Source organism: Leucopleurus acutus (genome assembly GCF_964270905.1).
Source record: "Leucopleurus acutus genome assembly, chromosome: 14".
Classification (NCBI taxonomy): domain Eukaryota; kingdom Metazoa; phylum Chordata; class Mammalia; order Artiodactyla; family Delphinidae; genus Leucopleurus; species Leucopleurus acutus.
The window spans coordinates 79,016,869-79,161,047 of NC_139156.1; the positions used below are offsets into that span (position 1 = coordinate 79,016,869).

General features: G+C 45.4%; 1 protein-coding gene and 1 pseudogene across 3 annotated transcripts; one reads left to right on the forward strand and one right to left on the reverse strand.

Moving 5' to 3' along the window:
- Positions 1-16,182: 16,182 nt before the first annotated feature.
- On the forward strand, positions 16,183-113,763 carry NID1 (nidogen 1). Of its 2 annotated transcripts, none has more exons than XM_082854236.1 (20): positions 16,183-16,517; positions 37,999-38,298; positions 40,445-40,671; positions 43,821-44,194; positions 46,770-46,922; positions 50,669-50,920; positions 53,555-53,755; positions 55,857-56,102; positions 57,725-57,868; positions 64,366-64,491; positions 70,726-70,875; positions 72,278-72,400; positions 90,728-90,946; positions 93,499-93,671; positions 98,195-98,321; positions 101,919-102,090; positions 104,316-104,473; positions 106,949-107,072; positions 107,736-107,848; positions 108,833-113,763. In XM_082854236.1, exons 1-20 carry the CDS (start codon positions 16,293-16,295, stop codon positions 108,952-108,954), a joined length of 3,729 nt encoding a protein of 1,242 aa, XP_082710362.1. In that variant the 5' UTR covers positions 16,183-16,292; the 3' UTR covers positions 108,955-113,763. The 2 variants fall into 2 exon arrangements, with proteins under 2 accessions (XP_082710362.1, XP_082710363.1); XM_082854237.1 differs by having other exon boundaries at positions 16,268-16,517; positions 46,773-46,922.
- Positions 22,249-25,310, reverse strand: LOC309971091 (charged multivesicular body protein 1B2-like; annotated as a pseudogene). The gene has a single exon. The product of its transcript is annotated as a charged multivesicular body protein 1B2-like (transcript).
- Positions 113,764-144,179: the final 30,416 nt, after the last annotated feature.

The following is a 144,179-nucleotide window of genomic DNA, read 5'->3' on the forward strand; positions in this document are numbered from 1 at the left end:
AAGTCCGGATTCAACGTGCAAGCACTGGAAAAGTGGAGAATCAGAATGGACCCTGCAGGGGAAGCTTGCACCATCTGCTGTGAGAGGTTGGGGTTCTTCTACCCTGTAGACAGGGCCTCTCTTTCTGTGATTGGTCCCCTAACGGTGTTGCACTTGGCCCTTCCCTGTGATTCCTTTCTCACATGATAGAAGTCCAGAGGCCAGCAGTTCAGGCAGTGGGGCAGCTCCATGCATCCTCGGGGACCCTTGCAGCTCACTGCAGCCCCCTCCCTGGGTGGCCTCGTGATTCAAGTTGACTGCTGAGCTCCAGTCCACACATCTGCATCCCAGGCAGCAGATGAAGGAAGGAAGAACTCCCCAGAAGCCTCTCACAAGGTAAATATGGAAGATACTTTTAACAAAACCATTCATATCACAGAACCTGTTGGTTTTCAAGATCATTGGCATGCACAGTTTCTAGGCCAGGTCTTTTCCCACTTGGCCACTCAGCCATTAGTAGGACATGGGTCAAACTGCTGTATGTTTCTTCCTAGCATTAGAATGAAGAGAGGGTTAAACAACCAAGTCCTACTGTATAGCACAGGGAACTATATTCAGTATCCTGTGATAAACCATAATGGAAAAGAATATGAAAAAGAATGTGTATATATATATATATAGTAAATCAACTATATTTCAATAAAATAAATTTTAAAAAAAAGAAGGAAGAGAGGGTTGAAATGTCCCTTCTTGATCTGTTTCCATTGTCTGGGTTTAAATTTTCTTTTTTCTTATAACTTTGCGCATAAGGAGTGGATTGTTTGTAATGAGAATTAAATGGAGTGATGGGAATTTTCCCGAATGGAGCCTGGAGAGACGGCGCAATCGCGACAGTCAGCAGATCCTCAGCTTTGATCAATGATTCTCCATCTCTCCAGCCCCTTCCCCCCACACCTTGCTGTCCCACGGCAACCTGGCCACCTCTTCGGACAAAGACAAAAAGTTCACTATTGATCTGAGTTGTTCTTTTACAGCTCTGTAAAGGGAAGAGCCCTGCCTTTGAAAACCTAGCATTGCCTTTTGCTAATTGAGTGTCCTTGAGCAAGGTATTTACTCTGACTCTCAGTTTCCTCATCTGTAAAAGGAGAGTTAAAATACCCCTGCAGATTACATGAGATTGTAGATATACTTTGTAAATTAAAGAGTTCTCAGTCAAGAGGAGGTGTTGCTACAATCATTGATCTAATAGGGTGCAGGAAAGGGAGAGATGGATTCTCTTGGGGAGGGGTCTGGGAAGGATTTTTGCAGGAGGTAGATTTGAGCTGATTCTGTAGAAAAGTTAAAAGACACACGTCTTGTGTCTCCAGTGTTGGTGGTGATTTTGTCCACATTCTACCTCTCAACTCGCCTTACCCCTCACTCCCAACGGCGGCAATACATTATCAAGGGCCATAAAAATGTTCTCATCCTTTGACCCAGTAATCCTATTTGGGGTAGACGATTTGAAGAAATAATCCCCAGAGAGAAAGAGCAATAGTCACTGCAGATGTTTTTTAACAGCAGCCAAAAAAAAAAAAAAAAAAAAAAATGGAAACAGCCTAAATGCTAACAGATGGGAGATGGTCAGATGAATTAAGCTCAAATAAATTCAATGTTTGTAAAGTAATAATTATGAAAGCTACACATGGAAACATGGAAAATGGAAAGCTACACGTGGAAAATGGAAAGCTACACATGGAAACATGGAAAATCATGACATTACCATGTTAACTGGAAAAAAGTGAATCTAAGTGTATGGGACTTCCCTGGCAGTCCAGTGGTTAAGGCTCCATGCTTCCACTGCAGGGGGTGTGGCTTCATTTGTGGTCGGGGAACTAAGACCCCACATGCTGTGGGATAAAGTGATGTATGTATACTCTAGTGGCAGCCCTGTATAGAATACTGGCATATTTGAACAGATTCGAATCCAAAAAAAATACTTGTGTTTGAGTAAGTCTTATGTTGCCTTAAAAATGTTTACACAAACACTTGAATATCATTACATGGGTGGAAAGAGTATTGTGTTTGGAGTTAGAAGAAGGCACATTAGCCTCAGCTATAACATTTATTAGCCGTTGAGACCTTGGGAAACCATTTAAATACTCTGAGTCCCAGTTTCCTCACGAGTAAAGTGGAACAGACACAAGGCTGCTGTAATGATTAGATGACATCACATATATGATACATACTTTGTAAATGGCACAGATGTAACCATCCTTTTTGCCCACCTGGTGGTGAGTGAGCCAGTCCCCAAACCTCATCTATTTTCTTCGGCCTGGGGAACTACTGTAGACTCAGTGCAGGTCGCACACCTGTGAAAGGAGAGGGAGGAAACAGGAGGATGGGTGGGAAGACACTCAGGCTGCAATGTGACTCTTGGCCAAGTCACCTAAAGGAGGTGACTGCATCCCGCAGGAGTGGGGCTGCATAGTGCCCGGTCAGACTCAGTAAAGCGGGGCCACAGCGTGATGTGTCGGTGGGTGCGGAGGGCCAGCTCTACCTCCCTTTAGCCGCTCGCTATTCTTTGATGAGAGGGGGCCCATTCTTGCTGAGGAACTTTCAATTTGCGGTCCCCTGCACCGCAGCACAACCCTGTCCAGACATTCGCCTGGAATGCTCCTTCACCCTGCACACATGTGGCTCACTCCCTCACTTCCTCAGGCCTCGGCTTCAAAGGTATTTCCTTGAAGAGGACTTCCCTGATCATCCTAAATAAAACTACCTCTGACACCCACCCATGTAAATACTTACCCTAATTTTTTTCCTAATTTATTTTTATTCACAGCACTGTTACAACAGTGTCAGGTACATAGTAGGTGCTCAGTAAATATTAGTTGATGAATAAGTGATCAGTATAGTTTATTAAAGGTGTAACTATAAATGCTAGATAAAATTATTTGGCATCAATGAACCCATCAAAGAGTATGCCCTGGGCTTCCCTGGTGGCGCAGTGGTTGAGAGTCCGCCTGCCGATGCAGGGGACACGGGTTCGTGCCCCGGTCCGGGAGGACCCCACGTGCCGCGGAGCGGCTGGGCCCGTGAGCCACGGCTGCTGAGCCTGCGCGTCCGGAGCCTGTGCTCCGCAACGGGAGAGGCCACAATAGTGAGAGGCCCGCGTACCACAAAAAAAAAAAAAAAAGTATGCCTTGTCCTCAGTACTTGAATGGATACACCTGGCTGACCCCAGTGGACCTGTGAAACAGGCCAACTGTGCCTTAAGCACTCTGGTTCTTCCAGACTATTATTTTTCAGTCCTCAATGGTGCCCTCTCATACCTCTTTTAGCCCCTTGAAATTCTCTGTTATGTCAAAACATGCTTTTTAAAACTCACAAATGTAGGTGGCCTCTGATTTTTTTTAACGTTTTTATTGGAGTATAATTGCTTTACAATGGTGTGTTAGTTTCTGCTTTATAACAAAGTGAATCAGTTATACATATATCTCCATATCTCTTCCCTCTTGCGTCTCCCTCCCTCCCACACTCCCTATCCCACCCTTCTAGCTGGTCACAAAGCACTGAGCTGATCTCCCTGTGCTATGTGACTGCTTCCCACTAGCTATCAAATTTACATTTGGTAGTGTATATATGTCCATATACACACTACCACTCTCTCACTTTGTCCCAGCTTACCCTTCCCCCTCCCCGTGTCCTCAAGTCCATTCTCCAATAGGTCTGCGTCTTTATTCCCGTCTTGCCCCTAGGTTCTTCATGACCTTTTTTTTTTTTAGATTCCATATATATGTGTTAGCATACAGTATTTGTTTCTCTTTTCTGACATACTTCACTCTGTATGACAGACTCTAGGTCCATCCACCTCACTACAAATATCTCAATTTTGTTTCTTTTTATGGCTGAGTAATATTCCATTGTATATATGTGCCACATCTTCTTTATCCATTCATCTATTGATGGACACTTAGGTTGCTTCCATGTCCTGGCTATTGTAAATAGTGCTGCAATAAACACTGTGGTACATGAATCTTTTTGAATTATGGTTTTCTCAGGGTGTATGCCCAGTAGTGGGATTGCTGGACCATGTGGTAGTTCTATTTTTAGTTTTTTAAGGAACTTCCATACTGTTCTCCACAGTGGCTGTATCAATTTACATTCCCACCAACAGTGCAAGAGGGTTCCCTTTTCTGCACACCCTCTCCAGCATTTATTGTTTGTAGATTTGTTGATGATGGCCATTCTGACTGGTGTGAGATGATACCTCATTGTAGTTTTGATTTGCCTTTCTCTAATGATTCATGATGTTGAGCATTCTTTCATGTGTTTGTTGGCAATCTGTATATCTTCTTTGGAGATATGTCTGTTTAGGGCTTCTGCCCATTTTTGGATTGGGTTGTTTGTTTTTTTGTTATTGAGCTGCATGAGCTGCTTGTTTATTTTGGAGATTAGTTCTTTGTCAGTTGCTTCATTTGCAAATATTTTCTCCCATTCTGAGGGTTGTCTTTTGGTCTTGTTTATGGTTTCCTTTGCTGTGCAAAAGCTTTGAAGTTTCATTAGGTCCCATTTGTTTCTTTTTGTTTTTATTTCCATTCCTCTAGGAGGTGTCAGAAAGGATCAAAAAGGATCTTGCTGTGATTTATGTCATAGAGCGTTCTGCCTATGTTTTCCTCTAAGAGTTTTATAGTGTCTGGCCTTACATTTAGGTCTTTAATCCATTTTGGGTTTATTTTTGTGTATGGTTTTAGGGAGTGTTCTAATTTCATTCTTTTACATGTAGCTGTCCAGTTTTCCCAGCACCACTTGTTGAAGAGGCTGTCTTTTCTGCATTTGTATATTCTTACCTCCTTTATCAAAGATGAGGTGACCTTATGTGCGTGAGTTTATCTCTGGGCTTTCTATCCTGTTCCATTGGTCTATATTTCTGTTTTTGTGCCAGTACCATATTGTCTTAATGACTGTAGCTTTGTAGTATAGTCTGAAGTCCAGGAGTCTGATTCCTCCAGCTCCATTTTTCTTTCTCGAGATTGCTTTGGCTATTCGGGGTCTTTTGTGTTTCCATACAAATTGTGAAATTTTTTGTTCTAGTTCTGTGAAAAATGCCAGTGGTAGCTTGATAGGGATTGCATTGAATCTGTAGGTTGCTTTGGGCAGTATAGTCATTTTCACAGTGTTGATTCTTCCAATGCAAGAACATGGTATATCTCTCCATCTATTTGTATCATCTTTAATTTCTTTCATCAGTGTCTGATAATTTTCTGCATACAGGTCTTTTGTCTCCTGAGGTAGGTTTATTCCTAGATATTTTATTTTTTTGTTGCAATGGTAAATGGGAGTGTTTTCTTAATTTCACTTTCAGATTTTTCATCATTAGTGTATAGGAATGCAAGAGATTTCTGTGCATTAATTTTGTATCCTGCTACTTTACCAAATTCACTGACTAGCTCTAGGAGTTTTCTGGTAGCATCTGTGAGATTCTGTATGTATAGTATCATGTCACCTTCAAACAGTGACAGCTTTACTTCTTCTTTTCCGATTTGGATTCCTTTTATTTCTTTTTCTTCTCTGATTGCTGTGGCTAAAAATTCCAAAACTATGTTGAATAATAGTGGTGAGAGTGGACAACCATGTCTTGTTCCTGATCTTAGTGGAAATGATTTCAGTTTTTCACCATTGAGGACGATGTTGGCTGTGGGTTTGTCATATATGGCCTTTATTATGTTGAGGTAAGTTCCCTCTATGCCTACTTTCTGGAGGGTTTTATCATAAATGGGTGTTGAATTTTGTTGAAAGCTTTCTCTGCATCTATTGAGATGATCATATGGTTTTTCTCCTTCAATATGTTAATATGGTGTATCACATTGATTGATTTGCGTATATTGAAGAATCCTTGCATTCCTGGAATAAACCCCACTTGATCATGGTGTATGATCCTTTTAAAGTGCTGTTGGATTCTGTTTGCTAGTATCTTGTTGAGGATTTTTGCATCTATTTTCATCAGTGACATTGGTCTGTAGTTTTCTTTTTTTGTGACATCTTTGTCTGGTTTTGGTATCAGGGTGATGGTGGCCTTGTAGAATGAGTTTGGGAGTGTTCCTCCCTGTGCTATATTTTGGAGAGTTTGAGAAGGAAAAGTGTTAGCTCTTCTTTAAATGTTTGATAGAATTTGCCTGTGAAGCCATCTAGTCCTGGGTTTTTGTTTGTTGGAAGATTTTTAGTCACAGTTTCAATTTCAGTGCTTGTGATTGGTCTGTTCATATTTTCTATTTCTCCCTGGTTCAGTCTCAGAAGGTTGTGCATTTCTAAGAATTTGTCCATTTCTTCCAGGTTGTCCATTCTATTGGCATAGAGTTGCTTGTAGTAATCTCTCATGATCCTTTGTATTTCTGCAGTGTCAGTTGTTACTTCTCCTTTTTCATTTCTAATTCTATTGATTTGAGTCTTCTCCCTTTTTTTTCTTGATGAGTCTGGCTAATGGCTTATCAATTTTGTTTATCTTCTCAAAGAACCAGCTTTTAGTGTTATTGATCTTTGCTATCATTTCTTTCATTTCTTTTTCATTTATTTCTGATCTGATCTTTATGATTTCTATCCTTCTGCTAAATTTGGGTTTTTTTTTGTTCTTCCTTCTCTAATTGCTTTAGGTGTAAGGTTAGGTTTTTTATTTGAGATGTTTCTTGTTTCTTAAAGTAGGATTGTATTGCTATAAACTTCCCTCTTAGAACTGCTTTTGCTGCATCCCATAGGTTTTTGGTCATCCTGTTTTCATTGTCATTTATTTCTACATATTTTTTGATTTCCTCTTTGATTTCTTCAGTGATCTCTTGGTTATTAAGTATTGTATTGTTTAGCCTCCATGTGCTTGTATTTTTTACAGATTTTTTCCTGTAATTGATATCTAGTCTCATAGCACTGTGGTCAGAGAAGATACGTGATACAATTTCAATTTCTTAAATTTACCAAGGCTTGACTTGTGACCCAAGATATGATCTATCCTGGAGAGTGTTCCATGAGCACTGGAGAAGAAAGTGTATTTTGTTGTTTTTGGATGGAATGTCCTCTAAATATTAATTAAGTCCACCTTGTTTAATGTATCATTTAAAGCTTGTGTTTCCTTACTTATTTTCATTTTGGATGATCTGTCCATTGGTGAAAGTGAGGTGTTAAAGTCCCCCTACTATGATTGTGTTACTGTCGATTTCCCCTTTTATGGCTGTTAGCATTTGCCTTATGTATTGAGGTGCTCCTATGTTGGGTGCATAAATATTTACAATTGTTATATCTTCTTCTTGGATTGATCCCTTCATCATTATGTAGTGTCCTTTTTCGTCTCTTGTAATAGTCTTTGTTTTAAAGTCTATTTTGTCTGATATGAGAATTGCTACTCCAGCTTTCTTTTGATTTCCATTTGCATGGAATATCTTTTTCCATCCCCTCACTTTCAGTCTGTATGTGTCCCTAGGTCTGAAGCTCGTATCTTGTAGACAGCATATATACAGATCTTGTTTTTGTACCCATTCAGCCAGTCTATGTCTTTTGGTTGGAGCATTTAATCCATTTACATTTAGGGTAATTGTCGATATGTATGTTCCTATTACCATTTTCTTAATTGTTTTGGGTTTGTTATTGTAGGTCTTTTCCTTCTCTTGTGTTTCCTGCCTAGAGAAGTTCCTTTAGCATTTGTTGTAAAGCTGGCTTGGTGGTGCTGAGTTCTCTTAGCTTTTGCTTGTCTGTAGAAGTTTTAATTTCTCCATCAAATCTGAATGAGATCCTTGCTGGATAGAGTAATCTTGGTTGTAGCCTTTTCACTTTCATCACTTTAAATACGTCCTGCCGTTCTCTTCTGGCTTGCAGAGTTTCTGCTGAAAGATCAGCTGTTAACCTTATGGGAATTCCCTTGTGTGTTATTTGTTGTTTTTCCTTTGCTGCTTTTAATATGTTTTCTTTGTCTTTAATTTTTGATAGTTTGATTAATATGTGTCTTGGCATGTTTCTCCGATTAATTATTTCCTTACCCATATTAAGGAAGTTTTCAACTATAATCTCTTCAAATGTTCTCTCAGTCCCTTTCTTTTTCTTATTCTTCTGGGAATCCTATAATTCTAATGTTGGTGTGCTTAATATTGTCCCAGAGGTCTCTGAGACTGTCCTCAATTCTTTCCATTCTTTTTTCTTTATTCTGCTCTGCAGTAGTTATTTCCACTATTTTATCTCCCAGGTCACTTATCTGTTCTTCTGCCTCAGTTATTCTGCTATTGATCCCTTCTAGAGAATTTTTAATTTCATTTATTGTGTTGTTCATGATTGTTTGTTTGCTCTTTAGTTCTTCTAAGTCCTTGTTAAACATTTCTTGTATTTTCTCCATTCTATTTCCAAGATTTTGGATCATCTTTAGTATCATTATTCTGAATTCATTTTTAAGGTAGGCTGCCTATTTCCTCTTCATTTGTTAGGTCTGGTGGGTTTTTATCTTGGTCCTTCATCTGCTGTGTGTTTCTTTGTCTTCTCATTTCGCTTATCTTACTGTGTTTGGGGTCTCCTTTTCACAGGCTGCAGGTTTGTAGTTCCCGTTGTTTTTGGTGTCTGCGCCCAGTGGGTATGGTTGGTTCAGTGGGTTGTGTAGGCTTCCTGGTGGAGGGGACTAGTGCTTGTGTTCTGGTGGATGAGGCTGGATGTTGTCTTTCTGGTGGGCAGGTCCACGTCTGGTGGTGTGTTTTTGGGTGTCTCCAGCCTTATTATGATTTTAGGCAGCCTCTGTGCTAACGGGTGGGGTTGTGTTCATGTTTGCTAGTTGTTTGGCATAGGGTATCCAGCACTGTAGCTTGCTGGTCATTGAGTGGAGCTGGATCTTGGCGTTGAGATGGAGATCTCTGGGAGGTTTTTGCCATTTGATATTACGTGGAGCTGGGAGGTCTCTGGTGGACCAATGTCCTGAACTTGGCTCTCCCACCTCAGAGGCACAGCCCTGATGCCTGGCTGGAACACCAAGAGCCTGTCATCCACACAGCTCAGAATAAAAGGGAGAAAGAAAGAAAGAAAGAAAGAAAGAAAGAAAGAAAGAAAGAAAGAAAGAAAGAAAGAAAGAAAGAAAGAAAGAAAGAAAGAAAGGAAGGAAGGAAGGAAGGAAGGAAGGAAGGAAGGAAGGAAGAAGGAAGGAAGGAAGGAGGGAAGGAAGGAAGGAAAGAAGGAAGGAAAGAAAGAAAGGAAGGAAGGAAGGAAGGAAGGAAGGAGGAAAGAAGGAGGAAAGAAAGAAAGGAAAGAAGGAAGGAAGGAAGGAAGAAAGAAAAAGATAAAATAAAACAGTTATTAAAATAAAATACAAGAAATAATTACTAAAAATATTTTTTAAGTAATTTTAAAAAAAGAAAGAAAGAATAGAACCACCAAACCAAAAAACAAATCCACCAATGATAACAAGTGCTGAAAAGTATACTAAAACAAACAAACAAAAAAACGGACAGACAGAACCCTCGGACAAATGGTAAAAGCAAAGCTATACAGACAAAATCACACACAGAAGCATACACATACACACTCACAAAAAGAGAAAAGGGGAAAAAAAAAATATATATCGTTGCTCCCAAAGTCCACCTCCTCAGTTTGGGATGATTCGTTGTCTACTCAGGTGTTCCACAGATGCAGGTACATCAAGTTGACTGTGGAGATTTAATCCGCTGCTCCTGCGGCTGCTGGGAGAGATTTCCCTTTCTCTTCTTTGTTCGCACAGCTCCCGGGGTTCAGCTTTGGATTTGGCCCCGCCTCTGCATGTAGGTCGCCTGAGGGCATGTGTTCTTCGCTCAGACAGGAAGGGGTTAAAGGAGCAGCTGCTTCGGGGGCTCTGGCTCACTCAGGCCAGGGGAGGGAGGGGTACGGAGTGCCGGGTGAGCCTGCGGCGGCAGAGGCCGGCATGACGTTGCACCAGCCTGAGTGGCCTCTGATTTTAATTGGAAGGAAAACCTCAAGTTCAACAAACAAAATTAAACCAACAAAATTAAAACCAGTGGGTAAATGGGAATTGGAGGAGTTTTTTGTACCCTCTAAAATAATTCCATGAAGGCAGTTGTCCATTTTGTAGAAAGATAAATTATCCAGAGAAGAAATTACAATGCCCAGGAGGTACCGATTCTAAGCACAGCATCTAAGCACTAAGGAAATGACCTGTAGCCCATACCACAGAACTAGATTGTTCAAAGAACTTCTAGTTCAACGTATTGTTTTTACTTTATTTCCGTAAGCATACTTGATGTCATATGGAAACATGTTACAATTTTTTTTTTTTTTTTTAGAAAAATCTGTTCCCCACTCACTTTGTTCAGTGGTTAGCTTGTCTCAGCATCAAACGTAGAACCAGAGGCTGAATGGCAATGATTGCTTAATCCAATGCCAACAAGGACATTTTTCACAAACATACTTTTGTAATTATTTTTCATCTAATTAGCTAACACAAAGTAATGAGTCCTCGTGGTCTAACGACCTTCTTGCTGTGACTGAGTACAGTCAGCTACAGTGAACTACATTATAATCCATCAATCGTCACAATTTATGCTGAATTTAGTTCATTATGCAAATTTCATGTTTATTTTCGTTACAGTAAAGTTTACCACATGGAAATGGGACCTTATGAAGATTTATTAACAAAAGAAAATTAAGAAGAACTAATACCTTTACTTGCACTTGACTCAGATTGATATTTAACAATCTTAGGCCATGAGTGTCATCTATCACAAGTCACTACCGTTTTCAATGAAACATACAATATTAAAAATATTTGCTATTCTCTCATAGAAACAGAGAGTAGAATGGTGGTTGCCAGGGGCCGGAAAGTGGAGGAAATGGGGAGACGTTGGTCAAAGGGTACACATTTTCAGTTAAAAGATGAGTAAGTTCTGGGGATGTAACGTACAGCATGGTGACTATCTATAGTCAATACTGTGTTGTAGACCTGAAATTTGCTAAAATAGTTGATTTTAAGTGTTCTCACCACACACACACAAAATGCTAACTATGTGAAATGGCAGGTGTGTTAATTATGATAATTGTGATAGATGTGTTTATTACATGATTATGGTAATTATTTCACAATGTGTATGTATATCAAATCATCACATTGTACAGCTTAAATGTATACAGTTTTGTCAATTATATCTCAATAAAGCTAGAAAAAATCATAAAGGTGATTAACGTATGAAAATCCATTATTGGAATATGAAAATTGTGAACTGCAGCTGAGAAGCCATAAATATAAGCTTTTTGGATTAATCACCTAAGTTTTCTGTAGTACTATCTTGGCATGAACATTTTCTTGGAACATGACATAGTTATAAAAATACTCTCACAAATTATTTTGGAGAGAAAAAATATAGAAGAAAAATGGTATGAAGTGAAAAATTAGAAAAACAGTGATTGGAAATGGAATTAAATATATGCATATGCTTTACAAACACTGAAAATGGGAAAGATAATAAGTCTTTATTAATAAAAAGAGTAATAATTCTGGTGCTTAAGGAAACATTACTAATTAATTTTACTTTAGGAAAAAAACAAGTGGAGATATCTGGCAGATACCACTGTAATCAAGTGATCAAAGTTAACTCCAGTGTTAATGTCCTTATTTTGACAACTGTATTGTGGCTATGTAAGAGAATGTTCCAGTTTTTAGGAAATATACACTAAAGTATTCAGAGGTAAAGAGACATCATGTTTAAAACGTATCCTCAAATAGTCTAGATAAAAAATGTGTGTGTGTATATCTATCTATTTATCTATAGAGAGAGAGAGAGAGAGAAAGGAGACAGAATTAAAGCAATTACGGTAAAACTTTAAGAAGAAATCTGGGTGAAGGGTATATGAGAACTTTTTGTATTTCTCTTGCAACATTTATGTAAGTCTGCAAATTACAGAAATCAAAATAAAATATTAAAACAACAACAAAAGGCAGGTTATGCTGGAGGTCTGATGTTAATGAACCAGCAAACGATCCAGATGAAAACAGGATGTAGAAATAGGAGGATTAAACTTTATCCTGAAAACCGTGGTAGCTTCCAAACCAAACACATTGATGGACATAATGTGTTTCCCCCAAGTACTTTTTATCCAAATCTCCTTTGAGAATACGATAAATTGAGCACCAAATCCTGCTTGATTCTCATCCTTTGATAGGGATGGTCACTTAACTTAGGATATCCTTATAACAGTTGAGCTTAAGTTGTTTAAAATAGCAATCACCTTATTCATGAGTTAAGTGAATTCCCCTGGAATTGAAACACTGATACGCTGAACTCTGCATGACATCTGGTAAATAAAGGAATAATTATAGCCATATGTGGTCAGTGGCCAAACCTCACAGGAGAGTGAGGTTATAACAGACGTCTCCTTCAGTGAAATAGACAACTGAGCTATTTTTCCACTCAGTTGCCTGGACATTTGTCTGAAATAAGCCAAATAGAAAAGTTACCTTGGCTTCTTATAGGTATAGCCTGCTTCCTAAATTTTGTCTTCTTGCCTTATCCCATCACAGCAGTCAATGAAAGAGTACATGTCTCAAAAGTAGGGTTTAACTTAAAGAAAAAGAAACAACTGGCATAGTCATTTAATTGTGGGTGCATATTGCTACTGCAAATATCAAATGATTTTTTTTTTTTTTGCTGCGTCGGATCTTAGTTGTGGCACTTGGGATCTTCGTTGCTGTGTGCTGGCTTCTCTCTAGTTGTGGCGTGCGGGTTTTCTCTTTCCTGGTTGTGGCGCGTGGGCTCTGTAGTTTGCTGCACGCGGGCTCTCTAGTTGAGGCGCGCGGGCTCAGTAGTTGTAGCACGCAGCCTCAGTTGCCCTGTGGCATCTTAGTTTCCCAACCAGGGATCTAACCCGCACCCCCTGCATTGGAAGGTGAAGTCTTAACCACTGGACCTCCAGGGAAGTCCCTCAAATGATTCTTAAAAGTACTATTGAATTCTCAAACTGTTGACTTTTATTAACTTGCATGCAGCATCGTGCTAGGCTCTGTGAACTTTGGAAAAGAAAGAGAATAACTGATCCTCGCCCCAAAGAGCTTATATCTGGGGAAAAAAAACCCCGCATAAAACAACTAGAGAAAAACATCTAGGTATTAAATACACTTAGAAAATGACCAGAGCAAAATATGAAATTAAATATTCTATGATGAAGATTATGATTACACACTAAATGTTGAAACTATAAATTCTAAAGGAGTGGCTGGCACCTGGCCCACATTGTCCTAACGGGAGGCACAGCATAGATGTCATGTCCCCTGAGCACCAGGCAACGTGTGGTGAGTGCAGGGCTATAAATAGGAAATGACAGATAGTTTACAGTATATACAAACTAACTTAAGCAAGACTATACTAATGAAATTAGGGAACAGAAGCATACATAAACAGAGCATGAACATTGTGTATAAACAAGGGAGCAAATATGTTTTGTGGATGGAAATTGAGGGAGAAAGCTCTCCTTCTACAGAAAGGCAGGAGGGTGTGGTAGAAAGAGTATCAACTTTGGTTTCAGATACACTGGGGTTCAAATCCTGGCTCTTCCACTGTGCGAAACGGGGCGCATTAACTTTTGCAGATCTCATTTTCCCTACATCTACTATAAAGCTACTAGCTTGTGCAATTGTTATTAGTATTAAATTCGATGCTCCATAAAGCATCTAGCAGAAGCAGGCATTCAACAAGGAGCATCCGCTGTTGTTCTCTGTGTCTCTGTTAAACATCCCACTGTGTTAATGTTGTGTCTGTCTTTCCCAGTAGGCTATGAGCTGCTTACAAAAGGGATTATGAGTTAATGGTCTTCGTATTTCGAATTCCTACTACAGTATCTGACACAGAGCGGATTCTTATTAATTGTGGAAATAATAAGAGTCATGAAAAACATACATTTAGATAATAATGATGGCTTAATATTAACTGAGTACTTCCTTTATGCTCCGATTCTGTGCTAGGAGCATTTCAGGGATCATCTTATTTCATTCCCATAACGATTCTTTGTTTGTGGGAATGAACATCCCATGCAAATGAGGAGGATATAGAAACCTGCGCAAGTTCATAGGGCTAGTAAATGGCAGAGCCCAGGCCTCAGCCAGACTGGACTCCAAGCTACCCGCTGAGCGGAGAACAGCTCTTGCTCTGTATTAGCCGAGGAAAATTCCACCGACCAATAGGAGTTTCAGAAGCTGTCTGAGTACTAAAAAGGCAGAGAATTCGGGAGAGGGGGTGAGAGCATTCCAGGGACAGGCAGCGGCTTCAGAGCCAGCTCTGATGTGAGACAGAAGGTGGGGTGGGGGTTTGGAAGGGGGTGAGTCTGAGGGACGGGCCGGATGGGGCTGGCTGAGCACACACTGGGAAAACTGGGGCCTGTGCAGGTGAGCACAGAGGATGAAAGAAGAGCCTCTGTATGGAGTTCTCTCCGTTGGAAGGGGCAGAGCTGGGGCCCAGAAGCCCAGAGACGGGCGGTGCAGCAGCTGAGGCTACGGATGGCATGGGGTAGAGTAGGAAGTCCTTCTGGGGCAGGACGGAGGCTTCAGGCTCCGGGCACTGCAATTCTGGGAGGGAACTGAAAGAAAAGCCACTGGATCTGGCAGCAGATTGCAGGCAGGCAGCGTTAGTTGCTCTTTAACATCAAGAGAAACAAATGTAGCAATAATGACTCCACTTGGTGTAGTGGTGAAGGGGGAACCAGACCACCCTGGGTCCCGGGCAGGCTTGCAGCTGTGTGACCTTAGCAAAGTGAGTTAAACCTCTCTGGGTCCCTGTCTCTCTTCTGTAAAGTGGGGATGGTTTCTGTCTCCTAGGGGTATTGTGATTGCAAAATGATGGTGTATTTCGTTGGCTTTTTCTTCATATTTTCTACTGGACTCATGCTCCTTAAACATTATACAGAACTTGCTGTTTATTGGGAGAATTCTCCCAAACTGGGTCCCAGGTCCTTAATTTTAGTGGGCAACAGGCAATGGGGGATACCCTGCTGACCCCTCCAGGTTAACAGGTCTGACATCAAACACATACCCAACTCCCAACTTCCCAGCTCCCATTCCCTGATTTCAAAAGGCAACACATGTTTTGCAATCCTCCAGGCTCAAAACCTTCCACCCAATTTAAACTCTTCTCCTCTCACCCCATCCCCCATATCAAATTTATAATCAGGTCTTATTCCTTCTTTCACTGTAATGCCTTTTAGATTCATTTCTTCTCGGTTTCCACTTTTCTTTCCTCATCCCTATTTTTTTTTTCCTTTCAGCGATCCTCTGATGACCTCTGTGTCTCTTCTTTCAACCCAGTGCCAAATTAATGACCAACGGATTATTTCGGATACCACTTATGTCGCTTATCTCCCTTTGTCAAGAACTCTCAATAGTTCTCCTGTGAGGGTTAGAGCGAGTTCAAATTCCTAGGTTTAGTATTAAACTTACTTCGAACTGGAATTCGGGAATTCCTTTCCCGAATTCTCCACCGGGGAATGGCACCTTGAATCCACCCACAGCTCAGCCCTCCAGCTTCTAGAAAGTTCCTCCTGCAGCCCCCTGGTGAAATTCTATGCCTTCCGGAAGACCTGGTTTGATTTCCATATACCCAAAGATGCTATCCTTGACCAGCTATTCCATTCCCGATGTCCTTTATCACTTGGGGGCTCCACCCCGCCTAACACTGTTGTACACTCATGACTTTGGGGGTTGGACCCGACTTCTGGCCGAAGTTCCCATTACCAAGCATAGGCTCCCACACTCAATAAAGCTGAAAGAATGGAGGGATGAGTAAATGGCCATGCTCCTGGCCCGATCCCTTCTTGCTGATCCTCAGCACCTACTCCTCCCTCTTCCTACCAGCCTGACCATGTCCGACCTCCGGACGCCACCAAGCAGCGTTGGGGTGGACTGTGTCCCCGAATCCAGGGCATTTCCGCGTCGCCCGATCTCCACGACTTAGCCCTGGGCCGAGGATAATGGTGCAGAGCCCGGCCCTCTGCTCTTACTCCCGGAGGGGCCGTTCGGTGGGAACTGGGCTGGTTTCGGGAATAGCGGCCACCAGCGCCCATCACCCCGCGGGGAAGGAGGGCTACCCGGGCAGAACGGCTAGGGGATTAGGTGTCGCCCCTCGCCCTCCCCCTCGCGGCCATTGGGCAGCCTCCGCGGCGCGCCCTGTGGACGGGGCGGGGCCCTCCCCATCTTCCCTCGGTTCCCTCCCCTGTTTCCCGGGGTGGGAACCTCGGGAGGCGGGATACGCGGAGGGGCTGCCGAGGGGCGTCCGGTTACATCTCCGCCTTCCTCAGCCTCCGGCCGCAGAGCCCCTCGGTTTGCGGGACGGCAGTCCGGGAACATGTTGGCCGCGGTACGCCGGAGCGGAGCTGCGTGGACGCGGGCGCTGCTGCTGCAGCTGCTGCTGGCGGGGCCCGGGGGCTGCCTGAGCCTCCAGGAGCTCTTTCCCTTCGGCCCCGGGCAGGGGGACCTGGAGCTGGAGGCCGGGGACGACCGCGTCTCCCCAGCCCTGGAGCTGAGCACTGCGCTCCGCTTCTTCGACAAATCCGACCTCAACTCGGTCTACGTGAGTGCGACCCCGGGCGGGAGATGGGGGCAGTTGTCTGGGAGGGCGTGGGGGGCTGACGCGGCGTCGGAAGGAAGGCCCGGGCGGGCCGGGGGCGCCCGCGGAGCCGGACGGACGTGAGCGCCGTGGGCGGGGACCCAGACCCGCAGGCCGCCGGGGCGCGGGGTGCGGCGCTCGGTCTCCAAGCCCAAGGGGGCTCCCACCTCCGCCCGGCCCGCCGACACCTCCCCGCCACCTGGTCACTGTCGTCCGAGGTTCACTCGGGTCTGGGGAGCTCGTCCCGTCTGCGCCGCCCTGCGCGCGCCCTGCCCGACTCTGGGACACCGCGACCCCGCGACCCCGGACCCCGGGACCCGGGCGGCGTTTTCAGCCCGGCGGCTGTGGACCGCATCACCTCCGAGAAGTAGGTCCGCGTCTCGCCATTGTCCCCTGCCTTTTGGGGACAGGACCCGGTGCGGTTGGGACCAGGCGCGGGCGCGGGGCAAAGGCCAGAGCTGGGTTGCAGCCGGCGCGCGGGCCCTGCGACTGCCGTAGGTGCCGGGGCAGGAAAAGACCGCCAAACCGGGCTCTCCGCCCCGGGAATGTAGCCGACAGCCCCTGCATTTGTGTGTGTGGACTCCGGATATGCCTTGGCAATGATTCTGCTCTCAGTCCAGAGTTAAGGGCTGGGAAAGGGCGCCCCGGTGATCCAATTTCCTGTAGCTGAGCACTGTCACCATGGGGGGCGGGGGAAGGGCGGCCAGATGGGGAGCGGGACAGGGATCTTTCGCTCTCTGGATCCTTCTCTGAACTGGCCGGGCTCGGGGACGCTGTCAACTTGGTAAAGTCCTTTCGTGCCGCCGCCTGCCGCCGCCGCGCACCATGTGGATTTCATATAAAGCTGTGTGCATTCCAGAAGTGGAGGGAACAACGCCATCAGCGGCTGGAGCTTGTCATGCCGGTGAAATGGCTGTGCTCGTCTTCTGGCCGGGGCAGATCTCGCCCGGGACAGCACCCACGTGGAGCTTGTCGGCTTTGCCCAAAAAGAATGAGTCCTCGAAGTCTCCACCGACAGAGGGTGTCCCCTTGTTGGTTGACTGCCCTGACCTCCTTGCACAGTCTGCTGTAGCCTGTAAAACCCTGTCTTAGGTTTTTAAATGCATAAGATGAAATCCACAGGATTGCCAAGGAGATCAATTCTGTTGAAAAATGAGTTAAAATAGTTTTTAAAAATTGTATTAAGTAATATATGCGTTTTTTTTCTTAACCGTATTAAATAGCAAGGTGTAGCAGTGGATCCAGTGTACGATCAGCTAATGCCGGAACTTTCAAGGTCATGGGGACTGTAAACAATATTCAGAGACACCTACTGTGACTATAATAGGAGAATATCTGTGGCTTCTGTTAGTGGCAAGGTCATTAAGTGCTAATGCTACTGTGTTTTGTTGCCTACATTTATAATGGAAGGAAATGCTAAATACCAGTTACGGGTTACTGAAAATTAAAATGAAATTTCTTTTTCTCTCTCGGTTAACAGACCCACTGAATTCTATTCATGAACCCCTCTGTTAAATTAGGGCCCTCCGCCCTTCTTTACTTGTGGCATCAGACTAACCACATTACGTTCTAAAGACCTAGAAAATCGATTGCTAAAAAGTGATTCCTGTCAGTCCACACCTTCTGAGCCAATTTGGGTTTTTAATCTGCATTTCAGTGAAAAAGACTCCCAGAGCTCTCTTTGCATCTTATTTCTGTGCTTCAGGTTGGGTTCCCAGGAAGGACTCTGAGATGGAGATTAGCAGGTAGGTTATTTCATTAGGGTGAGCTTCGCAGATCCACAATTGTAGAAGGGAGGGCAGTGAAGAAAGATTGAGCGGAGTAGTGGAGCTGCAGTGCAAGCCAGCAAGGGCATCCAGCCATTCCCCCGGGAGCTCTGGGGGTGGGATGGCCTTTCAGAGCTCTCTCAAGTCTCCTGAGAGGGATGGACCTCCATGTCCTTACAGTGATCAGTGATTCCATAAGGGCTGCCCTGGACCCAGGCAGTTTTTTCCACGGAGGCAGTTATCGAAGAGGAGGGCTGAGGACTGCATTCCCAGGAGCTGAACGAGGATCTGGTGCCACATCACAGCACCCACCACTATTTGTAGTTTTGTAGATGCTGTTTTGAGCTGATGGAAACCCTCACATGGCCCTGAGTGAAAGGGTGAATTGACAGGAAGTGTGAGCATGAACTAGATGGTCTGTACTGTTCTGGGCATTAGATTAAGAAAATGAAAGGAAACCCACTGAGAAGGAAAGTGATTATTGGATGAGTATATCTACATGTGTCAGGAACTTGCTAGTTTTACATTATTTAATCCTCAAAACAGCGTGCCCCCTTTTTTTCAGATGAAGAAATAATAACAATAATTAGTAATTACCCAAGGCCATCGCATCAGTTAAAAATACCCAAACTAGGGCTTCCCTGGTGGCGCAGTGGTTGAGAGTCCTCCTGCCGATGCAGGGGACACGGGTTCGTGCCCCGGTACGGGAGGATCCCACATGCCACGGAGCGGCTGGGCCCGTGAGCCATGGCCGCTGAGCCTGCGCGTCCGGAGCCTGTGCTCCGCAAAGGGAGAGGCCACAACAGTGAGAGGCCCGCGTACCGCAAAAAAAAAAACCCCAAAAACCCAAAAAAACCCAAACTAGGATTTCAGCCCAAATCTGTGTCTGACTCATAATGCTTTCAAGCATCAGACCTAAAACATGTGATGGACCCAAGGGAGTGCTGTGAGTTAGAGTAGTGAGGAAAGATTTTACAGAGGAGGTTACATTTAAGACTTGAAAGACAGGTCCATTTTCAGTAGGCGGAGGGGGAAATGGAGAGGCCATTCATGGTGGGAGGTACTGCAGGGGTAAATGCATGAGGATGGGAACAAGCTTGGCATATGCTGGGAAAGTGAGGAATATGACCCCACTGGAGCAGAGTGTATTTGTGGGCATAGGAGGGTTCAGTCTGGGATAGGCAGTGGGGTCAGGGGATAAATGTATCAGTTAGCTCTTGCTGTGTAACAAACAGCCACAAAAACGTCAGCGGCATATAACTATAAGCACTTGTTGCTCATGTATCTGAAATCTGCAGGTGGTGGGCTGATTTAAGGTGGCTTCAGCAGGAGCAACTGGGATGATCTGGTTCTGCTCTGGGAGGTGGTGGGGGAGGGAGGTGTCTCAACCTCCACAGCTGTTTTGCCTAATATGGTCATTAGCCATGTATAGCTATTTTAAATTAATTAAAATGAAATAATATTAAAATTTCAGCTTTTGAGTCACACTAGCCACATTTCAAATGTTCAACACCCTCACTAGTGGCTAGTGGCCACTAGATCGGACAATGCTGCTGTTGAATGTATCCATCACCACTAAAAATTCTATTGGATGGTGCTGCTTCAGGGGGCCAGCTTAAGCATGTCCTCTTTCATGGAGATGTCAGAATCATAAAAGAGTAAGTGGAAATGCAAAGCCTTCCCTTGGATCATGCCTCCTAACATCTCAGGGACTAAAGCAAGTCTCATGGCTGAGCCCAGAGTCAATGGGTGAGGCAGGTCATCACCCTCCCCCCCCTCCCCCCGCCGTGGTGGTAACAGGCATGGATACAGGGAGAGCTGAAGATGTGGAGCCAAACGATGCAATACACTACATGGAGGGTCATGAAAGATGGCTCCTGGAAGGTTAGTGGTTGCTGGGTTATACTGTCTGTAGCTGGTCACAAGGCATGCCCGTCTTTAGTAAGATAAGTCTGGCAGTGGTTTGCAAGACAGCATGAACAAATGGACAAGAAGAGTTTGGGAGCAGGAAAACCAGTCCCATAAGTTACTGATTTATCAGATATGCAGGAATTAGAGCGTACAGGAATGGGGCAAGGAGAGGAGCCGGTGAACCTGAGTTGATCTAAGATGCATCGGCAAGATTTCTGACCAGTCACACATGGAACGCGGAGGAGAAAGCAGGGAGGGAGAGGTTCTTGGTCTTGAGGTGTGAGTGAATGATGAGATGGTTGGCAGAGCTGACTCGAGTGCAAAGGCATTAGTCCAGGTTTGACTTGGTGTTAGAGACCAAGAAGGGGACCAGAACATGGAGATGCCCTGGAGCTTGTAGACCTTCAAAAGAGCAGTTAGGTTGGAAGGTGAATGGAAGCCTTGACACTGGTTTACGAGGGGAAGTAGGAAAGCAGGGAACAAGCTGAGAGCTGGGTTTGGAGCCCTTGGAAAGGGTACGATTAGTGATGACCCAACTCATCAGTTCTAACAGTGCGGTCTGGGGACCCCTGGGCGTCCTGGAGACTTTTTCAAGAAATTCACAAGGTCAAAACTCTTTTCCTGGTAATAAGAAAACGTTGTTTGCTTTTTATACTCCCGTGCTCTCATGTGTATATAGTGGAGCTCACTAGAGGCTACAGGATGTGTGATATCTATATGTGTTGTGATATTTATCACAACAGATTGAATGTAGAAGGTAGGAGAATCCAGCCATCTTCCATTAAGCCAGACATCAAATTGATTTGCCCAAATGTACAACAACAACACTTCTCTCCCTAGGTACTTTTGGGTTTTATTTTCTTTAAAATTATGTTAACATGGAATGAGTTCATTATTATTTAAGTATTATAAATATTTAAATTTTTCTCAGTTTTAATTTCTGGTATGATAAGTATTGATCAATATAACCTATATAAACATGAGATTCCGGGAGTTCTTTAATAATTTTTAAGAATATAAAGGGGTCCTGAGACCAAAATGTTCAAGAGCTGCTGATTTGATGGTATCTAGACATCGTATGCCTCTGCCTTAATTTGAGAGCTGTTCCAAGGCAGAGGGTATTGCTGGGGAATATTCCATGGTGGAGCGAGGGGCCATCTTGGTTTCCTAACTTGATCCTGTGGGCCATTGCGTGACAAGATCTGATTCTCCACGTGGAGTAATCTCTTTATTTTTAAATCAGCACAGTCCCAGTGATGAAACCAGTCATTCTTTGGACCCCATCCTGAGTAACGAGAGGGGAGTGGGCCAGTGTTTAAATCTAGTACGTGATTTGATTACATATGATGTTATTCATGTCTTGATTCATACACATGGAGAAATGAATTAGTTATTGTTCAATAAGTTCAGTTTGGGAAATAAAATTTTTTATGGCTATGAAAAAGTAATAAAAGGATATCCTTGGAAGCAAAAAGATTGTATACTGCTCTCCTGATGCATCTCCTCATCTCCCTTCCTCATGACTGTCTGTCTGTCTGTCTCTCTGTCTCACACACACACACCCCACATACATCTTCCACAAACTGATTTTCATTATACCACTTACATATAGGAATCTTTCCTTAAGTAAGGTAAATTTAACTCTTAAGATCTTCTAACGTTCTTCCTATTTTTACCCTACCTTCTCTGCCAATACAGGCCACTGACTTTCTTCAAAACTTGCTTCAGGGACTTCCCTGGTGGTCCAGTGGTTAAGGCTCCACATTTCCATTGCAGGGGGTATGGGTTCAATCCCTGATGGGGAAGGCGCGGCAAAAAAAAAAAAAAAGAAAGAAAGAAAATTTTGCTTTATTCCACCAACCTTACCAAGGAATTCTTTTTTAAAAAATTATTTATTTATTAAGGCCGCACTGCGTGGCACGTGGGATCTTATTTCCCTGACCAGGGATCGAACCTGCACCCCCTGCATTGGAAGGCGAAGTCTTAACCACTAGACCGCCAGGGAAGTCCCTCGTGCTCGATTTTTTTTTTTTTTTTGCGGTACGCGGGCCTCTCACTGTTGTGGCCTCACCCGTTGCGGAGCACAGGCTCCGGATGCGCAGGCTCAGCGGCCATGGCTCACGGGCCCAGCCGCTCTGCCGCATGTGGGATCTTCCTGGACCGGGGCACGAACCCGTGTCCCCTGCATTGTCAGGCGGACTCTCAACCACTGCGCCACCAGGGAAGCCCTGTAACTTACTCTTGATCATGCAGACAAGCAAGTCTCTTAGAGTTCATCCTGTTCCATTGAAGCAACACTTGTGCCTATAGAACCTACTGACCCTGTGGTAGTTGCATTTGACATCAAGGCCAGTTTCATCTGCCATTTCTTGAAGCAACATATCCACTTGGTTTTGTGGTATATTGTTAGGGTTGTGGAGTGACTCATCGTGTCCTCCCTTTGTTGTGTTTGAACCTTCAGCATTTCCAGTTGGTGTTTACACGTGTCCATCGGGACAAACATCTTTTCATGGAGGTTCATACCCCTGCATGTAGCATCTGCAGGGCCAACCAACGGCTGTGAACTTTGTCACCTTGCCCGTAGTCTGAACTCCTGCTGCCACAGCAGGAGCCCCAGCGCTCACACTCCAGAAATTAATTGCTTGTTTCCTCTGGTGGATTGCATTTTCAGTGTGTATTCTTGCCACTTCTGGATTGCTCTTCTAAATGGCCTTTTTAATCTTGGCCTTTCCAGACTTTTCTTCTCTCTCATATTTCTTGGCATTGTTATTAAGTTCTCTGTCAGCAAACTACAAGTTAAATAGGTGTTTCTCCATATTCGACATGGTCCCGTGACTTTTTTGGGGAGGCGCAGGTTTGATGGGAGGGTACATGCAGCTCCGTCCTAGTCTTGAGCTGCAGGCCGGCCTGGCTCCCTGAGATTGTGTCGTATTCCTCTTGACATCACTCGTGGACCTGCCACACTTACTGGCACATAGGAAGTTTATCGTTAAGTCCGGGGCCACCACCCTTGGTTATGCAGGTGGTTTGCAGCACAAGGCTCTGACTGAGGGGCCAAACCGGCTAAAGTCCAGCCCTCAGGCCACTCACCAAGCCCTGAACCTCAGCATGGGCCTGGGGCCATTCAGAGGAAGGGGTACTTGCTTCTAATTTGCCCAAAGGCGCCCTGTGGTCTAACAGTGGCCCTGGCTGAGTCACAGAATACTTGATAGAGTATTAATTTCTAATGGGGGCTGAAGTGAAATTGATGAATCAGGTTGATTAACCAACTTATAATTGAGGTCCAGTCACTTCATATCTCACCCTCTTATTATTCCAGACCTCTCTTATTATAAAACAAAGAGGTTTGATAAGATTATCTCTAAGGTTCGTTTTATGGTGGATCTTTGGTATTCTCTGATCAAGTGACCAGGTGTTGAATATATACCTTTACTATGTACAGGACACTGGTTATTATTTCTCATATAATGCAGTGCAATGTTGAGGTACATCATCTAGTCATTCAACAAATATTTAATTTGTTGCCTAACATGCCAGGACCAGTGCTAGGCTTTGGAGATAGAGATTGAAACCAGAGCAGTGTTGTTTCTGCTCTTTACAGTCTAGTGAGGAAGACAGACATTAAACTAGTAACGATACTGTGATAAGTGCTATGAGGAAGAAGATCATACATTGTGGTGAAACTGAGCTAGACCTTCTCCACCTGGAACTAAAGCATGGGTAGGGGGTTAGCCATGTGAAAAGGGGAAGGGGCAGAATGGTGCCTCGTTACTGAGTGTGAGACCAGGAGCTTGTAGAGAGGAGGAGCTTGGCATGTCTTCAGGACAGAATGAAAGCCAGTGTGAGTGAGGGCGGTGGTGCAAGAACTGGGGGAGCTAAGTCAGACCCGGACACTGCAGCTCAGAGCCCCCCAGGTGTTTTCCTTTGCACTTAATGACATCCAGCTTCTCACCACGCGTGGTGATGGTACAGTCATGCTGGCTCTCCACCGCCATCCCTTATTACCCTGGCTGTCCTCACGTGCTGGGCTCCAGCCTCACTAGCCACTTTCTATTCCTCGGCCACAGCCAGCTCGTCCCACCCAGGTGTAGACACTCCTCTCCCGTCTGCACCGTCCCGTCACGCAGGTCTCTGCTCACATGCAGACGCCCGTGCGTGTTGTTTTGTTGCATTCTGTCTTGATTTCATCCCAGCGTGTATAGCCACCTAAAACTAGTTTATTTGTTTACTTGTGTGTTGCTCATCTTTCCCGTTAGAGTCTGAACCCTTTGAGGGCAGAGTCTGACCTGCCTTATTCACTGCTGTCTCCCAGGTACACACCAGGAGTAGGGTCCGGGGCACATAGTGGGTGCTCTGTTATGATCTGTTGAATGAATGAAGGTATGAATGAACGCTAGGTATTCCTTACTTCATTCTATGAAGCAGTGGGATGCCATTAGAGATTCAAGCTAGATGAGTGACATGATTTTTTTAAATTTTTATTTTATACTGTAGTATAGTTGATTTACAATGTTGCGTTAGTTTCAGGTGTACAGCAAAGTGATTCAGTTATATATATACATGTATCTATTCTTTTTCAAATTCTTTTCCCATTTTAGGTTATTACAGAATATTGAGTAGAGTTCCCTGAGCTATACAATAGGTCCTTGTCGGTTATCTGTTCTAAATACAGTAGTGTGTATATGTCAATCCCAAACTCCTGACTTATCCCCCCCACACATGATTTATTTGTAAAAGATTTCCATTTCCTCAACAAATAAATGGCATGGGAGAAAAAGGAGGGAGAACTGCATAGATTAAAAGAGGCTTAAGAGACAAGCTAACCAAATGTAAGGCAAGGACTTTGTTGGATCCTGATGGAAACATGGAAACAAACTGGCCGTAAAACACATCTTGGAGACAAACTGCTTTTCTAGGAGAGATACATATGGAAATATGGACAGGTGAAATAATTTGATGCCTGGGATTTCATTTAAAATACTTCAAAAAAGAAAAAATAAACATGCACATGTGTGGAAGGAATAGATAAAGCAAGAACTAGAGTGTGTGGATAATTTTGGTGATTGTTCTGTGTGTGTTTGAAAATTCTCCCTTAAAAGTAGTCTAATTAGGGCTTCCCTGGTGCCGCAGTGGTTGAGAGCCCGCCTGCCGATGCAGGGGACGCGGGTTCGTACTGCGGTCCGGGAAGATCCCACGTGCCGCGGAGCGGCTGGGCCCGTGAGCCATGGCCGCTGAGCCTGCGCGTCCGGAGCCTGTGCTCCGCAACGGGAGAGGCCACGACAGTGAGAGGCCCGCGTACTGCAAAAACAACAACAACAAAAAAAGTAGTCTAATTATAAAAAGTTTTTTAAAAATGATGCTGCCTGTGGGTAAAGGACTTTTAGGGGAGCTGTGGAGGAGGAAGAGTGAATTCTACAGCTAAAGACCTGTTGCCAGGGTCCAGGGGAGGGTGGCGGTGGTGTGTGGACACGGGTTGTGGGTTCTAGAGCTATTTGCAGGTGAGTGCAATGAGGCTTGCTCATGTGTTATCTCACCTGAGACACGCAGCAGCCCTGTGAGGTCGCTCAGGCAGGTGATAGGATGAGCCCCCTATTATAGAGAAGAACACTGACACATGCAGCTAAGGGCCTTGTCAAAATACACTCAGCTCGGGTCGAGGTAGACCTTGAACTCAGATCTTCCCACCCCTAGTTCTGCGGTCTTTATACTATGCCACCTTGGATACCGACTTCTTCCCCTCCTTCCTTCATTTATTCATTTGACAGTCTCTCATCAGCACTGTAATGTACAGACTTTGGGGCCAGGTGTGTGAGGCTACACTCCCCATTGCATTGCTTGTGAAAAAAGTTGGTTCTTATCCCGTAAGGAGCAGGTTTCTTAAGTGCTTTGTCCTCAGGTAAATTTTTTTCTTAAATATTTTTTTTTTTGGCCGTGCTGCATGTGGGATCTTAATTCCTCAACCAGGGATCGCACCCGTGCCCCCTGCAGTGGAAGTGCGGAGTCTTAACCACTGGACAACCAGGGAAGTCCCTTTAATTTTTAATTAGAAATGTTTTCACACACGCACACAAAAGGGGAGAAATTAGTATCATGAACACCCATAGACACATTACATAAAGGTAACTGTTGTTAGCATTTTCCTATTTAATTTCTCTTTACTCATGTATCCAAAGTAACAATAAATTACAGTCATCATGACATTTCATCACCAAATATTTTACTATGCATTCCTAAGACAGTAACAGCATTTCCCTACCTAACCAGCATACTATTATCAAAGTAAACAAAATCAGTAATAATTTCCTGTTATCAGTTTATGCCCAGTACATATCAAATCTCTCCAATATCCCCAAAGCTGTCCCTTATAGCTAGACTCATTCAGACTGGGGCCCAAAGCATGACAAGCATTACATTTGGCTCTTTAGTCTCTTTTAATTTTTTATTTTATTTATTTATTTGGTTGCACTGGGCCTCCTTAGTTGCGGCTCGTCGGCTCCTTAGTTGTAGCACGTGGGCTCCTTAGTTGCAGCACGCTGACTCTTAGTTGGGCCATGCATGTGGGATCTAGTTTCCCGACCAGGGATCGAACCCAGGCCCCCTGCATTGGGAGCATGGAGTCTTATCCACTGCACCACCAGGGAAGTCGCTAGTCTCTTTTAATTTTGACCAATACGCTCCCCCTTTTTATTTCTCACTTTATTAAAGAGTCACAGCTTAATGTCCTGTAGAAGGTCCCACCTTCTGCATTTGACTGTTTCTTTGTAATGTAGTCTAGCCTGTTATTCCATCTCTGTATTTTCTGAAAACTGGTAATTTTGAAAATATTCAGGTTAAACATTGTTTTCTTTAGAAAACACGTAGAATTTTATTTTTAAATTAATTTGGGGAATAGTAAGACAATGCAAATGGTTAACAAAACTTGTAAAAACAGTGTTAAGGGAAGTTTCCTTCCTACCCTGGCCTCCAGGCCCATCGTTCTCTCCCCAGAGACAATCACTATTCATGAATTTTTTATCTCTTTGCAGAGAGAGTCTCAAATGTACAAACATATGTATGTACACATTCCCCCTTGTTTTCTACACCTCCTTGATTTTCTAAATAACAGTGTTATGAGATATAATTTACCTACCCTAAAATTCACCGCTTTAACCTGTACAGTTCAGTGTTTTTTGTATACCCAGGGACTTGTGCAACCATCACCACTGTCTAACTCCAGAATATTTTGCTCACCCCCCAAACAAACCCAGTATCCTTCAGCAGTCATTCATTCCCCATCTCCCCCACCTCCCCGCTGCCCCGGTCCCTGGGAACCACTAATCTACTGTCTGTCTCTATGGGCTTGTCTGCTCTGGACGTTTCGCGTAAATAGAATCATACAACACGTGGCCTTTTGTGACTGGCTTCTTCCACTGAGCATAACGTTTTCAAGCCTCCTCCACTTTGCAGTCCTTAGCAGTGCCTAGTTCTTCTATGACTGAATAATATTCCATGGTTTTATTTTTCCTTCCATAAGTTCATGGATATTCAGGTTGTTTCTCCTTTCTGGCTATTATGAATAATGCTGCTATGAATGTCCGTGTCCCAGTTTTCGTGTGGACATCAGCTTTCAGGTCTCTTGGGTATATACCTAGGAGTGGAATTGCTAGGTCATATGGTAACTCTATGTTTAACGTTTTGAGGAACTATCAAATCGTTTTTCAAAGGGGCTGCACCATTTTACGTTCCCACCAGCCATGTATGAGGGTTTCAGTTTCTCCACGTCATCATCAACACTTGTTATTATCTGACTTTTTGATTTTAGCCATCCTGGTGGGTGTGAAGGGGTATCTCATTGTGGTTTTGATTTGCATTTCCCTGATGATAGTGATGTTGAGCATCTTTTCATGCTTATTGGCTATTTGCATATCTTCTTTGGAGAAATGTATGTTCACATCCTTTGCTTAATTTTAAATTGGGTTATCTGTATTTTTATTGTTGAGTAGGTTAAACATTATTTAACAAGGATACTTCACGAATGAAGCCATATATGTCATAGTATATAATATCAGGAGGCAAGTGATGTCTGGTTGTTGCTCTGCTAGCTGCTCGTGTTAAGGTGATGACAGCTAGATCATGTCTGTCGTCTTACATTTTTCCCCTTGTAAGCAGAGAGCAAGCTATGGGGTGATACTTTGTTTGGCCTTATGCAGCTGTCCCCTTGCCCACCAACCTTCACTTAATGTCTGTAGCAACCATTGACGATCTTTGCCTGAATCAATTATTAAATTAACGGTTGCCAAATTGTGTCTTATTTTGTCTTGTTGTTTACTTGTTGGTTTCTAGCATTCTTTCTACATTTATTAGCTGGCATACTCCTGTAAAGAAGAGCTTTCCCTCATCAACTGGGGCTTTTGGGTTACACTGACATGGTTTGTTCTGGAAAGGCAGATAAGTGCTTAATTCTTTCCCTATAATTTCTGATGTTCCAATTAAGGGACTGGTGTTGAAATTAAGGGATTGGTATAATCCAAATTCAGGGAGTCCTGGTGCCCTAGTCAGCACAGGTGAACTTCTGATATCTCTATCCAAGGTGTTAAGGAGGGGCACACTTCTCCCCAGAGACTGAGGGTTTGGACAAGGCCCTTCTCTTGCCTTTCCTGATCACCTGTTCTGGAATGCTGAAGGACACTTCTACCTCTTCTTTTTTTTTTTTTTTTGCGGTATGCGGGCCTCTCACTGCTTTGGCCTCTCCCATTGCAGAGCACAGGCTCCGGACGTGCAGGCCCAGTGGCCATGGCTCACGGGCCCAGCCGCTCCGCGGCATGTGGGATCCTCCCGGACCGGGACACGAACCCGTGTCCCCTGCATTGGCAGGCGAACTCTCAACCACTGCGCCACCAAGGAAGCCCACTCCCAACCATTTTTAAATGTTGGCAGATAATCTCAGGTAGAAATTTCCTGCAGAAGAGATGGGTAACTTATCCTGAGTCTCTCATTAGACATTAACTGGATTAAGTTTAAAACACTGACTCAAAAAAAAAAAAAAAAAACAAAAACACTGACTCATCTTTTAACTATTACTACCAGGTTGCCCCTTGTTTTTATCTGCTAATCCTTTTGCTTCTATTTCTAATTCAAGCCAGAGTCATTTCTCTGGTTCTGTGGAGTTAATAGAAAATATTTGCAATTTAGACTCAAGAGTTTCGTTCTCGCACTTCTGGTGTATGATCTTAGGCAAGTCCTATAAATGGAAATTCATTTTTTTATCAAATGAAGAATGAAGATGATATTAATGCATGCTTTACTAGGTTCACTACAATAACTGGAGTAAAAATGCTTTGTAAACTGTCAAGTACCACTCAAGGCGGGCAGGCCCCAGGTCCCCTCTGGGCTCTAGGCTGGAATCAGTTAACCTCCAACTTGATCGTGTCATTAGTTCAGGCTATTTCAGGGACTTCTTTCTCAAGTTTTTCTTCTCTTAGGCCCTTTTCATTTTCTAGGTTTTTCTAGCTGCCCAGTCTCTATCTGTGGAGCCATCCCATGAAGCTTTGCAACTTCCAGGACTTTTGCTCCCCGTTTCTCTAAACTAGGTGGCTGAGTATAACAGAAAGAGCACCGGTAATGGACTCGACCAGATGTGGGTTCAAATCTTGGTCCCATCACTTGCTGGCTGTGTGACATGAAGCTAAATTAAGTCTCTTGTCATTTCCTTGTCTGTTTCATACGCGTGAGAAGAGGGGTGGTTGTATTAAATTAAAAAAAATGCAAACAGCTTTCGTAAAGGGCCTCAAACCTAGCAGCAAGTGTTTGCCTCCCTTTCCTTCTTTGGCCTAAATTATTTTACCTTAGGTTCCTGCTTCTTCCCACCCATGGAGTTTGCTTTTGCAACTGCAAGCAATTTCATTGTCTTCCCCATACTGCTCTTTGCATTTCTAAAAGGAGCCCATTTGTTTCTTATTTGTGCCTACCTCAAGTATTCTTAACCACATCTGTTTTAAAGAAGGCTTTCCCCTCAGGGTTGCAGGGGAAAAGCATCCTGCCCTGGGGCCGGCTACCAGGCTCATTGAAGTCAAAAAAGATGGCTGTTGTTTCACTTCCTCAGCGTTTGCTTGAACGTAAGGAATCTAACACATAATTTTAATGTATTCAGTATCTGCATTTAGACTTTCTCCAGGGCTTCATTTGCCTGTGAGTTCACTTTAAAGATGCGCAGGAGATTGGAAGTGCTTTTTTTTTAAATGGGGGCCACTTCCTCATCGTGAGTTAGTGCTCTGTCGCCTCTTACTGTCAGCTGAGTGGAAACAATTGTAAGTAAGTGGCTCCAACTGTTAGCCCTATGAGGCTTGCATTTTCACCCAGGGGCGTTTTGTGATGTAATTGATGGTGCAGCTGGTTGAAGAGCCTGTTTGGTGTGTTCCTTGGGGTGAGTGAATAGGTGTGTTCTGTACAGGGCTGTTAAGTTGCGCTAGTAACACGCTGAGCTGAACATTAACTTTGCTGAAGGAACTTCTTTTTCCCAGTGTGAACTGTCAGCAAGATTCAGGGCGGTATTTACGTTGGTCATTGTGCTGGAGGTAGCTGTCTTTCAATAAAGAAGCAAGGTATTATTACGCTACCAAAAACCTCAGCGAGGCAATTTTTGGTTAGAGTTACCTTAAGACAATAATATAACATCATCATCATTATTACTTTAGCCCTCAATAATACAGACAGACTTTCTCAGGAATGCATTCAATTCATAGGAGTTTTGGGACTTCCCTGGCGGTGCAGTGGTTGGGACTCCGGGCTTCCATTGCAGGGGCCGTGGGTTCGCTCTCTGGTTGGGAAACTAAGACCCTGCAAGCCGTGCAGTGTGGCCAAAAAAAAAAAAACATTCACAAGAGTTTTGCCATGTTATAGTTACCAAGTCCAAGCTCATACTGCTCGCTGAATGACAGGCCAATAAATCGAGAGAGGTGTTGGGACAAGGAATAGTGACTTTATTTGGAAAGCCAGCCAACTGAGAAGATGGGGGACTAGTGTCCCAAAGAACCATCTTCCCTGAGTTAGGGTTCGGGCTTCTTTTATACCAAAAGGCAAGGGGGTGTGGTTGGTTGGTGCCCACTTCTTGGTGGGAGAATCCTTTGTTCTTGCAGCTGTCCATGTAGGTCTGGTGACAATGTTCCTATAAACGTCCAACAGGACAAATGTTATTCTCTGTTCTGCAACTTTTTATCTCTATATGAGTGGAGAAGTGTTATACCTTTAAAGTTCAAAGCCTTGAGAATGGGCTGTCCTGTATATTTCAGGCTACAGGCAACATTCTTTTTGTTTTGTTTTTTAATAATAGATCTTTATTGGAGTATAATTGCTTCAAGGTTAAAATGAAAGAAACAGATCCAGTACAGAGTTAGATTTGTTCTTCCCTATTACATAATTCACAGCAAGGAATGTGCTGGTGCCACTGGGACTCAGGGCTCCTAAGTCAGGACTCCAAGGTGCTAATTGCAGACTGTTAAAAGATAAACTGGGGCATATTAAAATTTTTAAGCGTTTATTTGAGCAAAAATCGATTTGAATCGGGCAGCATCCAATCTAGCAGATAGAAAGGAGCTCCGAGGAGCTATGCAAAATGAAAGACTTTTATAGGCAGGAGGGAGTGGGAACAGGGAAGTTATCTGGCCAAAAAAAGCAGGTCCTAGTATTGCAAAGTTACTTTTCTTTAGGGGAGGGCAGGGGTCTACCCAGCAGATGACCTCACTAGTGCTGATCAGGTGGTTTCTGATTGACTGGTTTAAGATTCCATATAGAGTGGAAACTATAATCAAGTCTCAGTTTGGTGATGTGGGGCTTAGCATAAGCGACTCCATTTTGGGCCTGTAAATGGCCCAAAGGTAGAAAGAGGTGCAGATGTAAAGGAGCTGGTGCTACACCCTGCTTGGGGAGGGCAGGAGGGCTTCACAGGGAGAAATGGGACTTTGCCACGGACAGGAGCTGAGTGAGGGTCTTTGGGGCCGAGGGGACCATAAATGCAAAGCACGCAGTGTTAAGTAGGTGAAACACCGTGGTGAGTTTGGAGAAGTGCAAGCAATTAAAAAAAAATTCCAGCGCATCTGTTTCTATTCTAGACTTTTCCTCACCAACATTCATATCAAAACTAAAACCTGGTCCTATAATCCACGTAATTTTTCAGCTGGCGCAAAGTGGTGAACAGAAAATAATACTGGTGACTGCTGTATAATACTTATGTTTAATAATTGTTTCTTTCTGGACTCCGGGCCCTGCACCTGGTGCCTCAAGCATCTGCAACTTTTGGTTCCTGTTAATTACTAAACCTGCTTTCACCAGCACCTTCTACTCATTAACACAATCTAGCGCGCCCAGTGCTACTAACATTCCTGAAAATCTCTGGTAGAGGAGAGGCAGGGGTTGTGAGGGAAGGGGTGGACCTGGGGAAGTCTGGGGAAGGAGGAATTCAGACAATGAACGTGGGCCCTCCTCGCAGAGAGCATTCATGTGGGCTTAGCTATAAAAGTTAACTGCCTTTCTCTAGAAACTTTAGATTAATCACTTCATTATCTATTTTTTAAAGTTCATTTTGAAAATTTTAAACATATGCACAAATAGAATATTATGATGCAGTCTCATGAATCACTCAGCTTCAACATGTATCCATTTATGGTGCGTCTAGTTTCACCTATATCCCCACCTATTCTTAATATTCTTCCCTCTTACCTAAACTGAATTGTTTTTAAACAAATCCCAAACATTTTATTTCATTGTAAATATTTTAGAATGTATCTCTAAAAAAGTGACTTTTTAAAAACAAAACGGGGACTTCCCTGGTGGTGCAGTGGTTAAGAATATGCCTACCAATGCAGGGGATATGGGTTCGAGCCCTGGTCCGGGAAGATCCCACATGCCACGGAGCAACGAAGCCCCTGTGCCACAACTACTGAGCCCACGTGCCACAACTACTGAAGCCCGCGTGCCTAGAGCCCGGTGCTCCGCAACAAGAGAAGCCACCGCAATGAGAAGCCCGCGCACCGCAGCGAAGAGGAGCCCCCGCTTGAGGCAGCTGGAGAAAGCCCGCGCGCAGCAACAAAGACCCAACGCAGCCAAAAATAAAAACAGAAACAAAAAGAAACCCTGCAAAATCATGATCACACCTAAAAAGCTAACAATATTTCCTTAATGTCATCCAATATCACATAGGTTCATAAAATATTTTATTTGACTTTTCAGTTGACTGGTTTAAATCAGGATCCAGGCGAAGCCCACACATCACGTCTAGTCGATAGGTACCTCACGACTTCTGAAATCTACAGGTTCCCCTCACCTTTTTTCCATGCATTTATTAAAGAAACTGGGTATTTGTCCTTGAGGATGTCCCATATTCTGGATGTTGCTGGTCACATCCCTATGCTATCCTCTGAGTGTGCTTCTGTCCCCCGTATTTCCTGTAAAGTGGTAGTTACATCTAGAGACTTGCTCAGACTTGAGTTATCGGTTCACATTTACGCAAAGTGTTTTAGTAAATCGTGTCGCACTCCAGCGGAAGAACCGCGGACACATAATGCTGTGGCCCTTCTCGAAGCTCACCGGGCAGTATTTCTCAAACAGCCTTGGGGGCTTCCCTGGTGGCGCAGTGGTTGAGAGTCCGCCTGCCGATACAGGGGACGCGGGTTCGTGCCCCGGTCCGGGAGGATCCCACATGCCGCGGAGCGGCTGGGCCCGTGAGCCATGGCCGCTGAGCCTGCGCATCCGGAGCCTGTGCTCCGCAACGGGAGAGGCCACGACAGTGAGAGGCCCGCGTACCGCAAATAAACAAAAACACAGCCTTGGTGGGAGGCTTTATCCCTATGGACCTCCCCTGTGCACTTCCTGGAGGGAGTCGGGAAGGGAGGGAGCTCAGTGTGCCAGGCAGGGGATAAGCTCTGTAGCTATGGCACAGACCAAGACGGACCTGGTCCTGGACCGCAAGGGATGTACTGTGGCGGTGGGGAGAGCGGCCAGAGCTGGCAGACGAGTCAGTGAGATCCCTACAGTCTGTGGTCTGTGCCCGGAAGGACACAGATAGGAGGCGGAGACATAAATGGGGGCCAGGCGTGAGGGAAGGGAGGAGGAAGGGCCAGCCAGGGGAGCCTACCCTGGATGGGTGGAGGAGGCTCCCTTATTAGGTGTTACTTCAGCTGAGCCCTGGAAGAGGTGAGAAAGAGCCCGTTACATGGGTGCAGGAGGTGGGGAAGAGGGATGCTGGTGGTCGCAGGGATGGAGAAAGTGCCGTATACTTTGGAGGCCGGACACACAGGACATGGGATGAGAAGGAGCAAGGAATCAAGGCCGCCTGCCAGGTTTCCTGGCTTAAGCAACTGGGTGAACAGCTGTTATGGCGACAGCCCTGGGCAGCTGGACAGGCGGCTGCGTGACTCTCTCTGTGGCGCCCAGTCTAGTCCCTTTGGAGATGGTGTTACTGACCTGGGTTCTTCGATTCTTTTTTTTTTTTTTTTTTGCGGTACGCGGGCCTCTCACTGCTGTAGCCTCTCCCGTTGCGGAGCACAGGCTCTGGACGCACGGGCTCAGTGGCCATGGCTCACGGGCCCAGCCGCTCCGCGTCATGTGGGATCTTCCCGGACCGGGGCACGAACCCGTGTCCCCTGCATCGGCAGGCGGACTTTCAACCACTGCGCCACCAGGGAAGCCCAGTCCTTGGATTCTTTAATCAGTAGAAATTGATAAGAAAGCAGACAAGAAACTCAGGCAAGGCTTTACTGGGACTTGTGCTGCAGCTTGAGGGGTAAAAACAGGAAACAGGCGCCCTTGCTTGTTCTCCTAGGGGGGGCGCGGTGAGCTGGTCCCTTAAATGGGGTGAGGGTGGGAGCGGATTGGTGGGTCGGGCCTGAGGGGTGGCTTAGGTTGCCTACCCACCCCCTTGGTGGTGCTGTGTGCAGGGGGCATGTGCAATACCCTGCTTTTGCTCCAGGGACCTCAGAAGTGGCGATTGGTTTGTGGCCTTTTTGTATCGTATTGTTCATAATTTGTCCCAACTGCGCATGCGCACAGTTATTTTTAGTCCCCTATAGTTCCTTTGTATTCTGTTGCTGGAGGAGACGTCTGTCCAGGTCCAAGTGCAAGCGCCCCAGTAGAGGGTCCCAGGTCCCAGCCTTTCTCAGTGGTACCCAGGTCTGTCCTCCTGGCCTCCTTCCCTTTGTGCGCCTGCCCTTCTATTGAATTGGTCGACTTGAACAAGACGGAGAAAAGGATCCGGGCCAGTAGGAGTATCATGAGCTGGACAGATTTGTGAAATAAGCCTGGCACCCAAATGTAAAGGAATATCGTTTATCAAGTTGGCCATTAATTGTTACATTTGGAGAAAAACAAAACTGAAAACGTTTACTAAGAAGTTTAGGAATCAAATGAAACTTCCGGGTGTTCTGTATATGACATCTTTCTTCATTATCGTAAGCAAGTGAGTTGAATGTGCCATAAAACTGCCTGAAAAATAATTTTCCTACTAATACTAATGAGGGTTATCTGGTCTTTGTCCAAAGCATTTGCAGGCAGGGCGTCACGCTTCTTGTCTAAAAACTCAATTCCTAAAGCATTCCTTGTGAAAATAGAAATTCCTGTGCCTAGATTCTCAATAATGTAAGGCACCGGGAACATTTTCAGAATTGTTGGCCTGATTTAAATTTCACTGGAAAACAGCTTTTTAAAACCAAGTTGTCTGTATGTGGCTTCCATGTGATCACTTCCCACTGGCAACTGGTAACTGCCAACTTCTGGTGGCTTGAGAAAGTGAGCCGTTTCCCACGCTCCCACACGGCAACCCAATGAGGATGTTTGTGCTGGGAGATGTTTGGATGGGGTGGAGGCGAAGAGGGCAGGAGAGCAGCTGGACGAGGCTCCTTCCCTGACTCCCTTCTCTGCGGCCTGTCCGTGCATCCTAGAAAATCAGTGCTGGTGCCCGGTGATGATGGAAAATACGTCACCTGAACAGTTAACAGACCGTGACACTCGGTAAAAAGGAAGGATCTTGCTAGGTCCACACTTAACTCTCAAACCTGTTCTTTTCCCTTCTCGGGGCCCACATTGGCTCCATCACATCGAAGCTTTTTACCTGGTTCTTGGCATGTTGTAGAGTTTGGTCTTAAGTTCCTGTCCTTCTTGTCGGCCGCTGCCCCCTTCTCTAGGAATGAGGTCTGAAGTGACTGAAGGATAAGGCCGTGGGAAGGATAAGTAAGTGACCTGGAAAACCCACAGGCCTTCTCATGAACTCCTGAACAACTGTAACTCCCTTTGCTGCTGTGTTCTTCCAATCTGTAACCTCTTGAAGCTCAAACTAGGGCCATAGGCAAAGTCGCTCCCATTGGATTAGGGATTGTTTTGTTTTTAATTCATAGACTCCAGAAGTAGAAAGATCACTGGCGTGGTGTTCTCTGTCACCAGTGAACTGTGCACTAACAAGGATGTGGGAAGGGCTCAAAGCCTCATTCTAAGCATGGCTTTGCAGGAGGCCCAAGCACGCCCACTGCCAGGGGGCTGTAGTCCCTTCCCCATTTTCCCAGGGAATGTGGGTTTTAGCTGGATAAGAACAGTGAAGTCTTTTCATAGACTATAAACTGGTTTCAAGAAGTGATAACTGATAACTGGTTTCAAGAAGGCTGTACATGTAGTGATCAAGAGGGCCGACTTCGAAGTCGGGCTCCTTGGGTTCAAATCCCGGTGAGGCCTCTTATTGGTAACTTTGGACAAATTGATTAACTTACCTCATTTTCCACCTCAGAAAAATGTGGATAATAGTAATAGCTAGTTTTACGGGGTTCTTCTGAGGATTAGATGTTAATAAGAGGTCTGGGACATGGTAAACGTTCAGTAAATGTTAGCTATTGATCTAATTCATTCATCTGTTCAAAATAACGCCACCATCATGACCCATCACGTTTACTTCTTGACACTTGTTTGCTTATTGTCTTATCATCTGTTTGTGTAAGTCCATCTCCGTGTCTTTCTGGATTGTGGGTACCTTGAAGGCAGAGCCTGGGTTCTACTTATTTGTGGACCCACAGTGCTTAGCACAGCCCTGGTTTGTAATGATTACTCTGTTGAGTAAATGAACACAGTCTTTGATGATGACTTAGGTTTGAATGGTCCTTCGTGTGCCACAAACCACACACTTGGGAAGCCTGAGATGCGAAGTTTAAGACCCTTGCCCAAGGTCTGCTGATGATGCCAGAGTCAGGTCCTGTGATCCTTGCCCCTGTTCCTTCTACCAGGCCATCCTCCCTAGGAAAAGAATGCTGAGTTTTACAGTCCTGGATCATGTCTTTCTCCAATTTTTTTTGTATTTGACACACTGTCATGTTTGATACACTATGACAGCATTCTGTGAACGGGAGCTCAGTCTCCCTGAAGAAGATGTCGTTTCTGCACATCTTTTTTTTTTTTTCCTTTCCTTTCTTTCTTTTTTCAAGGAAAAAAGAGCTGAGATAATTTTATCTTTACGTACTCTACAAGTGCAACTATGTGTACATTTGAGATTAATGGCAGTTAACGGAACTACACTGTTTTCCTCCTGAATCTCACATAAGTGAAATCATATACTGTGTCTGGATTCTTTTGCTTGGCTTAATATTTGTGAGATTCACTCGTGTTGTTTTGTGTATTTAAAAAAACTACTGTATAGCATTCCGTTGTATGAAATGGCCAGAATTTATTTACCTGTTCTCTTGTTGATGGGTATTTGGGTTGCTCCCAATTTTTGACTGTCAGTTTCTGCACTCCTCTTAATGATGTTTGGTTTTGTACAGATTACCACAAATGGCATTATTGCCATGAGTGAGCCCCCAGCCGAAGAATCCCATCCTGGGCTGTTCCCACCGACCTTCGGAGCAGTCGCCCCTTTCCTGGCGGACTTGGACACGACAGATGGCCTTGGGAAGGTTTACTATCGGGAAGACTTATCTCCCTCTGTCACTCAGTTGGCAGCGGAGTGTGTCCAGAGAGGGTTCCCGGAAGTCTCTTTCAAGCCCAGGAGCGTAGTGGTTGTTACTTGGGAATCCGTGGCTCCTTACCAAGGGCCCAGCAAGGACCCTGCCCAGGAAGGCAAGGTAAGCACCCACCCAGGCACAAGGGCAAATAGTCTAATATGTTGGCTTTGTACACTTTGGTCTTCTGGTTTGTGCTACTCTGATGTATACCACGCCCATGCGATTGATAAAGATTGGACAGACATCCAAAGCAAAATCTAGTAAGCTGTTTATTGCAGGTCTGAAGCTTCCAAAACCTTATCTGCAGGGCTACTTAAATCTATGCTGTAATGACGATTAGATGTAAAGAAAGCCAATTCCTGAGAAGACTGCCACATGGCAAGAACAGGGCTGATAAATTACAGCCCTAGCTGCTCTTACGTTGGGTGGTGGATAGTGGGAGGTGGCTTCTAGATAAATAGAGAATTTATTAATATGAAGTGATAGGTTAAACTAATAAAGCAGTCTCAAGAGACGTGAAGAAATAAAGACCAGACCCAGACTCTAGTTGGGGGGACAAAACCCATTTGTACCATGTGGGTGGTTCAGGAAACCAGTTTCATCATAACCAGGGATGGGAGTCTCTGTGGATGCAGTGGTTGGGAAAGGTGTTAGGGTGTGTAGAGCTTGGACTTGCCCTTGGAGGAAGGGGGGAATATTTGAAGAAGCCATCTCTAGATCTGAGGTGACTCTTTAGGACATGCTTTGATTTCTCCTTGGAAAAATAAATTTGCTCCGCCATTGTTTAATTTTTATAGCATTACAGGGTAGAGAGCAACTTGAAAGGTCCAAAAGCACTCCCTTTAAATGGGGGATATTCCCAGCTGGTGGTTCCCAAAGTGTGTACCACAGAACACTGGTCCCACAGACATTCCTTGAGGAAGAGGACTCCTCAGACCAAATAAGTTTGGGAGGCGCTAAAACTATATCTCCCTCATGGTGACTCACTCTGGAAAGTCCTATAGTACAGAAACCTGCTTAATTTTGTTTAATTTAGCCATCCCCAAACCTTTTGGCCATACCCTTTTCCCTCCCAAATAAGACACATTGCATCCCATAGAGCACACTTTGGAGAAGTCTGTCTGACACGTTTTGCTTTGCCACCTGTATCTGCCTGAGTGCTGTACTGGAAAACTGTTTAAAACCTTCAATTTCTCGAGTGTGCATCCTTTTCACTTGAGCGATACCTGCCCAGCCCCTTGTACAGAGCTCTTGCCTGCTTCACGGGCCAAATCTCCCCTCACTCTTACTTCTCTGCACCCTCTTGCAGCAGCTGTATCAGATTATTTGCAATTCCCTGCTGAGGCTTTTTGCTTGTTTGTTTTACCCACAGTCTCTTGCACTAGCTGTGCTCTCTGCTTGCGATGGCCTCTCCCTGACCCTCACTGCACGTGTCTAGCTCCTGCTTGTTCTTTCCGCCTCCTCTGCCCCCACTCCTCCCAGCATCGGGCACTTCGCCTGCACACAACTCCATTACAGAATCTATCCTCCAGTTTGGCAACGTTTTGTTCACATGTCAATTTTCCCACCTAGACTATAAATTCTCAAGTGCGGCGATCGCGTACTTTTATTCGTCTTCACAGTGCTCGGGACAATGCCTGGTGTGAAGGAGAGGTACTAACATTAGGAATATGTTCTCTGTGCCTGGCCCTTCCTATGCTAGCTCACGTAGTCCTCCTAACATTTCTGTGCGGTAGGTGGCTTTATCTCCATCTTACAGATTCACAGATCAAGGTTCAGAGAGGTTAGGTAACATGCCCAAGGTCACACAGTCAGTGAGGAGTAGAGCAGGATTTGGATCCAGATTTGTTTTCTCTCAAAGCTCATTTTCTTTCTTACTGCACGGTGCTTGGGCTCAATCAGCTAAATAATGAATGTGGTTGAATATGTTTAATGGCTGTGGAAACAAATTCTGTGGGTAAGAATTTGCTAAGTTGCATGAGATTTAGGCCACTACCTGGAGGTGTCATCTATAGTTTTTCATTAACCTTAGGGTCACGGTTATGTAGAAAGTATTCATTGATTAATTAGAAAATTTCATGTTGACATAGCTTTAGAGATATTTAAGTGGAATTATCCTGGAATACTTGGTCCTACAAAAGTATTTCTTTAGAATAAGGTGTAAATACTGCCATCTCTGTATTTTTTAGATGCGATCTGGTGAAGAGCACATTTTAAGATCTGTAGATATTTTCCTGAGTAACTGAATTTTAACTCATCTTCACAGAGAAACACATTCCAGGCTGTTCTGGCCTCCTCTGATTCCAGCACCTACGCCATTTTCCTTTATCCTGAAGATGGTCTGCAGTTCTATACGACATTCTCAAAGAAGGATGAGAACCAAGTTCCCGCAGTGGTTGCTTTCAGCCAAGGTTTAGTAGGATTCATATGGAAGAGTGACGGAGCTTATAATGTATTTGCTAATGACAGAGAATCACTTGGAAACTTGGCCAAGTATGCTTTTTTTTTGTTCTTCAGTAGATTCTCCCCTTAATAAGACTATCATTAGTCTATAAGTCTGTAAGACTATTTAAAACAGTCTATAACTATTTAAAACAGTCTATAAGACTGTTTTATTAAGAATAATGTAATGGACAATATAGAACATTACCTGCAAATGTTCCCATGGATTTAAATTTTGTATATAATTTTTATATTATGGAGTACTTTGTTTTTCTGATGAACTCAAGGGGATATACTCTTAGAATGAACAGGTGTCCAAGTTTTTAGATATCATTCTCATTTGAGACAGTTTTACCATCTCTTCTATACGTATAAAGTTAGAAATACAAGTTATCCAAAACTATGTCCTGCTATGGCCCCAAGGCTGAGAAAACCCCTCCCAATTTCATATTGCCAGTTGAGTCTAAAACTCCTCTACACTTTAATGGTGTGCTGGTAAATGCTTAGCCACTGGCTTTAGGTGGGTTGGGGAAGCCCTCATTTATAGCATTTGCCTATTTCCGTGGTGTAAATACTCCTACCATGGCCCGTTTACAGCTGCTCACATCATGTCGCTCAACCTGGGGTTGAGAAAAGGTGAACCATTATATAGTATTCTCACCATAGAGGTGCAGTAGATTCAAATAACTTGAAGAACGTAGCTAATATGAGTCTCAAGTATTTATTCCCTCTGCTTTTATTTCTTTTAATTTTTATTATAGTTGATTTACAATGTTGTGTTAGTTTCTGCTGTACAGCAGAGTGAATCAATTATACATATATATATATAGCCACTCTTGTTTAGATTCTATTCCCATAGAGGTCATTACAGAGTATTGAGTAGAGTTCCCTGTGCTATATAGTAGGTTCTTATTAGTTATCTCTTTTATATATAGTAGTGTGTATATGTCAATCCCAATCTCCCAATTTATCCCTGCCCTTCCCCCTTGGTAACCATAAGTTTGTTTTCTACCTCTGTGACTCTATTTCTGTTTTGCAAATAGGTTTATTTATTACTATTTTTTTTTTAGATTCCACATATAAGCGATATCATATGATATTTGTCTTTCTCTGACTTACTTACTTCACTCAGTATGACAATCTCTAGGTCCGTCCATGTCACTGCAAATGGCATTATTTCGTTCTTTTTTATGACTGAGTAATATTCCATTGTATATATGTACCACGTCTTCCTTGTCCATTCATCTGTTGATGGACACTTAGGTTGCTTCCATGTCCTGGCTATTGTAAATAGTGCTGCAATGAACACTGGGGTATATGTATCTTTTTGATTGCCTCTCATTTTAATGTAGATTATTTAATTGTAAGTTTATATACTTTAATTTTTTACCAGCTGGTTCAAGCAAGCTCCTGCATAGCACTGCCTTTATTTGAGTCCCAAGCAGACAGATCGATTAGACGTCCAATTTCTGCAGGACTTTCTTGATTCCTCATTCCCCGTCTAACCCCAGTCTTTTGCTCAGTATTCTCTACCAAGTAGTGTATGTCCCTTCTTTCCATTGTACGAGCTGGTCATTTTACATAATTTCTTATAGGAACACTTCCAATCACACACAGAAGAACAGTAAAAATGGTGGTGCAAGAAGTAGAGATTAGGGTTATTCTATTGTATTTTATAACTATAAAATGCCTTTAGATTCTCAATATCATTTGTATTTCACTACACACTTTGAACATAAAAAGGTAAACTGAGACCTGTCCAAGGTTCCACAGCTAACAGTGTTGGGATTTCTAATAAACCAACTCTGTACCATTTTCACCCATAACTCTTCTGACACCAAATTTGTGGGCTTTTTCCCCCAACCAATTCTCCAACTCTTCAGACACCAGCTAGGTGTCCTGTGATTCGATTCAGTTCTGACACTAACTGCTTGGAGTCAGCACATACCTCACAGGTTAAGGGCTCAGTCCCACAAAACTGCCCCCACTTCAGACATCCCTTGCAAGTCCCGGGTTGCCACCTGCACTTCTGATCAACCAGCTATAAATCGGGGATCTCCATGAACCCCTGCTCAAGTTCGATAATTTGCTAGAATGGCTCACAGAACTCAGGAAAGCACTTTCCTTACTATGACCAGTGTGTTATAAAGGATACACTCAGGAACAGGCAAATAGAAGAGATGCATAGGGCAAGGTATGGGAGGAAGAGTGGGTGAGGGGCTTCCGTGTCCCCTCTGGGCTCACCACCCTCCTAGCCCCAAAGTTCTGTCAATCTCATCACTTAGGAATTTTTATTACATAGGCATGATTGATTAAACCATTGGCCATTGGTGATTAACCTATTCTCCAACCCCACTCCTCACCCCTGTCCCTGGAAGTCAGGGCGTGGGGAAGAAAGTTCCAGACCTGTAATCAAGCCTTATTCTTTTTTTTTTTTTTTTGCCGTACGAGGGCCTCTCACTGTTGTGGCCTCTCCCCTTGCGGAGCACAGGCTCCAGACGCGCAGGCTCAGCGGCCATGGCTCATGGGCGCAGCCGCTCTGCGGCATGTGGGATCTTCCCGGACCGGGGCACGAACCCGTGTCCCCTGCATCGGCAGGCGGACTCTCAACCACTGCACCACCAGGGAAGCCCCAAGCCTTATTCTTCCTAGTGACCAGCCCCCATCCTGAAGCTACCCAGGGTCCCCAGCCACCAGCCATCTCATTAGCATACAAAAAGACACTCTTATCACTCCAGAGATAACAGGGATTTTAGGGATTGTATGCTGGAACCAGAGACAAGGACCAAATACATATTTCTTATCATATCACACCATGCCCTGGAAAGAGAATAACTGAGAAAATGGATGACTCCGGTCAACAGGTTGCTTATATGGTAAAGCACATGACCAGTGATTCCTATAAATTGCATTTTAAGGCCTGAAAATGTCCCTGAAGAGTGCCTCTCGAGTGGCCAAGACTAAGCCTTTGCTAGGGTTGTGCCCATTGGATACAGCCTCACCGTATCCCCCTGGATGGTCTCAGCTCAGTGATGACCAGATAGGACTGCATCTGCTCTCTCATCCTCTACCGAGGCTGTGGGCAGAAGCAGGCGTTGGGTTTCAAATTGACACGGATCCCCAGGGCTCCTTCTGCTTGGTTGCTGGGGGCTGTTTGTGGGTTGCTGGCCTGTTTCCAAGAAGCCTGTCCTTCCCCCTAGGAGCAGCAACTCTGGGCAGCAGGGCATCTGGGTGTTTGAGATTGGGAGTCCGGCCACGGCCAGTGGCGTGGTGCCCTCGGACGTGAACCTGGGATTGGACGATGGAGCAGAGTATGATGATGAGGATTATGACTCGGTGACACCTCTGAGCCTGGAGGACACGGGCACCACATCCTTCCCCTATGAGGCCCGGAGAAAGGGAGACACTGGCACATACAACGTGCCCAGTGACCTGCCCCCCCGCCGCCTGGCTACTGAGAGACCCCCTGGACCTCCCACGGAGAGGACCAGATCTTTCCAGCTGCCAGCGGAGAGGTTTCCCCAGCAGCAACCACAGGTCATAGATGTGGATGAAGTTGAGGAAACAGGAGTTGGTAAGGCCATTTATGTTGCAGGTGGTACCTTCTTGGATACTTGCGTTTCCAGACAGGGGAGCATCGCTGGTGGGGTGTCAGCTGTGCGCATCATTTGGTGGTTTGTAAGGATGAGTGCCTGGGGAAGGAGGGGTGGAACTCACAGCTGCAGAGCATCGGTCGATGGGCCCGAAGGCTTCAGAGACTCCAAGGGATCTGGCCATTGGGGCTGGGGTTATGGAGACTGTAGAACATGTCCTCTTTCAAGTCTTCTATTATTCTTTCTTTCTTTTTTTTTCTGTTTTAAAGAGAAAAGTGCTTTAGAATTATTTTGATAGGCAGATTTCCTTCCTTATTTGTGACTTCTGAGATCAGTAGTATATTCACCCACCTGAAAAAACATTTTAGAAGCTCTTTTGGCTATTGACACGGTTTATCTTTGAAATTTATTTCCTCTTGGTTTTGGAAGGAGGATGGTTGATGATTTTTCTTCCCGGACCCTCTCAGTTTCAGAGTTAGTTTGTGAACGTTTAAAACTACAAAATAAGTAGATCCCCTTTTTGAGGATGGTTTTAAAGTACAATATCTTGTAATCAACGGTATTATATCAGATTTTTGCTACATTTTCAGGGAAAACCACTGGAATCCCAGCATGCTTTGATTTGTCTTATAAAAAACATTTGAACTAGACTGTGTTCATTATTTTTTTGCCCTTCAGGTTGACCTATAATCCATTAAGATTCCTATCAAGGGGACGGTCCAAGCCTTTAAATGATGTTTACTGTGACCCACAACTGCTTCAACTGTGAAGTTATCATAAGGCCCTCAAAACATCTACTCAGTTCCACATTATTCACCCATTTTTATTTCTCCTTACTTGTGATTTGTCTCGTAGCAATAGTCGGATGTTTGTTCTTATCGAGTATCCCAAAGCATGGACAGTATCTGGTGGCCGGGGTAGTGTGCTTACTTACCTCTGAGGCACAGAAACGGAGAAGCTGCCCTTAGTGACATGATGAGCACGTGGTTCATGTCTCAGGGCTCCCTTTATACACATGGCACCCTGGATTTCCTGGGGTAATGCTGACACCTAGCACGTCGCACTCAGCTCTTATAGCTGGGTCTCAGAGTGGTTGCCCCAAGATGGATTGCATATGTTTACCGGCACATATGTTTACCTTCACGGTGAGCTTTGAGTCTCATCCTGCTTTCACCCCACATACGTGTCTCTGAAATTCTCATTTGTGAAGTCTTCACTTAAATGAGAGCATAGCTAGCCCCAGCAGCTTATGGTAGTATATTCCTTGGTACTAGTAAAAAGAAAAGCCCGGATTTGAACCCCAACTGTGTTTAAAAGAGATGTTTTTCTGCCCTCGATCCCAGTTATTTCACTGTTTTTATTACAAAGGTCAGCCTTCTATAGCCAGCAGTGCATTCCTGGTGTGATTTGAATAGTCACCCACAGATACGTCGACCATAACAGACCCACTGGGAGCTGGGCTTAAGCAATCAGTAGCATCACATGCGTTCAGCTCAGGGCCCAAGTATTTTCAGCTCCAAACGCCATCTTTATAAATACAGGAAATTCCATTCTGGGTGTGTAGGACTCATGGAATCTACCTGGAGTTAAACTTTACTTTTCTCTTCACTCATAACAGTCATTTATAAAGTGGGTCATTATCCCCTATAAAAGTTCATCCCCTTTTGTGTTTTTGAACTTCATCCCAAATTAATTTGCTCTGGATTTTTGAGTTTAATGAGCTAGTTCATCATCCAATAAAATGAACCTGGGAGGGAGACATTTAAAATAGGGAGAAATTCTTCTTGTTTCTTGGGTCAGAGGCTTTTAGACCAGGTATGACTGAGGAATTATTTCTAACTAGCTTTTGACTCAAGAGCTTAGGATTTATCCCCTGGTGAGAAGAAAGGGTCAATTTTTTTTTTTTTTTTTTGCGGTACGCGGGCCTCTCACTGCTGTGGCCTCTCCCGTTGCGGAGCACAGGCTCCGGACGCGCAGGCTCAGCGGCCGTGGCTCACGGGCCCAGCCGCTCCGCAGCATGTGGGATCTTCCCGGACCGGGGCACGAACCTGCGTCCCCTGCATCGGCAGGCGGACTCTCAACCACTGCGCCACCAGGGAAGCCCAAGGGTCAAAATTTTTAAAAACTACTTTAAGCTTGTTAAAATGGCACTTTATGTTATAGATATTTTACCACAATAAAAGATAATTTTTAAAAATTTTAAGGTCCCTCCTGCCCAAAATATGAAGCGGATCTGATGACATTAGATGGATGCCATATTAAGATTGACATTGGGTGGCAGTCGCCTAATATTGATTCCGTGATACTAAGGACATTGGATTATAGCATTTTTAAAGAATTCACCCTTGTGATTTCTCAGACTCCCTTTAGACCCATTTGCTTTGGTGGTTTGAATAATAGAACCACTATACTATTTAAGTGGCTACAGGTAGAGAGCCCTGGGTCTGAATTGCCTGAGCAGATGTCAAGTGTTGCACAGCTGAGGGCGTAGGGTCAGAAAGCCTCCTGGTCCAGAGCCCTGTGAAGCGCTTACAGGTGTGCTGTGTTCTCTCCAAGCAGTTTTCAGCTACAACACAGATTCCCGCCAGACGTGTGCCAACAACAGACACCAGTGCTCTGTGCACGCAGAGTGCAGGGACTTTGCCACCGGCTTCTGTTGCAGCTGTGTTTCCGGCTACACGGGGAATGGCCGGCAGTGTGTTGCAGAAGGTACTTTGCTTCTGTCTTTTCCCTTTGAAGGGGGAGAAAGGGGGAGGAGTGGAGTTTTTGTTTTGGTGCGCTTTTTTTTTGTGTGTGTGTGATACTCGGGCTTCTCACTGTTGTGGCCTCTCCCTTTGTGGAGCACAGGCTCTGGACGCACAGGCTCAGCGGCCATGGCTCACGGGCCCAGCTGCTCCGCGGCATGTGGGATCTTCCCGGACCGGGGCATGAACCCGTGTCCCCTGCATCGGCAGGCGGACTCTCAACCACTGCGCCACCAGGGAAGCCCCTTGGTGCTTGTTTTGAAATCTTTCCTTTACCTAGATCTCTAAACGGGGGTGATATTTTCAGTCGGGCAATGATAGTTGATCTCTCATTCCCCGTTCTTGCCTGTATTTTTCTACTGGGGGTGTGGTTCTGGGGAGTGTCCTTTTTTCTAATAAGGGAAGGTCTCTTTCTTTCCTGTGTTGTTTCTCTATCTCTGAAATGACGGCCATTGGGAGCCCATCTTCACAACTGTCCCTATAGCGTGAGACAAAGGCTGAAGTGTTGAAATTATGCAGCCTGGACCATGAATTGTCAGTGCCCCCCATTTTCCTCCACTTCTTTCAAACCTTTTCTTTTGGCATCACTCAGACCGTCCTTATGGTGGTTCAACTCCAGCAAGGCCACAGTGGGCTGGTGGAAACCAAAGTATGTAGTGGGTAAAGACCTGTCCTCATGCCCCTGGAATCCCAACATGGTGATAGAGGAGCATAACGGGTGCATCACAGCTAACTCTGGAGTCCAGACCCATTGTGGGCCCACTCCAAAAGGGACTCAGCTGGCGTCAGTGGGCTGGCATCGGTTCTGAGCTCTGCCCCCGGAAAAGGACCAACCAGTCTTGACATTCTCAGATGGTCAGAAGAATCTTCTCTGCAAAAGTCTAGAGGGTCCGGATAAGAGTTTACTTCGAGAGGGAGACCTATGGGAACCTGAGGCCATAAACCAGAATTAAAACAAAACCAAACCGACCATACTGAACATTTGTTCCTTCAGATGCCAAGTCACCTCACTTGTCACCTGTCATTTTCCTCGTGTGTTTAATGAGGAACCTCAACTGCTTCACACAATACAACTAAATAAAACTCAGCTGGAGGAACACTTTTCTGTTTTTCAGATCCCCTGCCATAGCTAAAGTGAAATCAGTTATTTTAATTTGCTAAAATAAAAAAGTTCCCTCCTCGGTCACAGTTAGATGGTTAAATACTATGTGCAGCAACGAAAGAAAGTTTTGGATACGTTGCATATCAATTTGGGGGGATGTTTTTAACGTTTATGAATGTGTTGTCTGTTTGCTTCCAAAGCCCACCGCCCCAGGGATGGTGTACCTTTGCTGCTTTGTTTTAGGCTTGGCTTTTATATTTCTCTCACCCTGGGAGCAGCTTCCACAATCTACAGTGAACCTTTCTTCTCAAAGAGCAAAAATCTCATTAGCTCTTTCTGTGCCAGATATCAGACTGAAAATGCCGACAGGTTGCATTTGGCAGGAAGCTCAGATGTGACAGATTGCTCGGCTACATTTTTTGACCTTCTGTGCACGCCCCGTCGTAGTTTTGTGGTTTAAATATTTTTTTGGAGTCTTGCTACTTTTGAAATAGTTTTCTAGCTCCAAGTTTGGTGGAAAAAATTTGGTTTCCTTCCCCCTGGCTTTCCTGCTTGTTTCTGTAATTGTTTGGAGGCATTTTTTGATATTAGTCCTCTAACTTCACAGCATCCCCCAGTGTAATGACATAGTTTATTTGCAGAAATACTCTGTGTCGAGTCTGCCTTGGCTTGTCAATGAACCTGTTTATTTTATTTTATTTATTTTATATTTTATTTTATTTTATTTTATTTTATTTTTGGGGGCCGCACCGCACGGCATGCAGGGTCTTAGTTCCCTGGCCAGGGATGGAACCCATGCCCACTGCAGTGGGAGTGTGGAGTCTTAACTTCTGGACCGCTAGGGAAGTCCCTCAGTGACCCTGTTTAGCAGCTAAGGCATACTGAACACAGCAGAAAGTCTTCAGAACACTGGTGACCATACTCAGATGAGGGCTCGTTTGTCTCAGGTTATTCTACAAACTTTACTGAGAACTTACTGTGCACAGAAACCTCTGCTAAGACGGAGCCAGGGAGTTGGGTGGGAAAGTCTTGTCTCTAGACATTTATAATCTAGGAAGAGAAACACAATATGTACAATCAGTAAGTGATAGAATTTCTACATCAAACCTGAACAGTCCAAGGTGACTTATTTACCTCTTCCTTCAGTTTTTTTTTTTTTAAGATGTAAGTAACACAGTCACTTAAAGTATACCATTTGGTTCTTTTTAGTATATTAACTAAGGGGTGCAACTGCTACCTCTAATTTTAGAGCATTTTCATCGCTCCAGAAGGAAACCCTGGATCTCTTAGCCGTCACCCTCAGTTTATCCTCATCCCCAGTTTCTGTCAACAGCTAATCTACTGTCTGTCAACACGGGTTTTCCTGTTCTGGATATTTCATATACATGGCATCTTGCAACATGGGGCCTTTGTGTTTGGCTTCTTTCACTTAGCATGATGTTTTCAAGGTGCACCCATGTTTTAGCATGTATCGGGTACCTCATTCCTTTTTTCTAGCGAAATAATATCCATTTCACGGATATACCACATTCTGTTTATCCATTCATCAATTGATGGACATTTGGGTGCTCTCCCTTTTCGGCTATCGTGAATAATGCTGCTAGGAACGTCCGTGTACAAGTTTTTGGGTGGACGTATGTTTTCTGTTCTCTTGGTATATACCTAGGAGTTGGAATTGCTGGGTCATGTGGTAACCTTCAATTTTCTTATTCAAATACAAGAACAACTTAATTTCTTGAGAGCTTATCTTTTCCTGATTAAACAATAATAAATATATGCAAGTTATAAATATTTGAACATTATAGAGATGTATAGTATAGAAAATGAAAGTTCACCGTATGGCCCTGAGTTAGCCACTGGTAGCAGTTTTGTGTACACCTCTTCAGATATTTGCCCCTAAGTGTATGCTAATTTTTATCATTAATGTGATTTTCAGAAATGGTGTCCTATACATATACTATTTAGCAATTTATGAAGAAAGCTTTTAAATATGCCATAGTAAGTTTCCCATCTTTCCCAGTTGGCTAAATGGAACAACAAACACACCCCAGCCCGCAAGCTGGTTCTGGGTCAGAGGGCGTATTTGTGTGGCCTTCGATATCCGCTGTGGCCACTTCTGTCTGGCTTGGCTTGAGTGAAGGTCCAGGACTCAGACTGGCAGTCCTATGTTTGAGCCGGAGATGCTCTTTAAGATGTGTTACAGATCAGGCAACCAAATGTCCCATCCAGTTTAGCCCTGCTGTCCCAGTGAAATGACTAATTCTGTCCCCGATAATCTCAAAAGTGAGACATTTATGTCACCTAGTTCTAGACCACCCATGATACTGTTCTATGAGATCGTTTTATTTGCCTCAGACCTTCTTCCATCAAACAATGGGTCTCACTTTTCTGCTGTCCATGATCCATCAGCGTGGAAGAGAGGAAGAAATTGGAATTTGTAAGGCTCATAGACACAGCCATAGGAACTGCCTTTTTTGAACAGCTGTTTTCACTTACCCCAAAGCCCTTTACCCCAGCACTGTTTGGCTCTTTGCTTTTATAGGTACAGATCCTACCAGACATACTATTCTATTCTGAAGGGCTGGCTGCTTTCTTTGTTTCTCATTCAGGTACCCCCCAGAGAGTTAACGGCAAGGTGAAAGGGAAGGTCTTTGTGGGGAACAGCCAAGTTCCCATTGTCTTTGAGAACACCGACCTCCACTCCTACGTGGTAATGAACCATGGGCGCTCCTACACAGCCATCAGCACCATTCCTGAGACCATCGGGTACTCTCTGCTTCCTCTGGCCCCTATTGGAGGCATCATTGGATGGATGTTTGCCGTGGAGCAAGATGGATTCAAGAATGGGTTTAGCATCACAGGTAACTGACATCAGACCTTAAAATTAATGGGCTGGGGTGAATGGAAAGGGAACTCCATGTCTGCAAGTAACTTACTGATAAGCATTTTGTGGCTCTGGAAATAAGGTGTTGAGGTAAAATTATCAAGAAGTTTTTCAATTAATATACATTAACTGAGACTGTCTAGAATTGCATTTTGATCAGGGAGTGATTTCAGGGTGGAGGTTTAGATTTAGGCGGAGCAAATGATGTTTGCTCCTATATCCTCACAACCCAACGTATGGGGCTTCTCCTACTTATCCAGCCTGCCTCCAAATTCCCAACTAATCTGAAACTGACATTTGACATTTCCTCAGTATCTGCTTGGAGAAAAGGAACCTGTCATTTCTAGCTGGTAAAGTCCCTGATAAGCATAATCCTCACGAGTCTTAGGAAAGCTGAGTTTCCTTGGAGCTGCTTAGAGACCGTGTCCCGTCGGGGAAAGTTCAGTCTTTAGGGGACATGTGGGCAGATTGTCGGTGGGTGGGAGCGGAGGAGATGCTTCCCTGGAGCAGAGGTGGCCTCTCCCATGCTGTGCTGAGGCTGGTCCCCCTGTGCTGGAGGCCCTTTCCTGGAACTGCTTGGCTGGAGGAGTCTGCATCCTTCATCTCTGGCCGCTCGCAGGACCTGGAGCCTGCTGTTCTGGGGCACAGGTACATAGCCGCTGCCTCTGACTACCTAGACCTGCCTTCTCCAACACCCCTAGCCTCACTGTAGCTTCAGCCACGGCTTTATCGTGAAAACACTGCTGAGAGCAGGGTCTGTAGGCTTTGCACAGACACCCCTCTCAAAGTTACAGAGCATAAATACCTAACTTCCTGAAATGTGGACGTTTTAAGAAAGGAGAGGATATATATTTGAAAAGGGTATAAGATACCTTATTTGTGGTCCAGTGTTTTTTCTCCCTCTCCCACAGGCATGTGTACCCCGAGTATCATAACGATGTTCAGGCTCTCTTGCAAACACATGCTCTTCCCTTTGCAGACGTAGTTGAGCTTTGCAGCCAGATCCACAGATCCTAGTCCTTGGCTACACAGCATTTCATATTGGTGTTGCCTTGAATATGGGTTGACTTAAATGGATGGTCCTTTGTAACTTACATCAACTTCAGGGAGGCTGAGGGAGTCTTTACAAATTCCCTACAACAGCAAATCTTTGTTACTACAATGGTCCTTCTTAACTGCCCCTGTGTTATCAGCTGGAAATCTGCCTGGGACCTGGGGGCTATAAAGCAGGAGTTGTCCAACTTTTTCTGCAAAGGGCCATTTAGTAAATATTTTAAGCTTTGCCTAAATGTTTTAGGCTATTTGGACTCTGTTACAGCTACAGTAAGTCCCCTACACACGAACCTTCAAGTCGCGAACTTTCAAAGATGCGAACCTACGTTTGCATGTCCAATCACGTAAGTTAGTTCACATGTCTGGCGTACATTGTCACGTGAGTGCATCCTCCACAAGTGGTTGTGCTTTTGTGTACTTCACTGTACAGTACTGTATAGAGTACGGTAGGACAGTATCTTCATTTCAAGCCCAGGATGTCTGGAAGCAAGCGTAAAAGCAGCGGTGATGTAGCTGGTACTACTGTACTTTGAAAGGTACGGTACTGTACTGTAAGATTAAAAATGTTTTCTTTATTTATTTTTTTATGTATTATTTGTGTGAAAAGTATTGTAAACCTATTACAGTACAGTCCTAGATAGCGGATTGTGTTTGTTGGGTACCTAGGCTAACATTGTTGGACTTACGAACATATTGGACTTACGCATGCGCTCTCGGAACAGAACTCATCCGTACGTAGGGAACTAACTGTCTTCAACTTTGTCGTCCTCGAGCGAAAGCACCAAAGATAATATGCAAATGAATGATCATGTCTGTGTTGGAATGAAATTCTTCATGGGCACTGAAATGTAAATTTCATGTACTTTTCACATATCATGAAATGGCTGTCAGCTCTGCTATCAGGCGTCTGCAAAGGTGGCAAAGGGAGGAAGCTGGAAGAAGGGGGGGTATTTTTTCCTGCTTGTCAGGGGCTGCCTCCCTGCCCAGACCAAGGGGAGATCCTGAGCCAGCACCTTAGTGTGTGCTCCTAGGATGGTTTCTGGGTCTGGTGATAGTTTGCTCTGAACAAGTGGCCCATCCTGACCAGGGCTTAGCTCTTACAGTAGTCATTCCCACAGCCGACGTCCTGGAGCGCTTCATGTTTGGCAGAGGACGTTTTAACGTACTTATCTAATTTCCCCAAGACAGATTGTGTCCCTTTTTCATCATCAGGAAATGGAGGCTCCCGTGAGGTTAAGTAACTTGTTCAGGCTCACCCAACCAGTACCCAGCACAGCTGGGAGTCCAACTCCTATCCCCTGCTTTTTCCAGCACAAGCCATGAGCCCACCCATCTCAGATGCTGGTTTGCAGCTGGCAAGCAGCTTCTGTTTCTTGCGCGTGACTCAGTTGGGCCATATGGATGTCCCAGCTCTGTCCTTGGTGTCAACAGCCCCATTTCTACTAACCAAACTAAAGCATCTGCAGAGGAGGTGTGAGCCTGTCCCCACAGTGAGCCCAGGGTGGGCATGAGGGTGGCTTCCCTGACAGCAACGTGACAGACTGACCTTGCTTTGCAGGGGGCGAATTCACCCGCCAGGCTGAGGTGACCTTTGTGGGGCACCCGGACAAGTTGTTCATTAAGCAGCAGTTCAGCGGTATTGACGAGCACGGACACCTGACCATCGACACGGAGCTGGAGGGCCGAGTGCCGCAGATCACCTTCGGCTCCTCGGTGCACATCGAGCCCTACACGGAGCTCTACCACTACTCCCACCAGGGTGAGCCGCAGCGCCGCGTCCTGGGCCAGTGCCGCGTCCTGGGCCAGCGTCACCCACAGGCTCCAGCCCTGAGCTCATGCTATCTCCTGACCTTCGGAGAGGGAAGTGCAGGGGGTACCTTATACAAATCACCTTTTCTCTAATAGATATCATGCACACTCATTGGAGAGAATTGAGGGCAGAAAAGAAAATAAACATAACTTACAGATGTAAAACCAGGACACAATTATTATTAGATTAAGTGTATTTCCTTTCAGCCTTTTCCTTCCATATAAAAAATACCCCAACATATGTATATATACCAACACAAATAATATCCCAACATAAAATCTCACCATATTATATAATTTCAAAACAGTATAATTTTATTATAATATACATCTGTATGTACTTTTTAAGTTTCAAATTTACAGAAAAGTTGAAAATAGCAGTTTCCACATATCATTTACCCAGCCTCACCAGTTGTTAACATTTTGCTACATTTATTTATCATTCTCTCTCGCATACATACATATATATATATATATATATATATATATATATATATATATATATATGGGGTTTTTTTGGAGAGTAAGTTGTAGGCACCATGATCCTTCATTCCCTAAATAATTTACGTGTTCTTCCTAAGGACGAGAACATCCTCTCACACGGTCCCAGTACACTCATCAAAATCAGGAAATTTAACATTGATGCAATACTACTGTATCCTCTACAGTCAAGTATATAGTTTCTATTTACATAATTTCAGTCATACCACATTATTGTATCTTCACTTTTCCAGTTAGCATCAAATTATGAATACTTGATGGTTTCATTCTAGGCTTTGCAAACACTTTTTAATGAATCTCTACCATTCTGTTGTATGGCTCTCCATGTAAACCATTCTCTTTTCTAAAGCTTAGGTTATTTCCAATTTTTCCTTCTCATAATGAGTTGAACTAATCACCTTCATCATAAATCTTGACCACATTTCTGATTCTTTTCTGACCGAATTCCTAGAAATAGAGGTGCCGAGTCAAACAAGGGAGACTCTTTAAAGGCCCTTATTAAATGGCCATCCAGAATGGTTGTACCAATTACCATGGCCCTGTGGCTCGCTCCGGCTCTCCTGGGGAAAACGAGTGGGTGAGTAGGAGGTGCAAGGAGCCGCAGCACCCCGGTCTGCAAGTCAGGCTACGACCAGATGGTGTTTCTGGCAGCCCAGCACGTGGGAGCTGGACAGGAGGCAGCTTACACTAATCTTTTATGTATCCTCTGGCTTTGATTGTGAACTACCACAGAGCACACAGATATAAAGAGTCTTCTATACTTTTTTTAAAATAGGAAGTTGAGATTTTCATTGTATGGGGGAAAAGCGAGCTGTCTTCTAAGTGGGGAAGACTTTCCCTTCTCTAGTGAGATCTGCTCACGGCTCTTCAGTAATTTATAGAAATTGGCTACTGAAACCTATGAGTGTCTCATTTTTATATATCAGAGAACCGTTTAATCTAGGGTTATTTATAGCAGCCTCTATTTATTGAATCCTAAGTGAGATAACCCGTAAAAAGCAGTTAGCACTCTGCGAGTCGCGTGGTAAACGCTCCGTAGACGGTGGTGTGTCTTAATGAGAGTATTAGCCTGCTTGATCCCAGAAATTTTACATACATTGTCTCATCCTCACCGCAGCCCATGTCGGAAAGGAAACAGAGGGTAAAGAAGTTAGTAACTGGCCTATGATCACACGCCTTGTGAGCGAAGGGGCAAGGTGTGAGTTCAGGTGTCTCTCCCTCCAAGCCCGTGCTCTTTCCATCAGACCTTAAACTCTGCGTTGGTTCTGGGTGACTTAGGAACTTATAGAGAAGCACTTGATGAGAAAAAGCAGTAACTGTTTCTAATGCAAACAACATCAGTAATAGTATGGGAAATCTAGGTGGCAGAATGAGTCCCAGTGCTGAAATAAATAGTTTTATGTATCCTGTTCCGTCCGATCTCTCATCTGGTAGCAGTATAGGCAGAGAATACTGCTGATGGTTTTAGAGCCCTTGACTAAGCCTCTTGTATCCTCAAGATCTCTCCTTTGTGTCCCTGCCTTGTCTCCCTGCTTCCCTCCCGCATCCAGTGATCACATCATCCTCCACCCGGGAGTACACAGTGATGGAACCCGAGCGGGATGGCACTGCCCCTTCTCACGTCCACACTTACCAGTGGCGCCAGACCATCACCTTCCAGGAGTGCGTCCACGACGACTCCCGGCCGGCCCTGCCCAGCACCCAGCAGCTCTCAGTGGACAGCGTGTTTGTCCTGTACAACCAGGAGGAGAGGATCTTGCGCTATGCTCTGAGCAACTCTATTGGTCCTGTGAGGGGTAAGAGGTGGCAGCTCAGCCTGGGCGTCGTGTGTGTCTGCCTGCACGGCTCTCTCGGTGCTTTTGACATGTTGTTTTTCGTCTCTTACTCTCAGTAAGAAGAAGAAAGTTATGCTGAAATAGCTCCCGGCAGAAATAAACGTCTGGTCATTTATGATTCTTAGAAAACCTACCTGTCTCTGTTCTGCTAACCTAAGGCCTCCTCATTATTCCATTTGGGGTGGAGAAGAGTGATAATCCTTGAGTTACCTTAAAGAGTAGACCATCCAAGGGCTGCAGCTGCCTGTGGCCGGGCATTTATTTTTATTTTATTTTTTATCCTTTTCCATTATGATTTATTGCAGGATATTGACTGCAGTTCCCTGTGCTATACAACAGGACCTTGTTCTTTATCCATTCTCTATATAACAGTTTGCATCTTCTAACCCCAAACTCCCAATCCATCTCTGTCCTTCCCCCACACCCTTGGCAACCACAAGTCTGTTCTCTGTGTCTGTGAGTCTATTTCTGTATCCTAGATAAGTTCACTTGTTGTTTCCATGTCATGTCTTGGCCATTGTGAATAGTGCTGCTAGGGGTGCGTGTATCTTTTTGAATTGTCTGGGTATATGCTCAGGAGTGGGATTGCTGGACCCTATGGTAGCTCTATTTTTAGTTTTTTGAGGAACCTCCATACTGTTCTGCATAGTGGCTGTATCAATTTACCTTCCCACCAACAGTGTAAGAGGGTTCCCTTTTCTCCACACCCTCTCCAGCATTTATTGTTTGTAGATATTTTGATGATGGCCATTCTGACCGGTGTGAGGTGATACCTCATTGTAGTTTTGATTTGCATTTCTCTAATAATTAGCGATGTTGAGCATCTTGTCACGTGCCTATGGATGGCCAGGCATTTAAAACACTCTGATACTCACTGTGTGCTCAGGGCCTGGGGAAATCCTAATCAAATCTGCTGAAAGTCAGGCACGGAGCCTACAACGAGCTTTCTGCCCGGGGACGGCACATTGCGAGAGGCGGGGTCTAGTCTCGGGGTGCTTCTGGCTGCGTGGAAGGAGCTGCAGCTAGTGGGGCAGCCCAGTGTCAGGTCTCACATCATCCAAATCTTTAAGCCCTAGGGGTTCTGTATATTTGGGGTCTAGGTGTGAAGGTCTTTCTCTTTTTCAGTTATTTTTGATTCTCCCTCTATACCCAGGTCACTTCTCCAGCTAGTCGAGTTTGTCCTCAGCTCCATAAAGCAGAAGGAGGGCAGGTGTCTGTCTCCTTCCTTTGACAGCTGTAGCTCCAGGCATCAGGGGTTGGCGTATTTTTTTCTTAAAAGGCCAGACAGTATCAATAAATATTTCAGGCTTTGCCAGCCGTGCAGTCTCTCTCAGTTCTGTGACTGTAGCACAAAAGGACCGTATGCAAGTGAATGGGTGTGGCTGGTTTCCAGTAAAACTTTATTTACAAAAACAGACAAATGTCCAAAGGGATGTAGTTTGCTGATCCCGCCTCAGGTGACCCCCAGGTGACTCAGGAGTCGGCGGGTTTTCTGGTCATCAGTCCTGCCTTACTTTCTGGGGTTTCTGGAGGAATAAGAGTTTCTGAATCCTCACTGGGTTTCAATGTCTCTGCCTTCACAGACGGCTCCCCTGATGCCCTTCAGAATCCTTGCTACATCGGCACTCATGGGTGTGACAGCAATGCAGCCTGTCGCCCCGGCCCCGGGACCCAGTTCACCTGCGAGTGTTCCATCGGCTTCCGGGGAGACGGACAGACCTGCTACGGTACAGTCGTCCACTCTGACTTGGTGGTGGTGGGCAGTGGGGTGGGGGGCTGCAGAAACAGATCCTGTACAGCAGAGGGGCGAGGAAGAGGCAGCACCGGTGAGATAAACACTGATGGTCACGCTCAGTGTTCCCTCCGTGATGTTAGGGGTCCTGGCCCTTCCTTCATCTGGTCAGATGCCCTGACTCTAAGCAGCAGAGTAGAATTTATAAGGCCACACTCCACTTCACGTAGAGGATACATGGACTTAAAGGAGGGGAGAGTCAGCGCTGTTTATAACACACATAATATGACTACAACTGCGACGTACCCAGGCATTGTTGTGTTAGGTGCTTCACAAACACTAACTGATTTAATTCAGCAACGCTAATGAGATAGATTCTTTCATTTCTGTCTTTTAAAAATTATTTTTAATTGTGGTAAAATGGACATAATATCAAATTGATCATTCTAACTCTTTTGAAGTGTACGGTTCAGCAGCATTAAGTACATTTACATTGTTGTGTGACCATCACCACCATCCATCTCCACAACTCTTTTCATTTGCAAAACGGAAACTCTATTCCCGTTAAATAACAACTTCCCATCCCTCCCCTCCCCCGCCAGCCCCTGGCAACCACCATTCTGTAACACTTCCTACAAATCTGATGATTCTAGGTAACTCATGTAAGTGGAATCATACAGTATTTGTCCTTTGCTGTATCTGGCTTCTTTCACTTAGCAGAGTGGCCCCAAGGTTCATCCATGTTGTAGCCTGGGTCAGAATTTCCCTTCTTTTGAAGGCTGCGAAATATTCCATTGCATACACATACTCTTTTTTCTTTCTAATCCATTCATTTGTCTATAGGCACTTGGGTTGCTTCAATTCTTTTTCTGTCGTGAATTATGCTGCTATGAACATGGGGTACAAATATCTGTTTGAGACCCTGCTTTCAACTCTTTTGGGGATATACCCAGAAGTGGAATTGCTGGGTCACATCAATTCTGTGTGTGATTTTTTTCGAAGAACCGTCATATTGTCTTCCCCAGCAGCTGCACCATTTTATATCCCATTGCCAGTGCACAAGGGCTGCAATTTCTCCGCATTCTTGCCAACACTTGTTTTGTTTTTTGGATAGCGGCCATCCTAACGGGTGGGAGGTCTATTCCTGTTTTTACAGATGAGCCGGGGACATTGGAACGTTGGACCTTGAGTCTCTGACTCAAGTGCGTATATTATACTGTCTTCACTGTACTTATTTTATTGCTTATGATTTCACTTTAAATACTTTCACGTAGACAGATTGATATTTATGTTTGTTACTAAATTTTAATCCACCGCCAAAAGGCGATTAGTTGACTCCTGACTCCATGAAGAGTCCATATAGCAGAGGCAACTAGGGTAAGAATGTCAGAGCTTCCTAAACCTGCCACAGGGGCTCACCAGCAAATGCAAGGAGTGCTAGAAGTAAGCTTCCCTAGTGAAATGGGGGGTGTGCACATGTCTTTTTGGCCAGAATGATGAGCAGCCCCCTTGAATGACTGGGGCCTAAGAATCTGGGGAGCCCAGCAGCCTTGGAATTTGGGAACGATGCCTTGGGTCTGGAATCCGTTGAATTGAATCCATTGGATGCCTCCAATGAATGGCAGCTTTAGTGTGCTGATTTCACGTGAAGGTTAGCAGATCCTGCTGCTGGGGTATTGCTGCAGTTACTTCAGAGTGAAATTTATGTGAGGTGCTCATTGGAACGTCTGAAAGGATGGAGAGCAGGGACTGGGCTTACGGGAACAGCTTGTACCACTGTTTAGCCGGCTCGCTGAGGACTTGGTCCGTGTGGTAGAATTCAATCTGAGACTCGCTTCCCTTGTAACGTACCACTGGGCAGGGGACATAGTTCCTACTCACCTCTGATCATCAGAGTTCCCCCGGTGTTTCCCCAAAGAGCCCAACAGTCTTGAATGGCTAAATTGGCTTAGGCCACTTTGAAACTGTGATACTGTGTGTGTGTGAGCAGAGACCTCCCAGACCATGGTGATGGTGATGGACACCACGAAGGGATGAGGTACCCCCATTTCTCCAGCGGAAGCCTATACCTCCTTAGTCTTTATGTAGCTGTGCTTCAGCTTCATAAGCCAACTGAATACAGTAAGTCCCCTACGTACAAACCTTCAAGTTGCGAACCTTCAAAGCTGCAAATGTGCATTTGCGTGTCCCGTCATGTAAGTTAGTTCACGTGTCTGGTGTACATTGTCACGTGCGTGCATCCTCTATAAGTGGTTGTGCTTTTGTGTACTTTACTGTACGGTACTGTATAGAGTACGGGAGTACAGTATCTTTGTTTCAAGCACAGATGTCCGGAAGCATGCGTAAAATCAGCGGTATATAGATGCTTGTGGTAGTTGGGAACCTAGGCTAAGTTTGCTGGACTTACGAACAAATTGGACTTACAAACGCACTCTCGGAATGGAACTCATTCGTATGTAGGGGAATTACCGTGTTAGTAGAACGTGGAGCTACCCCAACCTGCTGACCCATAACCTCTGGCTAATTCTGCTTTTGGTGCCTGAGCTTGTGGTGGGACTGCTTGCTTCACTTTCCCAAGGCACAACCAGCCATGCTTTATGGATGGAATCTGTTGCTATCGTGGAAACCCCTCCGATGTGTTGGCCCAGGAAGACAGGTGTTTGTGCGCACTAGCTTTTGCCCTGGCAGATTTGCACCATGGAATGTGGGTATATTCCTAGTCAGGCTACTTTCTGTTCTGGGTCACGAGAATAAGCCTCGTAGCGTTAATGCATTGAGACACCGGGCTGTTGATAGGAAATTGCATTAAGCAGATCACTTCACATATTATTTTGACCTGGAAAGTGCCTCTGAAGAGGATGAGGGTGAGCCTTTGTCATTCAGTGTGTGTAGCGTTGATATAATGACAGATGACATTCAAAGTAAGGCTGGGCTTGATTAGACACTGCAGAGTGACCCTGCGAGCTAATTTGGAGATTTCCAGTTGAATCACAAGAGCTCTGGTGCCTGACAGAATGGCTTCCCTATATTTCTCAGTTGGGAGGCTGTAAGAGAGGGTTTTGCACAGTCTCTCATTGAGTGCGCACAAGGCATTTAACAAATAAATCCTGAGACTCTTCTCCAATAAGAGCCTGGTGTTTATGAAAAGGACACATTTTAGAGAAACTTAGAGTTGTTGAAAAGTAGCCACTCTGAAAAAAAGTCGAAAAGGAAGCAGTGATTACAAGAATAATCCAGGATTTTCCTGTTGGGTTAGGGAATGATTTATGTGAAGGGAAACCTCTTCCCAGTGAAGACGTTGACCAGATCATGACTAATGAGAACAATAATCTTCAAGCAGATATTGTGATCTTTTATAAGGAACAGTTATCACTGGTTCACTGTTTCTACTAAAGAATGGATTAGAGTCCTAGCCTCCAATTACAGAAGGGAGGGTTTAAATTAGGCATTAGGAAGAATTTCCAAACTGTAAGGACCGTGAAATAATAGCAGGGAGATGGCTAGGGTTTTGCTCTGAAAGAGAAGGAGTTGCCCAGCTTGGATTTTATGTGTAGACCTTCCAAGGTTTTATGTGTAGACCTTCCAAGATTTTATGTGTAGACATTCCAAGATGGAGGTGGGGGTCGTGCTAGGGGACCATCCCCTCCCTCATCCCACGGGCCCCCAGGTCCCGTTTGCCGTGGTTCTCCAGGTAGGGTGTGCCGGATGGGCATCCTTCCAATCACCGAAGAAGCTTTCTTGAAACACGCAGTTTCCCTTTCCGTAAACCTTCTAGAGGTGGAATGAAGCTTGGAAAATTTCCCCTGGTGATTGTGTTCTGTCCCTTTGATTGGAAACTGCTGCTCTGTGCTCTCGTGCTTTGGCAGTTGAGCCTCAGCCGTGGATCCCTGCAGTTTGCACAGCGTGTCCAGACATCTGGCCTGTAGTGTCCTCTGAGAGCTGTAGTTCAGAACACAGTGAAGCAGAATGATCTTTTTCTCCCGTGTTGTTGAAGCAGCAGCTGGTGGATGGAGCTGGAAAGTCCACACTTGCTGAATATCCCTCCACCCCCATCCCAGCTCCAGCTGGTTAAGAGGCTGCCTTGGGAGGGGCTTTGTTCTGTAACCTTCCAGCTGTGCCTGGAGCCATATTCTGGTCTGAGATCTTTTTTTTTTTTTTAACTGCAGTATAATTGATTTACAGTGTTGTATTAAGTTCTGCTGTACAGCAAAGTGACTTAGTTATACACATATATACGTTCTTTTTTTATATTCTTTTTCATTATGGTTTATCGCAGGATACTGAATATAGTTCCCTGTGCTATACAGTAGGACCTTGTTGTTTATCCATTCTAAACGTAATAGTTTGCATCTACTAACCCCAGACTCCCGGTCCATCCCTCTCCCTCCCCCCTCCCCCCCTCCCCCCGCCCCTGGCAACCACAAGTCTGTTCTCTATGTCTGTGAGTCTGTTTCTGTTTTGTAGATAGGTTCATTTGTGCCAAATTTTAGATTCCACATATAAGTGATATGAGATCTTGTATCTTTTTTATTATTACTTATTTATTTATTGGCTGTGTTGGTTCTTCCTTGCTGCGTGTGGGCTTTTCTCTTGTTGCAGCGAGCAGGGGCTACTCTTCGTTGCGGTGCGTGGGCTTCTCACCGCGGTGGTTTCTCTTGTTGCAGAGCACGGATTCTAGGTGCACAAGCTTCAGTAGTTGTGGCATGTGGGCTCAGTAGTTGTGGCTCACGGGCTTTGTTGCTCCGCGGCATGTGGAATCTTCCCGGGCCAGGACTCGAACCTGTGTACCCTGCATTGGCAGGCGGATTCTTAACCAGTGCGCCACCAAGGAAGCCCCGAGACCTTGGATCTTAAACACGTCACGGAAACTTACATTGCAGTGTAGTTTCAAAAGCTGAATGCCATTTGGTTTGGGTTTTTTTCTGAGTATAGGTCCAACTGCGGGGCTGAAGTGGCAAAAATGCCTGTCTTGTGCAGTACAGTCCAAAAAGCCAGCAGGGCTTTTGCCCCACCAGCGAAGAGACCGGCTGGACTGGCCATCGGAGGGGGAGCATGAGGAAGCTTCACATGATGGAATTGAGGAGGGGCAGCTGAGAGGGGGAGGGGGTTGTGTGGTCTCAGCCACCATAAAATCTTCCTCACACGCATCTCCAAGAGTTCTAAAAATGCCAGAAGTACCTGTGCACTCTGAGAGTGAGGTTGGCACAGAAGGATCTTGTGTGACTGTATTTATTTCAATCCATCAGTGGACGGGTGACCCAGGTGATGACAGAGTAGCTTGATTTCTTATCTGGGCCAACCAGCCTTCCTGTAGTGGTAGCCACAGACTGGCCCCCAGTGCCAGTGGCCACCTGAGGGCTATGTTCCTAGAATCGGAACACCCCTGTGGCTGGTAGTGTAGGATAATAACAATAGGTGCATTTCTTTTTTTTTTTTAATTTCTTCTTATTTTTTGGCCGCACCCCGTGGCATGCAGGAGCTTAGTTTCCCAACCAGGGATCAAACCCGTGCCCCCTGAATTGGGAGTGTGGAGTCTTAACCGCCGGCTGGCCCGGGAAGTCCCAATAGGTACATTTCTCGAGCAGGCTAGGCTTACATCCATTTTCTGTAATCTTCAGTAGAACCCCTCAAGATGAATAGTAGCGTGAGTACTCACCAATGGGGAGACTGAGGCAGAGTAGTGAGGCAACTTGCCCGGGACCACACAAGCTGGTAAGGAAAGGAGGCAGGATTTGAACCTAGCTGTGTCCAGCTCCGGAGCATACGTTCCTTTGTTCCAGTCACCCCACGCGATGGCCACAGTATTGTCCTGTGGGAGAGCATCACTCACAATCTTATGAGTTAATGGTTTTCCTGTTAGTGCATTAAGCGCAAGATAACATTCCAAGATTCACAGTTAGGCTTTAAACGGTCCCCCTTTGCTTTGTCAGTATCGTTGGAGAAAGGAAATATTTTTGAACAAGAGCATATTTAATTACGTTTTGTAGTTTAGGAACCTTATTCAGAGTCTGGAGACTTGTCTGCACGTCTTTCTAACACGTATTTGCCCATCTGATGTTAGTGGGCGCCAGGCTCAGCAACTAACTCCAAAAGGCAGGGCGGGTTGGGTGGGGAGCAGGGAGTACACATTTATTCAGGAGGAGGGCCTTGGGATCACTCTCAAATTATGCACAGAAAAAAAGATTTCTTTAACATCATTTTTGGAACATAAAAAGGTGTGTTTTAAAGTGGATCCGTTTGCATGCCAAAATGCTTTCTATTTTATTATGTTTAGTGGTGTTTGAAGAGGTGTTTTTTTTTTTTAAGAGTCTGCATTCAAACAAAAATTTGGGAGGAATTCCCTGACAGTCCAGTGGTTAAGACTTGGCGCTTACACTGCAGGGGGCCTGGGTTCGATCCCTGGTCGGGGAACTAAGATCCCCCAAGCTGAGCGGCGAGGCCAAAAAGAAATAAATCAATAAATAAGTCTTAAAAACATTTTTTTTGCCGTAGATATTGACGAATGTTCAGAGCAGCCCTCGGTGTGTGGGAGCCATGCAATCTGCAATAACCACCCAGGAACTTTCCGATGCGAGTGTGTGGAAGGTTACCGGTTTTCAGAGGAGGGAACGTGTGTGGGTAAGTTCTGTGGGTGACTTTTCAACACGAGTAATTCACATGACGTATGTCAGCACCTGTGTGAATGGTACTGCCCCAGGTAGTTGTCCTGGCTGAGATGGAAGGTTCCCTGTACTGTTGGGGAGGACAGTTTACAAAGGTGAATCAGACTTCATTCCTTCCCTCCGACTGCCTGGAGAGTCACAGGTACAAGGAATAAGCAGTGTTGCCTGTCTACACTGGTAATACCCTTCCCTTCTTATAAAATTCCTTTTAATTCTTTCCATTATTCTTTTAATAGCTATTCAAACAATTAGACATGTTTCTCCTTATAATTAGTGGCCTTGGGATTCACGTGGAGGGAACACCTTATAGGCATTTGTGTCATTACCTGCCTTCGATTGAATTCTTCCTGATTTACATCTAAAACTCCATTCGGAGCCTTTCTGTTTACGGATTTCCATTTTACAAGCCCCAAGTACTAGCATAACTTCATAGCCTATCAAAGTTAGAAGTTAAGCCTATTAATTAGGCTAATTATGCTTTAGGTTGCTGATGATTTTGGTGATGATGGTGATGGGCCAACTCCAAAGAGCCAGATTGTTTAAATTTCCCCACTTTTTCCGACTGCTGCACTTCGACCTGTTGTTTCCAAGAATTTCAAGTTCAAAGATTCTTGGAGATTTCCAGGTCTGGAGGGCAGCATGCTAAATGGGCCATCTGAACTGAACATTTCTTCCCAATTTAAAACAGATTCCTCTTTTACTGCCTCAGTGAACCATCTCCTTGTCCTTTCCTTGCTGTTTACTAAACCCTAGCATGCTTTCTGTTTGCTCTGTCTTGAAATTCAGATGAGGCCGCCAAGGTCCCAGGGTGAGATGGTGTCTTGAGGGCGGAGGGAACAGGCCGTTCTCATATTTTGAGTATGACCCAAACATCTGTGAACTGAGAGACAGCCAGTCCCCTTTGCACAGAGCTGAGATTTCAGCTCTGCTAAAGTTACTTCTTCTTTTTTTTTCCATAAAGAACAACAATTTCTGTGAATTTGGCCTGACTTCCTTCTCTGCTTTTTGAGACGAAGCAGATTCAAAGATCTGTTTTTTGTGGCAGCACCATTTGCATTATATTTCGGCTCAAGCTTTGGTGGTGGATCCCTTACCCCTTGGGTGGTGACGTGGACAGTCCTGGGGCAGACGTGTGTGAGGCATGTTGTGTCCTCAGTTTCTGTCTCCAGCCATTCCTGGGATCCACCCTCACGGAAGGGCTAGGGTGGGGTGCAAGACAGGTGGTGGGCAAACGTCTACTCCTAGGCATTTGATTTTGAGGAAGACAACCTCTCTGGGCCTCAGTTCCTCACCTGTAAAATGAGGTGATTAGACTGCATCATGGGCTTCCTGTGTCCCGTGGAGCCCTTGGAGATGCCCCAGGATCTGCCAATGGGGATACAAGGACTATTTCATTTTCCTGTATATCAATTTCTGAGTAAGATTTTGTTTGAATAATGGATTCCCCCCTCTCAGAAGCAAGTGTGAAAACCACCTGAAGATCATTAAGTTCCACCAAGACCTGGCATCGAGGTTTCCTGATTCTCCCCCTGCCCGTGGCCCCCTGTGCAATTCCATCCCACTTGGCTTTTGGCTTCTTTTAATTGGCTCCTTTGAGACTCACCTCATAGAGAGATGGCTCACTGGGTGAAACCAAGTCTGCCTGAATGCATTCACACACAGAGTCCAGCTCCTCACTGGATAATTTACGGGTCAGTTTCACTCTCCGGGAATTCCTTGTTAAAGCTACGTCCTGGGTTGAAGCACAGGCTGGGACCGATGTCTGTCAGGTCAGAGCAGGGAAGCGTGAGGAAAGAATCTGGATGGTTGTCTGTGTCCTGACAACTGTGAGGGGCTGGGCACTCATGCAGGGTGTGTGGATGGCCAGAGGTGACTGTCTTTCCATGAGGATGGGTATCCATTAGGGGAGGGGCTGCTTTGTGGATTTCCATCTTTGTCATTTTCTGCAAGCCTGTGACTTTCTCTTTTCCACTGGGTGCAAACTTTTAGTTAATTGGAATGTGCAAAGTATGCTGACACAAAGGAAAAGAGCCTCAGCTGACCTGCAAATCACCTTTATGTGTAGATACAGTTGCCGCCTGTGATACGTGACCTGTATGGAGCATGGGCAGGTTGGGACCCCGAGTTGTACAGTGCACGGCACCATGCACCTGCCCGTCGGTCAGGGGAACAGGGCTGGGCTTCAGCTAAAGGCTCAGCCTGGCTCACCCAGCGTTCCTGTCCTCCCTCCCTCTCCTGTCATGTTGTTAGGAAAAATTACTGTGAATCATTCATCTCTGTGATCTTTTTCTCAGAACTTAAAGTAACTAGAGGCTGTGAAACCACTCTCCTAAAGGCTGTTTATTCCCTGCCCTTTTCTCTCCTTGTAACACGTGGCTTCTTTCCCTCGTTTTGTCCTTCCTTCTTGGCATCACCTCCCTTCTCCGCGTTGTCTCATTTCCTGGCCCCAGCCAGCCTTGCAGGTGTCTCTCGGGGACCAATGTCACATGGGGTGGCAGCGTCTCAGGGCAGTTCCTCGGCTCTGCCCATGCCAGGTCACAGTCCAGGGTTCTCTTCAGAAATGCAGGAGCTAGAAAAGTAAAACCCCAACTGAACATGTAATTGTAATCAATTTTTTAAAATTAACTTTTATTGGAGTACAGTTGCTTTACAATGTGTTAGTTTTTGCTGTACAGCAAAGTGAACCAGCTATACGTATACATATATCCCCTCTTTTTTGGATTTCCTTCCCATTTAGGTCACCACAGAGCACTGAGTAGAGTTCCCTGTGCTGTACAGTAGGTTTTCACTAGTTATCTATTTTATACATAGTAGTGTATACATGTCAATCCCAATCTCCCAATTCATCCCACCACCACCTCCACCACCCCCACCACTTTCCCCCCTTGGTGTCCATACGTTTGTGCTCTACATCTGTGTCTCACTTTCTGCCCTGCAAACCGGTTCATCTGTACCATTTTTCTAGGTTCCACATATATGCGTTAATATACGTTATTTGTTTTTCTCTTTCTGACTTACTTCACTCTGTATGACAGTCTCTAGATCCATCCACGTCTCTACAAATGACCCAATTTCGTTCCTTTTTATGGCTGAGTAGTATTCCTTTGTATATATGTGCCACATCTTCTTTATCCATTCGTCTGTCAATAGGCATTTAGGTTGCTTCCATGACCTGTCTATTGTAAGTAGTGCTGCAATGAACATTGGGGTGCATGTCTCCTTTTGAATTATGCTTTTCTCTGGGTATGCCCAGTAGTGGGATTGCTGGGTCATGTGGGAATTCTATTTTTAGTTTTTTAAGAAACCTCCATACTGGTTTTAAATCCCATTTTGAGCCTGATTTTCTGTCCTCTCCAAAACTTTCCCCTCCCTCCCACCCTGTACCCCCTGCTAGTTGACAGGCAGGGTGAGAATTGTAGGAAATTGCCAGCCTGCGGGGTTAGGAGCCTTTGAGGGAAGCACAGCTGGATGTGCTGGTGGCCCCTCTTGTGTAAATCAGTGAAAAGGTCTCCTTTGTGTTGTATATTTTGCTTAAAAATATACACTGCCAAATGTAAAATTGATAGCTAGTGGGAAGCAGCCTCATAGCACAGGGAGATCAGCTTGGTGTTTTGTGTCCACTTAGAGGGGTGGGATAGGGAGGGTAGGAGGGAGATGCAAGAGGGAAGGGATATGGGGCTATATGTATACGTATAGCTGATTCACTTTGTTATACAGCAGAAACTAACATACCATTGTAAAGCAATTATACTCCAATAAAGATGTTAAAAAAATAAAGAAAGAAAAAGAAAAAAAATGCTTTGTATACTTTGAAAATGAAAAAGGTAGAACTAAATTGCTTGGAGTTGTAAAGTTCTAAAGCTTCCCTCAGAAGAAAATTGCTCTGGTGTGTAAAATGGTCTTACATAAAGGAAAACGTGATTTAAAAAATTAAATTATAGGGGCTTCCCTGCTGGCGCAGTGGTTAAGAATCCGCCTGCCAATGCAGGGGACATGGGTTAGAGCCCTGGTCTGGGAAGATCCCACATGCCACGGAGCAACTAAGCCCATGCACCCCAACTACTAAGCCTGCGCTTTAGAGCCCGCGAGGCACAGCTATTGCAGCCCGCACACCTAGAGCCCGTGCTCCAGAACAAGAGAAGACACCACAATGAGAAGCCCGCGCACCGCAACGAAGAGTAATCCCTGCTTACCGCAACTAGAGAAAGCCTAGGGAAAGCAACGAAGACCCAACGCAGCCAAAAATAAATAAATTAATAAATTAAAAAAAATTAAATTATAAACTACCTTTTTCTAGAAAGGGTTTGAGGATTATAGAAGCATAGGTGTGGGAATTCCCTGGTGGTCCAGTGGTTAGAACTCTGCACTTTCACTGCTGTGGGCCCGGGGCTCAGTTCCTGGTTGGGGAACTGAGATCCTGTAAGCCAAGCGGCTTGGCCAAAAAAAAAAAAAAAAAAAAAAAGCAGCAAAGGTGAAGGTGATGGCAGGGCAGGGGACATTAGGACCTACCCATGTGGCAGCAAGGTCCTCCCCTGTTACCAAGGGTGGGGCACAATGAGGCTGGAGCGAACACAATGTGTAAAATGGTCACTTATGCACTCTAATGACATGAATATTTGATGGAAGAGAAGTGAGACTCCTTTCCTGGTTGTTCTGTCTGGGTATATTTCCCCTACATTTTTTTTGGTCCCAATTCTCCGAGAGTGTCCCTTTCACACTTTGTGAGCTGAAGGAGTTGGGGGAAAGAGGACCCTGGAGAGACGAAGAATGTTAGAAACGATGAAAAGTGAGAGAAGACAGGAGTGGCCCAAGGAAACAGCGTGTCCTTGGTTTGGTTCAGTGTAATCTGGGCTACTGTTGTCTGGAAAGAAATTTGGACCACTTGTAGCAATTTAAAATTCAGTAACCCTTTGGCCCACAGACTTGGTTCCATGGTCCCTGTCCCATGGGAGTTAGTTAACAGTCCAACTTCAGGAGTCTAAACTGCTGAGTCCACAGGCTGGGCCTCCATCCACCAATACGGTACTTTGCTAACCTCTTATGGGCGCAGACCTTTGCAGAGGATCCTCTTCTTTACCTGTCCCCTGACAGTGCTTGGAGCTCTCTCTGCCGAAGCACTTGAGGCAGGATGAACTGGAATTAATCTTGGGAGGACTCATTGAGGATACAGTTGAGGAGTCCTCCTGTATCCAGGATAATCTAAACCCTGAGGACCTCCTTGCAGGAAGAAAGTGTTCTGTTCTGGCATCGTGAGTGCCAGGACTCTGACCTGGGCCTTAGAGCTTTAAGACCAGAAGTTAAAGTGCCTTACAAACCCCAGAGTATCTGAACCAGCTGTTGGAAATCACCCCCTAGACCTTAGTCCTTGACTTTCATCTTGAGGCAGCAGCACAAGATGGGGTATGATTGTCTAGCCTGTATGTCACATGCCTACTTCCTACAAGCTCATTCTCTGAGTCTTGTCATCAGGACCCTTTAGAGAATAATAGTCCCATCTACTGGGCCTCCCCATGCTTGGCAAGCTGGAAGTCATTCCTATTCTACAGGGGAAGAAATTGTGGCTCCGAAAAGTTATATGATTCACCCAAAGCCATATGGTGGCCTCATGCACCTTGTAGAAACCCAGGGCTGCCCACCCAGAGGCCCACAGTCATTCTACCATCCCTGTCTCACTTCCCTGGGAAAGTTTATTTCACCTTCCTTGGTGGGACGTGGGTGACTTTGGCATTCGTAGTGAATATTCCACCCGCCCAGTGAGCCGAGGGCAAAGATACCGTGGAAGTCTCAGATCCTCAGCTCCAAACGCTCCACCAACAGAGGTGCCACGGGAAGCGTGTCTACCTGCAGATTCCACCTCCACATCCAGAGGAAGGGAAAGTTGGGTTTCGGGGACCAGGTGTGGAGAGTGGCCTGAGACAGAGCCCTGGGGCGAAGCTGAGGTCGAGAGCCAGGCCGGTTGACCCCCTGCAGTGGCAGGCTGCGAAGACTTATCAGAGGTGGGATCCAGGTGGGAGGAAACAGGAGGAGAGCCAGGGGTACCATCCAGCGGGGAGCAGGGATGAACCTGAAGAGATGTCTGGAGGTCTGGGGTCCATACATGGTCCACCTTAGTGGACTACACTGCTTGGAAGGGCCCTGGGACTGCTCAGGGGACTCTTCCAAACATTGCGTGTCAACCTTTTGTCTGAAGCTGTCATGGACCAGCGCCCCATCAACTACTGTGAGACTGGCCTTCATGACTGTGACATCTCTCAGCGGGCCCAGTGCATCTATTTGGGAGGCTCCTCCTACACCTGCTCCTGTCTGCCAGGCTTCTCTGGGGATGGCAGAGCCTGCCAAGGTACGTGGTCACTCTGACTTTCCTCCCTGTGTAACCTGAAAAAATTCCCTGGGTGATACTTACCACATGCTAATTACTGACTCAACTCCAAATTCAAGAGAATTCTTCTCGGGCTTCCCTGGTGGCGCCGTGGTTAAGAATCTGCCTGCCAGTGCAGGGGATATGGGTTCGATCCCTGGTCCGGGAAGATCCCACATGCTGCAGAGCAACTAAGCCTGTGCGCCACAACTACTGAGCCTGTGCTCTAGAGCCCGTGAGCCACAACTACAGAGCCCATGTGCCACAACTAGTGAGCCCCTGCGCCTAGAGCCTATGCTCCGCAACAAGAGAAGCCACCGTGATGAGAAGCCCGTGCACCGCAATGAAGAGTAGCCCCCACTCGCCCCAACTAGAGAAAGCCCGTGCACAGCAACGAAGACCCAACACAGCCAAAAATAAATAATAAAATAAAATTAAAAAAAAAAAAGAGAGAATTCTTCTCTCAACTCTGTTGAGTAGATGGGCTGTATTTTGTATCTCTAGTAATTTGAATTATGTGTTTTCTTTGGGGGGCTGTTCTCATTGGGGAAGACACTTGTCCTCCCTGTACCATTTTGTTCCATGTCACTTGCTCGTTCAGGCAATAATTAAACACCTGCTGTCTGCTAGGGACTGAGGAGATTGTTTGTCTTTCATGAAAAGACAAACAATCCTTACACACATGGAGCTTAAAGTCCAGCCTTTTATTTAATAAGATACATACAGTCATTCACCTGGACTGTTCTAACCTTGTGTTCCAAAAATGTAAAGTCCCCTTTTTGAATAAATGACTTCAGATGCAGAGAATAAATGGTTCCACAAAATTCAGACCTCAGATAAGTCCATTGTTGGCAGCCAGGGTGCTCTTAGAGGTAATTTTAAGTGAAATAACTCTGAACACCGTTCCCCAGTCCCCTGGTTTGCAAAATTACTTAACGTTACACCATGGAGTATTTCTGGAAAGTCCAAGCTTCTCTAAGAGATTATAATTTCTGAAATACTTTCTCTTTGTTACTGAACATGTGAATTTTCTCTGGTCTTTGAGATTTTTCTGTCAAGCAGTTAATCGTCTGTCTCCAAACTCAGACATTTCTGAAGCTCTAGTTTATGATGAGAAGGAAATAATGAAAAAAAAATCCTCTCGTTTTTCCTTTTGCATGCTTGATTTTTCTTGAAAACATCAAAGTGAAACACATTTGTAAATACACTGGATAGAAATTGAGGAGTTAGTGTTTTGATAATTAATGTTTGATGAGTTCCTAAATCACTGTTCCCAGATCAGAAACGGAGTCCCCAAAAGTTGAACAAGTGGCTTATGTTATTCTGGAAACTAGGAATTCTAGAAGGAATCTCACTATCCCCGGGCTTGGTGGCTGTCTTGCAGATGTGGATGAATGCCAGCTAAGCCGATGTCACCCTGATGCCGTCTGCTACAACACTCCAGGGTCCTTCACGTGCCAGTGCAAACCTGGTTATCAGGGAGACGGCTTCCATTGCGTGCCTGGAGGTAAGGTGTCGGGGACGTTTGGAGTTGGTGGGTCATTGCCTTGTCCATGAGTACTGAGTACATGGCCCTGGGAGAGAAGGCGAGGTGGGGACGTGGGTGGCTCCGTGGAGAGTTGAGGTGGGCGATCAGAGTACAGCTGCAGTATTGAGAATGCGGGTTGCACACTGCACAACTCTGGGGGTCCCACACCTGGACCAGAACTGTGCTGGCAGCCTGGAGGCTGGTCATCCCTGTGACTTGAGCAATACAGGGTAAGAACTGTCTGTATTAGGGTTCTGCAGAGAAACAGAACTAATGTGTGTGTGTGTGTGTGTGTGTGTGTGTGTGTGTGTGTATATAGCGAGAGAGAGAGAAATATATTTATTTATATATAAAGAGATTTATCAGAAGGAATTGTCCCACCCAACTATAGACGTTGGCAAGTCCCAGGGGTTGTAGTTGGCAAGCTGGAGACCCAGCCAGTGTCTGAATCCAAAGGCAGGAAGAAGCTCATGTTCCATCCATAGGTCACCAGGAGGGGAGAATTCCTTCTTACTCGGGGAAGGGTCCACCTTTGTGTTCAATTCTGGCCCTCCACTGATTGGCTGAGGCCCACCCACCTAAGGGAAGACCATCTGCTTTACTCAGTCTACAGAGTGAAAGGTTAATCTCAGCCAGAAACACCCTCAGAGAAACACCCAGAATAATATTTGACCAAATATCTGGGCACCCTGTGGCCCAGTCAAGTTGACACCTAAAATTAACCACCACAGATTCCTAAGAGTCACGGGGAATGGTGCTGGGGTGGGGTGGAGGAGGTGAAGGGCCACCAGTCGTGGGAGAGGCAGGCTGAGGACTCCGCAGAATTGGGTGTGCCACCTATTACACCTGGACTGTGCAGCTTCTAAAGTTGAGTATTTTTTTTTTTTTTAGATGTTGGGGGTAGGAGTTTATTAATTAATTAATTTATTTTTGCTGTGTTGGGTCTTCGTTTCTATGCGAGGGCTTTCTCTAGTTGTGGCAAGCGGGGGCCGTTCTTCATCGCGGTGCGCGGGCCTCTCACTATCGTGGCCTCTCTTGTTGCGGAGCACAAGCTCCAGACGTGCAGGCTCAGTAGTTGTGGCTCACGGGCCCAGTTGCTCCGCGGCATGTGGGATCCTCCCAGACCAGGTCTCGAACCCATGTCCCCTGCATTAGCAGGCAGATTCTCAACCACTGCGCCACCAGGGAAGCCCTAAAGTTGAGACTTTTGTGGTATCTCATTAGATCATGAGGATAATGATAGCCCTAGTTCAGTACCTGGAATGATCCTGGAACTTAGGAGGCACTCAACAAATGCTGTTGGATGAATACGTATAATTAGCTGCCATTTGCATGAAGCCTACTGTGTGCTGGGTGCTTTACCTACACTATTTCATGTAATGTTCATAATCATCTCTTTAAAGTAAGTACTATCACTATTTCCATTTACATAGAGGATGCTAAAACGCAGAGATAAAAGCACAGTCAAGGTCCCAGGGGTAGTAAGTCCTAGAACTAAGTCTCAAACCCAGGTCTGCCCGATGGACTCCAGCCTGGATTCAGTTCCTGAAATCACATGGTACCCTGTCATGAGATTAAGGATGTATCTGATGCCTCCGACTGCAGTTAGCCAGTTGAGTTGTTACTTATTTTAATTGCTGCTGCTGTTGTTGGCAAAATATATTTATGCCACTGTCAATGTTTCAATAAGAGATACATGGAAATTTCCATTTCATCACTTTTTTGAGCAATTACAAGCTATTTCAATGTCTGCCTCCCTTCACTAGCCTTGAGTGCCTTGAGCATAGGGTGCCTGTGCACTTTATTTTCATGTCCCCAGTATCCTGTGGAGTACGTGGCCTCTGTTGGGGCTCATAGCTCTTTATAGTTGTTGAGGAAATAAATGAATGCACCTCTCCTACCGGCAGTGTATAATAGTATTGATAATTATTTATTCGCACTCTCAACAGGACTGGGTGTGACCAGTTTTTAGGATAATTGACCATCTAAAAGGAGAAGAATATCAGATTAAAGTTTAAATTTCGATATACAATACTACGTATTGCTGGTCTAAATTGTTTTCTTCTGCTTAGGACAGGACTCAACAAACTATGACTTGCAGGTCAAATCTGGTCCACTGCCTGTTTTTGTAAATAAAGTTTTATTGGAACACTCATACTCTAGTTTATGAATAGCCTATGGCTGCTTTCATTCTGCAAAGACAGAGGTCAGTAGTTGTGGTAGAGACTGTAAAGCCTGAAATATTTACTACCTGGCCCTTGACAGAAAAAGTTTGCTGATCCCCAGCCTAGATGAACCCAGGCAGGATCAACCTTTTGTTCCTGAAATTATGGGTAAAAGACACGGCTCTCCCAACAGATTCTGATAGGCAGGTTACATAGAGAAAAGTTCATGATAATTTGAGTTAAGACATTCCAGCAGCTATTAAAAATGACTAAGGCATTATCTCCTTAGGCTTCCTTCACATCTCCAGTTCAAAAGGAAGCAGATGTTTCATTTTTTATTTTTGTTCTTTTAACCCGACACCTCGCCCCATTTTCAAGGCTCTATTGACTAAACAGAAACCAATCCAGACCTATAGTCTGGGATACAAAAATGGGACAAGGATAAAACCGATCAGAGTCCTTTGCTAGGATTATTTAGGTATTTCATCCTGTTTTCTTAAGAAATTCAACATCTATTTATATGCTCGAGAGAGAATGTACACTAGAAATATATGTGTCCATCGAGTATTGTTCATAACAGAAAAAAAAATCTAAGTGACTACCAGCAGGAGGAATGGACAAATGAGTCTGGGTGCAATTCATACCATGAAATAATATACAGGAGTTAAAATGAGTGAACTAGAGGGAATTGCCTAGCGGTCCATGGTTAGGACTCCGCGCTTTCACTGCCAAGGGCCCTGGTTGAATCCCTGGTCGGGGAACTAAGATTATGCGAGCCGCGAGGTGCAGCAAATAAATAAATGAATGAATGAACACATTAAATAATAAATAAGTAAATAAATAAATCTGAGTGAACGAGAGTTAATGGATAAATCTCCACAGCATGTTGGGCATAAAAAAGTCATAAAAGACTCTCACTTTCTGAGATGGCTCACACTCTGTCTACGGAGTGTGTCTCTCTCTCAATAAATTTACTTCTTACGTATTAAAAAAAATAGTCATAAAAGGATATATGCAGTATGATCCCATTTATATGAAATATAAGCCTGTATGAAAAGAAACCTGCATATGTATAAACATATACAATAAAACTATAAAACGCATGCATGGGAATGAGAAACAAAAACTTCAGGATAAAGGTTACTTCTATGGTAGGAGAGGGAATTCGGGTTGGGAAGGGCTGCACAAGGTCTGCATTTGTATTTCTAATGTTTTTTTTTTTTTCCCCAGCTGGAATATGAACACTGAGGTTTTCATCATATTTTTCTAAATTTTGTGTGACTAAATAATTAATGAAATATTAATGAAAAATTAAGTATAGTGTTATCTGGACTCCTATTACCAAACATAATGAAGTGCAGGGATTAGACATTGAGCAGTTTTGGGTACCTACTCTATACAGAGGGGCTAGTTTAAAAAAATAAAAAACTAAACTAGCTTTAGGGGTGTGTCAGTTAAGGTCATGGCTACTGCAGTATCAGCCAATGATAAACAAAACAAAAAACATGATGATTTGTTCCGCACTGTCCTTCTGCACTCTTTGCCCAAAATGCACGTGTGGATTGTGAAATCAGCTCAGCGGGGCACTATTACCATTTTCTTTAAAATGGAATGGAACGAAAAAGAAAACAATAATCGAGAAAATAGAGTATGCCGAATATATGCAGTAGGAATAAGTATTGTTTCATGAAATAATAGCTGTGGATGCTTGTCTAGTGCATGGCTGAGTGTGTGCATGTGTGTGTATGTGTAAGCATGCGTGTGTGTCCTGAATTGCAGAGCGGAAAGCATTTCTGTGGGTTGTGGTCAGGAAGTTTGAAAGCTGCCATGTTAGTTATCTATTTCTGTGTAACAAATTATCCCCCAAAGTTAGCAGCTTAAAGCAGTAAATGTATATTATCTCACAGTTTCTGTGGGGCAGGGATTTCAGGAGCTTAGCTGGGTGATCTGGGTTCAAGGTATCTCAAGAGGTTGTTGTCAAGACCTTAGCCGGGCTACCGTCTTCTCTGAGATTCATCTGGGGCTGAAGGATCCCTATGGTGGTTGGCAGGCCTTATGGGCTGCTGGACGGAGGACCTCAGTTCCTCACGGCACGGGTCTCCCCACGGAGTTGCCTAAGTGTGCTTAAGACCTGGCAGCTGACTCCCTCCAGAGGATGCAAGGAAGGGGAGTGTGCCCAAGATGGAAGCCACAGTCTTTTTCAAAAAAGATTTTTTTAAGATTTTTTTCTTTTTTTTGCATTTTTTAATTGAAGTATAGTTAATTTACAATGTTGCATTAGTTTCAAGTGTAGCGCAAAGTGATTCAGTTATATATATGTATATGTATATATATTCTTTTTCAGATTCTTTCCTATTATAGGTTATTATAGGTTACTGAATATATTTCCCTGTGCTATACAGTAGGTCCTTATTGTTTCCCTATTTTATATATAGTGGTCTGCATCTGTCCATCCCAAACTCCTAATTTATCCCTCCTCCACCCCTTTCCCCTTTGGTAACCATAAATTTGTTTTCTATGTCTGTGAGTCTGTTTTGTAAATAAGTTCATTTGTATCATTTTTTTTTTAGATTCCACATATAAGTGATATATGTTTGTCTTTCTCTGACTTATTTCACTTAGTATGATAATCTCTAGGTCCCTCCATGTTGCCACAAATGGCATGCTTTCATTCTTTTTTTATGGAAGCCACAGCCTTTTGTAACCTAACCTTGGAAATGACAATGCTGTCACTTCTGCTGATACTGGTAGTCACAGGCCAACCCTCCTACAGTGTGAAAGGGAACTACCTAAGTGTGGGAATATGAGGAGGTGACAGGTCTGGGGGAATGGAACTGGGTAGAGGTTTGGAATATAGGAGAGCTTATTAGAGGATGAAAGAGGAGTATGAAGAATCCTGGGCTAGAGATGTAAAGGCCGAATTTTTAAGGACAAGTACCAGACCTGGGGATGCTTGGTCACTCTTCTTTACGCTCGGCACCAGGCCCGCTTACCAGCTTACTGCTTCCAGATCCATAGCCATTTATAGACAGAAAGGTAAGTAAAGAGTTCAGGGCTTCCCTGGTGGCGCAGTGGTTGAGAGTCCGCCTGCCGATGCAGGGGACACGGGTTCGTGCCCCGGGCCGGGAAGATCCCACATGGCGCGGAGCGGCTGGGCCCGTGAGCCATGGCCGCTGAGCCTGCGCGTCCAGAGCCTGTGCTCTGCAACTGGAGAGGCCACAACAGTGAGAGGCCCGCGTACCGCAAAAAAAAAAAAAAAAAAAAAAGAGTTCAGAAAGTAGGACTGCATAGAAAGAGGAAAACATTTAGGATAATACAATTGTAAAGGGAGGAAAACTGAGGAAGAATTTAACATGTACTTTTTGTTTGCTGTGTGTCTGTTGTTTGTGTTACAGTTTGCACTTTGTTTCAAGCAAACCCACTGTTAGAAAACTTGAATTTCCCACTGAGAGCTGGAAAGGGCTCCAGAAATTCTGTAATTCATCTGCTTTATTTTGTAAATAAGGAACATGAGGTCCGAATAATTTCTTAGTTTACAAAAGGTTTCTTGAACTCTTTATAGAAAAGAATTTTCTAAAGCAACTTTTCTCAAAATTGCGTAAGACCCGTTTTGAAAGAAAAACATTTTTAAGATCTCCAGGGTTGGCTTAGATGATTATGGAGAAATCTAGGTATCAACTTCTTTTATAACTATAAAAGCAAAACACATTTACATATTAAATACTAACCAAATGTCAAATCATAAATTTCCAATCAACATTAATTTAATGTGCCAGACTATTGTTTGTCTGAGATGAAATTGCCATTCCTGCGGTAGCCTCCCCCATCCTGGATGGTTATGCTTTCCATTTCTACTGGATAATTCCAATCAGCCTGCAGAGAAGCCATTTCTCATCCAAAAGACACAAATGAGGGGCTTCCCTAGTGGCACAGTGGTTGAGAGTCCTCCTGCCGATGCAGGGGACACGGGTTCGTGTCCCGGTCTGGGAGGATCCCACACGCCGCGGAGAGGCTGGGCCCGTGAGCCCTGGCTGCTGAGCCTGCGCGTCCGGAGCCTGTGCTCCGCCACGGGAGAGGCCACAACAGTGAGAGGCCTGCGTACCGCAAAAAAAAAAAAAAAAAAAAAAGACACAAATGAGGACTTCCCTTGAGCCTCCACTCCTTCCCAACTGCCGTCCCATTCCTCCTCCCTTTTATAGTGTTTAATTCCTCATGAGGGTTGTCTGGAGTTCTACTTCCGCTTCCTCTTCTCCCATTTTTTCTCCTTTTTTCTACCGTTTTATTGTAAGATAAAACATAGATGCAGAAAGTCGTATAGAACAGATGGATAGCTCAAGGATGGATAGCTAAGGTGAACCCCTATGTGACTACCACTCAGGTCAAGAAGTAGAACTTTACCAGCAGCCCCAGAAGCTGCTGCAGGTGCTCTGTTCCAGTCATTGCCTTCTCCTTCTCTCCAAAAGTAACCACCAACATCACCTTCACAGAAATCACTTCCTTGCATTTCTTGTTTCATCATACATGTACATTCCTAGACACTATAGATTTAGAGTTGCTCGTTTTTCTATCTCTAGTTCCCTCTGCCATCCCTTTCTTGTCCTTGGAGTTTATCTGTTGAAGAACCCAAGACTTTTGAGCTGTAGTTTCCCACAGTCTGGGGCAGTTCAACACGCTCCTCTGTTCTCCATATCGTCTGCAAACTGGCAGCTGAGTCCAGAGGCTTGATCAGACTTGGGTTCAGTCCTTTTGGCAAGACAATTGGTGGTCTTACCTTACATCAGAAGCGCGTAAAGTCTGCTTGTCTCACTCCAGGTGATGTTAGGAGCCATTAATGATTATGTCCTAGATCCATTAATTTCTAGGGAGTGGCAAATGGTGAGATGTTAATTCTATCATTTCTTTCTCCTTTATTAGTTGGAATTGATGCTCATTGCTTAGGTCCATTAATGTTTAGTGGGTAACAAAATGGCAGTAGTCTAATTCTATCATCATGGTGGGGTTTTTTTTTTTCACTTATTAGTTGGACTACTTATAAAGAAATGCTTCCCCTCATCTACCCTTTGGATGCCCAGTGGTACATCTCATAAAGAAAAGGCAGGATAAATGCTTGGATCTTTCCCTTTTTTTTTTCTTACTGGTTGACAAGATAACAGATTGATTCCTTATTAGCCAATGAAGTTTGCTAATTAATTGTTAGTTTTTTAATAGCATTATAGACTCATGGGTATCGAGTGGTTGTAATCATTATTCTCATTGTGATTCAGAGTCCCATCTTTGGCCCATGGGAACCTCTTCAATTTGGCCTCTGGTCCTTTTGACATGATCCTAGTATAGTCAACCCTCCGTATCCATGGGGGTCTGGTTCCAGAACCCCTGAGGATAGTAAAATCCACAGACGCTCAAATCTCTTGTATAAAATGGTGTAGTATTTTCATATAACCTATCCACATCCTTCCCGATACTTTAAATCATCTCTAGATTACTTACAATACCTAATACAATGTAAATGGTATGTAAATAATTATAAATACAATGTAAATGGTATGTAAAAAATTGTAAAAATAATGTAAATGCTATGTAAATAGTTGTAAATACAATGAAAATGCTATGTAAATTGTGTGGCAAATTCAAATTTTGCTTTTTGGAACTTTCTGGGATTTTTTTTTCTAATATATTCGAACTGTAGTTGGTTGAATCCAAGGATGTGGAACCTTGCAGATACAGAGGGTCCACTGTGGTCTTTAACATCTTCCTTGCTCTCTGAACTAGAACCAGCCTTTTTTCCATGAAGCTCTTCTTTTAGTGGGAAATAGCATTGCAGGACCACAATCTAAGTAGTAGAAGTGTTCAGACAGAGCTAGGAATTCATGAGTCCGTGTTGATAGTTCCAATTCAGATACATGACCACAGCGTTTTTCCTTTACCCCGTCTAGATTATATCCATATCTCCTTTCTCCCACACTGAGAATTCTGGTTCTCAAGGGCACAGTGGATGTAAGAATTAGAATAGACCATAAGTCCGTATTTACTTTATTCCACATTACACACATAACAGGCTGAGAATTCAAATACTACATACCACCAATACAATTTCTTAGAACAATTAAAATTTTTTGCACGTGCCCTCCTATTTTTGTAGTTATATGTACCTTGCCTGGGCATGTACGTGTAACCAACACCTACTACATTCTCCCACTTCGTTTGTTTTTGTTTTTTGGCTGCGCTCTGCAGCACGTGGGATCTTAGTTAACCAACCAGGGATCAAACCCACGACCCCTGCAGTGGAAGCATGAAGTCTCAACCACTGGACCGACAGGGAAGTCCCTATGTTCTCTCACTTCGAACCCTCATTGGGTCTTAGTTCAGCAAGTCACTCTTTATTGCTTGTTACCAGTCCTTACGTCAATGCCTCTCTAGTTATTCGGTTGTCAGAAGCTTGTTCTCTAGTAAATTTCTCGGGAAGGGCTCATGAAAACAGTATTCCTTGGTTCATTTTCTTTCTCTGACTATCTCAAATATTCCTCTGACGTAAAGCATGGCTGTCCAAAGGGCGAATGATCATCGGAAGATAATTTCCCCCTTCTTACCTGGATGCCCAAAGGATTTTTTTCTTTCTCTTCCATAGTTCCCTTCAAAAGTTCAACAGGTTTGCTAGAATATGACTTGGTGTTGGTTTTTCTGGGTCTTAGTTACACGATGTGCTTTTTCAATTTGTCATTTCACCGCTTTTAATTTCAGGAAAGTTTTCTGGCATTTTAGTTTCTGTTCTCTTTCCTTTTGCTTTGGGTTATTTTTCAGGGACTTCCATTTTGCGTATTGAACCTTCTTTGCCTGTCTCCAGTATTCGCCCGAATCTCCTAAATTTGTTTGATATCCTTTCTTTTTTTCTTTAAACGTTTTCCTCGCTTCCACCTTCTGTTTCTCCTAAGGCATACTCTGTTCTGTTTATTCACTTTGTGTTCCATCTAGCTGAGTCTTCATTTCTGAAATGATTCTTTGTTAAAAGTTTCTACTTCTTCCCTGAATTCTGTTGCCTCATTTTTGAGTTTTTCAAATGCTGATTCATTTTGTTCTTTCCTGTTTTTTAAATCATTTTCTACTGTCTTTTCGCTTAACTTGAAATATTGGGCAGGCCAAAGGTTCGTTTGGCTTTTTTCATAATATCTTACAGAAAAACCCTAACGAACTTTTTGGCCAACCCAATAGACGATTACAGTTTTGATCCGTTAGCACATCTTTTTGGCAAGCTTTCACTCTCTGTAGGGTTGTTGTACTCCTGACTATCCTTTTATATCCTTTTTCCTTATAGTAACTTTGTGCTGGATTTGCCTTCCATACTTTTCTGTTGTTCATTTTTATGAGAGTTTTAGTTTTCCTGAACTTTCTGAAAGAAGCTTGGTGCAGATAGCTTTTTCTAGCGACACAGAGCTTCCTCTTCTGCTCTTTTGGTGAAGTGTTTAAAAATATTTCAGCTTACATTACAATTTCCTGGCTCTGCTCCCCTCCCCCGCCGGACCTTCTCTTTCCTTGTACGTGTCATCTTCATCCTCCTTAGTTTTGATTCCATTCCCAGCACTTTCTCCCCAGTAGGGGCTAGATCTTCCAGCTGCTGTTGGCTTTACATTCCACCTTGGAGTAGAAAAATCCCTCCAAAGTTTCAGCTGCCATTTTCAAATTGGCTCACTTTCCAGCTGAGCACCTGTTAGCTCTTTGGGCTCTCCTGTTCCCAGAACTGTTAGATGCCCTGCCGCTTCCCTCTCCTTTCTCTACACAGACGCTGACACCAGGGGGGCTTTGTGACCCCTGCTTATATCTGGGGGTTTATAGGACAACCTGGTCACCTCGTTTCATTGTAAATGTTGCCCATGGCTTTGTAGCTATTCTGTCTTTAATTAGATTCTAAAACTAGGCTGTTACCCTCTTCCCAGAGCCTCCCATTCCCTCTTGAACTACTGAAGCCAAATCCAGCCTCTGTACCCCGATACCCAATTATATCTCAGACAGAGTTTTGGGTGAAGTAGAAAAGAAGAGCTTTATTGCTTTGCCAGGCAAAGGGGGACACAGTGGGCTAATGCCCTCAATACTGTGTGTCCTGACCTGGAGGGAGTAGTGAGGAGTTTTATAGCAATGGTTCAAAGAGGGTGTGATCAGCTCGTGGACCTTCTTCTGATTGGTCGGTGGTGAGGTAAGCGGGAGTCTGCATCATCAACCTTCTGGTTCCGACCAGTCTGGGGTCTAGTGCTTGTGGGCAGCAAACAGTTAACTTCCTCCACCTGGTGAGGGTTTCAGTGTCTGCAAAACAGTTAAAAGATACTGTTCTGTGTATCCCTTGAGGGGGAGCCAGGACCCTGCCCCAAGGCTGCGCTATTGTTTCTTGACTGTTCCTCTCTTGTCTCTGCATCCCCTCCCTTCCCTGATTAGCAACGGTCTGAACCTGCCCTTTGGAACTCAGGGAAGGTCTTGGAGGCTGAATGAAGCCTATTTCCTGTAATTAAGAAATGGGGGGGACACAGGAAGGCTTTTGTGCCCAGGAGCCACACAGGGTCCTGCTCGGTTTCACCACTGCAGCCAGCTTTGCCCTACCGTCCCCCAACCCCCCTCCCCACCCTGGAACTGCTCCTGCACAAGCCAGCAATGACCTTCACTTTGTTAGATCTTAGCCCCGCCCCCGTTTCTTAGCAGCACTTGGTACAGTTGACCTCACCTTCCCGCCTAAAACACTTTCTTCTTTTGGTGTCCAGGATACCACACCTCTTAGTTTTCTCCATCATTGTCTGGTGTGTGTCACTGGGGGTACGATGAACCTCATTGAATGGATGAGGGTTTAGACAGGCTACTAACTTGCCCAAGGCACCTGGCTAACTAGCCAAGATCAACTGCTAAATATTTCTTAAGCATCTGTGATGTGCCTGTCACTGTACTCGGCACATAAACAGTAACATCTGTGCTCAGGAGGAGCTCACACTGTCCCTGTGCAGGAAAAGAGAGCACTTGAAACTATAGCGGGTCTGGAAGTGGTAACTAGTGGCTGGGAGGGGAGATCCAGGTGGGCTAGGGAAGTGAGGGAAAGCGTGAGAAGTAGGATTTGGCCTTGGAAGATGGGTAGGATTTGAACAGGAGATGGGGAGGAGTAGTGGGGACGAGATACCGTTAAGCAGCTCAGGTGAGGTCAGGACGTAGAGGATCCCGAAAACCAGGCCCCCAGAGGCTGGAGAACTCCTATGGTCTTGAGGCCTGTGGCCCCCTCTGGCCACTACCTCCCTGCCTTGTAGCCTCACACAGCCTCATTTCCAAGTCAGCTTCTCCATCCCTTCTTTTTCTCGAAGTCCTCTCCCCGTAACCCCACCCTCACCAATATCCTGAACTTCTTGGCTTCTTTATCCTCCTCCATGCACGGCCTGAAAACCTCCAGCTTGAGGTGAGTCCTACACCCAGGCCACTGGGTTCAACCACGCAGAGCATTAGGGGTGTATTAGGAACACTGCAGATTGATTGCCCTCGGTGTCAGGTGACCCCTTGACCGAGGTGGTCCTCCTCTCAGCTCCCGAGCAGCCTGTTCGACGGCTACCAGCCACTTCTGGTACCAGGACCAGGACCCCTGGTGGGGTCCTGTGAACTCCCAGGGCCCTCGTATCTAGCGACAATGCCCACAGCCTGCAGGGCACCTGGCTCGCAGAGGTTTCAGTAAATGCTTATAACAAATACATAAATGATTCAAGGGTCTATGGGGTTCCTGATCTGAGAGATACACAAATTTAAAAAGCCCACACTAGGGAATTCCCTGGCAGTCCAGTTGTCAGGACTCTGCGCTTCCACTGCAGGGGATACAGGTTCGATCCCCGGTCGGGGAACTAAGATCCTGCAAGCCACACAATGGGCCCCCCCCCAAAAAAAAGGCCCACACTTATGGGGTGTCAGGAGAGGAAGGATGCAGGGGGTGGGCCGAGGAGACGGGAGTAAAACCCAAAGACGCAGTTTCACACGATGAGACGGCACACAGGCTAGAGGTGCATTTTCTCTTCCTGACGCTTTATGACCTTTCTGCCTTCCCCTCCCCTTTTGCCCTTTGCCAATTGCTAGTTTATTTCTCCCTTTCTGGGCATTCTCCTTCCTCACCAGTCCTGTAGGATTGGGGGCAAATGTTGGGAAGGGACCTGCAGAGAGTTCATAAGTAGAGAGATTTTTACCACCACCATCATCGTCATCGGTGGTGGAGATTGTGGCGGTGTCCTTAGTAAACCTCACATCAGATGGGTATTGTTCTTTTACTTGTAGATTCCCATTCTTGGAAACTTGGCAATCTTGGACTAACAAGGGTCCATTTGGCAGCTAACGAGATGAGGCTAGGAGCCCAAAATCTCAAACCCAGCAGAGACCAGGCATGGTTTCACCACGCCCATGTTAGCTCATCCCAAGATGCGTGTGTGTGGCAGTGCCACCGGGAGCAGATGGCCCCTTACGGAGGGGGCTGGACTGTGCAGGAAGAGGTTGAATAAACGGAACCCCCCCCCCCCCAGCGAGTTCCTCCATCCCACTGAGTATATCAGAGGCTACAAGAGTTATTTATTTGAATTAACACCTAGGAAGAAGTTTAATCAGGCAAGGGAATGGGATGCAAATCAAGAGACAAAAACATGTGCTTTTTTTCTTCTCCATCTATTTCCTTTTCCTCTCATTCTCTTTGTCCCCAATTTGAGAAGAGTCACCCCAGACTCCCTGCTGTTCCCTGGATAAGTATCAGGTCTCGAATGCTTCCTCCCCCCGAGCAGATTAAACTAGGTGAACAGAGAGAATCTTGCCTCAGTTATTTTATCAACCAGAAGCAAGGCCGATGTGTCTTTATTAGCCCTTCCTCACCCCACCCACAGTGGGACATTCCCTGTGGGAGCCTGGAGCCTTGAGCAGGAGGCACCCACAGGGGCTGCTGTGGGCCAGGCTGAGAAGCCATCCCAGGGAACACAGTGATATCACAGCTTTCCATAGACACACCTGGGGAATTTTCCTGGCGGGCCAGTGGTTACGACTCGGTGCTTTCACTGCCGAGGGCACAGGTTCAATCCCTGGTCGGGGAACTGAGATCCCACAAGCCACGCAGCGCGGCCAAAAACCAAAAAAAAAACACACACTTGAAATTCTGTTTCCTGAGTCACAACTGAGGTCTCCCCCACCTTAATATAAGTTCAAGATACAGCACTTAAGATACAGTTGAGCAAGAGGGAAGAGATATGGGGACATATGTTTATGTATAACTGATTCACTTTGTTATAAAGCAGAAACTAACACACCATTGTAAAGCAATTATACCCCAATAAAGATGTTAAAAAAAAAAAAAAGATACAGTTGAGATACAGCTCCACTGGAAATCCTAGATCACTTGAGATTTTGTGTATTGGCTAACCCAAAACTGTCAGCCACGTACAAGGGAGGTACCCCTTCCTCCCTTAAAAGTTTCATTTGGTTGACAGTCCACAGAATACCAAGCCTGTTTTCTAGCTGGAAAGGCGGCACCATATACATATGTTGATGGAAGGGAAACAAGTCTGTGGGCCACAGACAATTTTGGGGTGTGTGTTAAGCTAACTTGTGTGTGTCACCGTTGCCATAACACATTCAGTGTGCGGGGGGTGTCCTAGGCACTGGGCATGTGGGTGCAGAGGGCCCGGGGCTGGGCTAGGAATCCAGAGACCCGGGTTCTAGCTTGAGCTGAGCCACTCGCTAGTGCTGTGGCCTGGGGAAGCCAATCTGAGCTTCCGTTCTCTCATTTGACGTAAAAACCGTAGTTGCCTGTTGCATAGGATTATAGTGAGAATTAAGTGAACGATGTGTGAGCAGAGACAGCTTGTACAGAAACTAAAGCCCTGTACAAATGTCAGATACTGAGGAAGTAAACAAGCCCTACATCCAAGAGTGAAGAAAACCAACATTTTTATCATCAACCAGACGGCTTATTTGTGTCTTTGTTTGGCTCTTCCTACATCAAATACGTTTTGTTGTTGTTGTTTTTAATTTTTTTTTTTTTTTTTTTTTTGCGGTACGCGGGCCTCTCACTGTTGTGGCCTCTCCCGTTGCGGAGCACAGGCTCCGGACGCGCAGGCTCAGTGGCCATGGCTCACGGGCCCAGCCGCTCCGCAGCATGTGGGATCCTCCCAGACCGGGGCACGAACCCGCGTCCCCTGCATCGGCAGGCGGACTCTCAATCACTGTGCCACCAGGGAAGCCCTAATTTTATTTTTTTTAATAGAAGTGTAGTTGATTTACAATGTTGTGTTAATTTCTGCTGTGCAGCAAAGTGGCTCAGTTACACATATATATACATTCTTTTTTATATTCTTTCCATTATGGTTTAGCACGGGATATTGTATATAGTTCCCTGTGCTATACAGTAGGGCCTTTTGTTTTTGTTTTTTATATTAGCCTCTGGGACAAAAGAGAAAGCAGACCCAGTTTCCCCTCCCAGGTTCAATACACACTTTTCTGGCAGGCTCGCTGTTTCTAATCGAGGGGCCAGCCATGTCCAGCAGGCTGACGTGAGAACTGCCAGCACAAAGGCACTTTAAACATTCATCGGCAACACATCACCGAATGCACTGTGAAGGCCTGGTGTAGATACAGTCCCGGATGAACACCCTCTCATTCATTTACTATATGTATTAAACTTGGATGCTTTCATGCCACCTCCACAGAGTTGAGTTGTGACAGAGACCATATGGCCCACATAAGCAAACATATTTATTCTCTGCCCCTTAGCAGGAAAAGTCAGTGGAGCTGTGCCCTCGATTGTATAACCACAAACTTCCAGTAAAGATCAGAAAAGCACTCCAGCACGCTTTTGCTCTCCAAGCCCTACAGAGAGGATCTCTTGTGTGATACAGTCACAGATGAACGCTAGAACCCGCGTCTCTGGACTCCTAGCCCAGCCCCGGGCCCTCTGCACCCACATGCCCAGTGCCTAGGACGCCCCCTGCTCACTGAACGTGTTATGGCAACGGTGACACACACACGTTAGCTTAACTCACTCCCCGAAATTATCTGTGGCCCACAGACTTGTTTTCCTTCTGTCATCTGGTGTAGATACAGTCACAGATGAATGCTGGAGTGCAAGACTTAAAATTCCAGCCGTTCACATTGTCTCATCACATTCTGCTCACGCCTCAAATAATACCGTGGGATTAGTTACTCCTGCCATCGCTGGTCAACCAGCATTGCTGACAGGGCCAGAAGTAGTGGAACTGAGGATCAAAAACATTTTTCAGACACGAAATTCTGTGAAATATGTAATATATTATTATATACTCTATTATTACAATATATATATTATGAACACAGTAATATATTAATACACATTAATATATTAACTAGAGTATTTATATAAGATTTCTCCCTAACATAACTAGCAATGCCCTAGAGCAGGGGTTGACAGCTACAGACCCACAGGCCAAATCTGGCCCACTGTTTGTAAATAAAGTTTTATTGGCACACTCATTCATTTACAATATGTATTAAACTTGGATGCTTTCATGCCACATCCACAGAGTTGAGTTGTGACAGAGACCATATGGCCCATATAACCAAAAATAATTATTCTCTGCTCCTTAGCAGGAAAAGTCAGTGGAGCCCTGCCCTCGATTATATAACCACAATCTTCCAGTATAGATCAAAAAAACGCACTCCAGCACGCCTTTGCTCTCCAAGCCCTACAGAGAGGACCTCTTGTGTGTATGTGCTGTGTCCTGGGCTCTTCTGTCAAGACACTGACTCATTGGATTGTTACTGTGTGTTTGCTTGTTCCCTTCCCTGCAGACTGGGAGCTCCTTGAGGGCAGGGCCTGGGGTTTATTCCCATGTCCATCCCCACTCCAGCCCAGGAGGGGCTTCCTAAGTCAAGGTTAAGGGGATGCAGTCCCTCATTACCTTCTCAGAGGCTAGAATCTGCTCAGGGAGACAGACCAGGAACAGCCTTAGAGTCTCAGCATCAGTGTGATGAGAGTCACAGGGCGGGCGAGCCCAGAGCATCCTGGGAGCTCTTGGAGGGCCCGAGAAGCACATGCCTGAGCTGATTCTTGAAGGATTCACCGGGCAGGAGGCGGGGGTGGGTGGGGAGTCACACAATGAACGGCGCATGGAAAGGCCCACAGGAGAGGGGCAGCAGACGTGGTTCAGTTTGGCTGAAGTGTGGCTCTCGGCAGTGTCTGGGCATCGCTTTGGGTGGCGGTTGCCGCAGAGATGATGGCAGCGCTGGTCTGGCTGGATGCTGTGGTGGCTGGAGTCTAGCCAGCGTGGAAGCAGCTGCAACTCTGCCACTTACAACTCTATAAACATGGGAGTTTACTCCAGTTCATAGCTTCTCATCAGCTATTTCCCAGCCTTGGGATCTGAGTTACACAGTCAAAAGGCCATGTTTCATGCCAAACACTAGCACGTAATTAAAAGGAAACATACAAATGTTGGTAAATGTGCCCTGTGATCTTTGGTCCCCCAAATCTTTGACCCAGACTCAGTGTGGATAATCAAGAAGCTGGTGATGATAAAGAGGACAAATTTAAGAAACACTTGAAATTTCTTAAAACAAATGTCAGTGCTGTCCATCGAGTGATGAATGGATAAACAAAATGTGGTGTAGCCATGCAATAGTATATTATTCAGCCACAACAAAGAACAAAGTACTGGGACTTCCCTGGCGGTCCCAGTGGTTAAGACTCTGAGCTTCTACTGCAGGGGACGCGGCTTCGATCTCTGGTCGGGGAACTAAGATCCCACATGCCGCGTGGTGCAGCCAAAAAAATAAATAAAAAATCTTAGGGCTTCCCTGGTGGCGCAGTGGTTGAGAGTCCGCCTGCCGATGCAGGGGACACGGGTTCGTGCCCCGGGCCGGGAAGATCCCACATGCCGCGGAGCGGCTGGGCCCGTGGGCTGTGGCCGCTGGGCCTGCGCGTCCTGAGCCTGTGCTCCGCAACGGGAGAGGCTGCGACAGTGAGAGGCCCACGTACCGCACACACACACACAAACAAAATCTTTAAAAAATAAAATAATGAAGTACTATTACATGGCTACAACATGGATGAACCTTGAAAACGTTCTGCTGAGTGAACACAGCCGGACCCGAAAGGTCGCATATTGTACGATTCCATTTATGTGAAATAATCAGAATATAGGTAAATCCATAGAGACAGATGCAGACTGGCGGTTGCCAGGGGCTGGGATGAAGGAGGAAGTGGAGACAACCATTTAATAGGTCTGGGGTTTCCTTTTGAGGTGAGGAAATGCGTTGGTGCCAGAGGAAGGAGGCGGTCACTCAGCGTTGTGACTGTACTGATGCTACTGCATTGTTCACTGTAAAGTGGTTGATTTCGGGACTTCCCTGGCGGTCCAGCGGTTAGGACCCGGTGCTTTCACTGCCGAGGGCCTGGGGTCGATCCCTGGTTGGGGAACTAAGATCCCACAAGCCGCGGGGTGCTGCCAGAAAGAAAAAAAAAAAAAAGGTTGATTTTATGTTATGTCAGTTTGCTTCAGTTTTTCAAAACTGAAAAAAAAAATGGCCTAGGAAGGAAAAGAAAATGTAGATATACTCTTCTTGACCGTTAAATTCACTAAATAATAATGATGTTTAAATTTTTTTTAATTAAGACATTTGGGATTAACATATACACACTACTATATATAAAATAGACCATCAACAAGGACCTACTGTATAGCACAGGGAACTCTACTCAATACTCTGTAATAACCTATATGGGAAAAGAATCTGAAGAAGAATGGACATATGTATATGTATAATTGAATCACTTAGCTGTACACCTGAAACTAACAACATTGTAAATCAACTATTCTCCAATATAAAATAAAAATTAAATTAAAAATTTTTTTAAAATAAGCTATAAGGATATATGGTACAGCATAGGGAGTATAGCCAATATTTTATAATAACTTTAAATGGAGTATAATCTATAAAAGTTTTGAATCACTATGTTGTACACCTGAAACTAATATAACATTGTAAATCAACTATACTTCAATAAAAATAAATTAAACATTTTTTTAAATTAATGAAACAAAACTCCGTAGTGAACAGGCAGCTCCTGAGGTTCTGAGTTGGATATGGGGACTTGAGCTGATGACCCCCCTTTTGCTCGCCTCTCTAACAGAAGTGGAGAAAACCCGATGCCAGCATGAACGAGAACACATCCTCGGGGCGGTGGACCCCCAGCGCCCCCGGCCTCCGGGACTGTTTGTTCCCGAGTGTGATGAGCACGGATACTACGCGCCCACCCAGTGCCACGGCAGCACTGGCTACTGCTGGTGTGTGGACCGCGACGGCCGCGAGGTGGAGGGCACCAGGACCACGCCCGGGATGAGGCCACCGTGTAAGTCAGAGGACAGTGCTGGAGACCGGCAGTCTCAGCACCTGCGAGCATCGCCGGGGACGCTTGCCGGGGACCCTTGCCAAAGGTGCACTTGGCACTTTCTGCCTGCCCTAAATCCTGACCTGCACCACTGGCTCGAAGCCCGTCTCCCCCTCCCTTTCTCCCCTCTGCAGCCCCCTTTTCCATCTCCCCATCATTGCCCACCCCCACCATCTCTCTCCCCACTTTCCCTCTCCTCCCTCTTAGCCTTTCCTCCTCTTGTTTTGTGCAAACCTGTTCTGTGCAAATGATGGGCAGGACCTGCTGCATTGAGGCTGCAATTGGTAGCAGAGAGGGTGTGTGCTCCGGGGTCCCCGAGGTAAACCTTGCAGTGGGTGGCCCAGCATTCCAGCGGCTCTGCGCCAGCACACAGCGCAGGGATGGGAGAGACCAACCGGAGCCCCTCCCCAGGCACGGAGGGGCTTACTCAGGCGTGGAACTGTTCTCTTCCTGGGACACTTGCCTCTTTCACAGTTGCTCCTGGACCTTTAGGTACTCGGTCCATTTAGAACGCCAGGAGCAAACAGCCGCAAAGGGTTCTGCGAGATAGTTCTGCGACAGTCCGTGACGGTGGGAAGGCGCCGAGCTGGGGGTCAGGCTGTGTGACCCTGGACAGATACTTGCCTGAGTCTCAGCGTCCTCGGCCTCAACATCGGATTCAAGCAAAATAATCTCTAGGATGCTTCTCAGCTCTGAAATTCTGTCCCAGGCGTAGAAAATGGTAATTGTCACAAATTACCAAAATCTAACACAATCAATCCTTGCCTCTCCATTCTCCATTGAGCTAATAATCACAAACTGATCCCCTACCAGATAGTTTCCCAAAGCTGCTAAGAGGCTGCTGAGTAAGCAGTGATAACTCACAGGGACTTCCCTGGCGGTCCAGTGGTTAAGACTCCGCGCTTCCAATGCAGGGGGGTGTGGGTTCAGTCCCTGGTCGGGGAACTAAGATCCCACATGCTGCGAGGGGTGGCCAGAAAAAAGGAAGTGACAAGTGATCACTCACAATCTTCATTACGCCAGCCAGCCAGCATTAACTGAGTGTCAGATTGGTGTGGTCAGTGCTGGCAGCCCAGAGGGAAGCCCCAGTACCAGCCCCAGAACCTCAGAGGACAGGTAAACAGGTGCAGGGTAGGGAAAAGAACCTTAAGAGAGAATAGGTGGGCCAGGAAGCACAGTGGCTTGGGGGGTTGCGGGCTAGCCCAGGAAGGCTTTGCAGAGCAGTACTGTGAGAACCAAGGTTTTGAGCAGGGTCAGGAGTCAGCTGCGCTGGGGAGAAAGGGTTGAGGAGACCCATGGTCCAGGCAGCAGAAACAGGCGGAGAGGCAGGAAAGAAACCCCCAGGGGTCTGTGTCCTGTGGGAGGGGAGCAGAATGGAGGTAAGGACATCAGGTGCCCCGCTGAGGGGTCTGGATTGGTCCTGAGGGAGCCCAGGAACGGTTTCGAGCAGGCGCTGATGTGACCAGGTTTCAGTTTTAGAAGAGCTGAAAGGGAGGAGTGAGGCCCTGGTGGTGGGGAGGCGGGTGCAATTAATTAATTGCAGTATTTCTAATTAATCCAGGTGAGAAATGGCGGGGGTCTGACCTGAGATGCTGGCAGTGAGTTTGGGGGGATAGATTCCAGAGATATTAAAAAGGTCCACCAGATTGGTTTATATCATTGATTAGGTATAACAGGCAAGATGGACAAGAGAAAAGCACGGAAAATGAGCTCGGTGATGACCTGGTCCCGTTCTCTCACTTCAGAGAGCAGGAAACGAGCCCAGGAAGGTCCACAACATGTCCACACAGCGAGTGTCAGGGCCAGGTCTGGACCCAGGTTTCCCGACAGCCACTGCATGTTCCTTACCTGCAGTACAGGCTGCCTGCCCCCTCCTGGGACATTCTCTTGTCAGGTGAGCCAGGAGCTGTGCTGGGTCACCAGGTCAGCAGGTAGGAGGCAAGGCCGAGTCTGAGGGAGGATTAGCCCTGCCCATCATTTTGTTCTGGAAAGCCCAGAAGGCCTGTGTTCCCGTTTGTGGCGTCTGAGACCCTCCCACCCCCGTGGGATGGGGTGAGTGGGGCTAGTCCGCTCAGATGGTCTCCTCGAGCATGAAAATACTCAGCAGCTTCCTGCTGGGGTGCGAGCTCCCTGTGGCCAGGGTTTCAGGGTTGCCGCTGTTGCATTGTTTTTGTTCACTGCTGCAGCCCGTGTGCAGAGCAGGGCACCGATAGCCAGGTTAGTTCCATTAAGGGGGAGACTGAGCCATTGTTTTTTTCCAATCGACCTTTAATGTTAAACTCTGGCCCTGCATCATCTTCATCACAAATGCCCTTTGATTGACTGAGGTCTTTCTGCTCCTTGTGCTTTCGGATATTAAATGTGCACGTGTGACGGTGCAGTTTGTGGTGCCATGAAGGCGACGTGACCCGGTGTGGGTGCGTGTGTGTGAGTCCGTGCACGCGCCCTCACGTGTGCGTTTGTGCATTCCTACTGCATGGGGGCCTTACTCATTGTCATCTCCCACCACCCAGGTCTGAGTACAGTGGCTCCCCCGGTTTACCACGGACCCTCAGTTCCTACCGCCGTGATCCCCCTGCCACCTGGGACCCACCTACTCTTCGCCCAGACCGGGAAGATAGAGCACCTCCCCCTGGAGGGAAACACCATGACCAAGACGGAAGCCAAGGCGCTGCTTCACGCCCCGGTGAGTGCTGGCCGATGGCACTTGGTGACAATTTCTGCTTCAATGGCCTGGAGCAACGGGCGGGGTGCAGTCAGCCCAGGGACCAGGGCTGGACCCCTGGACCCAGGACCTCTTCATTCTGTGTAACCCTGGGTGTCCACCTCTAAATGGGGCCCCTGTATTCGTAAGCACCCCCGTGAGGCTCGAGGGTGGGAGCAGAAACAGGAGGCCTTCCAGAGAGGCCCCTTTGGTATCTGACCCCTCAGGTGGGCGCATCATGTGAGTTTGCTCTCTTGTCTGCGAGCATCTGCCAGGTTTGATGTCGCCATCCCTGCTAAATTAGCAACGTGACTCATCTTTCCGCAGCCACTCAGCTCAAGACGCGCCTGTCTGCCCAGAGGCAGTAGTAAGTAACCAGAGCTTTTCAAAGCTTCAAAGATGCATTTTGTGAGTCGGGGAATTTTTGTCCGTTAGTTAGAGGTCAGACACTTCTGAGGAGCTTTCCTGTCTGGGATCCTGACCTCCTGCCAGAAAAACAAACCTGAGACCTGGTGGAGGTTTCTGGCTGTGGACTCAGGGTTGCCGGGGCAGTGGGGGCCGTCAGGGTCCTCTAAGGAGTGAAGAAGTAGCAGCGAGTGTGCTACCAGCTCTTAGAGATGAAAGTCCAGCAGGAATCCTCATTACCCCTCCATGCTGGTTGCAGAGGCTGCCTAAAGATTCCGGGTAGAAATGTTACTTTCTTCTCATCTTCCTTTCCCCACTCCCCTGTCTTTCCCACCTGCCCTATTTTCTCTTCCTGCCTGGATCTCTACATACCGCCATACCCCCTCTTCTTTTTGACCAGGGAGGAAACATGATCAAAAAAAGTCTGCAAAATAAAAATGCTTCTTTTAAAAAAAATTTATGTTATTGAAGTATAGTTGATTTACAACGTTGTGTTAATTTCTGCTCTACAGCAAAGTGATTCAGTTATACATATATATATATATATATATATATACTTTTTCATGTTCTTTTCCATTATGTTTTATCATAGGATATTGAATATAGTTCCCTGTGCTCTACAGTAGGACCTTGTTTATCCATTGTTGTTTATCCTTTTTGTTTATCCATGTAATTGTTTATGTCTGCTCATCCCAAACTCTCATTCCTTCACCCCCATCACCTCCCCCTTGGCAATCACAAGTCTGTTCTCTGTCTGTGAGTCTGTTTCTGTTTCATAGATAAGCTCATTTGTGTCATATGTTAGATTCCACATATAAATGATGTCATATGGTATTTGTCTTTCTCTTTCTGACTAACTTACTAGAGATGATAATCTCTAGATCCATCCATGGTAAAAATGCTTTTCAAAAGCCTCCTGCAAAGCAGCCGTGATTGGATTCATGTTCTTCCCAACACAAAACCCTCTGATGGGTTCCCTTTACCCAGAAAAAAATCCAGTTCTTTCCATGGCCTCCGGCTACCTCTCCCACCCCGTTCCCTACCACTGCCCCCTCACTCACCGGCTGCAGCCTTCTGGCCTTCTAGCTGGTCCTCCACTCACCATTCACACTCCCACCTCAGGGCCTTTGCACTTGCTGTCCCCCTGCCTGGAGTTCTCTCATTCCAGACACTAGCACGGTTCACTGCTGCATGTCACTTGAATTTCTACTGGCACATCAGCTCTTAGAGAAACCTGTCCTGGCTGCCCTATCCAGACTGCAGCCTCCACCTACCCTGCTTTGTCTTTCATCAGGTACCCAGCACTACTCAAAACATTGTATATCAGGGTACATGTTCTATGTCTGATGTATCTCTTCCCAGCAAGAATATAAGCACAGCAAGATCAGAAATTGTCCATCTATTTCATGGAGGTGTTTGTTTCACAGGGGTATTTGCAGATCCCAAACAGTGCTTGGCACTTGAAAAATATTTGCTGAACAAATGTGTAAGTGATCTTTGTGATTTCCTGTTGCCTCACTGAAGCACAAATCCCTCAAGGGGTAATCATCATTCTTCCTCGTATCCACTAGCACACACTCCCGGGTAGTGGGAGTGGGTTAAATTCCGTGTGAAAGTCGTTTTCCAAGACCAAGACCAAGGGGAGAGGCTTAAATGCCAAATGAGGCTATGAAAAGCAGGAAATTGAGATGGGATCAGTGGAGGGAGAGTGCTGAAACAACCTTATAAATATTCACTGTGTCCTTCCTATCTATGTATCATCTATCTGTCTGTCCTTCTATGTATGTATGTATGTATCTATCTATCTAACTATCTTTACCATCTAGCTATTTTAACTGTAGCTAATGCCACTGTGGTATTAAGTACAACCATCATCACCATCTATCTCCGGAACCTTTTTCATCATCCCAAACTGAAACTCTGGATCCATTCAATAAAAACTCCCTCCTCCCCTGCCAGCCCTTTGCACCCCCTTCTACTTTCTATCTCTATGAATTTGCCTGTTCTAGGGACCTCCTATAAGTGGAATCATACAGTATTTGCCCTTTCGTAACTGGTTTACTTTATTTAGTATAATATCTTCAAATTTCATCCATGTTGTAGCACGTGTCAGAATTTCCTTCCTTTTTAAGGCTGAATTATATTCCATTATATGGATGTATCACATTTTGTTTATCCATTCATCCATCAGTGGAGAACTTGGGCTGCTTCCACGTTTTGGCTATTGTGAATAGTGTTGCTATGTACATGGATTTACAAACATCTGTTCAAGTCCTTGCTTTCACTTCTTTTGTATATAAACAAGACCTGGTAATGGTAATTCCATTTTTAATTTTTTGAGGAACCACTATACGGTTTTCCTTAGCACTGCACCATTTTGCATTCCCACCACCAGAGCACAAAGGTTCCAATTTCCCTTCTACCTTGTCAACACTTATTATTTTCTGTTTTTTAATTGTAGCCATCCTAATATATGTAAAGTGGTATCTCATTGTGGTTTTGATTTGCATTTCTCTAATGATTAGTGATGTTAGCATCTTGTCATATACTTATGGACAATTTATATATCTTTGGAAAAATGTCTATTCATATCCTTTGCCCATTTTGTAATTGGGTTGTTTTGTTCTTATTGTTACTGAGTTGTAGGAGTTCTTTATATATTCTATCAACCCCTTATCAGTTACATGATTTGCAAATATTTTATCACCTTCCATGGGTTGGTTGCCTTTTCACTTTGTTGATTGTGTCTTTTACTGAACAAAAGCTTTTAATTTTGATAAGATCCAATTTATCTATTTTTGCTTTTGATGTCATATCCAAGAAATCATTGCCAAATCCAATGTTATGAGGCTTTCAACTATGTTTTCTTCTAAGAGTTTTGTATTTTTAGCTCTTACATTTAGACTTTCGCTTCATTTGGAGATAATTTTTGTATATGGTGTATGGTAAGCATCTCTGTTCCTTTATGACATGAGTTTTGGAGGGCAAGTGTCTGTTGATAACCCTGATTCTCCCAGTAAAAGAGCATCCTGGTCTTACACTTCTGTGGTCCCCAGGGCCTCGCTTTGCATTTCCATATACATTTTAGAGTAAGCTTATAAGTTTCTACCAAAAAGAAAAGAAAAGGAAAGGAAAGGAAAAAAAAGAAAAGAAAAGCAAAGCCTGCTGGGATTTTGATACAGTTAGCACTGGATCTTTAACTCTATTTAGGGATATCCTAAACTCTATTTTGGATATCTTAGCAATATTAAATCTTATGATCCATTAAACTAACATCTCTTCATTTATTTGGGTCTTCTTTAATTTCACTCTACAATGTTTTACAGTATTCAGTATAGAATCTTGCACATTTTAAAATACTTATTCTTAAATATTTTGCTATTATAAACATTATTATTTTAAAATTCTACTTTTTGCTGGTATGTAGAAATACAATTTTACATTGACCTTGGATCCTGCAACCTTGCTAGATTCAATATTTAGTTAAAATATTACTATAGATTTCCCAGGAATTTCTACATAAATAATCATAGTCTTAAAATAGAGTGATTTTTACCTCTTCCTTTCCAATATTTATGTCTTTTATTTAATTTTTATGATTTTCAGTTGGGCAAAGATTTCTTAGATGATATACAAAAAGCATTAGCCATAAAGAAAAATAAAATTGCACTTAATACACATTTAAAACTTTTGCTCTCCAAAAACATCATTAAGAAAATGAAAAAGTGCTATTTACTGAGAAAAAATATACATATACATACATATATAAATGTGTATGACAACAGATTTTTATCTGAAATATAGAAAGAACTCCTTCAACTCAATAATTTAATTTTTAAAATGGACAAAAGAGGGACTTCCCTGGCCATCCAGTGGTTAGGACTCCGCATGTCCTCTGCAGGGGGCATGGGTTTGATCCCTAGTTGGGGAACTAAGATCTTGTATGCTGCGTGGCACAGCCAAAAAAAAAAAAAAAAAGACAAAGACTTGAAGGCAATTCATTTCAAAAGGTATCTAAATGCCTCTAAGCACAGGAAAGAGTCCCACCATCATCATTCACTAGTAGGTGGACCACTCTCACCATTGGTCTGCACTTCCAGGATAAAGTCATCATTGGACTGGCCTTCGACTGTGTGGACAAGATGGTTTACTGGACCGACATCAGTCAGCCTTCCATTGGGAGAGCCAGTCTGCATGGTGGAGAGCCAAGCACCATCATTCGACAAGGTGGGCAAGCAAATGTCAGTCTTCCTTTTGGGGTTTTGCTTCTAGCAGCCCACGTGGCTCTTGGGAGAGAGTGGAGGGGTGCGGTGTATGGTTGTTTGCAAGATATGGTAATCTGAGAGGGGCTGTGTTCTCAACCTCAAACATCGCCCTTTCCAGCCTTCTCTGAAGAGTCCTCTGAGGACTCATCACTAAATCATGAACATCTTAGCTGGGATTTGTTGCTAGCCTAAGGAGAGTAAAATTAAAACGGGGTAAATGTCCATGCCTGTCTCGGAAAGCTTCTGTAGCCAGTTTTAAGGAATAATAGAGGCCAAACTCCACCATCCAGTTTGGATATACATTTCACCCTCTGGCTGCTGAGCCTAGAACCGATTCTCAGACTGTGCCCCAGGGTGGGTGGTCCATCAGGCAATAAGCAGATAGATCGTAAAGATGGAAGGATCACGAGCATATTGGCAAATATTGTCCCTGAGAAGTGAGTCTATTCGCAAGACAGTTTTCCAGTTGAAGGGTTGTCACTTCAACCTGTAATCTCATGGTGGGGTGGGTCTCCTCTCTTCTACCTCACCCCCACTGGACCTTGCTCCGATTGCCAGAAGAGTACAGAAAATCAGGCTGAACTCTTACAGACATTTCTGGTTTTGTTGCCTCACTGATGATAAAGCACATGGCACATTGGCACAGCTTACCCCTCAACATTTAACCTCAGTTCCTTAACTTACGGATGCTGATTTAAGCCGAGGACTCTATTACGTTAATGCCTACCTTCAACAAGCCAAGGCTATTTTAGGTACATATGTTGTATCAAGATTCAAGTCCATTATGACAAGAACCCAAGGGCCTGTAAAAATTCTCCTGTACCGAAAAGGTCAAATATTACACATTACGAAGTCTGTGACTCATCAGCTGACTTGCAGATATTTTCAATCAAAAGACATTGTCATGCCAATGATATTTGCTGTGTAAAATCATCTTGTTTCCTCTGCAAAACACTCAAATCAAAGATACATCCTTAAAATATATGAGCCTCTATGGTATTTCTTTTTACTTGGGGCCAAGTGTAGATTTTCTAATTTCCAATTTAACATTTCCCTAGGAATTGGTACTCTGGAAGGGTCCCTGGGGCATGTTTTTCCTTCCTTGGCTCCTTCAGAAGAGATGATGTAGCAGGAATTAAACTGAGGTTGAGTTAAATATGTCTGACTTTGGACATAGACCTCAAATCCTTTTCTGGAATCCAGTATGCTATTTAAATAATGTCTGTTAGTTTTCATGGCTTGCTTTAATGAACAGAAGTTTGAAAATGCCTTTTTGCATCTTATCACTGTTAAAAATGTTGTTGCTATTATCTGTGATTTAACTTCAAAACCCAGTGGAAGAGGGGAGTAGGTCAACGTTTGCTATTTCCTGTTGCTTTTGGAACTGATAATCCAAGAAAGCTTTAAGCTCAGTAAGAAACATTCCAGACAAAAGCCCACTGTGAAAACACAGAATTAAATCAGAATGTGATCTTTGTAGAAGAAAGATCCCTAGGGATACATTTTTTTTTTAATTTCAAAAAGAGAGAAAGAAACTTCCACTTACATCTTCATCATGGTATGTGTTGGTACATTCCTAGTGAGTGAAAATGGCAGTGTGTATCTTTCCTTTTTCTTTTCTTCTTAATTTCATAACGTCTGAATCCTGGGGTTCTCTGTCTTTCCTTGAGTTAAAGTCCTAGCCAAATATCTTTGAAAAGTATCGTCATCTGTTTCCTTTCAACATAATCAGTGTGGAATATATTGCCCTGACGTCTTCCCATCTTGCCCTGACTCACAGCAAAGGATGAGGTTTTCCAGGCCTTTCCTTTGGCTCCTTATCCCATAAAGTATTTTCCTGGTTGGGGAAGGAGGTAGGGTTGCTCTTGGGTTTGACGTCAAGAGCAGGGCTGTTTATAAAGAGACAACGTGACACGGAGTTCCTTCCTGGAACTTGTAAAGAGACGCTCATTGAACAGCCTTCCCTGGTCCCACTGTTCTATGTGTGTCTGAATAGCTCATGCCTCTCAGACAGGATGTACTCATTCCAAATATACCCCAGAATGATTTCTTCTGATATTGTCTGAAAGTTGAAAGAGGCCTTTGGAGTTCAGTCTCACCATCTCTTTGCCTCTAGGGACATGGAAAATATTTTAATACTTTATAAATCTTTACTTTTGGATAGAACAATAAAGAACTTGTTTAAAATTAGAAACTGCTGTTTTTAATTCTTAATAAACTTCCTCTGTTGGGGGTCCTTTGAGGGGGCTTAGACATTGCCGGCATTCACAGTCATGATTGTATTAGGGGTCTAGTGAAAGCCGATGTGGAGGGGGCTGAAGGTCGGGATTGCTTCTCTATTGATGAAAGAACACAGTGCTGCACCTGCCACAACTAAGGAGCCAGCGAGCCACAACTAAGGAGCCCGCCTGCCACACATAAGACCCGATGCAACCAAATAAATAAAGAAAGAAGAAAAAAAACAGTGCTGGGTTGGTTTCCTCGTTCCAGGCCCCTGGGGCAGGTTAGCTCCATCCTCGGCTCTCCCCCTTCCTGTTTCCACTTCCAGCTGTACTAGATGACCTTCGATTCTATAATCAGCAGAGGGGAAAGAATCCCAGATGACACCAGTAAAACCCTGGTGGGGTTTTAGCTTTTAACTTGATTGTATTTCTAGTCAGGAAGCCATTGCAATCTTGAACTCCTGATTGGGTTAGGTGGGTGCTGAAGGTTCCCACTGCAGTCAGCTGAGGCTGTGGCAACCCCTGGCTTGGAAATCAGTTGCTTATAGCCTAGTAGGACTTCTGGGTGCTATTCACAATTCCTGACACCCCTTCTTTGTAATCCTAATACTTGTATCAAAGTAATAACAGCTGTGATTTCTTGCATATATTATTTCTCTGAAATAACCTTTTTTCCCCATTGATGAATAAGGTAAATCTGTCCCGTTCCCATCTTCAGATCTTCTTGTGCCTCCCCTTTGCATAAGGGATAAGCTCTAAGCTCATTAACACGGGCATCCTAATTTCATCTCTGGCCACCCTCCACCCTCAGGGTCTCCAGCCACACAATGGTTTACTTCAGGCTGTGCCTATTCTTCCTTTAGACCTATGTGCTGGTCCCACTACCTGGAAAACCTTTATCCAGGATCTTTGCCTGACAAAGTCCTGTTGTTTCTGCAGGAACCAGCTTTAGGAGGTGTTATCTCCCCCAGGAATCCTCCCCTGGTGTCCCCACGCTGAGTCCAGTGTCCCTCCTTCATGTTCCCACAGAACCTGGAACTCAGTCTGAACTGTGATTGGCTGTGGGCTGCTTCTTGAAGGCAGGGCCACAGCTTCAGCATCTTTATGGGCCTGGCTCCCAATGTAGTGCATAGGGTGGATGTCCATCGAGGGAATGAGTAGCATTTTTCAATTTGTCACTAAGTGTTACTTATCTTAAACAACAAGCATTGAACACTCCCATTTGTTTTTTTCAAGGTGCAAGGATTGGATGCCAGGTGAAATAGCACTGAGTAATCAGAAAAACCTCATCTGACTTGCTTTAAAAAAAATCAGGAGTGTTTGGTGTTTGCTTCTAGATCTTGGAAGCCCAGAAGGCATTGCTCTTGACCATCTTGGCCGCAACATCTTCTGGACGGATTCTCACCTGGATCGGATAGAAGTTGCAAAGCTGGATGGGACCCAGCGCCGGGTGCTGTTTGAGACTGATTTGGTGAATCCCAGAGGCATCGTGACGGATTCCGTGAGAGGGTATCTTTGTGTAAATCTGTGTGTGCGTCTCTTCTGTTTGCATCTGCCCTTTTGGATTTTCTCAAATGTTAGGCTATAACTCCAGCACTGCTCTCCTGAAATGAATGAGTTTAGGATGAGTGAGTCTACAGTCGGTGGCTTACAGATATCCATGGCGAAATGGCAGTATGTTTACCTGTGATCGTGGACTTGATACCGTGTTCCACTTTCCAATCTTTTACCAAGAGCCTTTGTAATTTGACAGCTCAGAAATTGGATATTTCCACTTGGGTTGAATGGGAATCAACACCTGACTTGTATCGATCCCAGAAGAGTATCAAGGTAGCATAAATGTCCCCCTGGGGCTCCTTCCTGGGGGCCAACCCAGCATGAACACCTTGGAGTCCCTCCCTATGGGTTTTGTCAGCGTATCAGTGCTTTTTCTCCCTTTCCCGTACTGCAAGCTCTACATCTTACACACCGGCCCCGTGTCTCCTTGACGCTTTGACTCTTTCCCTTTGAGACCACACCTCTTGTTCTGTGGCCACTCAGCCACCTGCCTGACAGCAGGTGCCTTGACCACTGCCTCTGCCAGCCTTGCTTCTGGGCTTCATCCCCTGGGTCTGCTGTGCCTTCCTGTGTGGTGACAGCATATGGGAATTATTCCCATGTGTTTATGTCAGTTATGGTGTTCTGGGTTTTTTTTTTGTTGTTATTTGTATTTGCGGTACACGGGCCTCTCACTGTTGTGGCCTCTCCCGTTGCGGAGCACAGGCTCCAGATGCGCAGGCTCAGCGGCCACGGCTCACGGGCCCAGCCGCTCCACGGCATGTGGGATCCTCCCGGACCGGGGCACGAACCCATGTCCCCTGCATCGGCAGGCGGACTCTCAACCACTGCACCACCAGGGAAGCCCGTTCTGGGGTTTTTTAAACAGTTTTACTGAGATATAATATGTAACTTACGTTTAAGGGGAGTGAAACCGAGAGTAACAGAAAGATTCAAGTGAAGAGCCAGATCCAAGGGTCTTTGCAAAGGAAAATGTCTTGACGCCTGCAGATCCTTTCTAGCCGTTCTGTGTCTCAGTGTCTGCTAATGTCTTCACCATGGGTTCTTTATAAGTGTTTTTTTTTTCCATAATGAACTTTATTTTTTAAATTTTATTTTAATTTTTTTTGGCTGCCCCTTGCAGCTTGCAGGATCTTAGTTCCCCAACCAGGGATGGAACCCAGGCCCTCAGCAGTGAAAGCGCGGAGTCCTAACCCCTGGACCGCCAAGGAATTCCCCTCTTTTAAAGTTTTTTTTTGTTGTTGTTATTTTTTTAACTTTTTATTTGATATTAGAGTCAAGTTGATTTACAGTGTTGTGTCAGTTTCAGGTGTACAGCAAAGTGATTCAGTTATACATATACATGTATCTATTCTTTTTCAAATTCTTTTCCCATTTAGGTTGTTACATAATATTGAACGGAGTTCCCTCTGCCATATAGTAGGTCTTGCTGGTTATCCATTGTTTTAAAATTAATTAATTAATTAATTATTTTTTGGGCCGCGTTGCGTTTTCACTGCTGCACGCAGGCTTTCTCTAGTTGCGTCAAGCGGGGGCTATTCTTTGTTGCGGTGTGCGGGCTTCTCATTGAGGTGGCTTCTCTTGTTGCAGAGCATGGGCTCTAGGCACCTGGGCTTCAGTAGTTGTGGCATGCAGGCTCAGTAGTTGTGGCGCATGGGCTCTAGAGCACAGGCTCAGTAGTTGTGGCTTGCGGGCACTAGAGCGCAGGCTCAGTAGTTGTGGCTCGTGGGCTCTAGAGTGCAGGCTCAGTAGTTGTGGCGCACGGGCTTAGATGCTCTGTGGCATGTGAGATCCTCCAGGACCAGGGCTCGAACCCGTGTCCCCTGCATTAGCAGGCGGATTCTTTTTTTTTTTTTTAACATCTTTATTGGGGTATAATTGCTTTACAATGGTGTGTTAGTTTCTGCTTTATAACAAAGTGAATCAGTTATACATATACATATGTTCCCATATCTCTTGCCTCTTGCGTCTCCCTCCCTTCCATGGCAGGCGGATTCTTAACCACTGCGCCACCAGTAGCGTGTACATGTCAATCCCAAACTCCCTAACTATCCCTACCCCCAACCCTTCCCCTCTGGTAACCATAAGTTCATTCTCCAAGTCTGTGAGTCTTAAGTGTTTTCTAAGTGAACTTTTTCTCATGCATCTTCATATTTTTCTTCCTCTTTCTCCTCCAGGAATCTTTATTGGACAGACTGGAACAGAGATAGCCCCAAAATCGAAACTTCCTACATGGATGGCACAAACCGGAGGATCCTTGTGCAGGATGACCTGGGTTTGCCCAACGGGCTGACCTTTGACGCCTACTCATCTCAACTCTGCTGGGTGGATGCAGGTGATGGAAAGCCCCAGGCCTGGCTCCTGGGGTTGGAACAGTGCCTTGTTTTTTACCAAACAATTATTGTTACCCTCTGTACTATCAAGATTATCTGTTATGGGGAAGAGAGCTTAAGATAACTGCTTTTTTCCTGCACAAACAATAGCTGCATATCTTTGCTCTGAAATTTATTGTTTCTCTAGGCTTGACACAGTCTAGGGAGAGCTCTTAATCTTCCAGGTCAGGGGTCAGCAAACTACAGCCTTGGGACAAATCCAACCTCCTTGGTATAACCCAGGAGCTATAAACGGTTTTCACATTTAAAAAAAAATTAATTTATTTGTTTTTATTTTTGGCCGTGTTGGGTCTTCATTGCTGCACACAGGTTTTCTCTAGTTGCGGCAACTCTTCGCTGCGGTGCGTGGGCTTCTCATTGCGGTGGCTTCTCTTGTTGCAGAGCACGGGCTCTAGGCGCGCGGGCTTCGGTAGTTGTGGCTTCAGTAATTGTGGCTCATGGGCTCTAGAACGCAAGATCAGTAGTTTTGGTACACAGGCTTAGTTGCTCCGCAGCATGTGGGATCTTGCCAGACCAGGGCTCGAACCCGTGTCCCCTGCATTGGCAGCCAGATTCCTAACCACAGCACCACCAGGGAAGCCCCGGTTTTCACATTTTTAAATGTTACATTTTAAAAGGTTATATACAGCACATGGAAAGGAGGGCCTCTGGAGTGTGGAGTTCTGGAGTTTGGAGAGAGAAAACTGTAGCTGGAGCTTCAGCTTCCTATTTGCCACCAACAAAATTATCAGCATCTTGCATCAACCGTGTGTTATCATCCCTCCCTCTCTCCTACTCATTTCCCTCAAGCATTTTAAGAAGCCCCAGTGAAGAGCCTTAAAGAAGCAGCCCAGGATCGTGCATTCTCATTGCCTCTTGGAAAACAGGGAGGCCTCCATGGCAAGTTCCCACCTCACATAGGAAGAGAAGGGCCACATAAAGGGAAAAGAACTTCCAAAGATATAAAGAAGGTGTCTCATTCCTCCACATCCAATAGTACTTGTGTACAAAGCTTTAAAAGATGGAAGCAAAGTTTGATGGGCCTGCCTGCAGTTACCAGTGCCATCGTGTGCTCTGGACTCTACCCATTTTTACTGAGCGTATAATCTGCATCGTCATTTCTAACTGAGTACTACGCCGTCATACGACGTCACCGAGGCCTCCAAAACACTGTGTATTTTAATTTGCATTTTTATAAGACTATTTAGGCAAGCTCAAGTGGTAATGCAACATTTCTTATTATAGGATGCTTCAGAGTTTCAGATTTAAGACAATGACAACTTAATTCAGTGGGCATTAGAGCTATCTAAAAGTTTTTTCAATCCATAGACTTTTTTGCAGACAAACTAGTTGGCTCAAACTTATTAGTCTCACACTCCCGCTGAGGCTCATTTTATATTTCACATGCAAGAATCTGAACGTCTCAGAAATGTAGTACAAATCACGCATTCAACCCAGTCATATTCATTTTCAGTGCGGTCAAGTCTTCTCCCAAAGACCAAATGATTTGATAGAAATATTCCACCTTTCAGACTGGGGACAAACTAAACCTTGGCATTTTCAGTAAAATATTTGTTTACATTAATAAAATAGATTGATACTGTAAAATAGATAAATATATAATGTCCTGGGTTTTTGCCTCTTGGCTCACAAAACCTAAACTAGTTACTAACTGGCCCTTTAAGAAAAAGTTTGCTGACCCCCCAGAGCCTGTCCTCATCCTGATACCTATTAAGCACGTCACAACTTAACATTCTTGTAGCTCCCGCTTGTCCCCGGGGGCTTAGGCAGGACTTGAGGCCAAGGAAGATAAAGTAATGCAGCCCTGATGTGTGCCCCTGCCTGGGCAGATTTGGGGTGTCCCTCAGGCGAGGGATGTGGGCAAGATGCTCAGTCGGGGAGGAAGGTCAGCCATCCATCAAGTCTGTCTTGTGTTCCTGCTTTGTTCTAGACACTGTCGGGTGCCACGGGGGATGCAGGGAGTATAGCGTGCACAGTTAAGTGAAAGCCCAGGCCTTAAGTTGGTCATGATGCGGGTATTGATGCGAGGCTGTGCAGCTCGGCAATTCTAAGGGCTCTGAATGCAGGGAGGGGAGGTGTGGAGAGGCTTCAAGGAGGAGGGGCTTGAGCAGGAGCTGGAAGATGGCATCGTTCCTAAGTCCCCGGGAACTGGTAAAACGGGGTGCTCTTCCTCTGCTCCAGCTTCTGTCTCCCCGTTAGAACCAGGTATGGGTACTGGATGGGGAGGGTATGTTGATCAATGAGGGGCCAGGGAGGATGAACAGACAACTTTCCAGTTTAGAAGAGCAACTCTTGTGTTCTCTAGGATATGAGCCTGTAGCGCTCCCTCTCACCCTTGCCCTCATTACTCTCGTTTTTGGACACAAAGGGCCCATTTCTTGTATGGACAATGGACGATTTGTGTTTGCCCCACACAGGCACCCATCGGGCCGAATGCCTGAAGCCCGATCAGCCCAGCAGACGCAAGGTTCTTGAAGGGCTCCAGTATCCTTTCGCCGTTACAAGCTTCGGGAAGAATCTCTATTACACAGACTGGAAGACGTACGTCAGCAGCTGGAGCGTGGGGGCCGGGGGGCCTGCCCTGCCGCCCTCTCTGGAGGCCACGCCCTTCCCAAGTGGCCTCTTGGCTTGACCTTCCCGCCTCCAGAGGTGCCCCCTCTGCCTCGCCCTTTGGTTGTCAGAGAGAAGGGCAAGGAATGGGAGGCGGGGCTTCTAGGGAAGCAGGGGGTGCCACGTATCATCTGGATGCTCCTTGATGGGCAGCTGCAAGTGCAGACTTGGACTTCCTGAGCATGTCTATTCTCTCCCCAGGAGCCGATCTCGGTCACCTGGCTGGTGGGCTCCATGCCCCTATTTTATTTTATAAACTGCAGTATTTCCAAAACCGCTTCTTGACCAGCTCTTCCCGCAGGAAGGTGGGGTTAAACCAAGCAAGCAGATGTGGCAAGGGCATCTGTATAGAAAGTCGATTTCCCAGCTTGGAATTTAGAGCCTGAGGGAAGAGCTAGCTGACCTTTTCCAATTTTTTTTTTTAAGAAGCCAGAGAACTGCATGCCTGTCTCATCCCAGGAAGAGGGAGGGATGGCTAGGAAGCAAGGCCAGTGAATCTGTTGATGGTCTCCAAACAACAAAAGAGGCTGCCCCCTAGAGAAGAGTTCAAGACCTTAGATGTATTGTAACCTCCCATCTTTTGGTGCTCTGTAGGAATTCCGTGGTCGCTGTGGACCTTGCTATTTCCAGAGAGACGGATTCCTTCCATCCCCACAAAGAGACCCGGCTGTATGGCATCACCACCGCCCTGTCTCAGTGTCCTGAAGGTAACTCACCTGTGCTGTAACTGGTCAGGGGGCTGGAAGCACTCTGGGGCTCAGAGCCCACACTCCGGCTGCTACCTATGTGGCCTCTCATAGCCCTTATCACGTGGCAGGTGAGACACAGTCCCTTCCGTCATGGGTCTTCATTATTGAGTAGGTGAGCCAAGATGAATCAATAGAAAATGTTAAAGAATGAAGTGGTTAGAGGATAAGGGTGAGGAAAAGTGTAAAAGTATGCGGTCTTCAGGTTCCAAGGAGGAACATCAGTGTTAGGATCTCTGCTGCTTTAAAATCCATCCATTTGGCCTGACAGCAACAACAGTAATTCATAATAATAATAATTACCAGGCAAACATGGATGTGATACTTACTGTGAGCTAGGTACATCACATATATTAAGTCATTTAGCATACTAAGTGCTTCGTATCCACTCGTTCACTTAATCCTTGTAGCAACCCTATGAGGTAGGTACTATTATTATGCTCACCTTATAAATAAGGAAACGGAAGCCACTTGCCCAGAGTCACACGGTCACTTATGGTGCTCACGATGGCAGAACCAGGGATGAGCTATGCAGCCTGGCTTGAGTCTATGCTAGGCTGCCTCTCCAAATTCTCTCCCCTAACCCAACCTCCTTCCTGGTTTCCCTCCTGTCCCCCACTCAAGTGGCCAAGCTAGATAAAGAACACATTGTGCTTTAAAATTCCACCCCCTTGTTCTGTTCAGAGCTGGAAAACCCTCCCTGAGATCTGTTTAATAGCTTCAATGGTAAATCTGCATAGCCCCCAGATCAGGAATCAAGGTTTTTGCACATCTGGCAAATCCTTAATGTTGAGGAAACAGCCGATAGATAAGCTGAGCTGAGTGCCCTGTGCAGCCTTCCCTGTTCCCCAGGAGCCCCCACAAGCTTGGCCTCCCAGAGACCAAAAAGGGGTCTAGTATGGAGGCCACTCTCTTAGCTGTTGAGCTGACTTCTGCCTTTTCCAGGTCACAACTACTGCTCAGTGAACAATGGTGGCTGCACCCACCTCTGCTTGGCCACCCCAGGAAGCAGGACCTGCCGTTGCCCTGACAATACCCTGGGCGTTGACTGTATCGAGCGGAAATGAAGACAAGAGTGCCTCATTCCCTCTCTGAAGTATTTCACAGCAACACCCTACTTGAAAGGGTCCAGACTGAAAACTGTCTGACCTGGTGGCTAAGTGGCCACCAGGTCCAGGGCCAACCCAGCCTGAGCCCCAACAGCATTGCCCTCACTGTTCCCCAAAACATATGCCCTGTACTTCTGGAATGGGAAAGCCTCTACTCCTACGCAAAGACAGAAAACCTCCCTGACCCCCAACCCGCAGACAAGCTTATACAGCCCTGAGTGAAGATTATATGCCCCATACTGGTGCTGGAAACTTTCCCCAACCTTAACACCCCAGTGGTGAGCAGAACCTCCCCAGGCCTGAACTGCCCCTTCCCTGTGGCCTTACGAGCTCAGCCTCACTCTGAGATACCCATCATCCCGTCAGCTGCTGAACACACCAGCCAGGATTGTCTAGGCAAGGCTGTGAGCAAAGGAGGGAGTTAGCCCTCCCACACTTTCGTCTTGGTGCTCTGATTTCCCTCTTTATACTCCTGGCTTTTAACCCCCGAGTTCCGTACCACCTGCATCCTGCCCAAGGCCCACATTATAGAGAGCAAGCCCTGCTTTTTGGTCAAAACCCACCCTGTCCGAAGGATACGTGGGTATTTGGTGGATGTTACTGAGAAGCCTCTCCCAGCTAAATTATTGGCATTTCAGCAGTCGTCTTTGGTAGTCAAATGCTCAAATCAAAGGAGTGTCCTGTAGTAGGAATTTCAATGTGTAGAGTCAGATGTTTGAGGATGGGGATTCTATAGATGTGCCTTAAATTATACCAAAGATTACCAGAGCACTTGGATCCTAGCATCTGGTCTCTGGGGTGGCACAGCCCTACTGCTGGCACCTGTGTCCAGCCTCCTAATGGAGACCCATCTGAGACACAGGCTGGGGCTGGTACCAGTGATGACACCCCCTATAGTCCCTCACCTCTGGCCTCCACCCATGAGATCCAATCTACAATCAACCATAAGCTTTCTTCTCCTTTGTTTCTCCCTCTATCCATGGCCCTTGCTGGCTGTATTCTCATGCAAAATCACAATCCAGGAGAGCCAAACTGAATATTTATACTAGTGATCCAGACCATTTATTGCTCATTGGTGTAATTAAAAGGACCATTGCCACATTTCATGTGTATGTTTCTACAGTTTGTTTAGAAAACCTCCTGACTATATATAGCTAGTGGGTTTTTTTGTTTGTTTGCTTGTTTTTTTTTGTCAACTGCTTCCCAGAGTCCTAAAATGATAGAAATTTTGGATTGAAAGCTGAGATTAAGGAATTTGAGTCAGTAAAGATCGGGGTAAGGGAGTAGAGAAGACTCAGAAGTATCTCAAAGAGACTGACCAAGAGCAGGAATGGAAAGCCCAAGAGAAAGGGTGGAGGAGGGGATTTAACAATAGCAATGAGAAAAACTCTTAAATAACGCCAAAGAAAAAAATGGTATGTCCTTACCAGAGAACACTTATACACTTGACATGGAAGAATATGCCTGTTTTTCTCCTTAAGGAAGAGACCCCTCTTCTTATCTGCAAACCTCAGGACACTCAGCCCCTCCCACCCCCTTTTCTGCAGTACATGAGACCTGAATCAAGAGAGCCTTTCCTTGAATAATTGGAGTTTGTTTTGAGAGGCACATATCCCCAAGAATCACAAGGTTTGGGGAACACATGGGTCTTTTATATAGCCCAACCCCATAAATTAGTTTAATTTTATATTTATCATTCCATATTGAGCCCTCTATATCAAATGTTTTGTCATGACTTTGTATAATGTTTATAACTATCTTATTCATTTTACTAAACTCATTCTAAAATTTTGTAAATGATAAATTCTTAAACTGTGGAAACCATTGAAGGTGCTTATTAACTGTTCCCCAGATTTGTACAAGTATTGGATGATTGTTTGAGTTTACAGCTGTATAAATATTAGTGCAGAAAATAAATTTTTTTTTGTTGTTAAAAAATCTCCCACTATCTTGTATGAATGAAGATATTTAATCTCGGGAGGCGGATTCACAATGGAAAGATAGCCATTTAATAATCTGCAAAACCTATTTAGTCCCCAGTGTTATAAGGGATGGTTTGTTTCCCAAGTGAGTCCCTGAACTTAGGGGCTGATATTTGACCTAAAAATTAATTCTATTGTGGACATCAAGTCACCCTTTTAAACATTGTTTTCATTTTTTTTTTTTTTTTTTGCGGTTCGCGGGCCTCTCACTGTTGTGGCCTCTCCCGTTGCGGAGCACAGGCTCCAGACGCGCAGGCTCAGCGGCCATGGCTCACGGTCCCAGCCGCTCCGCGGCATGTGGGATCTTCCCAGACCGGGGCACAAACCCATGTCCCCTGCATCGGCTGGCGGACTCCCAAACACTGCGCCACCAGGGAAGCCCAAACATTGTTTTCATTTTTAAGAAAAATTTTAGCTACAGGCAATAGGGTTTCCTGATTCAGTTCTGAAGATGAGCTGTGTTTTTCTCCCCTCCTCATGTCCAGAAGGAACAAAGATACCTTCCTGACCTTGGCCACGGAGTGAGACCCCCGTTCCGTTCTAAGCTGCCACCAATGGGAAGTGCCACCCGTGCCGACCCCTGGGGGGATGAGAATGGACCGTTGACTTGGACAGAGTGAAGGGGGCTCAGAAATAGCAGGAACAAGGTGCTCAGAGCTGAAGTTGTTGTAGAGAAGGGACCTGGTACGTCAGGGCCTGCTTGTAAAATGGCACCGTAGTGGGATCAGTTACAGCCTGCCAATGTGGATTTATTGACAGGGACAACTTACATTAGGGCTAAAACTTGCAGTGTTTTATTCTGGTCATAAAATCGTAAAGGTGATGTCAGGGAAGATGGTGGAGTAGGAATCCATCCATCTGTCAAAACAGCAGTTGAACTGGCAGGAGCCGTCTGAATAAAGTATTTCGGAACTCTGTGTCTAGTAGAATGCTTGCAGCACCCAGGAGAGAGCTTGATGAAAGGCTGATACATTTTGGTCAATTTCCTCTTAATAGTGGCAACCATCACCCACCCCTCGGCCCCAAGACACTCAGCTGTGGGGACAGCAGCCCACGTTCCTAGTGCAGCTTGTTAGGGCCAGGGTGAGTAATAAGAACAACACTGCTCTCCAAAAATCAGATGTGTGGGTTCTGATCGCTGCTTTTAATTGTTTGGAGGCCAGCACAGAGGGAAAAGTCTTCCTGATGTTGGATTTGGCAATGATTTCTTGTATATGACACCAAATGCACAAGCAACAAGAGAAAAAGATGAATTGGTCTTCATCAAAATTCAAAACTTTTGTGCATCAAAGGAGTGAAATGAGGGACTTCCCTGGTGTTCCACTGGCTAGGACTCTGTGCTCCCAATGCAGGGGGGCCCAGGTTCCATCACTGGTCAGGGAACTAGATCCCACATGCCACAACTAAGAGTTCGCATGCTGCAACTAAAAAGATCCTGCACGCGACAACGAAGATCCCTCGTGCCGCAACTAAGAACTGACACAGCCAAATAAATATATAAACAAATAAATATTTTTTTAAAAAAGAAGTGAAATGACAACCAACCCATGAAAGGGTAGAAAGTATTTGTGAATCCGATATCTGATAAGGGTTAATATCCACAATAAGTAAAGAACTATTAACTCAACAATAACAATAGCAAAAACAACCCAATCAAAAACGGACAAAGGATTTGAATAAACATTTTTTCAAAGAAGATATACAAATGGCCAATAAGCACATGAAAAGATGGTCAACATCATTAACCTTTAGGGGAAAGCCAATCAAAACCACAATTCGATATCACTTCACACACATTAGGGTGGCAGATGGCTATCAAAAACAAAAACAGAAAATAACAGTGTTGAGGAGGATGTGGAGAATTGGAACCCTTGTGCATTTCCAGTGGGAATGTAAAATGGTGCAGCCACCACGGAAGTCCATTTTGTGGTTCCTCAAAAAGTTGAACACAGGGGCTTCCCTGGTGGCGCAGTGGTTGAGAGTCCGCCTGCCGATTCAGGGGACACGGGTTCGTGCCCCGGTCCGGGAAGATCCCACATGCTGCGGAGCGGCTGGGCCCGTGAGCCATGGCCGCTGAGCCTGCGCGTCCGAAGCCTGTGCTCCGCAACGGGAGAGGCCACAACAGTGAGAGGCCCGCGTACCGCAAAAAAAAAAAAAAAAAAAGTTGAACACAGAATTATCATATGATCCAGCAATTCCACTCCTAGATATACACCCAAAGAAACTGAAAGCAGGAGCTCGAACAGATACTTGTACACCAATGTTCATAGCAGCATTATTCACAATAGCCAAAACATGAAAATAACCCAAGATTCCATCACTAGATGAAAGAATAAACAAAATCTAGTATACACATACAAGGGAATAATATCCAGCCATAAAAAGTAATGGAGTTCTGACACATGCTACAACATGGATGAACCTTGGAGTCACTGTGCTAAATGAAATAAGCGAGTCACAAAGGAACAAATATATGATTCTACTTATGTGAGGTACCTAGAATAAACAAATTCATAGAGACTCAAAGTAGATTAGAGTTTACCAGGTGCTAGGGGCAAGAGGAATGGGGGTTATTGCTTTATGGTTTCAGAGGTTTTACTTAGGGTAATGAAAAAGTTTTGGATATAAATAGTGGTGATGGTTACACAACATTGTGAATGTACTTAATGCCACATGTACACTTAAAAATGGCAAATTTTATGTAATATATATTCTACCACGATTTTTTAAATTACTAATGTAATATACCAAAAAAAATTGAATGTACACTTTACATGGGTGAATTGTACGGCATATGAATTATAATCTCAATAAACCTGCTTTCTAAAAATACACTGTAATTTAAAGAAAGGCGAGTTACCTAAGATTGGCAAAATGCTGATCATTGTTGTGGTTGGCTGAATTCTAAAGATTCCAAGATTCTAATCTAGGTGCTTTGCAGATGGAATTAAGATTATTGGTTTGCTGGACCCCAAGAGGCCAGTCCATCTAAGGATGATCTCTGTGTCTCCCTTGCCCCCTGGTTTCCTAGCGGAGAGGGAGGGAGAGAGGAGAGTGAATCTCAATGCTTATTTCCCTCTCCCTGCCGACTTGCTGAAGGTTATCTCTACCCCTTGACCACCGAAGGTCACTGCCCCTCTCCAGGTGTCCCCCTTCCCACGCTGTCTGCTAGGGCCCCAGGAACCACTCTCTTCCCTGGTCTCTGGACCTCAGGGAGGTAACAGCCTCCTGGCACTTTCCCCTAGGACTGCTCCGTTCCCTCTGAGGTTCCTCACACCCCAGCCATAACTTTAAACTTCCCTCATATTATCCTAACATGGGTACATTTGGCTTTTGAGACTGCAACTGAAAAAAAATTGCACAGCCTAAAAGCTGAGAATTATGTACTATTCAGCAGACTTAACTGAGGACTTCACAGCCTCTGAGATCACTCTGAGGCTCGGCTCCAAAGAGGCAAGGGAGGAGCCGGATAAATAGTTTTTGCAAAAACAAAAAGCAAACAAAAAAAACCCCAGGGAGCTGGAACATCAAAAGATTACTGTTAATTAAAGAACTAAAGAAAACCAGACATCGCAAGTTAATGAATTCAGCGCTTTTCCATGTATGGAAAGATGCAAGAATCTGGGCTTCTTGAAATTTTTCATTTGATATGCACCTTAGTATTTAGGGCCAGTGTTCTGGTTTTCTCCATCCTGAATCCCCTCAGGGTGCATGGTCCAGGGTGGCTGCAGTGACTGATGGCAGCAAAACCCTTTGTTTACTGATATGGCAGGTGACATTCTTCGAGCACAAACCCTAACTGACACGTAAGTTCATAACTCTATGATCTCCTTTTGAGTATGTTTTTACATTTTTGTAGTTTAGTTAAAAAAAAATTAAAAAGCTTTTTTATAACCACACCTCACATGTACTTGTGTCCAGTTAGGATACATGTTAGTTACAGTGTAACTAGCAGGTATGAATTATACAGATGTACAGAAAAACGTACCAAAAAGTTCTATTTATTTTGTAGCTCATTTTGACTTTCAGGTGCAGAGCCTGCAACGGCAGAAAACTTAATTTCCTCACTCTGGGGAATTCTAGTTCACTACAGTAATTGCTCAGCCACTCTGGGGTCAAACTCAGTTATATTAAGGAGCATCGTTGCCCCATCCTTCCTCAGGTTCTCCCCCAGACCCAAATCTAAGCTCCCTGTGAAACTGAGCAGGACCCCACGGGGTCCTCTTGGGCACAAAAACCTTTTTGTCCCCAGTTTCTTATTTACAGGATAAAGACTTCAGCCGCCTAGACCTTCCCGAGTACCACAGGGCAGATTCAAACAATTACTAATCAGGGAAGGGAAGGAATGCAAAAACAGAAGAGGACCAGTCAAGAAACTATAGTGTAGCCATTAAAGCAGGATCCTGGTTCCTCCTCAAGGGATATACATAATATCTTTGAGTTCTTCTGCGGGAATTAAGGCCCTCATCCAGGTGGAGGATGGTAACTTCAGGCTGAGCACAAGATTCCTGGAACATTACCCTGTTACCTCACCACCAACCAATCAGAAGAAAGAACACACACCCTGCAGCCCTCACCCCAAATTTTGCCTGTTTAAAACTTCACCCCCAAAACCATCGGGGAGTTCGGGGTTCTTGAGCACAAGCCGTTTGTTCTCCTTGGCCCTTCAACAAACCTTTCTCTGCTCCAAACTCCTGAAACCTCACAACTCAGATGGGATTCTAACCCACTGTCTTTTAATTGAGATCGCACACCTGGTGTCAGGACTTCATGAAGCTCAGGTTCTTTATGTCTCAGCTCAGAAGGAATTCAGCAAGAGGCAAAGTGAGACGTAAGAAGTGGATTTATTTAGAGAGATACACATTCCATAGACAGAACGCGATCCATCTCAAAAGACGAGGGCGGCTCCGAAATATGGAGTGGTTTGTTTTTATGGGCTGGGTAATTTCATAGGCTAACAAGTGGGAGGATTATTCCAATTGTTTTGGGAAAGGGGCAGGGATTTCCGGGAATTGGGCCACTGGCCACTTTTTGGCCTTTTATGGTCAGCCTTGGAACTGTCATGGCGCGCGCGCGCGCGCGCGATTATCACATGCTAATATATTACAATGAGTGCATAATGAGGCTCGAGGTCTACCGGAAGTCGAATCTTCCGCCATCTTGGGCCTAATCGGTTCTAACCAGTTAATGGTTATGTCATCCTTTTAAAGGTTGTGCCCTACCCTGTTCCCTCCTGTTTCACTTCGAGGGTTCGGTTTATTTAGCCTCACTATGCATGGGGCACACGAACTTGTGTTTGGTAACACCTGGAGCTTGTGGACGTGCTACTTTAGGATGCCTCCAGCCTTTCCCTCCGAGTGGCCCTCCGGGGTGCTGCTGTGCTCTGAGGCTCTCTTGCCCCAGGGTCTCCCTCCGTGGGTGCCTTTGGTCCCCTGATCCTCGGGGGTCACTCTGCAGCCTCCTCATGCCGACTGCCTGGACCGCTGCGGCTCCCCGGCCCTTCTGCAGACCGGGTAAGGTGCGCTGTTCTCCCCTTCCCGAGGGAGACAAGGCAGTCGGTGGGCTGCCCTCCTCCCTCACTGCCCGTTCTCGGGGGCCACTCCCCTACACCCGCAGGCTCGGCTCCCGGGTCAGGAGTGCCCTGACCTCCCTTCCCCCAGCCCCTGCTCTGAGTTCTTCTGGGGGCGGTGAGAGTGGGGACTCCTCTGCCCTCAGGCATGGCCTTGCCAGTCTTCTCGGTCTCACACCTTGTTCACCATCATTCCAACAGCCCTCCTGGGACCAATGTAGTCCCAGTGGTGTAGTCCCAGAGGGTCGGGGTGTAGAGAGAAAGGACACCCGATAGCTTGATGCTTCCAATGGTTGAGTTACCTGCGTGCGCGCGCGCGCCACACACACACACACACACACACACACACACACACACACACACAGTTTAAGAGGCCAATAAAAATGGGACTTCCCTGGCGGTCACACACACACACACACACACACACACACACACACACACACACACACACACACACACACACACACACACACACACACACACACACACAGTTTAAGAGGCCAATAAAAATGGGACTTCCCTGGCGGTCCAGTGGTTAAGACTGTGCTTCCACTGCAGGGGGACACGGGTTCAATCCCTGGTGGGGGAACTGAGATCTCACATGCAGCACGGTGCGTCCAGAAAAAAAAAGAAATAATAAGGGTAAAACTGATCCAGAAAGGCTTTTCATTGGGAATAAGATGTTGGGTCTTAAAAGACAGACACACTGCAAATATAGTTGCTTTGATCAGCAATCCTCAAAGCCAATTGAATCTCCTCTATTAAGATATTTCATTTTAATACTTATAGCAGCTAACTTTTCTTACCTGAGGAATAAATGTTGGGGGTCTGATTACTAAGCCCAAGAGGGCTTCCACTATTTCATTTATCCACTCATGGATTTAGTTTAAAAACTACCACCACGCATTGAGTATCTGTTATGTACACATATGGTGTTGGGCCTCAGATAATAGAAATGTTAACATTTAGAATTTCTTTCTTTCTTTTTTTTCTTTTTCTGGCCGCTCCTTGTGGCATACAGAACCTTAGTTCCCCAACCAGGTATTGAACTTGTGCCCCCTGCACTGGAAGCGCAGAGTCCTAACCACTGGACCAGCAAGGGAAGTCCCAACATTTAGAATTTCTGACACTACAGAAGGCATGAAATGAATGGTCTCGTAACAGAAGTAGGTGAGGGGCTTTCAGGCATATTCCCTCAGGAGCTGAGCTCTCTGGGGCCAGGGATTGTACTGAGAAGGGGCTGCATTCAGGACCTATACCTCCTGCCTCTGGAGTTTCCAGCTGTCTTATGTCTTTTGCCTTCTAGCTGCTGAGCCTGTGGGTCTGTGTTCCTCTCTGCTCTGTGGGGACCTCTGATGTCCTTGGCGCTGATGCCCATGTGCCCCCTGAAGCCTCCCAGGCCCATTACTGCCGACTTCCTTCTCAAAGGCCTCCGAGGAGAGGGCAGTGCACGGAGCAAACCCCGCCTCCCCATACCCCTCAGCTCCTTCCACAGTACTGCCCCAGCTACTGCGCTGAGGGTGACAGACCCTCCTGAAGCAAGCAAGGGAATTGAGGACGATAGAAAATAGTCTGAGGAGGATGCAGCCCTGCACATCTCTCAGCCTTGCTCCTTGGCCCTGGAGCCCTGTCTGCTCCCTGCTGTGTGGGTCCGCACCACCTGACAGGCTGCCCTGCCCCTCCCCCTGGGGTGCCTCACTCCGGCATCCTTTCCTTTCCCTCTAGTCTGGGTTATTCAGTTCAAGGTAGTCAATAAAAGACTCCAGGACAAAACCACATCACATTACAATAACATTTTATGGGGAATGGGAAGGACGTTCTAAAGGGCTTATTCACAGCCCTTTTCAACAGCTGATGGTAGATTGGAAATGCTCTTGTATTGGGGTTCACTGGATACATTTGTAGAGTGGTTGTAACAGTTTTATTTTTTTTAATACCAACATGGACAATACTCCTGAAGTTACATCTCTTTACAGCTGAGGGAACCTATGATGAAAAATGCTCTGAATAAAAATGTAAGAGGAAACATGGTTTTGCAAAATTCTTTTCTCAGATCCTGGAGCAAGCAGGTTGAGGAGGGCTGGAAGGAGGTGGAGGCAGGGCCCCAGCCCCCCTGGCGGAGCAGTCACTGCCCAGCTATGGCTCTGAGGTCCAGCACTGCCGGCTCCCTCACCTTTTGAGCCAGGATGCCTAAAGCAGAGCCTCTTACTTTGGAGAAGAACCCTTACAAGGGGCCCTTGTTAAAACAAGACGCAATTAAGAGATGGAAGGGCCAAAAAGCCTTGAAAAACAGCCTCTGAGAATGACACCCTGGTTGCTTGAAGCACAGGCGAAGGTAGACGGGCCCAGACGACAGCGTGAGAGCTCTCCAGCCCCGTTGCGTCAAGGTTTCTCCTTGGAGGCAATTCCAGAAGAGACCACTAGAGGGCAGGATACACCTCTCAATGCCTGCTGGGCATGGGGGGCGGGGTGTTGAGGCTCCCAGGCCTGGCCGCTCACGTAACTTCCCCCGAAAGAAGAGGGGTTCAAGCTCTCCCACCGTCCTGCTAACGAACTTCCTTAAAAGTCAGGTTGCCTAACCTGCTACCAAAGGAAGTCTAAATGTTAGTGTCCCAAATGTGTTCAAGTCTCTACATTTTATTGCAGATTTCCCCCAAACAGCCCAGCATTTCCTCCCAGAGTCTTTTTTTTTTTTAATTGAAGTAGAGTTGATTTACAATGTTGTGCTAATTTCTGCTGTACAGCAAAGTGACTCAGTTATATACATATAGACATCCTTTTTTTATATTCTTTTCCATTATGGTTTATCCCAGGAGATTGGATAATGTTCCTTGTGCTCTACAGTAGGACCTTGTTATCTATCCATCCTATATATAATAGTTTGCATCTACTAATCCCAAACCTCCAGTCCATTCTTCTCCCTCCCCCCCGCCTCTTGGCAACCACAAGTGTGTTCTCTATGTCTGTGAGTCTGTCATCTCTATTCAGTAAGCATTTATAGACATCTATACATGACATGAGGAACACACAGTGACGAGGAACACACAGAAGTATTCCTAAGTGTGCCTCTGTGTACACGTGAGTGTACCCTTCTCTTCAGGGACCAGGTTCCCGGTGTACCTCAGTGGAGAATGACACAGAATACAAGGCAAATTCCAGACAATGCAGGCCCCTTGCAAACAAGACGTTGCCCTCACCCACAAGTGTGTCTCGTTGCTTAGTCAACATGGGTACCAGGGGGTGCTGAGTGATGAGTTCCAACATTCAGGCCTTTAAGAGATGAAAGAAGGGAGGGCGCCCAGCAGGGATCCCGGAGTGAGATTTCCTTTACTGAATGTAATGGGAAATGGGGTCCCTCCTCATTAGAACCTTGTGAAGTAGAATTTACTGCACCCATTGGTCATCTCGGGAAACTGAGGTCCAAAGTGAAGTAAACGTGGCAAAGATCATGCACTTTGTATCAGAGCAGAGTCCAGCTCCAGATCTGGTTTGCTCTAAAGGCCATGCTTTCACATCCTTCCCACCTTTCCCTTACAAAATATTTTAAGTGGAAATTTATTTTTACTTTATCTTACTTTATTATTTCTTTGTATTTAACGCATTTGCATTTACAAAACTGGAAAATAAACATAAGGTACAAGAAGAAGAAATCTCATTATTCAGCAATCATTCATACATTGGTATCTTATCCCAGAAATGTTCTAAAAATTGTTACATTTTGTAAAAATTACATAAGAAAAGTGGGATCCTGCTAAATATCCTTTTAGATATTTTTGTTTTCCACTTAAATGTGCACATGAACAGCACTTTTTTTTAAACCTTTTTTTAAATTGAAGTATAGTTGATTTACGATGTTGTATTAGTTTCAGGTGTGCCAAGGTGTCCTTATTCATTTCTCTAGGATAAATTCCAACTCACTATTATTTGAAATTTTATGGCTTTTAATAAATACTGCCCAGCTGCCCCTCAGAAAGTTTGTACCGACTCACACCCGCCAGCAGGAGTGTTAGGAAGGGCCCATTCCCTGTATTTTTGCCTTTTGGTGGTTCTTTGTTTTTCTTCTCTTTTTTTTTTAATCTTTGACAATTAGAAGATACCCACGGGGGTGTTGTTTATTAAAACCTAATTCTTTTAGTTGAGTTGAACTTTTTAAATGTATGCTCCTATTTTAATTCCTTTTGTAAATTGAGTCTTCAAGTCCTTAGTTTTTTAAAACATTGGGACAATCTTACGGATTTATAAGGGCCCTATACATTTTAAAGTTAATTAGCCTTTTGTCATAGACATTGCAAATAATATATCCCAGGGATTTTCGGTTTTTGTCTTTGTGGTTTCTTTACCATATAGAAGGGTTTAATCTATAGGTAGTCAATTTTACTACCCCACATACCTCCCAAAGCAGCATGAACTAGAGTTAAAGCACTGACCTAGAAGTCATGAGGCCAAGCGTGTCCAGGTTCTACCCTGTAGATAATATTTTCCGAGACGGCCTCAGCACCATCTCCCATCCCACGTGTTCTTAAAGAGTTGTGTTGATGTGATGTTGTGTTGATGTGATGTTGACATTCCTCCCTTTGAGAAGCAGGACCACGTTCCCTCTCTGAATTGGGGGGGCGGGGGGTCTGTGACTACAGAGGGGCTACGGTGTGATTTCTGAGGCCAGGCCTGAAAGGTGGAATAGCTTCCATCTGGTCCTCTTGGATTCTCTCTCTAGGAACCCGGCCTCCATGATGCGAGGAAGCTCAGGCCACACGGGGTGGCCACGTGTCTGGGCTGGCAGCCCATCCTGAGGTCCCAGCCGACAGCAGGCATCAGCTACCAGACATGCAGGTAAGAAGACCCCCCAGACGAGTGCAGCCCAAGCCACTGGCTGACAGCAGTCCCACAAGCACAGCCCAGGTGACCCCAGTCCACACCCATGACCATGAGAGATAATAATAAAATGATTATTGTTTTCAGCCCAGTGTTGGGGAGAACTCGTTACAGAGCAGTGGATAACTGGCATTTGCTGGGGATGACTGATAGTAAAAGCCCTGAAACCATGCACTGCCCTGGCCCTCACCCAGTTTTGTTATTTGGAAAATGTGAATTGTCACAAAGCAAGCAGGATCCTGTTCTCTGGGCAGCACATCACAGCCGCAGAACTTGAACCCTTGATTGACCCTGCCGTGCATGGCTGACACACAGAGTGGATCTTCAGCACAACCTGTAAGTAACAGGCAGGCTCTCCTCTCTCGAGAAACAACTGGTTCCTTCCACTCAAAGGGAAAAACAAGAAGAGGAAGAGCGGCTGCCTGGTCTCGGCCAGTCATGGAATACATCTTAGCAAAGGATCAGATTTGAAACTGCTTTGTGTCCTGGGTCACTTGGTCCTACCGGGAAATAACCTGATTTGAGTGGGAAACACCCCTGTGCCATTGAGATGCAAGTGGGATCCTTCGGGAGAGGAAAAAAATAAACTGATTATGAAGTTTGAGATAAACAGCAGCGTTGAGTGCGTTTAAACGTTCACTGGGGTTTCAGGTTTGGGCTTGAATAATTCATAAGTGAGGGATGGTTTGCTGGCCCTTCGGCTATAACCAGTTGGAGATGAGCTCTTTGGGGTCCTTGTTTCCGGATATGCCCCTTCCTGCGGTACATCAAGCAGACATGCGTTCCAGGAGTGGGAGGGGTCTGGGTGAAGCCTGGGTCCGCCATGTGTTGGGACAAGTCCCTGCACCTGTCTGAAATTAGGGTATGAATATCCATCTCATAGTCACGGTGGGGCTCCTTGGGGTAGGAGGTGAGAGTGCCTGGTGTGTAACAAGAACACAGGAAGTGTTGGTTATTTCTGACCTTGGCAAAGCACTTTAAAAATTCACGTAATGCTTTCACCTTAGCTAAACTGTGGGAAATGCAGTGTAAATACTTCTGTTTCCTGTGTGATTACGCTGAGGCACAGGAAGGTTAAGTCTCTTGTTTAAGGTCTCACCATTAGTGCATTTCAGGTATGACATGCAAATGGACCTCTCTCCAGTGCCAGAACCCATGTTGTCTCCATAATCCAACCGTCTTGCCTGAAAGTTCATTCATCCTGTGCATTCCTTGAGCACCTACTTCGTGCCAGATGTTGGGGATAGAAGCAGGATTCAGAGATAAACAGGAGGATTGGGAGGGCCAGGCCTAAGCTGCGTCTTGAAGGGAAAGAGGAGTTTGCGAAGCAGATAAAGGAAGAGAGGGCACTCCAGACAACAAGAAGAGGATGTGCAAAGGTCAGGGGACTCTGAGGAATCTCAGACAGGGTTGTCAACAACGGGCCACTCTTTAAGGGGGACAGGAAAGCGTGGGACTCCTAGAACTCCATCCCTGAGGCCTTGAATGAGCATTAGTTATGAACTGTACCCCTGCCTACCCCGCAGGAAGGCTAAAGGGCAGGACTGGCCCATGATTCCCTCCCAGAATGACTGGTACCCACTCACGGCTCTCATCCTGCCCTCTCCTGCCCTCGAGGGCATAGCTCTGAGACATTCTCCGCATGGAGCTAGTAGCCTCTCTTGGCTTTCTTGAGTTCCTCCCCTCCTTTCCTCGTCCCCATGCCCAGGTGTGTAGTCTGGCCCCTGCCTCAAGGGTCCAGGAGAAAAAACAACAAAAGTAAAACTGAAGTAACAGGCAGGTTCTGACATGTATCATCACCCCCATTACCATCAATGATGCCAGAGCCTTTTTGAGAACTGAAAAAAGAGACAAAGAATTCTAAGTCCTGTTTCCATAGATAATCAACTGAAATCTACATGCTAGCCAGGATTCGTGGAAAGTAAAATAAAACACATTCGTTTTCTTAAGTCATTGTAAATCTTGGACTATGAAATCATATCAGCCAATTGGAGTAGAAAGATTTAGACAGGCGTACCTCAGAGATATTGTGGGTTCGGTTCCAGACCACCCCAATAAAGCAAATATCTCACTAAAGCAATTTTTTGGTTTCCTAGCGCATATAAAGTCGTGTTTACACTATGCTGTAGTCTATCAAGTGTGCAATCACATTATGTCTAAAAAACAATGTACATACCTTAGTTAAAAAATACTTTACTAGACTTCCCTGCACCCAACTGGTGCAGTTGTTAAGAGTCCGCCTGCCGATGCAGGGGACACTGGTTCGATCCCTGGTCCGGGAAGATCCCACGTGCCACGGAGCATCTAAGCCCGTGGGCCACAACTATTGAAGCCTGCGGTCCTAGAACCCATGCGCTGCAGGAAGAGAAGCCACCGCAATGAGACGCCCACGTTCCTCAACGAAGAGTAGCCCCCGCTCGCCACAGCTAGAGAAAGCCCGCGCACAGCAACGAAGACCCAATGCAGCCAAAAATAAATAAATTAAAAAAAAAACCAAAACCTTTACTGCTAAAAAATGCTACCCATCATCTGAGCCTTCAGTGAGTTATAGCAACATCAAAGATCACTAATCACAGATCATAACAAATATAATAATAATGAAAAATTTTGAAATACTGTGAGAACTACCAAAATGTGACACAGAGACTCAAAGAACAAACGCTGTTGGAAAAATGGCACCGATAGACCTGCTTGATGCAGGGTTGTCCCAAACCTTCAATTTGTAAAAAAACACGACAAGACAGTATCTTTGAAGTGCAGTAAAATGAAGGACAATAAAAGAGATGTGTCTGTGTATCATTAGATAATATCTTAAAGTAAAACCTTTCCCCTGATTTTCAAATATGTGCCACATCTGTGACAAGCTGTGGACAGAGGTGGAAATGGGTATTTCCATCTAGTATAAGTTATTCCAATTTTTAATACAAGTTATTTCATGATACTACAGAATACTTGAAGAACAGACACAAGAAAAAAGTTACCACTAACCCTGGTATTCTAAAATAATGACCATCCTTTGGTCTTCAGTGGTAATCATGGTTTATCTGTCTTTATAAAGTTGTTTTTTAAGTAAACGTTCTCTCGAGGAATCACATATGTACCAAAAACGTGCAGATCACAAGGGTCCAGCTCAGTGAGTTTTTCCCAGTTGAAGACGATTGCAGTGTTCACTTTTGACAGTGAACAAGAATTGTGCGGAGGAAACAGTTTGTTAGCAGTGAAGTTACGTCTAAATCATCGGGCTTTTCCGCGTGTGATTAGCCAGGGCAGCAGTGTCCACCGGACCCAACTCGAAGCTGTCACTGAGGGGCTCAAAGGACCCAGCTGCACAGGAGTCTTTGGGGACGCAGCACCAGACACACTTGGTAGCATCAGCTAACTACAACTTTGCTTTTAGGGTGGGCCTTAATCCAGTATGAGCAGGTGTCTTTATTAAAAAGAGAAATTTGGACACAGAGATGGACACACATACTGGGAGAACGCCATGTGAATGGGAGGCCAGCACTGAAGTGAGGTATCTACTGAGGTGATACATCTGCAGGAAAACACCAGAGATGACCACCAAGGCACCAGAAGCTAGAAGCAGATTCCTCCTCTACCCTCAGAAGGAACCAACCCTGTCGACACCCTGACCGTGGACTTCTGGCCTCCAGAACTGTGAGACCGTGAATCCCATTTACTTTGTTGCAGCAGCCCTAGGAAACTAATACATGTGTGAGATGCACCACCTCGGTTCCTACCAGTGTGAGGGTTCCTGGGAATCAAAGGGCATGTGGGGTCCAGAAAGGCCACCAACACCAGCTGCAAATACGCAGGGCCCCCAGCTAGGAGCCGCCACACCCCTCAGCTCTTTCAGAACTCAGTGATTCCAATTTGCAGGGTGAGAACCACTGCAGATTTTCTGGGGGAAAAAAAAAGCCCTGATGGGATTTTGATGGGGATGGAGTTGCATCTGTAGATCAATTTGGGGAGAACTGCTTAATTCTTTTTTTTTTTTTGGTTCCTCCATGCAGCTTTCAGGGGACTAGTTACCTGACCAGGGACTGAACCCGAGCCCTTGGCAGTGAAAGTGTGGAGTCCCAACCACTGGACCGCCAGGGAATTCCTGAGAATGGCTTAATTCTTAACAGCATTGAGGCTTCCAATCTATCAACATGGGGTGTCTCTCCATGTATTTAAGAAGAGCTACAATTCTTTTTAATTAATTAATTAATTTATTTATTTTTGGCTGTGTTGGGTCTTCGTTGCTGCGCGTGGACTTTCTCTAGTTGCGGCGAGCGGGGGTTCTCTTCGTTTTGGTGTGCGGGCTTCTCGTTGTGGTGGCTTGTTGCGGAGCACGGGCTTTAGGGCGCGCGGGCCCTAGGGCACATGGGCTTCAGTAGTCGTGGCTCGCGGGCTTAGTTGCTCCGTGGCCTGTGGGATCTTCCTGGACCAGGGCTTGAGCCCGTGTCCCCTGCGTTGGCAGGCAGATTCTTAACCACTGTGCCACCAGGGAAGCCCCGAGAAGAGCGACAATTCTTGAGCAACTATTACACTCTGACCCTTAGCCTAAATCAAGCGTAATCTGCATTTTATTGCTGTGGCATGGGAGCCCAGAGAGGTAAAGAAATCTACAAAGGTGACACAGCACGCCTGCTGGAATTTCTGGCTGGATCTGTCTGATGCTCTTTCCACTTCACTCTGTGGGCTCTTCTTGCTACTAAGGTGGCTGACAGCCCCCAGCCAGTTCTACTTTACGGCCTTTCATTGGCATAGCACTTGCCTTAAAAAACAGACAAGGGATTGATAAAAACAAAAGGTGAATCGGGTTATCGGTAGTAACACGGGAAAATGTCCAAAATGTAGAGATAAGTGAATAAGGAGGTCACAGAACACTCTGTATCTGACTGCCTGTTTCCCTGCAACTAGAGACGTGTGTTTTGCACTTAGGGAAGGTCTGAAAGGAGACGAGAAATTGATAACCATGGTCCTCTCTGGGGCGAGTGATGTGGTGGGCTAGTGAGAATGGTTTTAACTTTTCAGCATAGACTGTGCTCTGCTGTCACTGAATGTTTTACCAGAAGCATGCATTGCCTTTACAACTAAAAGAACTTCTAGTTGAGAGAAAGATGGGGAAAGATTCCCCCGTACTGCTGATTGCAGAACCTTGCAGATGGGAAGTTCTTTGGTTCCCCTTCACAACTGTACTAACTGCGGTAATTTCACCCTCCTGAGGATCGCCTTGTGGGGAGGGTGTGGGGGAGGAAGATGTGCCCACCTGAGGGAACGCACCTGTCCCTCCCTGCCCCAGGGTCCTCTGCTCGACTGACCATGAGGGTAGCCATAGCTGCTGCCCTAAAGCTTGAGCTGTCGGTTGTCCCCCCTGGGGTGTGAAAGCCCCTTACCCATCTCCAGGGCAGCTTCACTCGCAGCTACTCAGGGCTTTGAAGCAGTTCCTGTTTGGGGACCGCGTGAAAGTGACAAAGAGGAAGCTGCGGCGGTGACAGTGAGAGTGCAGGGTGGAGAGACCTGCTGTTTGCCCTTTGGGGATGGAAAGCTCCTGGACACACCCGCAAAAGGCTCAGCTGGCGGGGGATGCTCCCTCGTGCTGCCCTGGGGGTCCCTGGAGACAGCAGAGTAGGCGAGACCTTCACCCTGATTCTCCTTCTCCCTCTGTCATTGCCGTCCCCCAACAGCCTTCTCCACCTCCACTGCACCCACCTTTCCCTCTATGGGGCACTTCTCATCCTGCATTGAAGTGACCTATTTCTTTGTCCACTTTCCAGACCAGCCTGTGTGGTTTTTGAAGGCGAGGGGTCTGTTTTTACTCATCTTTGCTTTCCTAATGCCTAGAATCAATGAGCAGGGTATAAAACAGGCACACCTTCCATATCAGGTGGATGGCAGATGGATGGACGGAGCTAGTGCAGTGGAATCTGACATACTCCCACCCAAAATACATGTTCCTCCAGCCCAAACTCTCTCCCACTGCCTAGATGTGGCCCCATACATCAGCCTGCTGTCCAGCGAGTGTGGGCACACACAGTGCACCCTGGAGATACTGGGTGTCTGTCCTCATTGGCCCTCCTGAGCGTCTGAAAAGAGAGCAGACTCACAAGAATGAGAAGACAAGTCACAGACTGGGAGAAGATATTTGCAAAACACGTATCTGATAAAGGACCAGTATCTGAAATACACAGAGAACTCTTAAAACTCAACAGTAAGAAAGTGAATGATCTAAACAGATACCTCACCAAAGATGATATACAGGTGGCAAACATCATGTGAAAAGATGCTCAGCAGTATATATAATTAGGGAATTATTAATTAAATAAAAGATGAGACACCACTATATATCTGTTAGAATGGCCAAAATCCAGAACACGGACAGCACCAAATGGTGGCAAAGAGTTGGAAACAGGAACTATTACTAATTGCTGCGGGAATGCAAAAATGGAACAGATACCTTGGAAGACAGCTTGGTCATTTCTTACACAACTAAATATACTCTTACCATACGATCCAGCAATCATGCTCCTTGGTATTTATCCAAAGAAGTTGAAAACTTATGTCCACCCAAAAACCTGCACATGAATGTTTATAGCAGCTTTATCTATAACTGACAAAACCTGGGAACAACGAAGATGTCCTTCAGTGGGTGAATGGATCAATAACTTTGGTATATCCAGACAATGGAATATTAGTGCTAAGAAGATATGAGCTATCGAGCCAGGAAAAGACATGAAAGAAACTTAAATGCATGTTACTAAGTAAAAGAAGCTCATCTGACAGGCTACATACTATAGGATTCCAACTATATGACATTCTGGAAAAGGAAAAAATATGGAGCAGTAGAAAGATCAGGGGTTTCAGGGTGGGGAGGGAGGGAAGGCTGACTAAATAGATAGAGTGCAGAGGGGTTTTAGAGCTATGAAACTATTGTGTATGATATTGTGTTGGTGAATACCTGTCTTTATACACTGGACGAAACCCATAGAATGTACAGCACCGAGAGTGAACGTTAACGTAAATTATGTACTTTATTTAAGAACAGTGTGTCAATATTGGCTCATCCATTGTAACAAGTGTACCACACTTATGAATGCAAGATGTTAATAACAGGGGAAACTGTGTGTGTGTGTGTGTGCGTGCGTGCGTGTGTGTGTGAAGGGTATATGGGAATTATGCACTTTCTACTCAGTTTTTCCTGTAAATGCAAAATAGCTAAAAAAATAAGGTCTGTTTAAAAAAAGAGCAAGAGAGCTTCCCTGGTGGCGCAGTGGTTAAGAATCCACCTGCCAATGCAGGGGACACGGGTTCGATCCCTGGTCCGGGAAGATCCCACGTGCCGCGGAGTAACTAAGCCCGTGTGCCACAACTACTGAGCCTGCATTCTAGAGCTGGAGAGCCACAACTACTGAAGCCCGCGAGCCACAACTACTGAAGCCCGTGCACCTAGAGCCCGTGCTCCGCAACAAGAGAAGCCACTGCAATGAGAAGCCCGCGCACCACAATGAAGAGTAGCCCCAGCTCGCCGCAACTGGAGAAAGCCTGCGCACAGCAACGAAGACCCAACACAGCCAAAAATAAAATAAATAAATTTATATTAAAAAAAAGAGCAAGAGCAGCCCCTGCCAACTAATTACTAGACACATAGAAGCATCAGGTAACTTCTCCCTGCAACAACCATTAGCATCAGATATTTACAAGTCAAGGGTCTTCTCTGAGCCAGGGACCGCGCTGGGGGTGGGGCACAGAGGTGCTGGTAGGACAGATGGTCACGATCTCCAGTCTGGCCAGCTTAGGGTCTGCTCTGGGTCCTGTCCTTGCTCTGTGACAGGAGCCACAGGAGCTCTGGGGACTGAGCGTCCCCTTCTGAAGTGCCTGACTCCCATTAGCAAGCCAGCAGGCTATTTACGGCAGTCCTGCTTCCGCACGAAGACATCTCCTTTCACCTTCTCTGGCATTTTCCAAGGGATGCTCTCAGTGAGGGAACTCCTGGAACAGAGAACAAGTCAGTACTCTGCTCAGACATGCCGGCCCCTGACAGCTAATTACTGGAACGATTAGAGCCCTTTGACTCTGGGCAGTGGAACAGATCTGGGAAGGCAAGAGGCCAGGAGCCTCTGCCTTTTAATAGAAAACTATTTTTACAAACTTTTAAAACTGCACATACAGTCGTCCCAAAATGTTTAAAACAAAATAAAATAAAACACGAAAGCAAAGGTTTCATTTTAAAGGGCTGGAATTGAAGTGGTTGCAGATGCGGGACTGTGCTGGTTTTAGGGCCCCTGGGCCAGGCAGAGGACCCTACCAGCTGTGTCAGTGTCCTGGGGCTGCCAGAGCAGAGCACACAGAATGGCTGGTTTAAACAACGGACATTTATTGTCTCGCGGTTCTGGAGTCTAGAAGTCTGAGATGGAGAGGTGTGGGCAGGGCTGGTCCCTCCTGAGGGCTTTGGGGAAGAGTCCATTCCAGGCCTCCCTCTCTGGCTTGTAGACGGCCGTCTCCACGTCCACATGGCATTCTTTCTGTGTGTGTGTCCACATTCCCCCTTTTTATAAGGACACCAGTCAGACTGGATTAGGATCCACCCTAATGACCTCATTTTGACTTGATGGCCTCTATGAAGACCGTACCTTCAAATAAGGTCCCATTCTGAGGTACTGAGGGTTAAGACTTCAACAGACGATTTTAGGGGGACACAATTCAGCCCTTAACACCAGAGCATCCAACAGCTACGGAGGAGGTTCTTACAGTAATGAATTTCCAGGTCCCCAGTGTCCTGGGAGTTGCAGAGGACACAGAGGTGCTTCAGTCTCCTCAGGACAATGGCTACCAGCGCAGGTGCTCAAGGGAAGCTGGGTCAGCAGTGCCCAGAGCGGATGGGCTCAGAAAGCCCTTGGCTCTCCGCCGAGCTTGCTCTGTCTGCTGCCCCCTGGCTCTCCCTTCTCCTCTCCTACAGCTGCTGCTGTGGCTCCCACTCGGTTGCTTTCCCCATCATTTCTGTCTTATTCCCTTGGGCCAGCTGTCCCCCACCCCTGCTCTGATCAGAATGGCTGGGGTCGGGAACGAAATATGGCAGCTCTGGGCACCGAGGCCATGACAGGCGGCTGGACGATCTGCTGGCGTTGCCGTGTCCCTGACAGCTCTCTGAAGCTTGTCCCGGTGGCAGCGCTGGGGAGTCCGGTAATCGGTGTGACCACTGTAAGTGAGTCGTTGGAAGTAGTTAACGGAGTTGTACGTGGGTGGGACTCGTTGGAGCATTTGAATGCACGGATTTAATTCTTTACGTGAGTGAAATAGGTGCAAGTGTCACTCTCTGGACCCACACCTGCCACCCAAGGGCATCGTAAGAGAGGCCACTTTGCCTTTGTAGGGCCGGGAGCAGGTCTCTAAGAAGACCTCTGTCCCTGCCTCTGCAGTGGGTGCTGACTATGCAAACCCGGAGGGAACGGCCCGCCCAGTCCTGCCAAGGGGCGGTTTGCGGATGCAGGGTGGAGGCTGGACCCCTGCCGTGAGCGCTATTGGCCGCTGTGCCGGTAGCGTGGGTGTCACTAAATGGAAAACACATGGGCCACAGGTCTAGGCAGAATCCGACTTGTGCATCCACCGTGTTGCCAGCAGCCTCCTGGACCACATCCAATCTTCACCCAACAGAGCTAGAGAGTCAATGCAACAGGAGACCTAAAAGCAAGCCTGGGGAGACCTTGGGAGTTGAGAACTTTCTTCTGGTGACTGGACCTAGTGAGGGAACAGCGTGTTGTTCACCGAGGGGGTTATTTTTCTTGGCAGAGACTGTGGCCCTGCGTGTAAACAGGTGGGCCTGCCTGTCTGCACCTGAGGCTTTCTGCCCAGAGGTAGGTCGACTTATGTTATTTTAGGACAAATAATTCTATTTAGGGAATATAAATATTTTATACCTCACCTTATTCCAAAAAGGATTTGAGACAGCTGCCCTTATCTTAAGGGAAATTGGTATTTTGTATGGTGTGAGTTCTGGGTTCTGGAATTCACTGAAAGACTTTGTAACAATTTTCATATTGGGTTCCCTTGATCCTGACCTGAAAGGGAAAGTGGAAAATGAAACAAAATAGGCTTGAACAAAACAGACTGTCTCAGGGAGGACTCTGGGGTATCTGAGGACTTGGGGAGGAAGGGGCCACCTTGGGCCTCGCTCACCAGCAGCCCTGTGGCTCTGCAGGGAAGGTCAGATCATTGAGTTGCCCCCTTCAAAGGCCAGAAGCTGCCCTCCTGTTTAAGTCCGTATTTTAATAGTTTTCACCTGGGTTTTGCGATCATCCCAGCTCTGAGCTTAGTCCTTTAATATTTTGATTTCCTGAGCTTTACCTGCTGCTGATAAACTCCAGTGTTAAACTGAGGAATAATTCCTCTTTTGAAAAGCTAGAAGTTGCTGGTCACTCATTTAGTTTTTAAAGAATTTACTTTCTCATCCAGAGTTTCAGCAGAGATGAAACTGACCTCTTGCCCTGGGGCAGTGTATCACCAGCTCATTATAACAAGTCCTTAGAAAATGTAAGGGATTTAGGAATTTTAGCAGGGGTTTTATTAGTGATTAGACTCCCTTTACTGTATTATTTTCTTCATTTACTGCTCAAAGACCCACCCAGTGCTTGTATATTATTACTGACAAAACTTCACAGCTATTTTGAAAAATTTTTATTGAGATATAATTGACATATAACATTGTATTGGTTTCAGATGTACAACATGATGATTCAATGTTTGCATATATTGCGAAACACTCACCACAGTAAGTCTAGTTAACATCTGTCGCCACACCTTGTTACAAATTTTGTTTCCTCTTGTGAAGAGGACTTTTAAGGTCTACTTGGCAACTTTCAAATACACAATACAGTATTATTAACTGTAGTCACTATGCCGTATGTTACAGTCCCAGGATTTATTTATCTTATAACTGGCAGTTTCTACCTTTTGACCCCCTTCACCCCTTCATAGTAAAGGTACTGTCACAATAAAATGTGTTGTTTGCTTCACAAGGATATAAGAAGGTATCTGCCTGGCTGTGCTGAGTGGGAGGAACCCAACACCTGTGATCTTATTCGCTCGCTCTGCACGGAGCCTCAGTGGGAACCTCAGCTGGCATCAATCACCCCTAATCCAGGAACACAACACGAGCGGGAGGGTTGCTCACGAGGCTGGATCACACAGGCCACGCAGATTCCAGGACCGAGTACACCCATCGCAGGGGCCATTTTTCTTCTCCAGGATTGAATTCCAGTGAAGCAGTTTGTCCAGGAACCGTGCTCGTCATTTATAACCGGGGCTTTCTGGCAGGGTAAAAGGAACACAGACCTGGAGCCACAAGACACAAGCTGGAGCCCTGGCTTGCCCTCTTGGTGGCCGTGTCGCTCCATCTCTCCGAGCCTCAGTCTCCTCCTGACAGGCCCTGAGGGACCTGCCCATGGTGGCATGACGGCTTGCGGTGTGTCCACTTGTCACACATGAGGTTAATGCTGTAAAGGAGCTGCTCGGCTTCGTGTGCAGTGCCCATCGGTCTGGGAGGTGCTCTCTGTAGCCCTTTCCAGGTCCTAGAAGGCAGCAGTGGCCCACCTAGTCCAAGTTCCGACCGTCCAAGAAGACTACAGTGGCTGCAGGGAAACAGACGAGGCAGGCCCATTCAGCTGAGGGCTGGGCCTCGGTTCCTGCAATTACCTGGGTTCACCAGATGATCCATCCAGACGGAGGTGCCAAGCCCAGGGGAAGGGAAGGAGTTGTGGGTAGCAGGACTTGGTCTTAACCTGGACTTAGAAGGCGTGGGACCCCCAGCCTGGTCACGTTGCAAGAACATCTTGTGCAAGACACCCTGGCTGTAGGATTATGCAGAATGTTTCCCTGAATGAAAAGCTTCGTCCACAAACAGTAAGTGAGACCAAACCTAGCGTCACTTAGGGTGAAAGTCCAGCCCACAAAACCCCCCTCGGTGCACCTCTAGATCCCGCCAGATTAGCCCTGCCCTGCCCACAAGGCAACCCGACGGCCGGCTCTGAGTCCAGAGTCAGCAAAGTTCACAGGCGTGGGACCATCTCTGGTCTCATCAGTGGCCTCCTGTACTCAACACAAATGATATTTTCGTAAGCAGACCTCAAGCATGATCAGCTCTCAGGCCCAACTTCCAACCTGTGATTCTTTTCCTTTAGCCTCGGCTCACTTTTTTTTGTTTTTTGTTTTTTTCTAACATCTTTATTGGAGTATAATTGCTTTACAATGGTGTGTTAGTTTCTGCTTTATAACAAAGTGAATCAGCTATACATATACGTATGTTCCCATATTCCTTCCCTCTTGCATCTCCCTCCCTCCCACTCTCCCTATCCCACCCCTCTAGGTGGTCACAGAGCACCGAGCTGATCTCCCTGTGCTATGTGGCTGCTTCCCACTAGCTATCTATTTTACATTTGGTAGTGTATATGTGTCCATGCCACTCTCTCACTTCCTCCCAGCTTACCCTTCCCCCTCCCCGTGTCCTCAAGTCCATTCTCTAGTAGGTCTGAGTCTTTATTCCCATCCTGCCCCTAGGTTTTTCATGACTTTTTTTTTTTTTTTAAGATTCCATATATATGTGTTAGCATACGGTATTTGTTTTTCTCTTTCTGACTTACTTCGCTTTGTATGACAGATGCTAGGTCCATCCACCTCACTACAAATAGCCCAATTTCGTTTCCTTTTATGGCTGAGTAATATTCCATTGTATATATGTGCCACATCTTCTTTATCCATTCATCTATTGATGGACACTTAGGTTGCTTCCATGTCCTGGCTATTGTAAATAGTGCTGCAATGAACATTGTTGTACATGACTCTTTTTGAATTATGGTTTTCTCAGGGTATATGCCCAGTAGTGGGATTGCTGGGTCGTATGGTCGTTCTATTTTTAGTTTTTTAAGGAACCTCCAACTGTTCTCCATAGTGGCTGTATCAATTTACATTCCCACCAACTCTGCAAGAGGGTTCCCTTTTCTCCACACCCTCTCCAGCATTTATTGTTTGTAGATTTTTTGATGATAGCTATTCTGACTGGTGTGAGGTGATACCTCATTGTAGTTTTGATTTGCATTTCTCTAATGCTTAGTGATGTTGAGCATCCTTTCATGTGTTTGTTGGCAATCTGTATATCTTCTTTGGAGATATGTCTGTTTAGGGCTTCTGCCCATTTTTGGATTGGGTAGTTTGTTTTTATGATATTGAGCTGCATGAGCTGCTTGTAAATTTTGGACATTAATCCTTTGTCAGTTGCTTCATTTGCAAATATTTTCTCCCATTCTGAGGGTTGTCTTTTGGTCTTGTTTATGGTTTCCTTTGCTGTGCAAAAGCTTTGAAGTTTCCTTAGGTCCCATTTGTTTATTTTTGTTTTTATTTCCATTTCTCTAGGAGGTGGGTCAAAAAGGATCTTGCTGTGATTTATGTCCTAGAGTGTTCTGCCTGTGTTTTCCTCTAAGAGTTTTATAGCGTCTGGCCTTACATTTAGGTTTTTAATCCATTTTGAGTTTATTTTTGTGTATAGTGTTAGGGAGTGTTCTAATTTCTTTCTTTTACATGTAGCTGTCCAGTTTTCCCAGCACCACTTATTGAAGAGGCTGTCTTTTCTCCATTGTATATTCTTGTCTCCTTTATCAAAAATAATGTGACCATATGTGTGTGGGTTTATCTCTGGGCTTTCTATTCTGTTCCATTGACCTATATTTCTGTTTTTGTGCCAGTACCATACTGTCTTGACTACTGTAGCTTTGTAGTATAGTCTGAAGTCCAGGAGTCTGATTCCTCCAGCTCCATTTTTCTTTCTCAAGATTGCTTTGGCTATTCAGGGTCTTTTGTGTTTCCATACAAATTGTGAAATTTTTTGTTCTAGTTCTGTGAAAAATGCCATTGGTAGTTTGATAGGGACTGCATTGAATCTGTAGATTGCTTTGGGTAGTAAAGTCATTTTCACAATGTTGATTCTTCCAGTCCAAGAATGTGGTATATCTCTCCATCTATTTGTATCATGTTTAATTTCTTTCATCAGTGTCTTATAGTTTTCTGCATACAGGTCTTTTGTCTCCTTAGGTAGGTTTATTCCTAGGTGTTTTATTCTTTTTGTTGCAATGGTAAATGGGAGTGTTTCCTTAATTTCTCTTTCAGATTTTTTCATCATTAATGTATAGGAATGCAAGAGATTACTGTGCATTAATTTTGTATCCTGCTACTTTACCAAATTCATTGATTAGCTCTAGGAGTTTTCTGGTGGCATCTTTACGATTCTCTATGTATAGTGTCATGTCATCTGTAAACAGTGACAGCTTTACTTCTTCTTTTCCGACTTGGATTCCGTTTATTTCTTTTTCTTCTCTAATTGCTGTGGCTAAAAATTCCAAAACTATGTTGAATAATAGTGGTGAGAGTGGACAACCTTGTCTTGTCCTGACCTTAGAGGAAATGCTTTTAAATTTTCACCACTGAGAACGATGTTGGCTGTGAGTTTGTCATATAGGGCCTTTATTATGTTGAGGTAAGTTCCTTCTATGCCTACTTTCTGGAGGGTTTTTATCATAAATGGGTGTTGAATTTTGTCAAAAGCTTTTTCTGCGTCTATTGAGATGATCATATGGTTTTCTCCTTCAATTTCTTTTTTTTTTTTTTTTTTGCAGTACGTGGGCCTCTCACTGTTGTGGCCTCTCCCGTTGCAGAGCACAGGCTCCGGACGTGCAGGCTCAGTGGCCATAGCTCACGGGCCCAGACGCTCCGTGGCATGTGGTATCTTCCCAGACCGGGGCACGAACCCGTATCCCCTATATCGGCAGGTGGACTCTCAACCACTGTGCCACCAGGGAAGCCCTGTCCTTCAATTTCTTAACATGGTGTATCACACTGATTGTTTTGCATATACTGAAGAATCCTTGCATTCCTGGGATAAACCCCACTTGAACATGGTGTATGATCCTTTTAATGTGCTGTTGGATTCTGTTTGCTAGTGAGGATTTTTGCATCTATGTTCATCAGTGATATTGGCCTGCAGTTTTCTTTCTTTGTGACATCTTTGTCTGGTTTTGGTATCAGGGTGATGGTGGCCTCATAGAATGAGTTTGGGAGTGTTCCTCCCTCTGCTATATTTGGAAGAGTTTGAGAAGGATAGGTGTTAGCTCTTCTCTAAATGTTTGATAGAATTCTCCTGTGAAGCCATCTGGTCTTAGGCTTTTGTTTGTTGGAAGATTTTTAATCACAGTCTGAATTTCAGTACTTGTGACTGGTCTGTTTGTATCTTCTATTTCTTCCTGGTTCAGTCTCAGAAGGTTGTGATTTTCTAAGAATTTGTCCATTTCTTCCAGATTGTCCATTTTATTGGCATAGAGTTGCTTGTAGTAATCTCTCATGATCCTTTTTACTTCTGCACTGTCAGTTGTTACTTCTCCTTTTTCATTTCTAATTCTATTGGTTTTGAGTCTTCTCCCTTTTTTTCTTGATGAGTCTGGCTAATGGTTTATGAATTTTGTTTATCTTCTCAAAGAACCAGATTTTAGTCTTACTGATATTTGCTATAATTTCCTTCATTTGTTTTTCATTTATTTTCCGATCTGATTTTTATGATTTCTTTCCTTTGACTAACTTTGGGTTTTTTTCTTCTTCTTTCCCTAATTGCTTTAGGTGTGAGGTTAGGTTGTTTACTTGAGATGTTTCTTGTTTCTTGAAGTAGGATTGTCTTGCTATAAACTTCCCTATTAGAACTGCTTTTGCTACATCCCATAGGTTTTGGGTCATCGTGTTTTCATTGTCATTTGTTTCTATGTATTTTTTGATTTCCTCTTTGATTTCTTCAGTAATCTCTTGGTTATTAAGTAGTATATTGTTTAGCCTCCATGCGTTTGTATGTTTTACAGATTTTTCCATGTAATTGATATCTAGTATCATAGCCTTGTGGTCGGAAAAGATACTTGATATGATTTCAATTTTCTGAAATTTACCAAGGCTTGATTTGTGACCCAAGATATGATCTATCCTGGAGAGTGTTCCATGAGCACTTGAGAAGAAAGTGTATTTTGTTGTTTTTGGATGAAATGTCCTATAAATATCAATTAAGTCCATCTTGTTTAATGTATCATTTAAAGCTTGTGTTTCCTTATTTATTTTCATTTTGGATGATCTGTCCATTGGTGAAAGTGGTGTGTTAAAGTCCCCGTCTATGATTGTGTTACTGTCGATTTCCCCTTTTATGGCGGTTAGCATTTGCCTTATGTATTGAAGTGCTCCTATGTTGTGTGCATAAATATTTACAATTGTTATATCTTCTTCTTGGATTGATCCCTTGATCATTATGTAGTGTCCTTCTTTGTCTCTTGTAATAGTCTTTATTTTAAAGTCTATTTTGTCTGATATGAGAATTGCTACTCCAGCTTTCTTTTGATTTCCATTTGCATGGAATATCTTTTTCCATCCCCTCACTTTCAGTCTGTATGTGTCCCTAGGTCTGAAGTGGGTCTCTTGTGGAGTATATATACAGATCTTGTTTTTGTATCCATTCAGCGAGTTGGTGTCTTTTGGTGGGAGCATTTAATCCATTTACATTTAAGATAATTATCAATATGTATGTTCCTATTACCGTTTTCTTAATTGTTTGGGATTTGTTATTGTAGGTCTTTTCCTTCTCTTGTGTTCCCTGCCTAGAGAAGTTCCTTTAGCATTTGTTGTAAAGCTGGCTTGGTGGTGCTGAATTCTCTTAGCTTTTGCTTGTCTGTAAAGGTTTTAAGTTCTCTGTCGAATCTGAATGAGATCCTTGCTGGGTAGAGTAATCTTGGTTGTAGGTTTTTCCTTTTCATCACTTTAAATATGTCCTGCCACTCTCTTCTGGCTTGCAGAGTTTCTGCTGAAAGATCAGCTGTTCATCTTATGGGGATTCCCTTGTATGTTGTTTTTCCCTTGCTGCTTTTAATTTTTTCTTTGTATTTAATTTTTAATAGTTTGATTAATATGTGTCTTGGCGTGTTTCTCCTTGGATTTATCCTGTATGGGACTCTCTGCACTTCCTGGACTTGACTGACTCTTTCCTTTCCCATATTAAGGAAGTTTTCAACTTTAATCTCTTCAAATATTTTCTCAGTCCCTTTCTTTTCTCTTCTTCTTCTGGGAATCATATAATTCTAATGTTGGTGTGTTTAATATTGTCCCAGAGGTCTCTGAGACTGTCCTCCATTCTTTTCATTCATTTTCCTTTATTCTTCTCTGCAGTAGTTATTTCCACTATTTTATCTTCCAGGTCACTTATCCAGTCTTCTGCCTCAGTTATTCTGCTATTGATCCCTTCTAGAAAATTCTGTTTCATATATTGTGCTGTTCATCATTGTTTGTTTGATCTTTAGTTCTTCTAGGTCCTTGTTAAACGTTTCTTGTATTTTCTCCATTTTATTTCCAAGATTTTGGATCATTTTTACTATCATTATTCTGAATTTTTTTTCAGGTAGACTGCCTATTTCCTCTTCATTTGTTTGGTCTGGTGGGTTTTTACCTGTTTCTTCATCTGCTGTGTGTTTCTCTGTCTTCTCATTTTGCTTATCTTACTGTGTTTGGGGTCTCCTTTTCACAGGCTGCAGATTCGTAGTTCCCATTGTTTTTGGTGTCTGTCCCAAGTGGCTAAGACTGGTTCAGTGGGTTGTGTAGGCTTCCTGGTGGAGAGGACTAGTGCCTGTGTTCTGGTGGATGAGGCTGGATCTTGTCTTCCGGGGGGCAGGACCGCATCCGGTGCTGTGTTTTGGGGTGTCTCTGACCTTATTATGATTTTAGGCAGCCTCTCTGCTAATGGGTGGGGTTGTGTTCCTGTCTTGCTAGTTGTTTGGCATAGGGTGTCCAGCACTGTAGCTTGCTGGTCGTTGAGTGGAGCTGGGTCTTAGCGTTGAGATGGAGATCTCTGGGAGAGCTTTTGCCATTTGATATTACGTGGAGCTGGGAGGTCTCTGGTGAACCAATGTCCTGAAGTTGGCTCTCCCACCTCAGAGGCACAGCACTGACACCCGGCTGGAGCACCAAGACCCTGCCAGCCACACGGCTGAGAAGAAAAGGGAGAAAAAAAGAAAGAAAGAAAGAAAGAAGGAAGAAAAAATAATAAAAAGAAATAAAGTTATAAAAAAATTTAAAAATTATTTAAAATAATAATATTAAAAAGTAATTTTAAAAAAGAGAAAGAAAAAAGGGAGCAACAAAACCAAAAATTAATCCACCAATGATAACAAGAGCTAAAAACTATATTTAAAAAAAAAAAGGGCAGACAGAACCCTAGGAAAAATGGTAAAAGCAACGCTATACAGACAAAATCACACAAATAAGCATACACATACACACTCACAAAAAGAGAAAAAGGAAAAATACATATATATTTATATATTAAAAAAAAGGAAGAGAGTGAGCAATTCAGTAAACAAATCTACCACTGATAATAAGATCTAAATAGTAAACTAAGATAAACATAAAACCAGAAACAAATTAGATGCAGAAAGCAAACCTCAAGTCTACAGTTGCTCCCAGAGTCCACCGCCTCAGTTTTGGGCTGATTCATTGTGTATTCAGGTGTTCCAGAGATGCAGGTTACATCAAGTTGATTGTGGTGATTTAATCTGCTGCTCCTGAGGCTGCTGGGAGAGATTTCCCTTTCTCTTCTTTGTTCGCACAGCTCCTGGGGTTCAGCTTTGGATTTGGACCCACCTCTGTGTGTAGGTCACCTGCGGGCGTCTGTTCTTCACTCAGACAGGACGGGGTTAAAGGAGCAGCTGATTCGGGGGCTCTGGCTCACTTAGGCCTGGGGGAGGGAGGGAGGGGTGCGGATGCGGGGCAAGCCTGCGGTGGCAGAGGCCAGCGAGACGTTGCACCAGCCTGAGGCACGCCGTGCGTTCTCCCAGGGAAGTTGTCCCTGGATCCCGGGACCCTGGCAGAGGCGGGCTGCACAGGCTCCGGGGAGGGGAGGTGTGGACAGTGACCTGTGCTCGCACACAGGCTTCTTGGTGGCTGTAGCAGCAGCCTTAGTGTTTCATGTCCATCTCTTGTGTCTGCGCTGATAGCCGCAGCTCGCACCCGTCTCTAGAGCTCATTTAGGTGGTGCTCTGAATCCCCTCTCCTCGCGCATCCCGAAACAATGGTCTGTTGCCTCTTCGGCAGGTCCAGACTTTCCCGGACTCCCTCCCAGCTAGCTGGGGTGCACTAGCCCCCTTCAGGCTGTGTACATGCTGCCAACCCCGGTCCTCTCCCTGGGATCCGACCTCCGAAGGCAGAGCCTCAGCTCCCAGCCCCGCCCGCCCCGGCGGGTGAGCAGACAAGCCTCTCGGGCTGGTGAGTGCCGGTCGGCACGGATCCTCTGTGCGGGAATCTCTCAGCTTTGCCCTCCGCACCCCTGTGGCTGCGCTCTCCTCCGCGGCTCCGAAGCTTTCCGCCTCTGCCACCTGCAGTCTCTGCCCGCGAAGGGGCTTCCTAGTGTATGGAAACCTTTCCTCCTTCACGGCTCCTTCCCACTGGTGCAGGTCCCGTCCCTATTCTTTTGTCTCTGTTTATTCTTCTTTCTTTTGCCCTACCCGGGTACGTGGGGAGTTTCTTGCCTCTTGGGAGGTCTGAGGTCTTCTGCCAGCTTTCAGTAGGTGTTCTGTAGGAGTTGTTCCACGTGTAGATGTATTTCTGATGTATCTGTGGGGAGGAAGGTGATTTCCGCGTCTTATTCTTCTGCCATCTTGAAGGTCTCCCCCTTGCTTTGTTTTAATATTTATTTATTTGGTTGAGCCGGGTCTTAGTTGCAGCAGGTGGGCTCCTTAGTTGTGGCTTGAAGACTCCTTAGTTGTGGCATGTGAACTCTTAGTTGCAGCATGCATGTGGGATCTCGTCCCCTGACAAGCGATCATGCCCAGGCCCCCTGCGTTGGGAGCGCAGAGTCTTAACCGTGGCTCCCCCAGGGAAGCCTCTGGGTTTTGCTTTTACTGGCCTCAGCTGTGCAGCAGTCCATTCCCACCCGCTCTGTCCCTCTGTGCTTTCCTCCTGCTCCACACCAGCCTCCCCTGCCCGGCTGCCCTGTCCTGCTTCCTGACTCTCTGCTCCCCTTGGCGTCTCCACCAGCCCCAGAGCGTGAGGACATGTGTGTGCGTGTACACACGTGTATACAAAGCTGTGCTGATGTAAACTCTGGTAGATAGAACAAGAATCCATTCATTCAGTCAACAAATACTGACTCGGCACTTCCTATATGTAAAAACTAAGCATAGAGCAGTGCAGACAGACAAGACGTCTGTCCTCCTCGTGGGGCGCAGCCCGGCCATGCACTGCTCAGGCGACCAGGGTGATGGTGCTAGGGGACCAGGCAGGGCGGCCTCGGGGCAGCTGGGCTTCCCTGCTCACACCAGTCCCTTGGAGGGCCCTGCTTCTGCTCAGTGCCTACGTGCCCCAGGCCTCACCTATGGAAACACTAGGGAAACCTTGTTTCTCCCACAGGCTTTTGCACTGTGTGAGCATCAAGGCCTTGGGAATCTCAGCATTGCCTGCAGGAGGTTTTTCTGTTGGGGGAAGTTGTGCGGGGAGAGGCTGTGTTTTCTCAGGCCATCACAGGTCTTGAACTTAGGCCTGGCCTCTTTCCTTCACGAGCCAAGCTGGTTCCAACAATGGTGTCAAACTGTGGAACGGTTGTGATGCCCCGCCAGCCACTAGCGTGGAAAGAGAAGGAAGGCAGGGCTCAGTGTTGGACAGGGGATGGGAGGTGGGGGAGAGCCCCAAGGTACCGTAACAGGTAGGGCGGTGAGGGAGGCTGGCAACATTGGTTAAGGTGGGAAGAGCAGGTCATAGGTCATAGGACCCCCAGAAAGTGAGTGACCTGCACTGAGAACTGACAGCAGGCCAGGTACTTGTCACTGTGGTAGCCCAGGTGGAGTAGTGGGGACCACACAGTGAGGGAGCCCTGGTGCAAATCCTCCTCTGGCTCACCTCCAACTGTGTGTCCCTTGGTTAGTTACTTAACCTCTCTGGCCCTCCTTTCACTCATCTGGAAAATATGTTTAATGACACCTATTTTAGAGGGTTGTTGTAGAGTTAATGTTTGCACAGGGCTGGGCACACTGAAGGCGTTTCATAAATACTACCCATCATAATGACCACACTTAATGCTTAGTCTGGGAGGTTTATTCCCTAGCAGGAATTTTAGAGATTGCCCAGTTCAGTGGTTCTCAAACCTTAGCCTGCACCAGAACTGCCCAAAGGACGTGTTAAAATTCAGACTTCTGGGCTCCACCCACCCGAAGGCTCTGATGAGTAGGTCTGGGTGGGTCCTGAGAGTGTGCGTTCCTAGCAAGTTCCCAGTGGTCCTGATGTTGCTGGTCTGGGGGCCACGCTTTGAGAACTGCTGTGCTAGCGTAAACGCTGATTTTGGAGATGGGAATCCTGAGCTTCCGAATGTGTGCTCCTTGCCCGTGCTCATCGGAGTCTAGGCCTCCCAGCTCCTGGTGCAGGCCAAGGTCAGGACAGGAGAGCACGTTGCCAGGCCCCAGGGAGGGTCAGTACGCAGGAAGTCAGAGTCCAGGCAAAGGGCCCAGGATGAGAGGAGTGAGCTTGATGGAGAGCAAAGCCCGCTATTCGAGGAGGGGAACCGGCCTCCCTGTGGGCCTGAGCCACGCAGCCTGAGTCTCTGGCCTCAGGCAGTGCATGTGAGTGTGTGAAGGGAGCGGAGTTGTGTAGATGGTGTGGGGTTGGGAGGTGAGGATTCGTGAGTGTGTCTGTGCAGATGGTGGGTAAGTGTGCAGGTCTGCGTGAGCGATTTTTGTATGAGAGTGTGTGTGTGTGTGTGTGTGTGAATTTGTGGGAACCGTGTGGTAGTCTGCTCAGGCTGCCATAACACAGCACCACAGACTGAGCAGCTTAAACAGCCAACATCTGTTGTCTCACAGATTTGGAGGCTGGAAGTTCGAGATCAAGGTGTCGACAGGGTTGGCTTCTCCTGAGGCCTCTCTCCTTGGCTTGTAGACGGCCGTTTTCCTGCTGTGTCCACATGGTTTCCCTCTGTCTGTCTGTGTAATGACACCAGTCATACTGGATTAGGGCCCAGCCTAATGACCTCATTTTACCTAAATCATCTCTTTAAAGGCCCTGTCTCCAAATACAGTCACATTCTGAGGTTCTGGGGGTGAGGACTTCAACACATGAGTATCGGGGGACTCAGCTCAGCCCGCAACAGTGTGTGTGTGTGTGTGTGTGTGTGTGTGTGTGTGTGTGTGTGTGTGTGTCCGTCCACATGCATACAGAAAGCCCACAGTTCTGGAGGACACCCTGCTCAGCCACCCTCCCTGTAAGAGTGCTGGTGAATGAGAAGTGTGACTTTCTTTCCTGCCTCATCCTAGGTTCGTGAGTTTATGGGGAGGCCAAGGTGCCCCCCACCCCATCACAGGGGAACATGGTTCTTTAGGTCTCAGGATTGGAGATGAATTCCTCCTCAGTTGGTGTAGCGTTTCGCCTCCACCCAAGCAATCCCTTCCTCTGAGCCCCGTGCAGCAGCAACTTGGCCTTCCCAAGCCTACCCTCCCAGACGTTCCCTGCAGCAGAAGTTTGGGAAAGGTGGTTTCCCACCCAGGACGAGGGCCCCTCTGGCTCAACCCCACTCCCTGGAGCTCCCCTCACACAGTGTCATCTTTTGTCTCCCTGAGGCTAGAGTCCCTGTTTTCTTTAAAGCTAGAAAAGACATTTTGGAGACTCTCTGTAGTTGGTCAACCTCGTTGTTTCAGAGGGAGAGGACTGTGGGCTTGAAGGGGGATGAGGCAAGA

Excerpts from the sequence above, each read along its gene's own strand:
- NID1 (XM_082854236.1), top strand. The coding sequence starts at position 16,293 with ATGTTGGCCGCGGTACGCCGGAGCGGAGCTGCGTGGACGCGGGCGCTG. Across the intron at positions 46,923-50,668 it reads CCGGCAGTGTGTTGCAGAAG|GTACCCCCCAGAGAGTTAAC; the intron begins GTACTTTGCTTC and ends TTTCTCATTCAG. Across the intron at positions 70,876-72,277 it reads GGATGGCAGAGCCTGCCAAG|ATGTGGATGAATGCCAGCTA; the intron begins GTACGTGGTCAC and ends GCTGTCTTGCAG.